Here is a 144,179-nt window from a genome sequence, read left to right as displayed (position 1 = left end):
CCTTAATCTCACTTCCCATATCCGACACTCCTACCACATTCCCCAACACTGATATCCTTCACTCCCATGTCCTTCACTCCCACAATCTCTGTTCCCATATCCGACACTCCTATCACATTCCCCAACACTGATATCCTTCGCTCCCATGTCCTTCACTCCCATAATCCCCATTCCCATATCCAACACTCCTACCATATTCCCCAGCACTGATATCCTTCACTCCCATATCCTACACTCCCATATCCTACACTCCCATATCCTTCACTCCCATAATCTCCGTTCCCATATCCGACACTCCTACCACTTTCCTCAGCACTGATATCCTTCACCCCCATATCCTACACTCCCATGTCCTTCACTCCCATAATCTCTGTTCCCATATCTGACACTCCTAACACATTCCCCAACACTGATATCCTTCACTCCCATATACTACACTCGCATGTCGTTCACTCCCAATAACCTCCATTCCCATATCTAACACTCCTACCACATTCCTCAGCACTGATATCCTTCACTCCCATATTCTACACTCCCATGTACTTCACTCCCATAACCTCCGTTTCCATATCCAACACTCCTACCACATTCCCCAAAACTGATATCCTACACTGCCATATCCTACACTCCCATATCCTTCACTCCCATGTCCTTCACTCCCATAATCTCCGTTCCCATGTCTGATACTCCTACAATATTTCCCAACAATGATATCCTTCACTCCCATATCCTACACTGCCATATCTTTCGCTTCCATAATCTCCATTTCCATATCCGACAATCCTACCACATTCCCAAACACTGACATCCTTCACTCCCATATCCTTCACTCCCATGTCCTTCACTCCCATAATCTCTGATCCCATTCCCCAACACTGATATCCGACACTCCCATGTTCGTCGCTCCCATAATCTCCGTTCCATTATCCGACACTCCTCCCATATTCTCCATCACTGATATCCTTCACTCCCATAATCTCCGTTCCCATATCCGACACTCCTCTCACATTCCCCAACACTGATATCCTTCACTCCCATCTCCTTCACCCCCATGTCCTTGACTCCCATGATCCATGTTCCCATATCTGACACTCCTATCACATTCCCCAACACTGATATCCTTCACTCCCATATCCTACACTCCCATATCTTTAACTCCCATAATCTCCGTTTCCATATCCGACACTCCTACCACATTCGCCCGCACTGATATACTTCACTCCCATATTCTACACTCCCATATCCTACACTCCCATAACCTTCACTCCCATAATATCCGTTCCCATATCTGACACTCCTACCACATTCTCCAACACTGACATCCTTCACTCCCATATCCTTCACTCCCATGTCCTTCACTACAATAATCTCTGTTCCCATATCCGACACTCCCATCACATTCCCCAACACTGATATCCTTCACTCCCATATACTACACTCCCATGTCTTTCACTCCCATAATCTCCGTTCCCGTATCCGACACACCTACCACATTCCCCAACACTGATATCCTTCACTCCCATATCCGACACTCCCATAATCTCCGTTTCCATATCCGACACACCAACCACATTCCCCAGCACTGATATCCCTCACTCCCATATCCTTCACTCCCATGTCCTTCACTCACATAATCTCCGTTTCCATATCCGCCACTCCTACAACATTCCCCAACACTGATGTCCTTCACTACCATGTCCTTCACTCCCATGATCTCCGTTCCCATATCTGATACTCCTACCATATTTCCAAACACTGATATCCTACACTCCCATATCCTACACTCCCATGTCCTTCACTCCCATAATCTCCATTCCCATTTCCAACACACCTACCACATTCCCCAGCACTGATATCCTTCACTCCTATATCCTACACTCCCATATTCTACACTGTCATATCCTTCACTCCCATAATCTCCATTCACATATCCGATACTCCTACCATATTTCCCAACACTGATATCCTTCACTCCCATATCCTACACTCCCATGTCCTTCACTCCCATAATCTCCGTTCCCATATCCGACACTCCTACCATATGCTCCAGCACTGATATCCATCACTCCCATATCCTGCAGTACCATAATCTCCATTCCCATATCCGATATTCCTTCCATATTTCCCAACACTGATATCCATCTCTCCCATATCCTACACTTCCATGTCCTTCACTCCCATAATCTCTGTTCCCATATCTGACACTCCCACGACATTCCCCAAAGCTGATATCCTTCACTCCCATGTCCTTCACTCCCATAATCTCCATTCCCATATCCGACACTCCCACCACATTCCCCAACACTGATACCCTTCACTTCCATATCTTTCACTCCCATGTCCTTCACTCCCATAACCTCCGTTTCCATATCCAACACTCCTACCACATTCCCCAACACTGATGTCCTTCACTACCATGTCCTTCACTCCCATGATCTCCGTTCCCATATCTGATACTCCTACCATATTTCCAAACACTGATATCCTACACTCCCATATCCTACACTCCCATGTCCGTCACTCCCATAATCTCCATTCCCATTTCCAACACACCTACCACATTCCCCAGGACTGATATCCTTCACTCCTATATCCTACACTCCCATATTCTACACTGTCATATCCTTCACTCCCATAATCTCCGTTCACATATCCGATACTCCTACCATATTTCCCAACACTGATATCCTTCACTCCCATATCCTACACTCCCATAATCTCCATTCCCATATCCGATATTCCTTCCATATTTCCCAACACTGATATCCATCTCTCCCATATCCTACACTTCCATGTCCTTCACTCCCATAATCTCTGGTCCCATATCTGACACTCCCACGACATTCCCCAACGCTGATATCCTTCACTCCCATGTCCTTCACTCCCATAATCTCCATTCCCATATCCGACACTCCCACCACATTCCCCAACACTGATACCCTTCACTTCCATATCTTTCACTCCCATGTCCTTCATTCCCATAATCTCTGTTCCCATATCCGCCACTCCTACCACATTCCCCAACACTGATATCCTTCACTCCCATATACAACACTTCCATGTCCTTCACTCCCTTAATCTCACTTCCCATATCCGACACTCCTACCACATTCCCCAACACTGATATCCTTCACTCCCATGTCCTTCACTCCCACAATCTCTGTTCCCATTTCCGACACTCCTATCACATTCCCCAACACTGATATCCTTCGCTCCCATGTCCTTCACTCCCATAATCCCCATTCCCATATCCAACACTCCTACCATATTCCCCAGCACTGATATCCTTCACTCCCATATCCTACACTCCCATATCCTACACTCCCATATCCTTCACTCCCATAACCTCCGTTCCCATATCCGACACTCCTACCACTTTCCCCAGCACTGATATCCTTCACTCCCATATCCTACACTCCCATGTCCTTCACTCCCATAATCTCTGTTCCCATATCTGACACCCCTAACACATTCCCCAACACTGATATCCTTCACTCCCATATACTACAACGCATGTCGTTCACTCCCAATAACCTCCATTCCCATATCTAACACTCCTACCACATTCCTCAGCACTGATATCCTTCACTCCCATATCCTACACTCCCATGTCCTTCACTCCCATAACCTCCGTTTCCATATCCAACACTCCTACCACATTCCCCAAAACTGATATCCTTCACTCCCATATCCTTCACTCCCATGATCTCCGTTCCCATATCTGATACTCCTACCATATTTCCAAACACTGATATCCTTCACTCCCATATCCTACACTCCCATGTCCTTCACTCCCGTAATCTCCATTCCCATATCCAACACTCCTACCACATTCCCCAGCACTGATATCCTTCACTCCCACATCCTACACTCCCATATTCTACACTCTCATATCCTTCACTCCCATAATCTCCGTTCCCATATCTGACACTCCTACCACATTCCCCAACACTGATATCCTTCACTCCCATATCCTTCACTCCGATGTCCTTCACTCCCATAATCTCCGTTCCCATATCCGACACTCCTACCATATGCTCCAGCACTGCTATCCTTCACTCCCATATCCTGCAGTACCATAATCTCCATTCCCATATCCGATATTCCTGCCATATTTCCCAACACTGATATCCATCGCTCCCATATCCTACACTTCCATGTCCTTCACTCCCATAATCTCCATTCCCATATCTGATACTCCCACCAGATTCCCCAACACTGATATGCTTCACTCCCATGTCGTTCACTCCCAATAACCTCCATTCCCATATCGAACACTCCTACCACATTCCCCAACACTGACATCCTTCACTCCCATAACTTCCGTTCCCATATCCAACACTCCTACCATATTCTCCAACACTGATATCCTTCACTTCCATATCTTTCACTCCCATGTCCTTCATTCCCATAATCTCTGTTCCCATATCCGACACTCCTATCACATTCCCCAACACTGATATCCTTCACTCCCATATCCTTCACTCCCATGTCCTTCACTCCCATAATCTCTGTTCCCATATCCGACACTCCTATCACTATCCCCAACACTGATATCCTTCACTCCCATGTCCTTCACTCCCATAATCTCCATTCCCATATCCAACACTCCTACCATATTCCCCAGCACTGATATCCTCCACTCTCATATCCTACACTCCCATATCCTACACTCCCATATCCTTCACTCCCATAATCCCCGTTCCCATATCTGACACTCCTACCACATTCCCCAGCACTGATATCCTTCACTCCCATATCCTTCACTCCCATATCCTTCACTCCCATATCCTACACTCCCATATCCTTCACTCCCATAATCTCCGTTCCCATATCCGACACTCCTACCACATTCCCCAGCACTGATATCCTTCACTCCCACATCCTACACTCCCATATTCTACACTCTCATATCCTTCACTCCCATAATCTCCATTCCCATATCCAACACTCCTACCATATTCCCCAGCACTGATATCCTTCACTCCCATATCCTACACTCCCATATCCTACACTCCCACATCCTTCACTCCCATAATCTCCGTTCCCATATCCGACACTCCTACCACATTCCCCAACACTGATATCCTTCACTCCCATATCCTTCACTCCCATGTCCTACACTCCCATAATCTCCGTTCCCATATCCGACACTCCTACCATATGCTCCAGCACTGCTATCCTTCACTCCCATATCCTGCAGTACCATAATCTCCATTCCCATATCCGATATTCCTACCATATTTCCCAACACTGATATCCATCGCTCCCATATCCTACACTTCCATGTCCTTCACTCCCATAATCTCCATTCCCATATCTGATACTCCCACCAGATTCCCCAACGCTGATATGCTTCACTCGCATGTCGTTCACTCCCAATAACCTCCATTCCCATATCGAACACTCCTACCACATTCCCCAACACTGATATCCTTCACTCCCATATCCTTCACTCCCATGTCCTACACTCCCATAATCTCCGTTCCCAGATCCTATACTCCTACCATATTTCCCAACACTGCTATCCTTCATTCCCATATCCTACACTCCCATGTCCTTCACTCACATAATCTCCGTTCCCATATCCGACACTCCTACCATATGCTCCAGCACTGCTATCCTTCACTCCCATATCCTACACTCCCATATCCTACACTCCCATATCCTGCAGTACCATAATCTCCATTCCCATATCCGATATTCCTACCATATTTCCCAACACTGATAACCATCTCTCCCATATCCTACACTTCCATGTCCTTCACTCCCATAATCTCCATTCCCATATCTGATACTCCCACCAGATTCCCCAACGCTGATATGCTTCACTCCCATGTCCTTCACTCCCATAATATCCATTCACATATCAAACACTCCTACCACATTACCCAACACTGATATCCTTCACTCCCATATCCTACACTCCCATGTCCTTAACTCCCATAACTTCCGTTCCCATATCCAACACTCCTACCATATTCTCCAACACTGATATCCTTCACTTCCATATCTTTCACTCCCATGTCCTTCATTCCCATAATCTCTGTTCCCATATCCGACACTCCTATCACATTCCCCAACACAGATATCCTTCACTCCCATATCCTACACTCCCATATCTTTCACTGCCATAATCTCCGTTTCCATATCCGCCACTCCTACCGCATTCCCCAACACTGATATCCTTCACTCCCATGTCCTTCACTCCCATAATCTCTGTTCCCATATCCGACACTCCTATCACATTCCCCAACACTGATATCCTTCACTACCATGTCCTTCACTCCCATAATCTCCATTCCCATATCCAACACTCCTACCATATTCCCCAACACTGATATCCTTCACTCCCATATCCTACACTCCCATATCCTACACTCCCATATCCTTCACTCCCATAATCTCCGTTCCCATATCCGACACTCCTACCACATTCCCCAACACTGATATCCTTCACTCCCATACCCTGCACTCCCATGTCCTTCACTCCCATAATCTCTGTTCCCATATCCGACACTCATATCACATTCCCCAACACTGATATCCTTCACTCCCATATACTACACTCCCATATCCTTCACTCCCCTAATCTTCATTCCCATATCCGACACTCCTACCACTTTCCCCAGCACTGATATCCTTCACTCCCATATCCTACACTCCAATGTCCTTCACTCCCATAATCTCTGTTCCCATATCTGACACTCCTATCACATTCCCCAACACTGATATCCTCCACTCCCATATACTACACTCGCATGTAGTTCACTCCCATAACCTCCATTCCCATATCTAACACTCCTACCACATTCCCCAGCACTGATATCCTTTACTCCCATATCCTACACTCCCATGTCCTTCACTCACATAATCTCCGTTCCCATATCCGATACTCCTACAACATTCCCTAACACTGATATCCTTCACTCCCATATCCTACACTCCCATGTCCTTCACTCCCATAACCTCCGTTTCCATATCCAACACTCCTACCACATTCCCCAACACTGATGTCCTTCACTACCATGTCCTTCACTCCCATGATCTCCGTTCCCATATCTGATATTCCTACCATATTTCCAAACACTGATATCCTTCACTCCCATATCCTACACTCCCATGTCCTTCACTCACATAATCTCCGCTCCCATATCCGACACTCCTACCACATTCCCTAACACTGATATCCTTCACTCCCATATCCTGCACTCCCATGTCCTTCACTCCCATAATCTCTGTTCCCATATCCGATACTCCTACCATATTTCCCAACACTGATATCCTTCACTCCCATATCCTACACTCCCATGTCCTTCACTCACATAATCTCTGTTCCCATATCCGACACTTCTCCCATATGCTCCAGCACTGCCATCCTTCACTCCCATATCCTGCAGTACCATAATCTCCATTCCCATATCTGATATTCCTACCATATTTCCCAACACTGATATCCATCTCTCCCATATCCTGCAGTTCCATGTCCTTCACTCCCATAATCTCTGTTCCCATATCTGACATTCCCACCATATTCCCCAACGCTGATATCCTTCATTCCCATGTCCTTCACTCCCATAATATCCATTCCCATATCGAACACTCCTATCACATTCCCCAACACTGATGTCCTTCACTACCATGTCCTTCACTCCCATCATCTCCGTTCCCATATCTGATACTCCTACCATATTTCCAAATGCTGATATCCTTCTCTCCCATATCCTACACTCCCATGTCCTTCACTCGCATAATCTCCATTCCCATATCCAACACTCCTACCACATTCCCCAGCACTGATATCCTTCCCTCCTATATCCTACACTCCCATATCTTTCACTCCCATAATCTCCATTTCCATAGCTGACAGTCCTACCACATTCCCCAGCACTGATATCCTTCACTCCCATATCCTACACTCCCATATTCTACACTCTCATATTCTTCACTCCCATAATCTCCATTCCCATATCCGACACTCCTACCACATTCCCCAACACTGATATCCTTCACTCCCATATCTTTCACTCCCATGTCCTTCATTCCCATAATCTCTGTTCCCATATCCGACACTCCTACCAGATTCCCCAACACTGATATCCTTCACTCCCATGTCCTTCACTCCCATAATCACTGTTCCCATATCCGACACTCCTACCACATTCCCCAACACTGATATCCTTCACTCCCATATCTTTCACTCCCATGTCCTTCATTCCCATAATCTCTGTTCCCATATCCAACACTCCTACCATATTCCCCAGCTCTGATATCCTTCACTCCCATATCCTACACTCCCATATCCTACACTCCCATATCCTTCACTCCCATAATCTCCGTTCCCATATCCGACACTCCTACCACATTCCCCAACATTGATATCCTTCCCTCCCATATCCTTCACTCCCATGTCCTTCATTCCCATAATCTCTGTTCCCATATCTGACACTCCTACCACATTCCCCAGCACTGATATCCTTCACTCCCATATACTACACTCACATGTCGTTCACTCTCATAACCTCCATTCCCATATCCGATACTCCTACAACATTCCCTAACACTGATATCCTTCACTCCCATATCCTACACTCCCATATCCTTCACTCCCATAACCTCCGTTTCCATATCCAACACTCCTACCACATTCCCCAGCACAGCTATCCTTCACTCCCATATCCTGCAGTACCATAATCTCCATTCCCATATCCGATATTCCTACCATATTTCCCAACACTGATAGCCATCTCTCCCATATCCTACACTTCCATGTCCTTCACCCCCATAATCTGTGTTCCTATATCCGACAGTCCCAACACATTCCCCAAAGCTGATATCCTTCACTCCCATGTCCTTCACTCCCATATTCTCCATTCCCATATCTGGCACTCCCACCACATTCCCCAACGCTGATATCCTTCACTCCCATAATCTCCATTCCCATATTGAACACTCCTACCACCTTCCCCAACACTGATATCCTTCACTCCCATATCCTACACTCGCATGTCCTTCACTCCCATAATCTCCATTCCCATATCCGACACTCCTACCATATTCTCCAACACTGATATCCTTCACTTCCATATCTTTCACTCCCATGTCCTTCATTCCCATAATCTCTGTTCCCATATCCAACACTCCTATCACATTCCCCAACACTGATATCCTTCACTCCCATATCCTACACTCCCATACCTTTCACTGCCATAATCTCCGTTTCCATATCCGCCACTCCTACCACATTCCCCAACACTGATATCCTTCACTCCCATATCCTACACTCCCGTAATCTCTGTTCCCATATCCGACCCTCCTATCACTTTCCCCAACACTGATATCCTTCACTCCCATATACTACACTTCCATGTCCTTCACTCCCTTAATCTCACTTCCCATATCCGACACTCCTACCGCATTCCCCAACACTGATATCCTTCACTCCCATGTCCTTCACTCCCATAATCTCTGTTCCCATATCCGACACTCCTATCACATTCCCCAACACTGATATCCTTCACTCCCATGTCCTTCACTCCCATTATCTCCATTCCCATATCCAACACTCCTACCATATTCTCCAGCACTGATATCCTTCACTTCCATATCCTCCAGTCCCTTAATCTCCATCCCCATATCCGCCACTCCTACCACATTCCCGGACACTGGCATCCTTCACTCCCATATCCTACACTCCCATGTCCTTCACTCCCATAATCTCTGTTCCCCTATCCGACACTCCTACCACATTCCCCAACACTGATATCCTTCACTCCCATATCCTACACTCCCATATCCCTCACCTGCATAATCTCTGCTCCCATATCCGATACTCCTACCACATTCCCCAGCACTGATATCCTTCACTCCCATATCCTACACTCCCATATCCTTCACTCCCATGTCCTTCACTCCCATAATCTCTGTTCCCCTATCCGACACTCCTACCACATTCCCCAACACTGATATCCTTCACTCCAATATCCTACACTCCCATATCCCTCACTTGCATAATCTCCGTTCCCATATCCGATACTCCTACCACATTCCCCAGCACTGATATCCTTCACTCCCATATCCTACACTGCCATATCCTACACTCCCATATCCTTCACTCCCATGTCCTTCACTCCCATAATCTCCGTTCCCATATCTGATACTCCTACAATATTTCCCAACAATGATATCCTTCACTCCCATATCCTACACTGCCATATCTTTCGCTTCCATAATCTCCATTTCCATATCCGACAATCCTACCACATTCCCAAACACTGACATCCTTCACTCCCATATCCTTCACTCCCATGTCCTTCACTCCCATAATCTCTGATCCCATTCCCCAACACTGATATCCGACACTCCCATGTCCGTCACTCCCATAATCTCCGTTCCATTATCCGACACTCCTCCCATATTCTCCATCACTGATATCCTTCACTCCCATAATCTCCGTTCCCATATCCGACACTCCTCTCACATTCCCCAACACTGATATCCTTCACTCCCATCTCCTTCACCCCCATGTCCTTGACTCCCATGATCCATGTTCCCATATCTGACACTCCTATCACATTCCCCAACACTGATATCCTTCACTCCCATATCCTACACTCCCATATCTTTAACTCCCATAATCTCCGTTTCCATATCCGACACTCCTACCACATTCGCCCGCACTGATATACTTCACTCCCATATTCTACACTCCCATATCCTATATTCCCATAACCTTCACTCCCATAATATCCGTTCCCATATCTGACACTCCTACCACATTCTCCAACACTGACATCCTTCACTCCCATATCCTTCACTCCCATGTCCTTCACTCCAATAATCTCTGTTCCCATATCCGACACTCCCATCACATTCCCCAACACTGATATCCTTCACTCCCATATACTACACTCCCATGTCTTTCACTCCCATAATCTCCGTTCCCGTATCCGACACACCTACCACATTCCCCAACACTGATATCCTTCACTCCAATATCCTACACTCCCATATCCCTCACTTGCATAATCTCCGTTCCCGTATCCGACACACCTACCACATTCCCCAACACTGATATCCTTCACTCCCATATCCGACACTCCCATAATCTCCGTTTCCATATCCGACACACCTACCACATTCCCCAGCACTGATATCCCTCAATCCCATATCCTACACTCCCATGTCCTTCACTCCCATAACCTCCGTTTCCATATCCAACACTCCTACCACATTCCCCAACACTGATGTCCTTCACTACCATGTCCTTCACTCCCATGATCTCCGTTCCCATATCTGATACTCCTACCATATTTCCAAACACTGATATCCTACACTCCCATATCCTACACTCCCATGTCCGTCACTCCCATAATCTCCATTCCCATTTCCAACACACCTACCACATTCCCCAGCACTGATATCCTTCACTCCTAGATCCTACACTCCCATATTCTACACTGTCATCTCCTTCACTCCCATAATCTCCGTTCCCATATCCGATACTCCTACCATATTTCCCAACACTGATATCCTTCACTCCCATATCCTACACTCCCATGTCCTTCACTCCCATAATCTCCGTTCCCATATCCGACACTCCTACCATATGCTCCAGCACTGATATCCATCACTCCCATATCCTGTAGTACCATAATCTCCATTCCCATATCCGATATTCCTTCCATATTTCCCAACACTGATATCCATCTCTCCCATATCCTACACTTCCATGTCCTTCACTCCCATAATCTCTGTTCCCATATCTGACACTCCCACGACATTCCCCAACGCTGATATCCTTCACTCCCATGTCCTTCACTCCCATAATCTCCATTCGCATATCCGACACTCCCACCACATTCCCCAACACTGATACCCTTCACTTCCATATCTTTCACTCCCATGTCCTTCATTCCCATAATCTCTGTTCCCACATCCGCCACTCCTACCACATTCCCCAACACTGATATCCTTCACTCCCATACACAACACTTCAATGTCCTTCACTCCCTTAATCTCACTTCCCATATCCGACACTCCTACCACATTCCCCAACACTGATATCCTTCACTCCCATGTCGTTCACTCCCAAAATCTCTGTTCCCATATCCGACACTCCTATCACATTCCCCAACACTGATATCCTTCGCTCCCATGTCCTTCACTCCCATAATCCCCATTCCCATATCCAACACTCCTACCATATTCCCCAGCACTGATATCCTTCACTCCCATATCCTACACTCCCATATCCTACACTCCCATATCCTTCACTCCCATAATCTCCGTTCCCATATCCGACACTCCTACCACTTTCCCCAGCACTGATATCCTTCACTCCCATATCCTACACTCCCATGTCCTTCACTCCCATAATCTCTGTTCCCATATCTGACACTCCTAACACATTCCCCAACACTGATATCCTTCACTCCCATATACTACACTCGCATGTCGTTCACTCCCAATAACCTCCATTCCCATATCTAACACTCCTACCACATTCCTCAGCACTGATATCCTTCACTCCCATATTCTACACTCCCATGTCCTTCACTCCCATAACCTCCGTTTCCATATCCAACACTCCTACCACATTCCCCAAAACTGATATCCTTCACTCGCATATCCTTCACTCCCATGATCTCCGTTCCCATATCTGATACTCCTACCATATTTCCAAACACTGATATCCTTCACTCCCATATCATACACTCCCATGTCCTTCACTCCCGTAATCTCCATTCCCATATCCAACACTCCTACCACATTCCCCAGCACTGATTTCCTTCACTCCCACATCCTACACTCCCATATTCTACACTCTCGTATCCGTCACTCCCATAATCTCCGTTCATATATCCGACACTCCTACCACATTCCCCAACACTGATATCCTTCACTCCCATATCCTTCACTCCGATGTCCTTCACTCCCATAATCTCCGTTCCCATATCCGACACTCCTACCATATGCTCCAGCACTGCTATCCTTCACACCCATATCCTGCAGTACCATAATCTCCATTCCCATATCCGATATTCCTACCATATTTCCCAACACTGATATCCATCGCTCCCATATCCTACACTTCCATGTCCTTCACTCCCATAATCTCCATTCCCATATCTGATACTCCCACCAGATTCCCCAACGCTGATATGCTTCACTCCCATGTTGTTCACTCCCAATAACCTCCATTCCCATATCGAACACTCCTACCACATTCCCCAACACTGACATCCTTCACTCCCATAACTTCCGTTCCCATATCCAACACTCCTACGATATTCTCCAACACTGATATCCTTCACTTCCATATCTTTTACTCCCATGTCCTTCATTCCCATAATCTCTGTTCCCATATCCGACACTCCTATCACATTCCCCAACACTGATATCCTTCACTCCCATATCCTACACTCCCATATCTTTCACTGCCATAATCTCCGTTTCCATATCCGCCACTCCTACCGCATTCCCCAACACTTATATCCTTCACTCCCATGTCCTTCACTCCCATAATCTCTGTTCCCATATCCAACACTCCTATCACTATCCCCAACACTGATATCCTTCACTCCCATGTCCTTCACTCCCATAATCTCCATTCCCATATCCAACACTCCTACCAAATTCCCCAGCACTGATATCCTCCACCCTCATATCCTACACTCCCATATCCTACACTCCCATATCCTTCACTCCCTTAATCTCCGTTCCCATATCCGACACTCCTACCACATTCCCCAGCACTGATATCCTTCACTCCCATATCCTTCACTCCCATATCCTTCACTCCCATATCCTTCACTCCCATATCCTACACTCCCATATCCTTCACTCCCATAATCTCCATTCCCATATCCAACACTCCTACCATATTCCCCAGCACTGATATCCTTCACTCCCATATCCTACACTCCCATATCCTACACTCCCACATCCTTCACTCCCATAATCTCCGTTCCCATATCCGACAATCCTACCACATTCCCCAACACTGATATCCTTCACTCCCATATCCTTCACTCCCATGTCCTACACTCCCATAATCTCCGTTCCCAGATCCTATACTCCGACCATATTTCCCAACACTGCTATCCTTCACTCCCATATCCTACACTCCCATGTCCTTCACTCACATAATCTCCGTTCCCATATCCGACACTCCTACCATATGCTCCAGCACTGCTATCCTTCACTCCCATATCCTGCAGTACCATAATCTCCATTCCCATATCCGATATTCCTACCATATTTCCCAACACTGATATCCATCTCTCCCATATCCTACACTTCCATGTCCTTCACTCCCATAATCTCCATTCCCATATCTGATACTCCCACCAGATTCCCCAACGCTGATATGCTTCACTCCCATGTCCTTCACTCCCATAATATCCATTCACATATCGAACACTCCTACCACATTCCCCAACACTGATATCCTTCACTCCCATATCCTACACTCCCATGTCCTTAACTCCCATAACTTCCGTTCCCATATCCGACACTCCTATCATATTCTCCAACACTGATATCCTTCACTTCCATATCATTCACTCCCATGTCCTTCATTCCCATAATCTCTGTTCCCATATCCGACACTCCTATCACATTCCCCAACACTGATATCCTTCACTCCCATATCCTACACTCCCATATCTTTCACTGCCATAATCTCCGTTTCCATATCCGCCACTCCTACCGCATTCCCCAACACTGATATCCTTCACTCCCATGTCCTTCACTCCCATAATCTCTGTTCCCATATCCGACACTCCTATCACATTCCCCAACACTGATATCCTTCACTACCATGTCCTTCACTCACATAATCTCCGTTCCCATATCCGATACTCCTACAACATTCCCTAACACTGATATCCTTCACTCCCATATCCTACACTCCCATGTCCTTCACTCCCATAACCTCCGTTTCCATATCCAACACTCCTACCACATTCCCCAACACTGATGTCCTTCACTACCATGTCCTTCACTCCCATGATCTCCGTTCCCATATCTGATATTCCTAACATATTTCCAAACACTGATATCCTTCATTCCCATATCCTACACTCCCATGTCCTTCACTCACATAATCTCCGCTCCCATATCCGACAGTCCTACCACATTCCCTAACACTGATATCCTTCACTCCCATATCCTTCACTCCCATGTCCTTCACTCCCATAATCTCCGTTCCCATATCCGATACTCCTACCATATTCCCCAACACTGCTATCCTTCACTCCCATATCCTACACTCCCATGTCCTTCACTCACATAATCTCTGTTCCCATATCCGACACTTCTCCCATATGCTCCAGCACTGCCATCCTTCACTCCCATATCCTGCAGTACCATAATCTCCATTCCCATATCCGATATTCCTACCATATTTCCCAACACTGATATCCATCTCTCCCATATCCTGCAGTTCCATGTCCTTCACTCCCATAATCTCTGTTCCCATATCCGACATTCCCACCATATTCCCCAACGTTGATATCCTTCACTCCCATGTCCTTCACTCCCATAATATCCATTCCCATATCGAACACTCCTACCACATTCCCCAACACTGATGTCCTTCACTACCATGTCCTTCACTCCCATCATCTCCGTTCCCATATCTGATACTCCTACCATATTTCCAAATGCTGATATCCTTCTCTCCCATATCCTACACTCCCATGTCCTTCACTCGCATAATCTCCATTCCCATATCCAACACTCCTACCACATTCCCCAGCACTGATATCCTTCCCTCCTATATCCTACACTCCCATATCTTTCACTCCCATAATCTCCATTTCCATATCTGACAGTCCTACCACATTCCCCAGCACTGATATCCTTCACTCCCATATCCTACACTCCAATATTCTACACTCTCATATCCTTCACTCCCATAATCTCCATTCCCATATCCGACACTCCTACCACATTCCCCAACACTGATATCCTTCACTCCCATATCTTTCACTCCCATGTCCTTCATTCCCATAATCTCTGTTCCCATATCCGACACTCCTACCAGATTCCCTAACACTGATATCCTTCACTCCCATGTCCTTCACTCCCATAATCACTGTTCCCATATCCGACACTCCTACCACATTCCCCAACACTGATATCCTTCACTCCCATATCTTTCACTCCCATGTCCTTCATTCCCATAATCTCTGTTCCCATATCCAACACTCCTACCATATTCCCCAGCACTGATATCCTTCACTCCCATATCCTACACTCCCATATCCTACACTCCCATATCCTTCACTCCCATAACCTCCGTTTCCATATCCAACACTCCTACCACATTCCCCAAAACTGATATCCTTCACTCGCATATCCTTCACTCCCATGATCTCCGTTCCCATATCTGATACTCCTACCATATTTCCAAACACTGATATCCTTCACTCCCATATCATACACTCCCATGTCCTTCACTCCCGTAATCTCCATTCCCATATCCAACACTCCTACCACATTCCCCAGCACTGATTTCCTTCACTCCCACATCCTACACTCCCATATTCTACACTCTCGTATCCGTCACTCCCATAATCTCCGTTCATATATCCGACACTCCTACCACATTCCCCAACACTGATATCCTTCACTCCCATATCCTTCACTCCGATGTCCTTCACTCCCATAATCTCCGTTCCCATATCCGACACTCCTACCATATGCTCCAGCACTGCTATCCTTCACACCCATATCCTGCAGTACCATAATCTCCATTCCCATATCCGATATTCCTACCATATTTCCCAACACTGATATCCATCGCTCCCATATCCTACACTTCCATGTCCTTCACTCCCATAATCTCCATTCCCATATCTGATACTCCCACCAGATTCCCCAACGCTGATATGCTTCACTCCCATGTTGTTCACTCCCAATAACCTCCATTCCCATATCGAACACTCCTACCACATTCCCCAACACTGACATCCTTCACTCCCATAACTTCCGTTCCCATATCCAACACTCCTACGATATTCTCCAACACTGATATCCTTCACTTCCATATCTTTTACTCCCATGTCCTTCATTCCCATAATCTCTGTTCCCATATCCGACACTCCTATCACATTCCCCAACACTGATATCCTTCACTCCCATATCCTACACTCCCATATCTTTCACTGCCATAATCTCCGTTTCCATATCCGCCACTCCTACCGCATTCCCCAACACTTATATCCTTCACTCCCATGTCCTTCACTCCCATAATCTCTGTTCCCATATCCAACACTCCTATCACTATCCCCAACACTGATATCCTTCACTCCCATGTCCTTCACTCCCATAATCTCCATTCCCATATCCAACACTCCTACCAAATTCCCCAGCACTGATATCCTCCACCCTCATATCCTACACTCCCATATCCTACACTCCCATATCCTTCACTCCCTTAATCTCCGTTCCCATATCCGACACTCCTACCACATTCCCCAGCACTGATATCCTTCACTCCCATATCCTTCACTCCCATATCCTTCACTCCCATATCCTTCACTCCCATATCCTACACTCCCATATCCTTCACTCCCATAATCTCCATTCCCATATCCAACACTCCTACCATATTCCCCAGCACTGATATCCTTCACTCCCATATCCTACACTCCCATATCCTACACTCCCACATCCTTCACTCCCATAATCTCCGTTCCCATATCCGACAATCCTACCACATTCCCCAACACTGATATCCTTCACTCCCATATCCTTCACTCCCATGTCCTACACTCCCATAATCTCCGTTCCCAGATCCTATACTCCGACCATATTTCCCAACACTGCTATCCTTCACTCCCATATCCTACACTCCCATGTCCTTCACTCACATAATCTCCGTTCCCATATCCGACACTCCTACCATATGCTCCAGCACTGCTATCCTTCACTCCCATATCCTGCAGTACCATAATCTCCATTCCCATATCCGATATTCCTACCATATTTCCCAACACTGATATCCATCTCTCCCATATCCTACACTTCCATGTCCTTCACTCCCATAATCTCCATTCCCATATCTGATACTCCCACCAGATTCCCCAACGCTGATATGCTTCACTCCCATGTCCTTCACTCCCATAATATCCATTCACATATCGAACACTCCTACCACATTCCCCAACACTGATATCCTTCACTCCCATATCCTACACTCCCATGTCCTTAACTCCCATAACTTCCGTTCCCATATCCGACACTCCTATCATATTCTCCAACACTGATATCCTTCACTTCCATATCATTCACTCCCATGTCCTTCATTCCCATAATCTCTGTTCCCATATCCGACACTCCTATCACATTCCCCAACACTGATATCCTTCACTCCCATATCCTACACTCCCATATCTTTCACTGCCATAATCTCCGTTTCCATATCCGCCACTCCTACCGCATTCCCCAACACTGATATCCTTCACTCCCATGTCCTTCACTCCCATAATCTCTGTTCCCATATCCGACACTCCTATCACATTCCCCAACACTGATATCCTTCACTACCATGTCCTTCACTCACATAATCTCCGTTCCCATATCCGATACTCCTACAACATTCCCTAACACTGATATCCTTCACTCCCATATCCTACACTCCCATGTCCTTCACTCCCATAACCTCCGTTTCCATATCCAACACTCCTACCACATTCCCCAACACTGATGTCCTTCACTACCATGTCCTTCACTCCCATGATCTCCGTTCCCATATCTGATATTCCTAACATATTTCCAAACACTGATATCCTTCATTCCCATATCCTACACTCCCATGTCCTTCACTCACATAATCTCCGCTCCCATATCCGACAGTCCTACCACATTCCCTAACACTGATATCCTTCACTCCCATATCCTTCACTCCCATGTCCTTCACTCCCATAATCTCCGTTCCCATATCCGATACTCCTACCATATTCCCCAACACTGCTATCCTTCACTCCCATATCCTACACTCCCATGTCCTTCACTCACATAATCTCTGTTCCCATATCCGACACTTCTCCCATATGCTCCAGCACTGCCATCCTTCACTCCCATATCCTGCAGTACCATAATCTCCATTCCCATATCCGATATTCCTACCATATTTCCCAACACTGATATCCATCTCTCCCATATCCTGCAGTTCCATGTCCTTCACTCCCATAATCTCTGTTCCCATATCCGACATTCCCACCATATTCCCCAACGTTGATATCCTTCACTCCCATGTCCTTCACTCCCATAATATCCATTCCCATATCGAACACTCCTACCACATTCCCCAACACTGATGTCCTTCACTACCATGTCCTTCACTCCCATCATCTCCGTTCCCATATCTGATACTCCTACCATATTTCCAAATGCTGATATCCTTCTCTCCCATATCCTACACTCCCATGTCCTTCACTCGCATAATCTCCATTCCCATATCCAACACTCCTACCACATTCCCCAGCACTGATATCCTTCCCTCCTATATCCTACACTCCCATATCTTTCACTCCCATAATCTCCATTTCCATATCTGACAGTCCTACCACATTCCCCAGCACTGATATCCTTCACTCCCATATCCTACACTCCAATATTCTACACTCTCATATCCTTCACTCCCATAATCTCCATTCCCATATCCGACACTCCTACCACATTCCCCAACACTGATATCCTTCACTCCCATATCTTTCACTCCCATGTCCTTCATTCCCATAATCTCTGTTCCCATATCCGACACTCCTACCAGATTCCCTAACACTGATATCCTTCACTCCCATGTCCTTCACTCCCATAATCACTGTTCCCATATCCGACACTCCTACCACATTCCCCAACACTGATATCCTTCACTCCCATATCTTTCACTCCCATATCCTTCATTCCCATAATCTCTGTTCCCATATCCAACACTCCTACCATATTCCCCAGCACTGATATCCTTCACTCCCATATCCTACACTCCCATATCCTACACTCCCATATCCTTCACTCCCATAATCTCCGTTCCCATATCCGACACTCCTACCACATTCCCCAACATTGATATCCTTCCCTCCCATATCCTTCACTCCCATGTCCTTCATTCCCATAATCTCTGTTCCCATATCTGACAGTCCTACCACATTCCCCAGCACTGATATCCTTCACTCCCATATCCTACACTCCCATATTCTACACTCTCATATCCTTCACTCCCATAATCTCGATTCCCATATCCGACACTCCTACCACATTCCCCAACACTGATATCCTTCACTCCCATATCTTTCACTCCCATGTCCTTCATTCCCATAATCTCTGATCCCATATCCGACACTCCTACCAGATTCCCTAACACTGATATCCTTCACTCCCATGTCCTTCACTCCCATAATCACTGTTCCCATATCCGACACTCCTACCACATTCCCCAACACTGATATCCTTCACTCCCATATCTTTCACTCCCATGTCCTTCATTCCCATAATCTCTGTTCCCATATCCGACACTCCTACCAGATTCCCTAACACTGATATCCTTCACTCCCATGTCCTTCACTCCCATAATCTCCATTCCCATATCCAACACTCCTACCATATTCCCCAGCACTGATATCCTTCACTCCCATATCCTACACTCCCATATCCTACACTCCCATATCCTTCACTCCCATAATCTCCGTTCCCATATCCGACACTCCTACCACATTCCCCAACATTGATATCCTTCCCTCCCATATCCTTCACTCCCATGTCCTTCATTCCCATAATCTCTGTTCCCATATCTGACACTCCTACCACATTCCCCAGCACTGATATCCTTCACTCCCATACACTACACTCACATGTCTTTCACTATCATAACCTCCATTCCCATATCCGATACACCTACAACATTCCCTAACACTGATATCCTTCACTCCCATATCCTACACTCCCATGTCCTTCACTCCCATAACCTCCGTTTCCATATCCAACACTCCTACCACATTCCCCAACACTGATGTCCTTCACAACCATGTCCTTCACTCCCATGATCTCCGTTCCCATATCTGATACTCATACCATATTTCCAAACACTGATATCCTTCTCTCCCATATTCTACACTCTCATATACTTCACTCCCATAATCTCCATTCCCATATCCGATACTCCTACCATATTTCCCAGCACTGATATCCTTCACTCCCATATCCTACACTCCCATGTCCTTCACTCACATAATCTCCGTTCCCATATCCGACACTCCTACCATATGCTCCAGCACTGCTATCCTTCACTCCCATATCCTGCAGTACCATAATCTCCATTCCCATATCCGATATTCCTACCATATTTCCCAACACTGATAGCCATCTCTCCCATATCCTACACTTCCATGTCCTTCACCCCCATAATCTGTGTTCCCATATCCGACAGTCCCAACACATTCCCCAAAGCTGATATCCTTCACTCCCATGTCCTTCACTCCCATATTCTCCATTCCCATATCTGGCACTCCCACCACATTCCCCAACGCTGATATCCTTCACTCCCATAATCTCCATTCCCATATTGAACACTCCTACCACCTTCCCCAACACTGATATCCTTCACTCCCATATCCTACACTCGCATGTCCTTCACTCCCATAATCTCTGTTCCCATATCCGACACTCCTACCATATTCTCCAACACTGATATCCTTCACTTCCATATCTTTCACTCCCATGTCCTTCATTCCCATAATCTCTGTTCCCATATCCGACACTCCTATCACATTCCCCAACACTGATATGCTTCACTCCCATATCCTACACTCCCATATCTTTCACTGCCATAATCTCCGTTTCCATATCCGCCACTCCTACCACATTCCCCAACACTGATATCCTTCACTCCCATATCCTTCACTCCCGTAATCTCTGTTCCCATATCCGACCCTCCTATCAAATTCCCCAACACTGATATCCTTCACTCCCATATACTACACTTCCATGTCCTTCACTCCCTTAATCTCACTTCCCATATCCGACACTCCTACCGCATTCCCCAACACTGATATCCTTCACTCCCATGTCCTTCACTCCCATAATCTCTGTTCCCATATCCGACACTCCTATCACATTCCCCAACACTGATATCCTTCACTCCCATGTCCTTCACTCCCATAATCTCCATTCCCATATCCAACACTCCTACCATATTCTCCAGCACTGATATCCTTCACTCCCATATCCTACACTCCCATATCCTGCATTCCCATATCCTTCACTCCCATAATCTCCGTTCCCATATCCGACACTCCTCTCACATTCCCCAACACTGATATCCTTCACTCCCATATACTACACTTCCATGTCCTTCACTCCCTTAATCTCACTTCCCATATCCTACACTCCTACCACATTCCCCAACACTGATATCCTTCACTCCCATATCCTTCACTCCCATAATCTCTGTTCCCATATCTGACACTCCTATCACATTCCCCAACACTGATATCCTTCACTCCCATATACTACACTCCCATATCTTTCACTCCCAATAACCTCCATTCCCATATCCGACACTCCTACCCCATTCCCCAACACTGATATCCTTCACTCCCATGTCCTTCACTCCCATAATCTCTGTTCCCATATCTGACACTCCTATCACATTCCCCAGCACTGATATCCTTCACTCCCATATCCTACACTCCCATAGCCTACACTCCCATATCCGTCACTCCCATAATCTCTGTTCCCATATCCGACACTCCTACCACATTCCCCAACACTGATATCCTTCACTCCCATATCCTTCACTCCCATGTCCTTCACTCGCATAATCTCTGTTCCCATATCCGACACTCCTATCACATTCCCCAACACTGATATCCTTCTCTCCCATATCCTACACTCCCATGTCCTTCACTCGCATAATCTCTATTCCCATATGCAACACTCCTACCACATTCCCCAACACTGATATCCTTCACTCCCATATCATACACTCACATATCTTTCACTCCCATAATCTCCATTTCCATATCTGACACTCCTACCACATTCCCCAGCACTGATATCCTTCACTCTCATATTCTACACTACCATATCCTGCACTCCCATATCCTTCACTCCCATAATCTCCGTTCCCATATTCGATACTCCTACCACATTCCCCAACACTGATATCCTCCACTCCAATATCCTCACTCCCATGTCCTTCACTCCCATAATCTCTGTTCCCATATCCGACACTCCTATCACATCCCCAACACGGATATCCTTCACTCCCATTTCCTACACTCCAATATCTTTCACTCCCATAATCTCAGTTCCCATATCTGACACTCCTACCACATTCCCCAACACTGATATCCTTCACTCCCATATACTACACTTCCATGTCCTTCACTCCCTTAATCTTACTTCCCATATCTGACACTCCTACCCCATTCCCCAACACTGATATCCTTCACTCCCATGTCCTTCACTCCCATAATCTCTGTTCCCATATCCGACACTCCTATCACATTCCCCAACACTGATATCCTTCACTTCCATGTCCTTCACTCCCATAATCTCCATTCCCATATCCAACACTCCTACCATATTTCCCAGCACTGATATCCTTCACTCCCATATCCTACACTCCCATATCCTACACTCCCATATCCTTCACTCCCATAATCTCTGTTCCCATATCCGACACTCCTACCACATTCCCCAACACTGATATCCTTCACTCCCATATCCTTCACTCCCATGTCCTTCACTCCCATAATCTCTTTTCCCATATCTGACACTCCTATCACATTCCCCAACACTGATATCCTTCACTCCCATTTACTACACTCCCATGTCCTTCACTCCCATAATCTCCATTCCCATATCTAACACTCCTACCACATTCCTCAGCTCTGATATCCTTCACTCCCATATCCTACACTCCCATGTCCTTCACTCACATAATCTCCATTCCCATATCCGATACTCCTACAACATTCCCTAACACTGATATCCTTCACTCCTATATCCTTCACACCCATGTACTTTACTCCCATATTCTCCGTTTCTATATCCTACACTCCTACCACATTCCCCAACACTGATGTCCTTCACTACCATGTCCTTCACTCCCATCATCTCCGTTCCCATATCCGATACTCCTACCACATTCCCCAACACTGATATCCTTCACTCCCATATCCTTCACTCCCGTAATCTCTGTTCCCATATCCGACACTCCTGTCACATTCCCCAACACTGATATCCTTCACTCCCATATACTACACTTCCATGTCCTTCACTCCCTTAATCTCACTTCCCATATCCGACACTCCTATCACATTCCCCAACACTGATATCCTTCACTTCCATGTCCTTCACTCCCATAATCTCCATTCCCATATCCAACACTCCTACCATATTTCCCAGCACTGATATCCTTCACTCCCATATCCTACACTCCCATATCCTACACTCCCATATCCTTCACTCCCATAATCTCTGTTCCCATATCTGACACTCCTATCACATTCCCCAACACTGATATCCTTCACTCCCATATACTACACTCCCATATCTTTCACTTCCATAATCTCCATTTCCATATCCGCCACTCCTACCACATTCCCCAACACTGATACCCTTCACTTCCATATACTACACTCGCATGTCATTCACTCCCAATAACCTCCATTCCCATATCCGACACTCCTACCCCATTCCCCAACACTGATATCCTTCACTCCCATGTCCTTCACTCCCATAATCTCTGTTCCCATATCTGACACTCCTATCACATTCCCCAACACTGATATCCTTCACTTCCATGTCCTTCACTCCCATAATCTCCATTCCCATATCCAACACTCCTACCATATTCCCCAGCACTGATATCCTTCACTCCCATATCCTACACTCCCATAGCCTACACTCCCATATCCGTCACTCCCATAATCTCCGTTCCCATATCCGACACTCCTACCACATTCCCCAACACTGATATCCTTCACTCCCATATCCTTCACTCCCATGTCCTTCACTCGCATAATCTCTGTTCCCATATCCGACACTCCTATCACATTCCCCAACACTGATATCCTTCTCTCCCATATCCTACACTCCCATGTCCTTCACTCGCATAATCTCTATTCCCATATGCAACACTCCTACCACATTCCCCAGCACTGATATCCTTCACTCCCATATCATACACTCACATATCTTTCACTCCCATAATCTCCATTTCCATATCTGACACTCCTACCACATTCCCCAGCACTGATATCCTTCACTCTCATATTCTACACTACCATATCCTGCACTCCCATATCCTTCACTCCCATAATCTCCGTTCCCATATTCGATACTCCTACCACATTCCCCAACACTGATATCCTCCACTCCAATATCCTCACTCCCATGTCCTTCACTCCCATAATCTCTGTTCCCATATCCGACACTCCTATCACATCCCCAACACGGATATCCTTCACTCCCATTTCCTACACTCCAATATCTTTCACTCCCATAATCTCAGTTCCCATATCTGACACTCCTACCACATTCCCCAACACTGATATCCTTCACTCCCATATACTACACTTCCATGTCCTTCACTCCCTTAATCTTACTTCCCATATCCGACACTCCTACCCCATTCCCCAACACTGATATCCTTCACTCCCATGTCCTTCACTCCCATAATCTCTGTTCCCATATCCGACACTCCTATCACATTCCCCAACACTGATATCCTTCACTTCCATGTCCTTCACTCCCATAATCTCCATTCCCATATCCAACACTCCTACCATATTTCCCAGCACTGATATCCTTCACTCCCATATCCTACACTCCCATATCCTACACTCCCATATCCTTCACTCCCATAATCTCTGTTCCCATATCCGACACTCCTAGCACATTCCCCAACACTGATATCCTTCACTCCCATATCCTTCACTCCCATGTCCTTCACTCCCATAATCTCTTTTCCCATATCTGACACTCCTATCACATTCCCCAACACTGATATCCTTCGCTCCCATTTACTACACTCCCATGTCCTTCACTCCCATAATCTCCGTTCCCATATCCGACACTCCTACCACTTTCCCCTGCACTGATATCCTTTACTCCCATATCCTACACTCCCATGTCCTTCACTCTCATAATCTCTGTTCCCATATCTGACACTCCTATCACATTCCCCAACACTGATATCCTTCACTTCCATATACTACACTCGCATGTCGTTCACTCCCAATAACCTCCATTCCCATATCTAACACTCCTACCACATTCCTCAGCTCTGATATCCTTCACTCCCATATCCTACACTCCCATGTCCTTCACTCACATAATCTCCATTCCCATATCCGATACTCCTACAACATTCCCTAACACTGATATCCTTCACTCCTATATCCTTCACACCCATGTACTTTACTCCCATATTCTCCGTTTCTATATCCTACACTCCTACCACATTCCCCAACACTGATGTCCTTCACTACCATGTCCTTCACTCCCATCATCTCTGTTCCCATATCCGATACTCCTACCACATTCCCCAACACTGATATCCTTCACTCCCATATCCTTCACTCCCGTAATCTCTGTTCCCATATCCGACACTCCTGTCACATTCCCCAACACTGATATCCTTCACTCCCATATACTACACTTCCATGTCCTTCACTCCCTTAATCTCACTTCCCATATCCGACACTCCTATCACATTCCCCAACACTGATATCCTTCACTTCCATGTCCTTCACTCCCATAATCTCCATTCCCATATCCAACACTCCTACCATATTTCCCAGCACTGATATCCTTCACTCCCATATCCTACACTCCCATATCCTACACTCCCATATCCTTCACTCCCATAATCTCCGTTCCCATATCTGACACTCCTACCACATTCCCCAACACTGATATCCTTCACTCCCATATCCTTCACTCCCATGTCCTTCACTCCCATAATCTCTTTTCCCATATCTGACACTCCTATCACATTCCCCAACACTGATATCCTTCACTTCCATATACTACACTCGCATGTCGTTCACTCCCAATAACCTCCATTCCCATATCTAACACTCCTACCACGTTCCTCAGCTCTGATATCCTTCACTCCCATATCCTACACTCCCATGTCCTTCACTCACATAATCTCCATTCCCATATCCGATACTCCTACAACATTCCCTAACACTGACATCCTTCACTCCTATATCCTTCACACCCATGTCCTTCACTCCCATATTCTCCGTTTCTATATCCTACACTCCTACCACATTCCCCAACACTGATGTCCTTCACTACCATGTCCTTCACTCCCATCATCTCCGTTCCCATATCCGATACTCCTACCACATTCCCCAACACTGATATCCTTCACTCCCATATCCTTCACTCCCGTAATCTCTGTTCCCATATCCGACACTCCTGTCACATTCCCCAACACTGATATCCTTCACTCCCATATACTACACTCCCATGTCCTTCACTCCCTTAATCTCACTTCCCATATCCGACACTCCTACCCCATTCCCCAACACTGATATTCTTCACTCCCATGTCCTTCACTCCCATAATCTCTGTTCCCATATCCGACACTCCTATCACATTCCCCAACACTGATATCCTTCACTTCCATGTCCTTCACTCGCATAATCTCCATTCCCATATCCAACACTCCTACCATATTCCCCAGCACTGATATCCTTCACTCCCATATCCTTCACTCCCATAATCTCCATTCCCATATCCGACACTCCTACCACATTCCCCAACACTGATATCCTTCACTCCCATATCCTTCACTCCCATGTCCTTCACTCGCATAATCTCTGTTCCCATATCCGACACTCCTATCACATTCCCCAACACTGATATCCTTCTCTCCCATATCCTACACTCCCATGTCCTTCACTCGCATAATCTCTATTCCCATATGCAACACTCCTACCACATTCCCCAGCACTGATATCCTTCACTCCCATATCATACACTCACATATCTTTCACTCCCATAATCTCCATTTCCATATCTGACACTCCTACCACATTCCCCAGCACTGATATCCTTTACTCCCATATCCTACACTCCCATGTCCTTCACTCCCTTAATCTTACTTCCCATATCTGACACTCCTACCCCATTCCCCAACACTGATATCCTTCACTCCCATATACTACACTTCCATGTCCTTCACTCCCTTAATCTTACTTCCCATATCTGACACTCCTACCCCATTCCCCAACACTGATATCCTTCACTCCCATGTCCTTCACTCCCATAATCTCTGTTCCCATATCCGACACTCCTATCACATTCCCCAACACTGATATCCTTCACTTCCATGTCCTTCACTCCCATAATCTCCATTCCCATATCCAACACTCCTACCATATTTCCCAGCACTGATATCCTTCACTCCCATATCCTACACTCCCATATCCTACACTCCCATATCCTTCACTCCCATAATCTCTGTTCCCATATCCGACACTCCTACCACATTCCCCAACACTGATATCCTTCACTCCCATATCCTTCACTCCCATGTCCTTCACTCCCATAATCTCTTTTCCCATATCTGACACTCCTATCACATTCCCCAACACTGATATCCTTCTCTCCCATATCCTACACTCCCATGTCCTTCACTCGCATAATCTCTATTCCCATATGCAACACTCCTACCACATTCCCCAGCACTGATATCCTTCACTCCCATATCATACACTCACATATCTTTCACTCCCATAATCTCCATTTCCATATCTGACACTCCTACCACATTCCCCAGCACTGATATCCTTCACTCTCATATTCTACACTACCATATCCTGCACTCCCATATCCTTCACTCCCATAATCTCCGTTCCCATATTCGATACTCCTACCACATTCCCCAACACTGATATCCTCCACTCCAATATCCTCACTCCCATGTCCTTCACTCCCATAATCTCTGTTCCCATATCCGACACTCCTATCACATCCCCAACACGGATATCCTTCACTCCCATTTCCTACACTCCAATATCTTTCACTCCCATAATCTCAGTTCCCATATCTGACACTCCTACCACATTCCCCAACACTGATATCCTTCACTCCCATATACTACACTTCCATGTCCTTCACTCCCTTAATCTTACTTCCCATATCCGACACTCCTACCCCATTCCCCAACACTGATATCCTTCACTCCCATGTCCTTCACTCCCATAATCTCTGTTCCCATATCCGACACTCCTATCACATTCCCCAACACTGATATCCTTCACTTCCATGTCCTTCACTCCCATAATCTCCATTCCCATATCCAACACTCCTACCATATTTCCCAGCACTGATATCCTTCACTCCCATATCCTACACTCCCATATCCTACACTCCCATATCCTTCACTCCCATAATCTCTGTTCCCATATCCGACACTCCTACCACATTCCCCAACACTGATATCCTTCACTCCCATATCCTTCACTCCCATGTCCTTCACTCCCATAATCTCTTTTCCCATATCTGACACTCCTATCACATTGCCCAACACTGATATCCTTCACTCCCATTTACTACACTCCCATGTCCTTCACTCCCATAATCTCCGTTCCCATATCCGACACTCCTACCACTTTCCCCTGCACTGATATCCTTTACTCCCATATCCTACACTCCCATGTCCTTCACTCTCATAATCTCTGTTCCCATATCTGACACTCCTATCACATTCCCCAACACTGATATCCTTCACTTCCATATACTACACTCGCATGTCGTTCACTCCCAATAACCTCCATTCCCATATCTAACACTCCTACCACATTCCTCAGCTCTGATATCCTTCACTCCCATATCCTACACTCCCATGTCCTTCACTCACATAATCTCCATTCCCATATCCGATACTCCTACAACATTCCCTAACACTGACATCCTTCACTCCTATATCCTTCACACCCATGTCCTTCACTGCCATATTCTCCGTTTCTATATCCTACACTCCTACCACATTCCCCAACACTGATGTCCTTCACTACCATGTCCTTCACTCCCATCATCTCCGTTCCCATATCCGATACTCCTACCACATTCCCCAACACTGATATCCTTCACTCCCATATCCTTCACTCCCGTAATCTCTGTTCCCATATCCGACACTCCTGTCACATTCCCCAACACTGATATCCTTCACTCCCATATACTACACTTCCATGTCCTTCACTCCCTTAATCTCACTTCCCATATCCGACACTCCTATCACATTCCCCAACACTGATATCCTTCACTTCCATGTCCTTCACTCCCATAATCTCCATTCCCATATCCAACACTCCTACCATATTTCCCAGCACTGATATCCTTCACTCCCATATCCTACACTCCCATATCCTACACTCCCATATCCTTCACTCCCATAATCTCCGTTCCCATATCTGACACTCCTACCACATTCCCCAACACTGATATCCTTCACTCCCATATCCTTCACTCCCATGTCCTTCACTCCCATAATCTCTTTTCCCATATCTGACACTCCTATCACATTCCCCAACACTGATATCCTTCACTCCCATATACTACACTCCCATGTCCTTCACTCCCATAATCTCCGTTCCCATATCCGACACTCCTACCACTTTCCCCAGCACTGATATCCTTTACTCCCATATCCTACACTCCCATGTCCTTCACTCTCATAATCTCTGTTCCCATATCTGACACTCCTATCACATTCCCCAACACTGATATCCTTCACTTCCATATACTACACTCGCATGTCGTTCACTCCCAATAACCTCCATTCCCATATCTAACACTCCTACCACGTTCCTCAGCTCTGATATCCTTCACTCCCATATCCTACACTCCCATGTCCTTCACTCACATAATCTCCATTCCCATATCCGATACTCCTACAACATTCCCTAACACTGACATCCTTCACTCCTATATCCTTCACACCCATGTCCTTCACTCCCATATTCTCCGTTTCTATATCCTACACTCCTACCACATTCCCCAACACTGATGTCCTTCACTACCATGTCCTTCACTCCCATCATCTCCGTTCCCATATCCGATACTCCTACCACATTCCCCAACACTGATATCCTTCACTCCCATATCCTTCACTCCCGTAATCTCTGTTCCCATATCCGACACTCCTGTCACATTCCCCAACACTGATATCCTTCACTCCCATATACTACACTCCCATGTCCTTCACTCCCTTAATCTCACTTCCCATATCCGACACTCCTACCCCATTCCCCAACACTGATATTCTTCACTCCCATGTCCTTCACTCCCATAATCTCTGTTCCCATATCCGACACTCCTATCACATTCCCCAACACTGATATCCTTCACTTCCATGTCCTTCACTCGCATAATCTCCATTCCCATATCCAACACTCCTACCATATTCCCCAGCACCAATATCCTTCACTCCCATATCCTTCACTCCCATAATCTCCATTCCCATATCCGACACTCCTACCACATTCCCCAACACTGATATCCTTCACTCCCATATCCTGCACTCCCATGTCCTTCACTCCCATAATCTCTGTTCCCATATCCGACACTCCTATCACATTCCCCAACACTGATATCCTTCCCTCCCATATACTACACTCCCATGTCCTTCACTCCCATAATCTCCGTTCCCATATCCGACACTCCTACCACTTTCCCCAACACTGATATCCTTCACTCCTATATCCTACACTCCCATGTACTTCACTCCCATAATCTCCGTTTCCATATCCTATACTCCTACCACATTCCCCAACACTGATGTCCTTCACTACCATGTCCTTCACTCCCATCATCTCCGTTCCCATATCCGATACTCCTACCATATTTCCAAACACTGATATCCTTCTCTCCCATATCCTACACTCCCATGTCCTTCACTCGCATAATCTCTATTCCCATATCGAACACTCCTACCACATTCCCCAGCACTGATATCCTTCACTCCCATATCCTACACTCACATATCTTTCACTCCCATAATCTCCATTTCCATATCTGACACTCCTACCACATTCCCCAGCACTGATATCCTTCACTCTCATATTCTACACTCCCATATCCTGCACTCTCATATCCTTCGCTCCCATAATCTCCGTTCCCATATTCGACACTCCTACCACATTCCCCAACACTGATATCCTTCACTCCCATATCCTCACTCCCATGTCCTTCACTCCCATAATCTCTGTTCCCATATCCGACACTCCTATCACATCCCCAACACTGATATCCTTCACTCCCATATCCTACACTCCAATATCTTTCACTCTCATAATCTCCGTTCCCATATCCGACACTCCTACCACATTCCCCAACACTGATATCCTTCACTCCCATATCCTACACTCCAATATCTTTCACTCTCATAATCTCCGTTCCCATATCCAACACTCCTATCACATCCCCAACACTGATATCCTTCACTCTCATGTCCTTCACTCCCATAATCTCCATTCACATATCCAACACTCCTACCATATTCCCCAACACTGATATCCTTCACTCCCATATCCTACACTCCAATATCTTTTACTTTCATAATCTCCATTCCCTTATCCAACACTCCTACCACATTCCCCAGCACTGATATCCTTCACTCCCATGTCCTTCACTCCCATAATCTCCGTTCCCATATCCGATACTCCTACCACATTCCCCAACACTGATATCCTTCACTCCCATATACTACACTCCCATGTCCTTCACTCCCATAATCTCCGTTCCCATATCGAATACTCCTACCACATTCCCCAACACTGATATCCTGCACTCCCATATCCTACACTCCCATGTCCTTCCCTCCCATAATTTTCGTTCCCATATCCGACACTCCTACCGTATTCTCCAACACTGATATCCTTTACTCCCATATCCTACACTCCCATGTCCTTCCATCCCATAATCTCCGTTCCCATATCTGACACTCCTACCACACTCCCCAACACTGATATTCTCCAGTGCCCATGTCCTTTATTCCATATCTTACACAGCCATATCTATTATTCACATATTCTTCAATCCCACATATTCCATTCTCATGTCCTTCACTCTTATCTATTTCCCTAGCCCTGAAATCCTCCACTCCCATATTCCTTACACCCATATCCTTTATTCCCATATCCTCCACTTCCATATCCACCAATCCTTTATTCTCAAGTCTCATATCTGCCATCCCAATATCCTACACTCCTATTCCATACCTCAACACTGATATCCTTCCTTCCCATAATCTAGACTCCCTTTTCATTCTACACAATGAAAAGCCTTCATTTGCATTTCCTTCTCTGCCATTTTATAGTCAATACTGATACTATTGGCTCCAATATCCTTCACTTCCATTTGCTTGACTCCCTTTCAATTTCCCAATGCTCCCATATCTTTCACTTCCCTTCCATCCCCCGGTCTGCTCCTACAATCTTTGTTGCCACATCCTTCACTCCCATTCCAAACCTCAGTACTGAAATCTTTCACTTTCCCCAGTGCCAAAATCTTTCACCCCTTTATCCTTCATACCCTATCATCAGTATCTTTCTCCGCCATCCCTTCACTCCCCCTTGACTCCCATTCCATCTCTCAGCACTGAGACCCTTCACTCCCATCCATTCCCCTGCACTCAGATCCTGTGGGGTCTTCTACATCCAGCTGTGTTTGTTGAGAATTGCCCCAGTGCCATTCCCCGCACTGGCTCGGGTGAGAGTTCCCATTGCCATTCCTCGTGACCTAACTATAGGACAACACTTAACCCATGGGAGAGGGGGAGAGAGGAGAGCTCCTGTTTCTGATCATTGTCCAGTGACTCTGGGGGCAGGACATTGTCCACAGATCCTCCAGAGTGAATCACCCATGAATGATGATGGGATAGTACAGGGGGACGAGCTGAGAATAGTTCACAGGTCGGCGTAACATCGAGGTCTGAAGGGCCTGTTCTGCGCTGTATTGTTCTATGTTCTATGAATGGGTTACCCAGGCAATCTTTCAGTCACACATGAAGTATTGGGTGAAGCGATGGAGGCCAGTGAAGTGTAAAGAATTGTACTCCAGCATCATTCGCAGTATCACATAGTGTAGAAAGAGGCCATTCAACCCCTCTCATCGGTGTCGCCTCTTTGAAAGACTTATCCAAATTGTCCTTCTCCTCCTCTGCTCTTTCCACACGTATGAGACAAAGAGAAGTCTGCGGGGTTAGGAATATTAGGAACATCAGATCAGCACCAACCTTTCAGACCCTGCATTCCAGATCCAAATAAACTCACTGTGTTTAAAAAAAACTTCCATCTGTGTCCTCTGCCCTATTTCCCCTGAACTACTTTAGTAAAACCTTCTCTTAATTTGAACACCTTGATTAAATCTCCCTGTAATCTTGACAAGTGTACTTTAACCTACCCCATCTGCCCCATCCTGTGAGTCATAGAGTCATAGAGATGTACAGCACGGAAACAGACCCTTCGATCTAACTCGTCCATGCCAACCAGTTATCCTAAATTAATCTAGTCCCATTTGCCAGCACTTGGCCCATATCCCTCCAAACCCTTCCTATTCATATACCCATCCAGATGCCTTTTAAATGTTGTAATTGTACCAGCCTCCACCACTTCCTCTGGCAGCTCATTCCATACACGTACCACCCTCTGTGTGAAAACTTTGCCCCTTAGGTCTCTTTTATATCTTTCCGCCTCACCTTAAACATATGCCCTCGAGTTCTGGACACCCCTACCGTGTTGAAAAAGACTTTGCCTATTTATCCTATCCATGCCCCTCATGATTTTATAAACATCTATAAAGTAACCCCTCAGCCTCCGACGCTCCAGGGAAAACAGCCCCAGCCTATTCAACCCCTCCCTGTAGCTCAAACCCTCCAACCCTGGCAACAACCTTGTAAATCTTTTCAAGTTTCACACCATTCTTCCTGTAACACGGAGACCAGAATTGCACGCAATATTCCAACAGTGGCCTAACCAAGTCCTGTACAGCCGCAACATGACCTTCCAACTCCTGTACTCAATGCACTGACCAATAAAGACAAGCATACCAAACCCCTCATCACCACCCTGTCTACCTGCTTTCAAGGAACTATGAACCTGTACTCCAAAGTGAGAGGGACAGGAGACTCAATAATTTGGCGGGGTGTTGCGGGGTGATGTTTGAACATGGAAGCCATTTTAGAAAGGATGGGTGAGTATATTTTGCCCACTAATTATCCTTCTTCGCCTGCACTAAACAAAAAAGGATTGATGAGGGCAGAGTGGTAGATATGATCTATGTGGACTTCAGTAAGGGGTTTGACAAGGTTCCCCATGGGAGACTGATTAGCAAGGTTAGGTCTCTTGGAATACAGGGAGAACTAGCCATTTGGATACAGAACTGGCTCGAAGGTAGAAGACAGAGGGTGGTGGTGGAGGGTTGTTTTTCAGACTGGAGGCCTGAGACCAGTGGAGTGCCACTAGGATCGGTGCTGGGCCCTCTACTTTTCATCATTTATATAAATGATTTGGATGCGAGCATAAGAGGTATAGTTAGTAAGTTTGCAGATGACACCAAAATTGGAGGTGTAGTGGACAGTGAAGAGAGTTACCTCAGATTACAACAGGATCTTGATCAGATGGGCCAATGGGCTGAGAAGTGGCAGATGGAGTTTAATTCAGATAAATGTGAGGTGCTGCATTTTGGGAAAGCAAATCTTAGCAGGACTTATACCCTTAATGGTAAGGTCCTATGGAGTGTTGCTGTACAAAGAGACTTTGGAGTGCAGGTTCATAGCTCCTTGAAAGTGGAGTCACAGGTAGATAGGATAGTGAAGAAGGGGTTTGGTATGCTTTCCTTTATTGGTCAGAGTATTGAGTACAGGAGTTGGGAGGTCATGTTGTGGTTGTACAGGACATTGATTCGGCCACTGTTGGAATATTGCGTGCAATTCTGGTCTCCTTCCTATCGGAAAGATGTTGTGAAACTTGAAAGGGTTCAGAAAAGATTTACAAGGATGTTGCCAGGGTTGGAGGATTTGAGCTACAGGGAGAGGGTGAACAGGCTGGGGCTGTTTTCCCTGGAGTGTCGGAAGCTGAGGGGTGACTTTATAGAGGTTTACAAAATTATGAGGGGCATGGATAGGATAAATAGACAAAGTCTTTTCCCTGAGTCCAGAATTGGAGGGCATAGGTTTAAAGTGAGAGGGGAAAGATATAAAAGGGACCTAAGGGGCAACATTTTCACGCAGAGGGTGGTACATGTATGGCATGAGCTGCCAGTGGAAGTGGTGGAGGCTGGTACAATTGCAACATTTAAGAGGCATCTGGATGGGTATATGAATAGGAAGGGTTTGGAGGGATATGGGCCGGGTGCTGGCAGGTGGGACTAGATTGGGTTGGGATATCTGGTCGGCATGGACGGGTTGGACCGAACAGTCTGTTTCTGTGCAATACATCTCTATGACTCTAAGACCTAGTTTTTTTTTAAGCAGTGGGAAATTGGGTGTGTAGTTTTCTGAAGCCGTCAGAGCGATGTTCCTTGTTTGGATATGCTGTTGCTGTGAGTCAGGCAGTGCCTGAAGCCACTGTCATGTAATGCAGATTCACCAGCCACATAGGGGGCCCTCCCACGCCTGCAGCATCAGATGAAACAGATTTCCGCACCTCTACTGCCAGCAGTTAATACCAGAGTTTAGGTGAACTCACGCAAAGGGGATGGGAGGCAGCGGGGATGGGCAGCAGATAGAATGTTGAACTACCATGATCAATGGCTTTGTACCGCTGCATGAGTAAATCCACGAACCTCTCTATGGCCAGAGCAGTCACATTAGGGGGTGCATGGGACACTGGGAGACGTTTGTCTCCATGGCAATCCCAGGGTTAAGACCCTCCCGGTGAGCCGACAAACTAAGGTCATCGAAACGTGGACTTTTAGCTAAAACTAGAACAAACCTAAATGAGTGCACACTATAATAATAATCTCCACTGAAAATGAGGTTTGTGAAATTATGAGCGGCATGGATAAGGTGAATGACAAGGCTCTTTTCCCGAGGGTTGGGGGAGTTCAACACCAGGGTTCAAGGTGAGAAGGAGGAAGATTTCAAAAGGACATCAGGGGCAACTTTTTAACACGCGGACCAGTTCATGGGTGGAATGAACGTCCAGAGGAAGTGGTAGATGCAGATACAATTGTAACGTTCAAGAGACATTTGGATCTATACACAAACCGGAAAGGTTTGGAGGGATACGGGCCAAATGCCGGCAAGTTTAGTTTGGGAATGTGGTGGGCATGGACTGGCTGAACCGAAGGGTTTGTTTCCATGCTGTATAACTCTATGCTAAAGCTGACAGCAGAAACATAGACCATTCCCTCAAAGGGGCAGTAAATTGGATTTTATTTCCTTTGCCTGTTACTTCGGAGCTGGAGTAGGCCTTTCAGCCTGCTCCATCATTCAAGATGGTCACAGCTATCTCATCATCATTACTGTGGTAAGGTTTCTTGAGCAGCCTTCCATGAACATCTCCTCATTAATGTCTGCCAGTCCACAGAATGAAAATTAAAAATCAAAATTAAAATAAATTCCAATTAAAGAATCTGAGCTGAGGGGGACAAGTGGTATTCTCACTGGGCTGTTAATCCAGAGACCCAGGTAAAGTTGTGGGTTTAGATCCTACCACGGTAGATGGTGGAATTTGAATTCAATAAATATCTGGAATTAAGATTCAAGCAATGACCATGAATTAATTATTTGGGAAGCCCATCTGGTTCACTCATGCCCTTCATGGAAGGAATCTGCCATTCAAAGTTTGGGAGAAGATTTGTAGCTCGGGTGCTCGTTGTTGTGGTTCTGTTCGCTGAGCTGGGAATCTGTGTTGCAGACGTTTCGTCCCCTGTTTAGGTGACATCCTCAGTGCTTAGGAGCCTCTTGTGAAGCGCTTCTGTGATCATTCCTCCAGCAACCGGAAGCGGCAGATTCAAACCACTACAAATGCCGGAGGAAAGCTCACAGAAGCGCTTCACAGGAGGCTCCCAAGCACTGAGGATGTCACCTAGACAGGGGACGAAACGTCTGCAACACAAATCCCCAGCTCGGCGAACAGAACCACAACAGGACTCTGCCATCCTTACCTGGTCCAGCCTACATTTGACTCCAGATCCACAGCAATGTGGTCTATTCTTAACTGCCCTCTGGGCAATTAACGGTGGGCAATAAGTGCTGGCCAAGCCAGTGAGACCCTCAACCTGTGAACGAATAAAGGAAAGAAACCAGAACTGGGCCTAAAGCAGTGATGGAACCGACTAGTTACCCCGGGCAACGACAGCCTCCTGCAATTGAGCTGAGCCAGCGATGATGGGTGTCAGTTCAGACAATCGCCTGTTTTCTGTCAGTGTTATCCATTGACATTGTCAAAAAGCCTGTGGCACAATCTTTGTGATTTGACATTTTAAACTAAACTCTGGTGCTATCCAGGCCCATCAGGCAATTTTAGCAACTGTAAAGAGAAACAGATTGCTCCTAGATTGGCAAAAAATGTCAGTTTGATTTCTCTCCACAGATACCATCAGACCTAGGTATCGCCAGTCTTGTCAGTTTTTTTTTGCTTTGTCTGCTCCAGTAAATGATTTGGAGCTGACTTTGCATAAATAAGAATTGATTGGTACAGTAATGGGGTCAATAGAAAGTGCCAAGAGCTGTATTACTCATTTTCATTACCTACTTCTAAAAGGAACTCAACAGCTGTTAGGAAAATTTCTCATCGCTGGGTGTGCGGTGACATCAGGTGATAATAAGAGCAGTTGCCAGTCAGTTGGATATATCTGCAAATTGCCTCGACATCAAAGTGAATGTTTCCAGTACTGGGAGTGTAACACACCCAAGAACACCTAGGTCGAGTAGAGTACAAGTTAGATACAGAGTAAATCTGTCTCGGCTGTTTTAGCATGAAAATAAAGCTCCCTCGGCATTGTCCCCCAGTATACACGCCCTGGACAGGGGCAGGACGGGGCAACATTGAGGACTGCAGATGCTGGAAACCAGAGTTTAGATTAGAGTGGTGCTGGAAAAGCACAGCAGGTCAGGGCAGCATCTGAGGAGCAGGAAAATCAACGTTTCGGGAAAAAGCCCTTCATCAATGATCCCTGATGAAGGGCTTTTGCCCGAATCGTCGATTTTCCTGCTTCAGGGGCAGTATGAGGTTAGATACAGAGAAAAGCTCCCTCTACACTGTCCTTGTCAAACACTCCTAGGACAGGAACAGCACGGGGTTAGATACAGAGTAAAGCTCCCTCTACACTGTCCCATCAAAAACTCCCAGGACAATGACAGCACGGGGTTAGATACAGAGTAAAGCTCCCTCTACACTGTCCCATCAAAAACTCCCAGGACAAGGACAGCACGGGGTTAGATACAGAGTAAAGCTCCCTCTACACTGTCCCTATTAAACATTCCCAGGACAGGGACAGCATGGGGTTAGATACAGAGTAAAACTCTCTCTACACTGTCACCATCAAACACTCCCAGGATAGGGGCAGCACGGGGTTAGATACAGAATAAAATTCCCTCTACAGTGTTCCCTTCAAACACTCCCAGGACAGGGACAGCACGGGGTTAGATACAGAGTAAAGTTCCCTCTACACTGTCCCCATCAATCACTCCCAAGACAGGGGCAGGATGGGGTTAGATACAGAGTAAAGTTCCCTCTACACTGTCCCCATCAATCACTCCCAAGACAGGGACAGCACGGGGTTAGATACAGAGAAAAGCTCCCTCTACACTGTCCTTGTCAAACACTCCTAGGACAGGAACAGCACGGGATTAGATACAGAGTAAAGCTCCCTCTACACTGTCCCATCAAAAACTCCCAGGACAAGGACAGCACGGGGTTAGATACAGAGTAAAGCTTCCTCTACACTGTCCCCATCAAACACTCCCAGGACAGGGGCAGCATGGGGTTAGATACAGAGTAAAGCTCCCTCTACACTGTCCCATCAAAAACTCCCAGGACTAGGACAGCACGGGGTTAGATACAGAGTAAAGCTCCCTCTACACTGTCCCTATCAAACATTCCCAGGACAGGGACAGCATGGGGTTAGATACAGAGTAAAGCTCTCTCTACACTGTCACCATCAAACACTCCAAGGACAGGGACAGCACGGGGTTAGATACAGAGTAAAGTTCCCTCTACACTGTCCCCCTCAATCACTCCCAGGACAGGGACAGTACGGGGTTAGATACAGAGTAAAGCTTCATCTAGAATGTTGCACTAACTTGTCGGCCTCCTCTGGTTCCACACCCGGGGACAGGGATACCCCAGTACTCCTTCGCTTGAGATTACCCTGTGTTACATGTGAACACACAGTTAACAAACTGATCTCATGGTTCTCTGGTCCCTCTGCTAATATAGTAGGAATTGTGAATGATTCAGCGGCAGAACCTTTACACATCCCTCAATGAATCCATGTTTTAAAAGAGGTATCGATTTATGATCTCTATTTAGAGATAGACCCAGCTAAAATGTAGAACATGAACAATTCCTATGACTTGCTAGCAGCTGTGATTAGTGGATATTCATTGCTCTAACCCTCACAATAAATCAGGTATGGAAACAACAAATAGTGATACAGCAAATAAAGAGGCCATTTGGCCCATTCTTCGTGTGCTGGCTCAGGAAGTTCACAGGTTTATAAGGATACCTCATAAGGACGTTAAAGATTCATGCTGGGACTCACCCCTCACCCCCTACCCACAAAGACAACTCAAATATTTCATTTACAAATGCATCCCTAATCAGGAACTTTTTGAGACAGGATACAGATTAGTTTTATTTATTCTGAAAACATTAGCTGGGCTGGGTTGTTGAAGACAATTTGGGGGCAGTAGCCCTCCAGTGCTGTTAGTGAAACAGTCCCAGGGTTTACACTCAGTCAAAGTGAAGGGACGGCGATATATTTCCAAGTCAGGATGGTTAGGGGCTTGGAGAGGAACATGCAGGTAGGGTGGGTGTTCCCATGGAATCATAGAATCACACTCTACAGAAGAGTCCCTTCAGCCCATGAAGTCTGTGGGCCTTTCCCTTCTGGATGGAAACAGTCATGGGTTTGGAAGGTGCCATCTAAGGAGGGTTTGGCGAGTTTCTGCAGGGTGTCTTGTAGATGGTACACACTTACTGCTACTGAGAGTCGGTGGTGGAGGGAGTGGATGCTTGTGGATGTGGTGCCAATCAAGCGGGGGCTGCTTTGTCCTGGATGGTGTCGAGCTTCTTGAGTGTTGTTGGAGCTGCACCCATTCAGGGCAGGTGGGGAGTATTCCATCATGCTCCGGACTTGTGCCCTGTAGATGGTGGACAGGCTTTGGGGAGTCAGGAGGCGAGTTATTCACCACAGGATTCCTATCCTCTGACCTGCTCTTTTTGTTATGGCAAGTCCAGTTCACGTTTTGGTCAATGCTATCTCCAGGATGTCGACATTGAGGAATTGGTGATGGTACATTCATTGAATGTCAAGAGACTATGGTTAGATTCTCTCTTGTTTCAGATGTTTATCATCTAACCCTTGTGTGGCGTGAATGTTACCTGAATAAAGACCATACCATTTTATTTTCTGTGTATATTATTGAAGTTAAAAATGAAAAAAAAAACAAAACACAGGATGGTGGAAAGACTTGCTGCACTTTTAAAAACAAGTTACAGAAACATTTTAAGTGTGGTGTTTACACTGCTGCTTTGTGGGAACACTGATTATAGATGGCACAGCACATGGGGAGGGATGTGTGGGCATGGAGTGATATTATATTGACAACAAGTAGCTGATTGGTTTGTGTAATTGTGACCATAGGTCATGAGCCTGGCAACAACTCTCTGATAGGTTCCTAGAAAGCTGAATAACTTGTGGGAATGAACGATATGAGGAGGAGCCTTTGGACTGAGCAAGTGGTTGTGTGTGTGTGTCTTCTCTCCTCTCTGCAGTAAAAATACCTGTAGCCAGAAGAGAACCACTCAGTTGCTTCTACTCAGTTGCTGTAGATATTTTCTAAGCGAAGTGTTACTACACACTTCTAGAGCTGGTGGGACTTGAATGCAGATCTCCTGACTCAGAGATAGGGATACCATCACAACAGCCTTTTGTGCTTCTAATGAATAAATAAGAGGCTTTGTGGTTAGCGTATCAATGACCCTGTGCCTTGTGCAGAGAGGTTAATGAACCTGGAGAAAGGAGAGTGGTCAGCCAAAAGGATCATCTCAATGAACCCTGCAGACTGGTGCTACTGAACTGTGTTCCCCAGCTTTTCTCTCCCATCCAGAAAACCAATGCTTTGTTTTTGTTTTGTTTTTAATCTGTGTCAGTCTGTATATGTTTATAGGGGCTTTTAAAAGGAGGTTTAGAATTTTAACTAGTACAGCCATTTGTTGATTGCTTATAGCTCTTTAATTGTGATTAGGCCTTACGACTTCACAGTAAACAACAGTTCTTGTTAAATGCAGGAACCTGGGGTCAGTGATTTATTTTTTGTTGACTCAATTCTAACTGACAGGTAAATCAGAGATTTTATGAGCTTTGTTTAAATCATTGCCCTTTTGCAATGATCCCAGGCATGCTGGAGCTTGAGAATAAGTGCACTTTCTCAACTGAGTTGTAAGACTTGCCACTTGTCAGACCAAACCGGGATATTGTCCAGGTCTTGCTGTATTTGAGCACGCACTGCTTCAGTACCTGAGGAGTTGCAAGTGGTGCTGAACATCGTGCAATCATTGGCCAACATCCCCATTTCTGACTTAATGATGGAGGGAAGGTCATCGGTGAAGCAGCTGAAGATGGTTGGGCCGAGGACACTACCCTGAGGAACTCCAGCAGAGATGTCCTGGAGCTGAAATAACCGATTTCCAACAACCACGGCCATCTTCCTATATGCCAACCATAACTCCAACCAACCTTTTCCCTGATTCCCAATTACTCTAATTTTGCCAGGGCTTCTCAATGCCACACTCAGCGGAATGCAGCCTCGATGTCAAGGGCTGTCACTCCCCTCTGGAATTCAGCTCTTTCGTCCGTGTTTGACCCAAGGCTGTAATGAGGCCAGGAGCTGAGTGACCCTGGGGGAACACAAACTGGGCGTCACTGAGCAGGTTAGTGCTGAGTAGGTGCTGCTTGATAGCGCTGTTGGTGACACCTTCCACCACTTTACTGATGATAGAGGGTAGACCGATGGGGCGGTCATTGGCTGGGTTGGATTTGTCCTGTTTTTTTTATGTACAGGACATACCTGAGCAATTTTCCACATTGTCAGGTAGATGCCAGTGTTGTAATTGTGCTACAACAGATTGGCTCAGGGAGCTGCAAGTTCTGGAGCACAAGCCTTCAGTCCTATTGCTGGAACATTGTCAGGGCCCACAGCCTTTGCAGCATCCAGTGCCTCCAACTGTTTCTGGATATCACGTGGAGTGATTCAAATTGGCCAAAGATTGGTATCTGTGATGTTGGGGACCACTGGAGGAGGCCGAGATGGATCATCCACTCAGCAGTTCTGACTGAAGATTGCTGTGAATGCTTTAGCCTTATCCTTTACACTGACGTGCTGGGCACTTCCATCATTGAGGGGTGGGGATCTTGGTGGAGACTCCTCCTCCATTGAGTTGTTTAATTGTCCACCACCGTTCACAACTGGATGGGGCAGGACTGCGGAGCTTGGATCTGATCCGTTGGATGTGGGATCGCTGAGCTCTGTCTATCAATTGCTGCTTACATTGTTTGGTGTGCAAGTAGAGCTGTTTGGTGGCTTCACCAGGTTGGCACCTCATCTTCAGGTGTGCCTGGTACTGCTCCCAACATGCCCTCCTGCCCTCTCCACTGAACCAGGGTTGATCCCCTGGCTTGATGGTAATGGTTGAGTGGGGGATATGCCAGACCATGAGGTTACAGATTGTGCTGGAGAACAATTCTGCTGCTGTTGATGACCCACAATGCCTCATGGATGCCCAATCTTGAGCTGCTCCATCTGTTTGAAGTCTGTCCCATTTAGCAAGTGATAGTGTGACACAACACGATGGAGGGTGTTCTCAATGTGAAGGTGGGACTTTGTCTCCACAAGGCCAGTGCGGTGGTCACTCTTACCGATACTGTCATGGACAGATGCATCTGCAGCTGGCAGATTGGTAAGGCTGAGGTCAGGGATGTTTTTCCCTCTTGTTGGTTCTCTCACCACCTGCCACAGGCCTGGTCTACCAGTTATGTCCTTTCGGACCTGACCGACGCGATCAGTAGTGCTGCTGCCGAGCCACTCTTGGTGGTGGGCATTGAAATCCCCCATCCAGAGTGCCCTTGCCATCCTCAGGGCATCCTCCAAGTGTTGTTCATCAGCTGAGGGAGGACAGCATGTGGTAATCAGCAGGAGGTTTCCTTGCCCATATTTGAACTAATGCCATGAGACCTCATGGGGTCCAGAGTCAATGTTGAGTATTCCCAGGGCAACTCCACTGTGTTCCTACCTGTGCTGTGTGGTCACCCTGTGATGGGGGCGGGTGTGTCAAGTATGATCCCATGGGTCTCTGAGTTTTGGCACCATCCCCAGGTATCAGTAAGGAGAACTGTCAGGGCTGGATATGCCCATGCCTGGACAGAAGCCAACTGGTCATTCGCTAGTTACATCGCACTGCTGTTAGTTCCAACCAATCAGCTTGCTGGAGAGAACATTTACAGACAGCAATGGGTCTGGAGTCACAAGGAGGCCAGACTAGGGCAAAGGCCCATTGGTTAGCACGGCTGCTTCACAGCTCCAGGGACCCAGGTTCGCATTCGGCCTCGGGTGACTGTCTGTGTGGAGTTTGCATGTTCTCCCCATGTCTGCGTGGGTTTCCTCTGGGTGCTCCGGTTTCCTCCCACAGTCTGAAGATGTACAGGTTAGGGTGGATTGGCCATGCTAAATTACCCATAGTGCTCAGGGATGTGGAGGTTAAGGTGGATTGGCCATGCTAAATGACCCATAGTGCTCAGGGATGTGAAGGTTAGGGTGGATTGGCCATGCTAAATTACCCATGGTGCTCAGGGATGTATAGGTTAGGGTGGATTGGCCATGCTAAATTATCCATAGTGCTCAGGGATGTGTAGGTTAGGGTGGATTGGCCATGCTAAATTACCCATAGTGCCCAGGGATGTGCAGGTTAGGGTGGATTGGCCATGCTAAATTACCCATAGTGCCCAGGGGTGTGCAGGTTAGGGTGGATTGGCCATGCTAAATTACCTATAGTGCCCAGGGACGTGCAGGTTAGGGTGGATTGGCCATGTTAAATTACCCATAGTGTTCAGGGATGTGAGGTTAGGGTGGATTGGCCATGCTAAATTACCCATAGTGCCCAGGGATGTGCAGGTTAGGGTGGATTGGCCATGCTAAATTACCCATAGTGTTCAGGGATGTGAGGTTAGGGTGGATTGGCCATGCTAAATTACCCATGGTGCCCAGGGATGTGCAGGTTAGGGTGGATTGGCCATGCTAAATTGCCCATAGTGTTCAGGGATGTGTAGGTTAGGGTGGATTGGCCATGCTAAATTACCCATAGTGCCCACGGATGTGCAGGTTAGGGTGGATTGGCCATACTAAATTACCCATAGTGTTCAGGGATGTGAGGTTAGGGTGGATTGACCATGTTAAATTACCCATAGTGTTCAGGGATGTGTAGGTTAGGGTGGATTGGCCATGCTAAATTACCCATAGTGCCCAGGGATGTGCAGGCTAGGTGGGTTAGCCGTGGGAAATGTCGGGTCATAGAAATAGGGTGGTGTCTGGGCGGGATACATTTTAGAGTGTTCGTGCAGACTTGATGGGCCAAATGAATTCTTTCTACACTGTAGGGATTCTGTAAATTGGGCTTTTATGATAATTAACAATGGCTTCACCTTCATCACTAGACTTTTAATTTGAGATTTTTTAAAAAATTTGAATTCTACCCTCTGCTATAATGGGATTTGAACTAAGAATATGGCCTGGATTTTAGGACTTCAGTAACAAAACCGTTGTGTCATTGCCTCACTTAGAGAGAGTATCTTTGTTCATTCCTCATTGATGAGATTACCCCTCTGTTAATTCATGCCCTCCCATCTATAGAATCCATCTACCAGGCCCACTGTCAGGGAAAGGCCACCAGCATTCTCAAAGATCCATCCCACCCTGGCAATGTTTCTCTACATCGGGGAGAAGGTACAGAAGCTTGGACACACACACCAGCCAGTTTCAAAACAGTTTCTACCCAACTGTTGTTAGAATGCTGAATGGACTCACAAACACTTAACATTTGCCTGTACCTGTGTTTGTATTTTTGACGCTGTTTCCCTATTATTTACTTATCTACGCGACTTAACTCTGTGATCTGCCTGTCTTGCTCGCAGCTTTTCACTGTCCCTCGGTACACATGACAATAAATTCAACTCAGTTCAATTCAATTCAAATCAGTTCCAGACACAAAACATTAACTCTGCTTTCTGTCTCCGCAGATGTTGCTGAGTTTCTCCAGTATTCTCTGTTGTTGACTGTCAACTCGAAAGGGGTGAATTTTGAAATTAGCCTGTGTGGACATCAGTGGATCCAACTCGAAAGGGGTGAATTTTGAAATTAGCCTGTGTGGACATCAGTGGATCAGGTGAGACTAGCCCACAGGAATGGACATTCCCACAGCACCATAAAAGCCCTCAGAAAGGGATGATGGTTACATTTTCATAAGCCCGAGGTAGACATCCTTGTAGTCTTCTCTCCACCTCATTTTGCCCTCCAGGTTGCTTCTTAAAACCAAGCTCTTGGTCAATATCTCCGTGACTGGCATAGTGTCCTATGTTGTTTGATAACGCTCCTGTCAACTGCCTATTGATGCTTCATTAAGTGGAAGGTGCTGTGCAAATCTACAGTGCTCTCTGCTCTGGCTTCCTACAAACTCTCTGTAACCACAATAAACAGACGTAGGCATGAGGGCAATTTAAATTCCACGTAGCAATTATAAAGCCATTATAATGTACAGAAGCAAGGTTCGGTAAACCAGAGGCCATCTTATGCTTAATAAATCACTCTACAATGGCAGGGCTGCACCATTTTCACACAAACAGCCCAATAACTTGTCGTGATCCTGCCTTCCTATTGTGTTATGTGTCACTGCACAGGAGCAATGCGCTGCCAGTTAGAACTTCTGTCCTGTGCTGTAGGGGTTAATAACCTATAGCCATGATAGTGTTGATGAGTGAGAGACACCAATAAGAGACAAAGATCTCATGATAGGGTGAATGCTTCCCCCGTGGAGGAATCTAAACCAAAGGGAGTCAGATTAAAAGTTAGGGGTCTCTCATTCAGGACAGAGATTAGGACACCTATCTACCTTCAGAATTTAGATTTCTCTCCCCCAGCAAGCTCTGGCGCCCTGGGTCATTAGATACATTCAAGGATAAACCACATTGCAGAGAGAGAAACAGAGATAACTTTTCGAGTCCAGTGTGACTTTTCTTCAGAACGCTGAGATTCCTGTGAAGAATCAGGTCAGAAATGCGAACTTTATTCCTCTCTCTCTCTCTCTCTCTCTCAGCGGATGCTGCCAGACCTTCTGTGCTTCTCCTGTTTTCGTTTCAGGTCTACAGCATCCGCAGTTTATCGCTGTCGAGAAATATACAGTCAGTGTATCTTGCCTCGAAACGTCAGCTTGCTCTGTTTCCTGACCACACTGTGATCTCCAGCACCTCTTGTTTCCGATCAAGGCTGGGTTAGACAGGTTTTTGATCGACACGGGAGTGAAGGGCATGAGGGAACAGTGGAATTAAAGACAGTCTGAGATCTTATCAAACTGTGAAGCATACTTAAATTTGTTCCTAATTCTTGTGTGAGTCCTCGTGAGAAGCTCGGATCAATAAGGATTTAAGGAAAACGCGTTTGCAATAACAGCTGTCTGTGGGGGTATCGTCATAACTTAGGAAGTGAGTGTTACAAGGGGACATAAATTTAAGGTGAAGGGTGGAAGGTACAGGGGAGATGTCAGGGGTGGGTTCTTTACCCAGAGAGTGGTGGGGGCATGGAATGCGCTGCCCGTGGGAGTGGTAGAGTCAGAATCATTGGCGACCTTTAAGCGGCATTTGGATAGGTACATGGATGGGTGCTTAATCTAGGTTAGAAGTTCGGCACAACATCGTGGGCCGAAGGGCCTGTTCTGTGCTGTATTGTTCTATGTTCTATGAATGTCCCATCCCACCTGGCACTGCCAAATTAGCCAATTGCAGCTCACTTAACAAGAAAAAGGCCCACATTTGGCCTCAGGACACTTAGCCACTTCAATCCAGTGGCATCCAGCAGCCTCATATTGTCATAATGTCATGGCAACAAGCCCTTTGGCCCAAACTGTTCCATGCTGACCACGGTGCCCACTCAGCCAGTTCCAACTGTCCACATTTGGTCCCTATCCTTCTACACCCTTCCCATCCATGTACCTGTCCAAATGTTTTTAAAACGTTGCTATTGTACCAGCCTCAACCACTTCCTCTGGCAGCCCATTCCATACACGCACCACCCTCTGTGTGAAGAAGTTGCCCCTCAGGTCCTCCTTAAATCTTTCCCCTCTCACCTTCAACCTATGCCCTCTAGTTTTCAGTTCCCCATCCCTGGGGAAAAGACGACATGCATTCATCCTATCAATGCGCCTCAGGATTTTATACACCTCAGTAAGGTCACCCCTCATTCTCCGACATTCCAAGGACCAACCCCTGACCAACTCCTCCCTGTAACTCAGGCCTCCTGGTCCTGGCAACATCCCTGTGAAACCTTCTTTGCACTTTTTCCAGTTTACCTTTTTGTTTCCTATAACAGGGTGCCCAGAATTGTACATAACACTCACAGTATGTGTGGGTCCTCTGGGGAGAATGACGCACAGCAACACCACAAAGACAAATAAGCTTCATGAGATAGACTCAAACCTGAAGAGCAGAGACCTGGGACTGGGTGGGATCCTCCTCAAAGGGTCAGTGTGGGCTCGATGGGCCGAATGGCCTGCTTCCGCACTGTAGGGATTCTACAAAAACGTGTTGAGGCTGGCCCGGGAATCGAGGGGACAACTGACCTGGCACTGCTGAGCTTAATGTTCCAAATCATTCAGGTATAGGCACCTGAGCAGTTGGTCAACACCATTCGCCACTCACTGGCAGGACCCAGTATTTATTGCCCGTCCCTCGTTGCCCCTTGAGAAGGTGGGGGTGAGCTGCCTTCTTGACCCGCTGCAGTCCACCTGCTGTGGGTTGACCCACAATGCCCTCAGGGAGGGAATTCCAGGATTTTGACCCAGCGACACTGAAAGAATAGCAATATATTTCCAAGTCAGGATGGGGAGCAGCTTGGACAGGACTTTGCAGGGGGTGGTGTTCCCATATATCTGCTGCCCTTGTCCTTCTAGATGTATGTGGTCGTGGGCTTAGGAAGATGTGGTTTGTGAATTTCTGCAGTGCATCTTGTAAGGGGGCCTGGATGTTTGTGGATGTGGTGCCAATTAAGCGGGGGCTGCTTTGTCCTGGATGGTGTCGAGCTTCTTGAGTGTTCTTGGAGCTGCACCCATCCAGGTATGTGGGGAGTATTCCATCCCACTCCTGACTTGTGCCTTGTAGATGGTGGACAGGCCTTGGGGGAGTCAGGAGGTGAGTTACTCACCGCAGTATTCCTCTCTGACCTGTTTTTATAGCCACAGTGTTTATATGGCTAACCCAGTTGAGTTTCTGGTCAATGGAAGGCCCCAGGTCATCGATAATGGCGTAGTCAATGATGGTGATGCCATTGAATGTCAAGTGGTAATGATTAGATTCTCTTTTACTGGAGGTAGACATTGCCTGGCATTTGTGACATGCGAATGCTACCTGCTCTTTTTTTAGCCCAAGTCTGGATATTGTCCAGATCTTGCTGTATTTGAACAGACACTGCTTCAGTACCTGAGGAGTGGTGAATGGTGCTGAACATTGTGCACTCATTAGCAAACATCCCTACCTCTGACCTCATAGAATCATAGAGATGTACAGCACGGAAACAGACCCTTCAGTCCAACTCGCCGACCAGATATCATAAACTAATCTAGTCCCATTTGCCAGAATATGGCCCATATCCCTCCAAATCCTACCTATTCATATACCCATCCAGATGCCTTTTAAATGCTGTAATTGTACCAGCCCCCACCACTTCCTCTGGCAGCTCATTCCATACACATACCACCCTCTGTGTGAAAAAGTTGCCCCTTAGGTCTCTTTTATATCTTTCCCCTCTCACCCTAAACCTATGCCCTCTAGTTCAGGACTCCCCCACCCCAGGGAAAAGACCTTGGCTATTATCCTATCCGTGACCCTCATGATTTATAAATCTCTATAAGGTCACCCCTCAGCCTCTGACCCTCCAGGGAAAACAGCCCCAGCCTATTCAGCCTCTCCCTATAGCTCAAATCCTCCAAACCTGGCAACACCTTTTCTGAAACCTTTTCAAGTTTCCCAACATCCTTCCGATAGGAAGGAGCCCAGAATGATGGAACGAAGGTGGTTGATGAAGGAAGTCAAGATGGTTGGGCCTGGGACACTAGGAGCCTGCAGGAACTTGTTTGACTGAGGTTCTGGTCCCAGACTCTGTCCTTGGTAATGTTGAAACTAAATAGAAATTGCTGCAGGAAAAGCAATGATGAAGACTTAGCAGCCTTGCTCTTATATAGTAAAGAGCCGCTCACCGGAATCCTGTTGAAATATATCAGTTGTTCCATCAAGGCTGGACGTAGTCATTAATGTTACTACAAATACTATTCGACAGAGCTGCTATCCCAGTGCAGTGCATCTTGTTTCATCTTTAGCCCTGTCCCTACTCATCGCTGGGTGATTGTTCCCCATTCCTTGTATCGAATCGCCGCACAGTTAGCATCGATCCAGGAGATAATGCCTCCAGCTCAATAATATGTGCTCTGCACTGTCATGGGGATCGACTAAAGCGGCAAGTTCCAGCCAACGTCTTTTAGAGAGGGAGAGTGAAAATCAGCAGCTGAACAATTTATTTCCTTCTTGTAGTCTCTTCCAGTGAGGAGGAGTTTTATCACAGAGTACAGCCGGGGATAGAACCAGTGTTGGAATCGACTGGATCTCCCACTGCTGACCAGGAACACTCTCACTGCCTACAATCAGTGTAACCGATGGCTTTCCAGGTTGGCCGAGATATGACAAACCGTTTCTGATTGTCAAGACTTGGAGGAGGATTCCAACCTGACGCATCAAGCTCAGAGGCTACAGCTCAATACCACCGGACCACCAGATCTCCACAAGCCCGGAACTGAACTAGCCTTGCACAGTGGTTAGCCCTGCTGCCTCACTACGCCAGGGACTCGGATTCGATTCCACCCTCAGGCGAATGCCTGTGGAGTATGTACATTCTCCCCTGTGTCTGCGTGGGTTTCCTCCCACATTCCAAAGCTGTGCAGGTTGGGGTGGATTGGCCATGCTAAATTACCCATAGTGTCCAGGGACGTGCAGGTTAGGGTGGATTGGCCATGCTAAATTACCCATAGTGCCCAGGGACATGCAGGTTAGAGTGGATTGGCCATGGGAAATTGCTCCATAGTGTCCAGGGATGTGTCAGCTAGCTATGGTTAAACAATAGCTGAAAAATGTGTTGCTGAAAAAGCGCAGCAGGTCAGGCAGCATCCAAGGAGCAGGAGAATCGACGTTTCGGGCATAAGCCCTTCTTCAGGAATGAGGAGGGTGTGCCAAGCGGGCTAAGATAAAAGGTAGGGAGGAGGGGCGTTGGGAATGCGATAGGTGGAAGGAGGTTAAGGTGAGGGCGACAGGCCGGAGAGGGGATGGGGGCGGAGAGATCAGGAAGAAGATCTCTGTGCAATAATTTTTAAAAAGTCCTTTCGGGGATAGGCTGAATAGTGTGGAATGCTTTCATCTTTGTCCCTCTACCTTTCTCTTCTCATTTTCCAAATCTCCTTAAATCTCATCCATCCTGATATCTCTTTCTGTGCCTGCACCCATGACATAGTTTGGGGGCTGTCAAGGCTGCTATGTGAATGCAAGTTGCAGTTGTTGTTGTTTGATTAAATTATTCCAGGAAAAAAAATCACGAAGCCCACGTAAACTAAACAACTCACTGCACTACAAGAAATCTCATTTCCTGATGCACTCCCTTATTAATATATTTTCCAAAAACTGTTCGCATATAATTAGGAAATATATATTTTTTTGTTTCCTAGCATTGCTGTTTTGGACTATCTGGAATGAAAGCACTGATGGATATGGTAAGACATGAAACTTTTAGTTTCTTCTTCAGTTTGGAGTCCTTTTGTCAATAGTATCCACTCCTTTTACGCAGTGGAAAGTGCTAATGGATACGACTGTATCAGTTATTTTATACTTGCAACCACAATGTATCGATGTGGAAGAAGTTTGCAATAAATGGTGGAAGGAGACAGAGAATATGGTCATTGGGCTGGAATCATATCGGCAGAGCAACACTGCTTACATCCTATGAGAGTCTGTGTTAGATCCTCAAGTAATCAGTATGTTGAAGGATAGGGCTTATAGAATTAATGGTAGAGCCTCGGGAAGTGTTGTAAAATAGGGAGACATAGGAGTGCAAGTACATAATTCTTTGAAGTTTGTGTTGCATGTAGACAGGGTAGTTAAAAAGGCGTTTGGCAAATTTGTCTTCGTTGCTTTCACCTTTGAGTCTCAGAGTTGGGACGTCATAGAACATAGAACATAGAACAATACAGCACAGAACAGGCCCTTCGGCCCACGATGTTGTGCCGAACTTCTATCCTAGATTAAGCACCCATCCATGTACCTATCCAAATGCCGCTTAAAGGTCGCCAATGAATCTGACTCTACCACTCCCACGGGCAGCGCATTCCATGCCCCCACCACTCTCTGGGTGAAGAACCCACCCCTGACATCTCCCCTATACCTTCCACCCTTCACCTTAAATTTATGTCCCCTTGTAACACTCTGTTGTACCCGGGGAAAAAGTTTCTGACTGTCTACTCTATCTATTCCTCTGATCATCTTATAAACCTCTATCAAGTCACCCCTCATCCTTCGCCGTTCCAACGAGAAAAGGCCGAGAACTCTCAACCTATCCTCGTACGACCTACTCTCCATTCCAGGCAACATCCTGGTAAATCTTCTCTGCACCCTCTCCAAAGCTTCCACATCTTTCCTAAAGTGAGGCGACCAGAACTGCACACAGTACTCCAAATGTGGCCTAACCAAAGTCCTGTACAGCTGCAACATCACCTCACGACTCTTGAATTCAATCCCTCTGCTAATGAACGATAATACTCCATAGGCCTTCTTACAAACTCTATCCACCTGAGTGGCAACCTTCAAAGATCTATGTACATAGACCCCAAGATCCCTCTGTTCCTCCACCTGACCAAGAACCCTACCATTAACCCTGTATTCCGCATTCTTATTTGTTCTTCCAAAATGGACAACTTCACACTTGGCAGGGTTGAACTCCATCTGCCACTCCTCAGCCCAGCTCTGCATCATATCTAAGTCCCTCTGCAGCCGACAACAGCCCTCCTCACTGTCCACAACTCCACCTATCTTTGTATCATCTGCAAATTTACTGACCCACCCTTCGACTCCCTCATCTAAGTCATTAATAAAAATTACAAACAGCAGAGGACCCAGAACTGATCCCTGCGGAACTCCACTTGTAACTGGACTCCATGCTGAATATTTACCATCTACCAACCTCATGTTGAGGTTGTACAGGACTTTGCTAAGGCCTCTTATTTTTTCAGTTCAGGTCACTCAGTTATAGAAAGCAAAATATTAATCTGGAGAGGATACGGAAGAGATTTACCAGGATGTTGCCCAGGTTTGAGTTATAAAGAAAAGCTGGGACTTTATTCACTAGAGCATAGGAGGTTTTGAAGCAACATGATAGAAGTTTATAAAATCATGAGGGGGCATAGATAGAGTTAATAGTAGTTGTCTTTTCCCTAAGATGGGAGATTTCAAGACGAGAGGGCACATTTTTTAGGTGAGAGGAGAGAGAGATTTAAAAAAGACATGAGGGGCAAACAGATGGGCGGTTTGTCTGTGGAATGTTCTTCCTGAGGAAGTGATGGATGTGGATTTAAAAACATTTAGATAAGTGCATGAACAGGAAAGGTTTGGAGGCATATGGGTCAGGAGCAGGCAGGTGGGACTAGTTTGGAATTGTGGTCGCATGGACTGGATGGACTGAAGAATCTGTTTCAGTGCTGTCGGACTCTAGGCTCTAATATCCTCTATAATGGTGTAAAAGGCAAATACCCAAATTTGAAGGTTAGAAAAGATGGGCTGTGTGATAAAAAATACAGAAGATCGTAGTGTGAAATTGCAAAGGCACTTTGTTAGGTTGAGTGAATTGGTGAAGATGTGGTCAATTAGGACAGAACAAGGTACTACTGAAGTGATGTAAATCTGGAAAGTCAAGGCCCAAGAAGACTTTGAGCTTCCTGCTTCATGAATCATTGCAATGTCATGAATAGACATAGAAACTTAGCAGGAAAGGTTCACAGTAGCCGAGCCTTTCTGTACACAAGGGGATAGAATTCAGACTTCAGCTGTAAAGGTGCACAGTCAGTTACCTGAGTGAAAAAGAGACCAAGTGAGAATGAAACAACTCCATGGAGGCTGGTATTCCCCTTCACCAAGTCACCCTTGATTTAAATGTAGAGAGTCCTTGACACTGATTCACTCCATCAGAGCCCTCTCTCAGAGTGAAACAGGATGTCTAATGCTCCTGTTTATTTCTTGTTGCAACATGCTTCAGGAGCAGGTGGAACCGGAACCTCCAGGCTCATTGCTAGGGACACTACCACTGTGCCACAAGAGGGCCCTGTTCATCTTTCTTTTTAATTTAGCATATTTTTCTAATTAACCTGTTCAGCAATGCTATTATACCATTGGGACAGGTAGGACTTGAACCCTAGTCTCCCAGTTCAGGGATAGGGACTCTACTTCTGTGCCATAAGGAGATGGCTTTCTCGCCTGATTTGTTTTTGTTCTCACTTCCATCCAACGTAGTCAAATAAGATGCATAGAAATACAGCTTTAATTTTAACAAAAATTGACATACTTTTCTAAATCAACCTGTTCAGAGATGTTATTACACACATCCGGAGCAGCTAGGACTTGCACCCATTGCCTTCCAGTGCAGGAGTAGCGACAGGACCAATGTGCCACAAGAGAGCTCTCAGCTTTAATTTTGTTTATTTTTTATTTAACCTATTTTTAATGTCAATCTATTCAGAGATTTAAATAACTGCACAGCGGTCAATATCCCAAGTCTTGACACTCTTGTTTCCACTGTCGGCCAGAGCAGTTGAAGTCATGAACTAAACATTCAGGATTCTGTGACTTTTTGACAGGGCAGGCAGGAATGGAACGTGTTAGGTGGCTTTGTTCATGTTGAGTAGGGGTGGCATGGTGACTCAGTGATCAGCACTGCTGCCTCACACGCCAGTGACCTTGGTTTAATTCCACCCTCAAGTGACTGTCTGTGTGGAAATTGGATATTCTCCCTGTGTCTGTTTGGATTTTCTCTGGGTGCTCCAGTTTTAACCCACAGTCCAAAGATGTGCAGGTGAGAGTGGATTGGCCATGCTACGTTACCCATTGTGTTTGGGGATATGCAGGTGAGCTCGACTGGCCATGCTAAATTGCCCATTATGTCCAGGGATATGCAGGATAAGTGTGTTAGCCATGGGAAATTGTTCAGGGATGTGCAGTCTAGGTGGGTCAGCCATGGGAATTGCGGGGTTAGAGGGATTGGGTGGGATACTGCTTGGAAGGTCAGTGTAAACTCAATGGGCTAAATGGTCTGCTTCCACATTGCAGAGATGATATTTAAAGAGAAGGATGGAATTTATACCTTTATATCAAAGGTTGCTACGGGAAACAAGGGAAGAGATTGCTGCACTTTTGGCCAAGGTTCTTTGTGTCCTCACTGACAACTAGAGTAGTACCAGATGAATGGAGGCTGGCAAATGTTATTCCCCTTATTTAAGAAATGGAATCGGGATAACCCTGGGAATTACAGTCAGTCTTATGTCTGATCTGGGCATATTATTGGAGAGGACTCTGATAGACAGGTTTGATGATTATTTGGAAAATCATAGTTTGATTAGAGATAATCAGCATGGCTTTGTGAGGGGCAGGTCATGCCTCACAAGCCTTATTAAATTTTTGAGAATGTGACAAAACACATTGATGAACGTAGAGCAGAGGATGAAATGTATATGGATTTTAGCAAGCCATTTGATAATGTTCCCCATGGTAGGATCATTCAGAAAGTAAGGAAGCATGGGATACAGGGAAATTTTGCTGTCTGGATATGGGATTGGCTGGCAAAAGTGGGTGATGCTGGAGATTAGAGTGGTGCTGGAAAACCACATCAGGATTAAGGGCTTTTGCCCAAAACATCGATTTTCCAGATGCTGTCTGACCTGCTGTATTTTTCCAGCACCACTCTAATCTTGTCAAGATTGGCTGGTTCATAGAAGACAGAGGGTGGTAATGGATGGAAAGTATTCAGCCTGGAGTTTGGTGACCAGTGATATTCTTCAGGGATTGGTCCTGGGACCTCTGCTTTTTGTGAGTTTTATAAATGACTTGGATGAGGAAGTGGAAGGTTGGGTTAGTAAGTTTGCCGATGACATGTAGGTTGCTGGAGTTGTGGATAGTGTGGAGGGCTGTTGTAGGTTGCAACGGGACATTGACAGGATGCAGAGCTGGGCTGAGAAGTGGCAGATGGAATTTAACCTGGAAAAGAGTGAAGTGATTCATTTTGGAAGGTTGAATTTGAATGCAGATTACAGGGTTAAAGCAGGATTCCTGGCACTGTGGTGGAACAGAGGGATCTTGTGGTGCACGTCTACAGATCCATCAAAGTTTACACCCAAGTTGATAGGGTTATTAAGAAGGCGTATGGTGTGTTAGTTTTCATTAACAGGAGGATTGAGTTTAATAGCCATGAGGTTATGTTGCAGCTCTATAAAGCTTTGACGAGACTACACTTGGAATATCGTGTACAGTTCTGGTTGCTTCATTATAAGGATGTAGAAGCTTCAGAAAGGGTGCAGAGGAGATATACTGGTCTGCTGCCTGGACTGGAGGGCATATCTTATGAAGAAAAGTTGAGTGAGCTGGGGCTTTTCTCATTGGAGTGAAGAAGGATGAAAGGTGACTTGATAGAGGTGTACAAAATGATGAGAGGCATGGATAGCCAGAGACTTTTTCCCACAAAGGGATCTATCTATCACAAGGAGACATAATTTTAAGGTATTTGGAGGAAGTTTTAGGGGAGACATCAAAGGTAGGTTTCTTTATACATAGAGTGGTTGATGCATAGAATACACTGCCAGCAGTGGTCGTAGAATCAGATACATTAGGGACATTCAAGCGATTCCTGGATAGACACATAGATGATAGTACAATTAAGGGTATGTGGGTTAGTCTGATCTTAGAGTAGGGTAAAGGGTTGGCACAACGTTGAGGGCTGAAGGGCCTGTTCTGTGCTGTCCTGTTCTATGTTCTATGTTCAAATGTGAAAGAATAAGCTTGGCTCAGAAGATCTATATGAGTCGACTTACAAACAAGCAGGGGATGAAAAGATTGATGGGCCATGTATCTCGGATCTTGAGATGTAATCTAAAAAGTAGAGCTAGAACCAAGAGTGGAACATTGGAATCACCTTTCACTCTAACACAGAGTGGTAGTCATTCAGAATTCTCTTGTCCAATGTCAAATCAATTGTTAATTTTGAATCTGTGATGGATAAAATTTGTTGCTAACCAATGGTATTAATAAATACAAAGCAATGACTGTATTAACCTGAAGATCAGCCAAACCAGAGGGCAAAAACAGATTTGATTTGGATATGAGTTTTTAAAAATTTAATTCATGGGATGAGACCAGCATTTATTACCCATCCCTAATTACCCAAAGGGCAGTTAAGAATCAACCATGTTACTGTGGCTCTAGGCCAGACCACATAAGGATGGCAGATTTCATTCACTAAAGGACATTTGTGACCCAGATGGAGTTTTGCTAACAACTGACAGTAGATTCACGGTCATCATTAGACCTTTAATTTTGAGTTTAATTTTATTTGGGGAGCAATGGCCTAACGATATTATCACTGGAGAGTTAATCTATAGACCCAGGTAATGTTCTGGGTACCCAGGTTTGAATCCTGGCAGGGCGATGATGGAATTTGAATTTGATGAAAATCCAGAATTAAGACTCTAATGATGATCATGCATCCATTGTGAATTGTCAGGAAACAACCAGCTGGGTCACTAATGTCCTATAAGGAAGGAAACTGCCATCCTCAAATTGTCTGGCCTAAATGTGACTCCAGACCCGCAGCAATGTGGTTGACTCTTTACTGCCCTCTGGCCAATGATGCCCTCATCCTGTGAAAGGATTTTAAAAAATTCAAATTCCACTATTTGTCATGGTGGGATTTAAACCTCAGGTCCCCAGAAAATTACCTGGGCCTCTCGATTAATAGTCCAACGATAATACCACTAGGCCATCACCACCTCATCATTTTGAAGATGATTTGGAATCAGTTTTACTGTGTTCTTTTTTTTTTCCCCTCTTCTCAAGTTGTGACTGAGCACCATAACTGGCTAGAGCCAGCAATGGCCTTGCCTTGTTCCTTTGTGCCAGACTGCCTGATAGCACAAGGGATTGTTTGACACTACAATATCTGTTTTGGCTACATCTGCAGACTGTGATCTTAAAAGTCATTTGATTTGATTGTCGCTTTTTAGCCGTTTTGATAATACACAGCGCATGACCATAATTTTCATTCTCGTTACAGCGAGTTTCCACTTCTTCAACAAAGCGAGATCCTCCATCACTCTGTATTTCATTGGTTCTAATCATCCATCAGCAATATGCTGTGACCGGAAGAGCTGTCCCCTCTCTTATTGTAACTCCCAGTTGATTTTAATGAAAGGAAATCACACCACCTCTGAGTTCGAAATACCAGTTCACTGGTGACCCAGAGAAAGGCAAGGTGTCCTTAACCATACACAATGTGAGCTTGGGAGATAGTGGCAAGTATTGCTGCCGCTTAGAGTATACTGAGCCTTCCAACAACAAGCATGTCATCATCGACCTCAACGTTACAGATGGTGAATCCATGCAAGTTATCAGATAATCTTCTGTTCTCAATCTGAAGGGCAGGTAGTGCCATTCCTCCACCATAGAAATGGCAAGGAAACAGGTCTCTGCACCATTGGGAAGGGGATTGATCTCCCTGTTATCGGCACCAGTCTCTGGCCCGGATTGCTGTGGCAATGCACATATTTACAGACATGTTACAACCCGGAATAGGAGGCCCACCGGGGCTATCACCTGCAATTGCTGCCTGTCAGCAGAGTCCAGCAGCATGGAAACAGGCCTTTTGGTGCAACCAGTCCATGCTGAATATAATCCCAAACTAAAGTAGTCCCAACTACCTGCTCCTGGGCCACATCCCTCCAAACATTTCCTCTTCGTGTACAGAAACAGACCGTTTGGTCCAACTCTTCCAAACCGACCGGATTGGTCAACCTGGCCTAGTCCAATTTGCCAGCACTTGGCCAATATCCCTCTAAACCCTTCCTATTCATATACCCATCTAGATGGCCTTTTAAATCCTGTAATTGTACCAGCCTCCACCATTTCCTCTGGCAGTTAATTCCATACATGCACCATCCTTAGGTCCCTTTTAAATATTTCCCCCCTCACCTTAAACCTATGCCTTCCAATTCTGGACACCCCCAACCCAAGGAAAAGACCCTGTCTATTTACCCTATCCATGCCCCTCATGATTATATAAACCTCTATGAGGTCACCCCTCAGCCTCTGAATCCACTCTGACCCTGGGAAGAGCACTCACACAGACCCAGACCCCATCCCAACATTGCTCAGGGGTATTCCACCCATTCCTGGACACTTTGGGAAATTTAGCATGGCCCTTCCACCTAACCACAAAGCTTTGGAGTATGGGAGGAAACCGCAGGATGCTGCCAGCCATGGAAGGTTTGAATGATATAGAGTGGATGGATAGGTTAGGACTTTTTTCACCAGATTGTAATAGATTGAGAGGCAATGTCATAAGATAAGGTTAATGGTTGTTGTCTTTCCTGAGACTGAAGGATTTCAAGATGAGAGGGCACATTTTTAAGGTTGGAGGAGATTTTAAAAACACATGAGGGCAAATCTTTTTACTGAGATGGTGGTTCACATGTGGAAAAATCTACCTGAGGAAGTAGTGGATATGGGAAAAATTACAACATTTCAAAGACATTTGGATAAGTACACGAAGAGGAAATGTTTGGAGGGATGTGGCCCAGGAGCAGGTAGTTGGGACTAGTTTAGTTTGGGATTATATTCAGCATGGACTGGTTGCACCAAAGGGCCTGTTTCCATGCTGCTGGACTCTATGACTAAATAATGACTAAGTTAAAAATCACACAACACCAAGTTAGTAGTCCAACAGGTTTATTTGCATTTCAAATGAAACATTTGGATCATATCCTGTTGCATGACCTTTAACTTTGTTCACCCCAGTCCAACACCGGCACCTCCACATCGTAATCAGTGATGGGCTATACAGAGTTGATAAAGGCAGCATAAAATATACGAGATGCTAGAATCCTTTCCAATGAACAGCACAATCAGTCTCACTTTTTGGAGTGGGAATTGTCAGCATAATTGACAAGAGTATTGAATTGACTGCTGGGGTGGCACAGTGGCTCAGTGGTTAGCACTGCTGCCTAATGGTGCCAGGGATGTGGGTTTGATTCAACCCTCAGGCGACTGTGTGGGCGAAGGAGTGCTGAGTGGGATTGGATCTCTCATACCTGATGTCTGGCACTGGGGGTTAACGATTTCCTAATTTACTCAAGGATAGGTGGGATCAGACATGAAGATATGACATGCTGGAGTGGTGGGATCTCAATTTGATTCATTATTCCAAAATCCATAACAAAGTGGGGGCAGCTATGAGTCTGTATGTCTGAATGTAATTCGTCTGTTATAAGCATAGAATCACAAAATACACACGTGGTGTTAAGTCATCTTCCTTTACTCCACCAGATCATGAAATAGGTTTCACTGAAAGGTACAAAACCACTGGGAGTAAAATCATGACACCCCAAGCTGAGGAAACCACAGCGACCGTTGACCGTGACATGGTATTAGGTGATAAGGACTCTGGTAGGTCTATGCTTTCTTCACCTGTACTCTAGAGTGAAGGACAGAAATCACTTTTAAGCTTGCGTCGGGGATGGTTGCCACCAATGAGACTTAATAAGGGACCGCTGTAATCTGAGGCCAACCATGACTTTTTCCACATGTGTATAAAGCACCTTGCAAACAGCTACACATCATGACATTCTATCAATCAGACATTTCATGAGTGTCTCAGTGGTTAGCACTGCTGCCTCACAGTGGCAGGGACCCCAGGTTCAATTCCATCTCTTAGGCAACTGTGGAGTTTGCACTTTCGCTCCATGTGTCGGTGGGTTTCCTCCGATGCTCCTGTTTCCTCCCAAATTCCAAAGATGTTCAGGTTATGTGAACTGGCCCTGCTAAATTATCCATTGTGTTCAGGGATATGTAGGTTTGGTGCATTAGTAAGGGGAAATGTTGAGTAATAGGGTTGGGGAATGGGTCTGGGTGGGTTATCCTTCGGTGGGGGAGAGAGGGGGAAAATCAATGTGGACTTGTTGGATGAACTGGACTCTTTCCACACTGTAGTGATTCTATTTTTTTCTCTATTTTTCTAATTCATTCCTACGGTCTGAAATGCTGGAATTTTTGTTTCGTTATTTTCCTAATTTTCTTTCCTGGAGAACTTGTGCCGAAGAAATTTGTATCTCGGTAAGTTTTACCTAAGATGGTGCTACAAGTGGCAACTTTTGAACTTTTCATTGTACTCAGGTGAGTACATGTTACAAAAAGCTAATTCAATTCAACCAATCCACATTGAGGTTCTCAGGCAGGTGATCAAAATGCTGCACATCTTTGATCTGTGGGAGGAAGCTGATCATCCGAAGGAAACCCCTCACAGACACAGGGCAAACATGCAAACTCCACAGAGACATCTGAGGGGAGAAACGAACTTGGGTCCCTGGCACTGTAAAGCAGCACTGCTAACCACTGAGCTACCCCTCAGTGCCATTACTGGACCTCTTAATAATTTGATTGTAACAATTTGACAATAATGTTTTGCATTTCACATGACCATTCACTGCTGACTCATTTAGATTGCCTATAGGGAGGGGGTGGTGTGGTGGGGAATTGTGGGGGATCCTGAAGGAACCAGAAAGTTAAACTTAGTTGTCCTCTCAGGAGGGCCATTCATCAGAGGATCGAGAATTAAGACAATTAGTAGAAGGTCATGGGAGATGTACAGGCAGTTATTTTGATGTAACAAGTTGTTATGGTTAGAAAGGGCAGTGGAAACATACTTAGAGTTAACTTTCAGAAGAGAATTTGATATATATTTGAGACAAAGAATGCTGCAGGAATGCAGAGGAGGCATGGGGGCATGGGAGAATTTTCTTCCAACGAGAACCTTTCCAGGCAAGATGGGCCGAAAGGTCTCCTTGTGTGCTTTAAGCTTCTGTGGAACTTTTTGTTTGCAGTAAAAGGAGGTGATATATACTGAGTTAGCAAGGTCGAAGTGTTGCTTTAGCAGACCAAATAACCTTACTAACCTTGCACTGCCATTCTGTGACACCGTTTTATGTGATAAGGACTCTGGTAGGTCTCTGCTTTCTTCACCTGTACTCTGGGGTGAAGGACAGAAATCATTTTTAAACTTGCATCGGGGATGGTTGCCCGACTTATTTTGATGTAACATTGCCACATCAGCGAAGATTCGGAGATGTGTTTTGCTTCGCACTGGGTCTAATCTAGGATTTTCCATTAGTGCTTGAAGTGGGGCAGTGTTGACAAAGTTCTCTTGTAGTTCCTGGCACCAAGTAGAATATTTAATCAGATTTGGAAGACATTTGCCAGGATGTTGCCAGGTTACGGGAGATGTATGGGCAACTATTTTGATGCAACAAGTTGTTGTGATTAGAAAGGGCAGTGGAAACAGATTCAGAATGAACTTTCACAGAATTTTATATATATTTGATATAAAGAATGCTACAGGAAGGTGGATGAGGAGTGGGAACATGGGAGAAATTCCTTCCCATGAGAACTATACTTGCAAGATGAGCCGAAAGGTCTCCTTTTGTGCTGCAAGCTTGCTTGGGACTGTTTGCAGTAAAAGGAGGTGATATATACTAAGTTAGCATTGTCGAAGTGTTGCTTTAGCAGAACAAGTAACCTTGCTAACCTGGCTCTGCCATTCTGATGGACCACACGTGAATGTTGGGCAATTTTGCTACATCAGTGAAGATTTAGAGATGGGTTTTGCTTCGCATTGGGTCTAATCTGGGATTTTCCTTGAAGTGGGCCAGTGTTGCCCTCTATAGGCAAAATTCTCTTGTAGTTCCTGGCACTGAGTAGAATAGTTAATTAGGTTAGGAAGAGATTTACCAGGATGTTGCCAGGTATGGTAGGTTTGAGTGATAAAGACTGGCTGGATATTTAGGACTTTTTCACTGAATTGTAGGAGATGGAGAGGCAACGTTATAGAAGTTTAGAAAATAATGAGGTGTGTAGATAAGGTTAATGGTTGGTGTCTTTTCCCGATGATGAGGGATTTCATTTATAAGGTTGGAGGAGAAAGATTTAAAAAAACACATGAGGGCAAATTCATTTACTGAGAGGGTGGTTCACATGTGGAATGAACTTCCTTAAGAAGTGGTGGACATGGGAACAATTACTACATTTCAAAGACATTTGGTTAAATACATGAATAGGAAAGGTTTGGAGGGATATGGGTGAGGAGCAGGTAGTTGGGAGTAGTTGAGTTTGGGATTATATTCAGCATGGACTGGTCTGTTTCCATGCTGTATGACTCTGCTAGATAATGATTAAGCTAAAAATCACACAACACCAGATTATTAGTCCAACAGGTTTATTTGATTTCAAAATGAACCTGTTGGACTTTGACCTGGAGTTGTGTGATTTTTAACATTGTCCACCTCAGTCCATAACCGGTACCTCCACATCATAAAAAATGGTGGAGTATCCAGATTTGATAAAGGCACCAAATAAATATACAAGATGTGAGAATCTTTCGAATGAACATCATTATCACATCACTGGCACATCCACATCATAAACAATGATGGAGGATTCAGACTTGATCAAGACACCAAATAAATATACAAGATGTGAGAATCCTTAGAACAAAGATCATCATCAGTCTTGCTTTTTGGAATGAGAATTGTCAGCATAATTCTCAATAGTCGACTGCTGGGGTGGCTCAGTTGCTCAGTGGTTGGCACTCCTGCCTCATGGTGCCAGGCACTTGGGTTTGATTCCACCTTTTGGCTACTGTTTGTGTGGATGAAGGAGTGCTGAGTGGGATCGGATCTCACATACCTGACATCTGGCCCTGGAGATAACGATTCCCAATTTACTGAAGGGTAGGTGTGATCAGAACTGGACATCCTACTTTCTGAAGTGATGGGATCTCAATTTGACTCATTATTCCTTCATCCATCAATGAGGGGGAGCAACTATGTGTCTGTATTTTTACGTATAATTCATCTATTTTAAGCATAACATCATAAAATTACACATGGTGTTAAAATCATCTCCCTTATTCCCATGCTATCTTGAAATAGATTTCACTGAAAGGTACAAAACCACTGGGAGTAAACTGATAACATCACAAACCAAGGAAACTGCAGTGACCATTACCTGTCACATGGTTTCAGGTGAAAAGGACTCTGGTAGTTCTCTGCTTTATTCACCTATATGCCTGAGTGAATGACAGAGAGCCGGAGGATTGGAGGGTTGCTCATGTTCTCCCCCTGTGCAAAAAGATTAATAGGGATTTTCCAGGTAACTACAGACCAGTGACCCTGACGTCAGTATTTGGAAAGTTGCTGGAGAAGGTACTAAGGAATAAAATCTATTTATATTTGGAAAAGAATGGGCTTACCAGTGATAGACAACATGGTTTTGTGCAGGGGAGATCATGCCTGACCAACTTAATAGAGTTCTTTGAGGACGTAACTAAGGTTTTTAGGTGAAGGATGTTATATACATTGATTTTAGTAAGGCGTTTGATAAGGTTCCTCATGCTAAACTAATGCAGAAAGTGAAGTCACATGGTGTGCAGGGCGTTCTTGCTAGGTGGATAAAGACCTGGTTGAGCAACAGGAGACAGAATAGTAGTTGAAGGGAGTTTCTCGAAATGGAGAAAGGTGACCAGTGGTGTTCCACAGGGATCAGTGCAGGGGCCATTGTTGTTTGTGATATACATAAATGATCTGGAATAGGGCACTGTTCAACTGATCAGTATGTTTGCAGATGACATGAAGATTGGTGGAGTAGCTGAAAGCATGATGGACTGTCAAAGAATACAGGAGAATATAGATAGACTGGAGAGTTGGGTGGAGAACTGGCAGATGGAGCTCAATCCAGGCAACTGTGAGGTGATACGTTTTGGGAAGTCTAATTCTAGAGCAAACTATTTTGTCAATGGAAGAGCCTTGGGAAAGGTTGATGAGCAGAGAGATGTGGGAGTTCAGGTCCATTGTACCCTGAAGATGGCTGCGCAGGTGGATAGAGTGGTCAAGAAGGCAAATGACATGCTTGCCTTCATAAGACAGGTTATTGTTTATAAAAGCTGGCAGGTCATGTTAAAATTGCACAAGACTTTGGGTCGGCCACATTTCGAATCGTTCTGGTCGCCACATTATCAAAAGGACATGGACACATTGGAGAGGGTGAATAGAGAAGATTTACGAGGATGTTGCCTGGTGTGGAAGGTACTAGTTATGAAGAGAGGTTGAATAGGTTAGGATTGTTTTCATTAGAAAAAAGGAGATTGAGGGGGGACCTAATTGAGGTCTACAAAATCATGAAAGGTATAGACAGTGTGTATAGAGATAAGCTTTTTCCCAGGGTGAGGGATTCAATAACATGAGTCACGCATACAAGGTGAAAGGAGAAAAGTTTAAGGGGGAAGACACATGGAAAATACTTTACACAGAGGGTGGCAGGTGCCTGGAACATGTTGCCAGCAGAGGTAGTAGAGGCAGGCACAGTAGATTCATTTAAGGTGTGTCTGGACAGATGCTTGAGAAGGTAAGGAGCAGAGGGATGCAGATCCTTCGGAATTGGGTGATAGGCTTAGACTTTGGATTTGGTTCGGCTCAGGCTTGGACGGCCAAAGGTCCTGTTCCTGGGTTGTAAATTTTCTTTGATCTTTGAAATCTCTTTTAAAACTTGCGTCAGGGAATGTTTGCCAACAATGACACTTAACAAGTGACCGCTGTAATATGAGGCCAACAGTAAATTCCTCCAAATCTTAATAAACCACCTTGCAAACAGCAACACATCATGACATCCCATCAGTCGGACATCTCTTGGTTGTCTCAGTATTTATCACTGCTGCCTCACAGTGCCATGGACCCTGGTTTAATTCCATCTCTCAGGCAACTGTCTTTGTGGAGTTTGTACATTCTCCCCATGGCCGTGTCGGTTTCTTCTGGGTACTTCAGTTTCCTCCCACATTCCAAAGATGTTCAGGTTAGGTTATTGACCATGCTAATTTACCCATAATGTTCAGGGACATGCAGTTGTGGTGCATTAGTCAGGGGAAATATAGAGTAATAGGGTGAGGGAATAAGTCTAGGTGGGTTACACTTTTGGGGGTCGATGTGCACTTGTTGGGCCAACTGGCCTTTACAGATTCTATAGAGATTCTATTTTATTTTATTTCTCTAATTTATTTCTACAGTCTGAAATGCTGGAATTTTTATTTCTTTACTTTCCTAATTTTCTTTCCCTAAGAACATGTGCTGAAGAATCTGTACCTAAGCAAGTTGTACCAAAGGTGACGCTATTAGTAGCAACTTTTAAACTTTTCATTGTACTTTTCATTTTATAATGTGGGATACAGATAAGGTTAATGGTTGTTGTCTTTTCCCGATGATAGGGGATTTCAAGACGAGGGTGAATATTTATAACGTCAGAGGAGAAAGACTTTAAAAACACATTGGGGCAAACCTTTTTACTGAGAAGGTGCTTCACATGAGGAATGAACTTCCTGTGGAAGTGATGGATGTGGGTACAATTACTACATTTCAAAGACGTTTCGATAAGTGCATGAATCGGAAATATTTGGTTGGGCCAGGAGCAGGTAGTTGGGACTAGTTTAATTTGGGATTATATTCAACATGGACTGGTTGGATGAAGGGATCTGTTTCCATGTTGTATGGCTCTATGACTAGATAATAAATAAGTTACAACACCAGGTTAAAAGTCCAATAGGTATATTTGACTTTCAAATGAACCTATTCGACTATGACCTGGAATTGTGTGACTTTTAACTTTTGTCCACCTCAGTCTAACAGCGGCACCTCCACATCATAAACAATGATGGAGTGTCCAGACTTGATCAAGGCACCAAGCTGCTAGAATCCTTAGAATGCTCATCAGCATCAGTCTCGCTTTTCGGAGTGAGAATTGTTACTATAATGCACAAGAGTATTGATTCGACTGCAAGGGTGGCTCAGTTGCTCAGTGGTTAGCACTGCTGATTCATGGTGCCAGGCACCTGGGTTTGATTCCACCCTTGGGCGACTATCTGTGTGGGCGAGGGAGTGCTGAGTGGATTCGGAACTCACATAACTGACGTCCGGCATTAGGAGATATGTAGGTGGGATCAGAGATAGACATCCTACTTGCTGGAGTGGTGTGATCTCAACTTGTCTCAGTATTCCTAAATCCTCCACCAGGGGGAGCAGCTATGTGTCTGTATTTTTGTATGTAATTCAGCTATTAGAAGTGTAGCATCACAAAAAAAAGTAGTGTTAAAACCGGATCCCTTATTCCCATCATATCTTGAAATAGGTTTCACTGAAAGGTACAAAACCACTGGGAGCAAAATCATGACATCACAAGCTGAGGAAACCACAGCGATCATTGACGGTTACACAGATATAGGTGACAAGGACTCTGGTAGGTCTCTGCTTTATTCACCTGTATGCCTGAATGAATGACAGGAATCAGTTTTAAAACTTGCGTGGGGGAATGTTTGCCAACACTTAACGAGGGACCACTGTAATATGATGCCAACCATAACTTCTTCCAAAGCACCTTGCAAACAGCAACACATCATGACATCCCATTAATCAGACATCTCTTGGGCATCTCAGTGGTTAGCCCTGCTGCCTCTCAGTGCTAGGGTCCTGGGTTCAATTCCATCCCTCAGACAACTGTGTATGTGAAGTTTGCACCTTTTCCCCGTGTCTTGGTGAACTTCCTCCGGGTGTTCCGATTTCCTTCCACAGGCCAAAGATGTTCAGATTTGGTGGGTTGGCCACGTTAAATTACCCGTAATGTTTGATTTGGTTCATTTGTCAGGGGAAATGTCAAGTAATAGGGTTGGGGATGGGTCTGAGTGGGTTACATTTCGGAGAGTCGGTGTGGACTTGTTGGGCCAACTGGCCTGTTTTCACGTTGTGGAGATTCTGGTTTTTGTAAAATATTTTTTATATTTATTCCTACGATCTGAAATGTTGGATTTTTTGTCATTACTTTCATAATTTTCTTTTTCTAAGAATCCATACCTTGGTAAGTTGTACCTAAGATGACGTTAAAAGTGTCAACTTTTAAACTTGGTGTTAATATCAACTTGCCTTATTCCCACCAGATCTTGAAGTAGTGTAAAATCAGATCCCTTATTCCTATCATATCTTGAAATAGGTTTCACTAAAAGGTACAAAACCACTGGGAATAAAATCACGACATCACAAGCCGAGGAAACCACAGCGACCGTTGACGGTTACACAGATATAGGTGACAAGGACTCTGGTAGGTCTCTGCTTTATTCACCTGTATGCCTGAGTGAATGACAGAAATCACTTTTAAAACTTGCATCGGGGAATGTTTGCCAACAATGACACTTATAAATGGACCGCTGTAATATGAGACCAATCATAACTTCCTCCACATGATAATAAAGCACCTTGCAAACAGCAACACACCATGACATCCCATCTGTTGGGCATCTCTTGGGTATCTCAGTATTTATCACTGCTGCCTCACAGTGCTAGGCACCCTGGTTCAATTCCATCTCTCAGGCAACTGTCTTTGCGGAGTTTGTACATTCTCCCTGTGTTTGTGCTGGTTTCTTCTGGGTACTCCGGTTTCCCCCCACATTCCAAAGATGTTCAGATTAGGTGAATTGACCATGCTAATTTACCCATAATGTTCAGGGACATGTAGGTTTGGTGCATTAATCAGGAGGAATGTACAGTGGGAGAATGAGCCTAGGTGGGTTACACTTCGGTGGGGGGGGGGGGGGGGGGGGTCGATGTGCACTTGTTGCGCCAACTGGCCTTTTTCCACACTGTAGAGATTCAATTTAGTTTCTTTATTTTTCTAATTTATTTCTACAGTTTGTAATGCTGGAACTTTTGTTTCTTTTACTTTCCTAATTTTCTTTCCCTGAGACCTGGTTTCAGAATTGGTTGGCTGACAGAAGGCAGTGGTTGTAGATGGAAAGTATTCTGCCTGGAGGTCAGTGTTCTGTGGGGGCCCGCAGAGCTCTGTTCTTGTGCCTCTACTCTTTGTAGTTTGTATAAATGACTCGGATGAGGAAGTTGAGGGGTGGGTGAGTAAATTTGCAGATGACACAAAGATTGGAGGTGCCGTCAATAGAATCGAGGGCTATTGCAGGCTGCAGTGCGACATGACAGGATGCAGAGCTGGGCTGAGAAATGGCAGATGGAGTTCAACCTGGATAAATGCGAAGTGATGCGTTTTGGAAGGTTGAACTTGAATGCGGAATATAGGATTAAAGACAGGATTCTTGGCAGTGTGGAGGAACAGAGGGATCTGGGTGTGTAAGTACATAGATCCATTAAAGTTGCCACCCAAGTGGCTGCAAAGAGGGTTTACCAGGATGCTGCCTGGACTGGAGGGCTTGCCTTATGAAGAAAGGTTGAAGAAAGGTCTCTGGAGAGAAGGAGGAAGAGAGCAGACCTGATTGGGAGATACAAAATAATGAGAGGAATAGATAGAGTCAATAGCCAGAGACATTTCACTAGGGCAGGATTGATTGGTACTAGGGGTCAAAGTTTTAAGATATTAGGAGAAAGCTATAGAGGAGACATCAGAGGTAAGTTCTTAATGCAGAGAGTTTTGAATGCATGGAATTCTTAGCTAGCGGTGGTGGTTGAAGCAGAGTCATTGGGGACATTTAAGCGACTGCTGGACATGCACATGGATAGCAGTGAGTTGAGAGGCGTGTAGGTTAGGTTATTATGCTTTACATTAGGATTAAACCTTGGTAAAACATCGTGGGCTAAAGGGCCTGTTCTGTGCTGTACTTTTCTATGTTCTATGTTCTAACTTGTGCGGAAGAATCTGTACCTTGGTAAGTTGTATTAAGGTGACGCTAAAAGTGGCAACTTTTAAACTTTACATTGTACTCAGGTGAGTACACGCAACAGTGAAGCTGATTCAATTCAGTCCAATTCAAAATTCACACTGAGCCGCACCGATGTTCTCAGATAAGTAATCAAAATCCTGCACATCTTTGGACTGTGTGAAGAAAGTGGAGCATCTGAAGGAAAACCATACAGACGGAGGGAGAGCATTCAAACTCCCAGAGAAAGTCATCCAAGGGTGGAACCGAACCTGGGGTCCCTGGTGCTGTGAGGTAGCAGTGCTAGCCACTGAGTCACCATACAGTCCCAGTGCCATTGTGAGACCTCGTAATTATTTGATTGTGAAGATCTGGCAATGATGCCTTACACTATACCTGACCATTCACTGCTGACTCATTCAGATTACCTTGGGGGCTAGGGGGTGGTGGGGCGGGGCGGGGGGTGGGGGGGGGGGGAGGTGGAGTGGTGCTGGTGCTGGTCTGATTATACCAGAAAATGAAAATTGCTTGTGCTCTCAGGAGGACCATTCTTCAGAGGATCTAGAATGAAGACAATTAGCCAATTAGCAGAGGTCACTAGAGATGTATGGTCAATTATTTTGATGTAACAAGTTGTTATGGTTAGAAAGCACAGTAGGAACAGATTCAGAATGAACATTCATGAGGGAATTTGATATATATTTGAGATAAGGAATGCTACAGGATTGTGGAGGAGGAGTGGGAGCATGTGAGAAATTCCTTCCAACGAGTGGCTTTCCTGGCAAGATGGGCCGAAAGGTCTCCTTTTGTGATGTAAGCTTCCTTGGAACTCTTTGTTTGCAGTAAAAGGAGGTGGTATATACTGGCTTATCCAGGTCAAAATGTTGCTTTAGCAGAGCAAAGCACCTTGCAAACCTGGCACTGCCATTCCAAAGGATCACAGTTAAAAGTTGGGCAACTCTGCCACATCTGCGAAGATTAAGAGGCAGGTTTTCCTTCGCATTGGGTCTCATCTGGGATTTTCTATGAGTGCTTGAAGTGGGCCAGTGTTGCCCTCTCATAGTTCATGGCACTGAGTAGAATATGTATTCAGGTTCAGAAGAGATTTACCAGGATGTGGCCAGTTATGGAAGGTTTGCGTGATAAAGAGTGGCTGGATTGTTTGGGATTTTTTCACTGGATTGTAGTAGTTTCAGAGGAAACACTATAAAGGTTTAGAAAACAGGTAAAATTTAAAAAACACAGTAGGGCAATTTCATTTACTGTTAGGGTGGTTCACGTCTGGAATGAACTTCCTTAGGAAATGCAGGACATTGGAACAATTACTACATTTCAAAGATGGTTAGATAATTACATGAATAGGAAAGGTTTGGAGGAAAATGGGCCAGGAGCAGGTAGTTGGGACTAGTTTAGTTTGGGATTATATTCAGCATGGACTGGTTGCACCAAAGGGTCTGTTTCCATGCTGCTGGACTGTGAGTAGATAATGATTAAATTAAAAATCGCACAACACCAGGTTAATGGTCCAGCAGGTTTATTTGAATGTCAGATGAACCTGTTGGATTATAACCTGGTGTTGTATGAGTTTTAACTTTGTCCACCCCAGTCCAACACCAGCACCTCCAAATCATAAACAATGATGGAGTATCCAGATTTGATAAGGGCAGCATAAAAATATATGAGATGCTAAAATCCTTAGAATAGACATCATAATCAGTCTTGCTTTTTGGCGTGAGAATTGTCAGCATAATTCGCACGAGTATTGAATTGAGTGCTGGGTGGCACAGTGGCTCAGTGGTTAGCACTGCTGCCTCATTGTGCCAGGGATGTGTGTTTGATTACACCCTAGGACGTCTTTCTTTGTGGGTGATGGAGTGCTGAGTGGGATGGGAACAACCATACCTAACTATCCCAAATTTACTGAAGGGTAGTTGGGATCAGACATGGAAATCTTATTTGCTGGAGTGGTGGGATCTCGATTTGGCTCATTATTCCCAAATCCATCACAAAGTGGGAGCAGCTAAGTGTCTGTATTTTTGTGTGTAATTCGTCTGTTCTAAGCATCGTATCACAAAAATTCACAATTGGTATCAAAATCCTCTTTCCTTATTCCCATCAGATCGTGAAATAGGTTTCTCTGAAAGTTACAAAACCACTGGGAGTAAAATCACGACACCACAAGCCGAGGACACAATAGCGACTGTTGACCACAACACAGTTTTAGGTGACAAGGACTTTGGTAGGTCTCTGCTTTATTCAGCTGTACACCTGAATGAATGACAGGAATCAGTTTTAAAACTTGCGTGGGGGAATGTTTGCCAACACTTAACGAGGGACCACTGTAATATGCCAACCATAACTTCTTCCACATGTTAATAAAGCACCTTGCAAACAGCAACACATCATGACATCCCATTAATCAGACATCTCTTGGGCATCTCAGTGGTTAGCCCTGCTGCCTCTCAGTGCTAGGGCCCTGGGTTCAATTCCATCCCTCAGACAACTGTGTATGTGAAGTTTGCACCTTCTCCCTATGTCTGGGTGGACTTCCTCTGGGTGTTATGATTACCTCCCACAGGCCAAAGATGTTCAGATTTGGTGGGTTGGCCTTGCTAAATTACCCGTAATGTTTGATTTGGTTCATTAGTCAGGGGAAATGTTAAATAATAGGGTTGGGGATGGGTCTGGGTGGGTTACACTTCAGAGAGTCAATGTGGACTTGTTGGGCCAACTGGCCTGTTTTCACGTTGTGGAGAGTCTGGTTTTTGTAAAATATTTTTTATATTTATTCCTACGATCTGAAATGTTGGATTTTTTGTCATTACTTTCATAATTTTCTTTTCCTAAGAATCCATTCCTTGGTAAGTTGTACCTAAGATGATGCTAAAAGTGTCAACTCTTATACTTGGTGTTAATATCAACTTGCCTTATTCCCACCAGATCTTGAAGTAGTGTAAAATCAGATCCCTTATTCCTATCATATCTTGAAATAGGTTTCACTGAAAGGTACAAAACCTCTGGGAGTAAAATCATGACATCACAAGCTGAGGAAACCACAGCAACCGTTGACGGTTACACAGATATAGGTGACAAGGACTCTGGTAGGTCTCTGCTTTATTCACCTGTATGCCTGAGTGAATGACAGAAATCACTTTTAAAACTTGCATCGGGGAATGTTCACCAACAGTGACAGTTAACAAGGGACTGCTGTAATATGAGGCCAACAGTAAGTTCCTCCACCTTACAAACAGCAACACATCATGACATCAAATCAATCAGACATATCTTGAGCATCTCAGTGGTTTGCCCTGCTGCCTCACAGTGCTTGGGACCTGGGTTCAATTCCATCCCTCAGGCAACTGTCTATGTGGAGTTTGTACATTCTCCCTGTGCCTGGCTTGGTTTCTGATGGGTCTCCGGTTTCCTCCCACAGTGGAAAGGTGACCAGGTTAAGTGAATTGGCCAAGCTAAATTACCCATAGTGTTCAGGGATATGTAAATTTTATGCATTCGTCAGGGAAAATGGAGGGAAATATGTCTGGGTGGGTTACACTTCAGGGAATCTGCGTGAACTTGTTGGGCCAAGTGGACTGTTTCCATACTGTCGAGATTCTATGTCCTTTCTCTGTTTTGCTAGTTAATTCCTATGATCTGTAATGCTTGAATTTTTTTTTATTTTCCTGATTTTCTTTCCCTAAGAACTTGTGCTGAAGAATCTGTACCTAATTAAGTTTTACCTAAGATTGACAACTTATAAACTTTTCATTGTCGTCAGGTGAGGACATATAACAATAAAGCTAATTCAATTCAATCCAATTCAAATTCACACTAAGCCACATTGAGGTTCTCAGACTGGTGGTCAAAATTCTCTGCATCTTTAGACTTTGGGAGGAAAGCAGAGCATTCAAAGGAAACCCTCACAGACACGTAGAGAATGAGCAAACTCCACACAGACAGTCACACAAGGGTGGAATCGAACCTGGGTGCATGGCATTGCGAGGCAGCAGTGGTAACCACTGAGAACACCAAACTGAAGTGCGATTACTGGACCTCATAATGATTGTGAAGATCTGGCAATGACATCTTGCAATATACATGACCATTCACTGCTGACTCATTCAGTTTGCCTGGGGGTGAGTCTCGAAGGAACCAGAAAGTAAAAATTGCTCACGCACTCAAGAGGACCATTCATCAGACGATCTGGAATTAAGACAATTAGCAGAAGGTCACTGGAGATGTATGGGCAATTATTTTGATGTAACAAGTTATTATGGTCAGAAAGGACCGTGGAAACAGATTCAGAATTAATTTTCATGAGAGAATTTGATATGTATTCGAGATAAAGAATGCTACAGGAATGCAGAGTAGGGAGTTGGAGCGTGGGAAAAATTCCTTCCAATGACAGCCTTTCCAGGCAAGATGGGCTTCTTTAGAACTCTTTGTTTGCAGTTAAGGAGGTGTGATATACTGAATTAGCAAGGTCAAAGTGTTGCTTTAGCAGAGAAAAGCACCTTGCTAACCTGGCACTATCATTCTGATGGACCACAGTTGCAAGTTGGGCAACTTTGCCACATTAGCAAAGATTTAGAGACAGGTTTTGCTTCGCATTGGGTCTAATCTGGGATTTTCCATGAGTGCTTGAAGTGAGCCAGTGTCGCCCTCTATAGGCAAAGTGCTCTCGTAGGTCCTGGCACTGAGTAAAATATTAAATCAGGTTTGTCGGAAATTGATCAGGATGTGGCCAGGTATGGAAGGTTTGAGTGATAAAGAGTGGCTGGATTGGTTGGGACTTTTTCACTGGATTGTAGGAGATGGAGAGTCGACCTTGTCAAAATTTATCAACTAATGAGGGATATAGATATGGTTAATGGTTGTTGCCTTTTCCTGAGGATGAGGGATTTCAAGACGAGGAAGTACCTTTTTAAGGTCGGAGGAGAAATATTTAAAAAATGCTTGAGGGCATTTTTTTTAATGAGAGGGTGGTTCACAAATTGAATGAACTTCCTGAAGAAGTGATGGATGTGGGTATGATGACTACATTTCAAGACATTTGGATAAGTACATGAAAAGGAAAGGTTTGGAGGGATATGGGCCAGGAGCAGGTAGTTGGGAGTAGTTTAGTTTGGGATTATATTCAGCATGGACTGGTTTGACGAAAGGGTCTGTATAATAATTAAGCTAAAAATCACACAACATCAAATTAATAGTCCAACAGATTTATTTGATTTTCAGATGAACATGTACAACTATGACCTGGTGTTGTATGAGTTTTAACTTTGTTCACCCCAGTCAAACACCAGCATCTCCACATCATAAACAATGATGGAGTATCCAGGCTTGATCAAGGCACCAAATAGATATACTAGATGCTAGAATCCTTAGAATAAACATCATCATCAATTTCACTTTTTGGGGTGAGAATTGTCAGCATAATTCACAAGAGTATTGAATCAACTGCTGGGGTGGCTCAGTTGCTTTGTGGTTAGCACTGCTGCCTCATAGTGCCAGGCGTCTGGGTTTGATTCCACCCTTGAGCAACTATCTGTGTGGCTGAGGGAGTGCTGAGTGGGATTGGATCTCACATGTGACTCTGGATTAGTGGTGCTGGAAGAGCACAGCAGTTCAGGCAGCATCCAAGTAGCTTCGAAATCGCGTTTCGGGCAAATGAAGGGCTTTTGCCCGAAACGTCGATTTCGAAGCTACTTGGATGCTGCCTGAACTGCTGTGCTCTTCCAGCACCACTAATCCAGAATCTGGTTTCTAGCATCTCCAGTCATTGTTTTTACCTCTCACGTGTGACGTCAGGTGGGGTCAACGATTCCTCAATTTACTCAAGGGTAGGTGGAATCAGACACGGAGACCCTCCTTGCTGGAGTGGTGGCATCTCAATTTGGTTCATTATTCCCAAATCCCTCAGAGGAGGACCAGCTATGTGTCTGTACTATTGTGTGTAATCCGTCTATTGTCAGCATGGTTTCACAAAAATACAGATTTGGTATTCATATCATCTTCCCTTATTCCCATTAGATCTTGAAATAGGTTTCACCGAAAGGTACAAAATCACTGTAAAATCATGACACCACTAGCTGAGGAAACCACAGCAACTGTTGATCGCAACACAGCTTTAGGTGACAAGGATTCTGGTAGGTCTCTGCTTTCTTCACCTGTACTCCTGAGTGAATGACAGATATCACTTTTAAAACTTGTTTCGGGGAATGTTTGCCAACAATGACACTTATAAAAGGATGGCTGTAATATGAGGCCAACAGTAAGTTCCTCCACATGTTAATAAAGCACCTTGCAAACAGCAACACATCATGACATCCCATCAATCAGACATCTCTTGGGTGTCTCAGTGATTAGCATTGCTGCCTCCCAGCGCCAGGCACCCAGGTTCAATTCCATCCCTCAGGCAACTGTCTATGTGGAGTTTGTACATTGTCCCCATGTCGGGGTTAGTTTTCTTCCACAATCCAAAAATGTGCACGTTTGTGTGGATTGGCCATGCTAAACTGCTCTTAGTGCACAGTGATATGCTGGCTCGATAGGTTAGCCATTGAAAGTGCAGAGTTACAAGGAAAGGGTGGGAGGCATTTTGGAGGGTTGATGTAAACTACGCTGTGGAATCAAACCATTAGGCCCATCCAGTCCATATTGAGACCCTGGAAGAAACACATGCAGGCACTGGAAGAATGTGCAAACTCCACACCAATAGTCACCCGAGGCTGGAATTGAATGTGGGTCTCCAGTGCTATGAGGCAGTAGTGCTAACCATTGTGCTACCCATGCCATTGCCCTGGACAAAAGTGCCAACATTTTGTTTTAACTAAGAGCAGATAGTGAACAACTCTTTTTTTTTTCAGCTTTACTGTGCAGGGTGGCATAAGGCAGAGGAAAACTTGGTCACCATGGTCATTGGTCACCAGAGGCAAGTTTTGTAATTGGTCATAGTACACAGTTTGGCACTTTTGTTGAATTAGTAAGCTATAGGATTTCACAAGCATCCAAATGGAGTTTGCAGCAGTGTGAAACATGATCAAAATAATTCTTACCAGCAAGAAATTTAACAAATAATGTTCAGAGTTGTGTGTCATCAAATATAAAGTAACTCCTTTCCCATTAGTATTATCCTTTCTAATGCACTTCACAGTGTTGGTTTTGGTTTGCTCAGTTGCCTAGATATCTTGGGCATGGTATCAATGGTGTGGATGGAACCTTGCTATTGTCTGCACTAGTTAATTTCCTCCTATTGTGGAAAGTTGTACAGGCTAGATTACGAGTCTTCTCTCTGAAGTGGAGTGAGATGCTGAAGTCTGTGACGACTAAAGATTTGGAAGTTTAAATATCCCATTTGTTCTTCAGAGCATTCTTTTAAATGTCTTTCAGAAGAGAAAGGAGCAAATACTTCTGCAGACAGCCAGTCTGACTCTGGATCACGGGTAAGAAATTCCCACAGTCATGTTTGAGGTACTATATCCCTCCATCCTGATTCCTAGGATGGCAGTAAGTGTTTATGAGGAGAGACTGTATTGGCTAGGTCTGCATTCACTGGTGTTGAGAGAAATGAGGGGAGATCTCTTGAAACCTATAATATTATAACAGAAAGAGACAGGGTAAACACAGGAAGGATGTTCCCAGTGATTGGGGAGACTAGAACCGAGGGGTCATGATCATAAGGATATGGGTTGGGTAATTTAGGGCTGAGATACAGAGAAATTCCTTCACTCTGAGTCTGTGGAATTCTCTGCCACAGGAAGTGGTTGAAGCCAAAACATTGAATGTTTCCAAGAAGGGGTTAGATATGGGTCTTAGGGCTGAAGGGATCAAAGGGAGACTGGAGACTGAGGGGACTGAGTTGGATGATCAGCCATGATCATATTGAATCGTGGAGCAGGCTAGAAGGGCTGAGTGGCCTCCTCCAAGTTTCTACGTCTCTATCTTGAAGCCTCATTATATGCAGAGAGCAAACTGCAGAATAAAAGGATTGTTACAGTACAGAAACAGGTCATTCAGCCCATCATGCTTGTACTGGTTCTTCAAACGCGCATCATTAAGGCGGCACAGTGGTTCGCACTGCTGCCTCACAGTGCCAGAGACCTGTGTTCAATTCTCGCCTAAGGCAACTATCTGTGTTGAGTTTTCACATTCCCCCGTGTCTGCGTGGGTGTTCTCCAGTTTCCTCCCATAGTCCAAAAATGTGCAGGTTAGGTGAATTGGCCATGCTAAATTGCCCGTAGTGTAAGGTAAAGGGGTAAATGTTGGGGAATGGCTCTGGGTGGGTTGCTTTTCGGAGGGTCGGTGTGGACTTGTTGGGCCAAAGGGCTGTTTCCACACTATAAGTTATCTAATCATTATTGAGTGCCAAACTCCAATCTTGCCCCTGGACAACTCGTGCCCACCGTTTTGATCCAAATAACCACCCAATGCCTTTTTGATGCTTCAATTGAACCTTCATGCACCTCCAGGTGCATTCCATTCCCTCACCAGCTTCTGAGTGGCAAAGCTTTTTCCTCGTATCACCCTTGCTTCACTTGCATATAGTTTTAAATCCATGCCCCCTCTCATTCTTGTTCCTATTACAAGCAGGAACTGCTTCTTCCTATCTACCCAATCCATGATGATGGAAACCTCTATCAGATCTCCTCACAGCATACTTGGCTCCAAGAGGAACAGACCCAACTTCTTCAATCTATCCTCATCACTGAAGTTCCTCATCCCTGGAACTGTGTTTGTAAATTGTTCCTGTGCTGTCTCTCCAGTGCATTCACATCTTTCCTACAATGCTCAATGCTTTGAGCAACACAACACAAACTGAGAAACTCTTGTGTTCCCAGTCCATCTTTTACCTTTGAGCTTAACCCAGAAAGGTCCATTTTCCTGATAGACAGATGTAATTTTGTCATCCTATTTAGGTAAATTTTTTAACAGCTTTGATTCCATCAATGAACCCACTTTTTATTAAAGCGTTGGAATATTTCAATCAGTTAATGCTTGAAGTTGTCACCAGGTTAAAGTAGAGCCAGTTCCTCAAAGCCTCTCACAGATTGTTTTTTGTCTTTGGGTGTTACTCCTGCAGAATTATCGTTTCTGAGCATTTAAAAGCTTATCTAAGTTTTTGGTGCCCTGTTTAATATTAATTTGCAGCTGTTCTTGTTTGAGGATGTTTTATGTCTTTCCTTATGTTTGGAGGAAGTCAGCTATGTTGCTTAGGAAGTAACTGCTACAAGTCCTTGGGTTTCAATCCTTCTCATTTCTGCTCTGAGTGAATTCTCATCTTTGTAGCAGTAAAGATATTTCAGCTGTTGAGGCCCAAATCATTCAAATCTTACCCCCCCCCCCCCCCCCCAAACCTCTATTGCCTTTAACATCTCCTTAAAAATACACCTTTGAACGGGATTTTGATCACCTGCCCCAGGATGTCGATGTGACTCAGTGTGAATTTTGAATTGGATCGAATTGGGATTAGTTTTATTGTCACGTGTACTTGCCCAAGTACCATAAAAAATTTAAAAGTTGCCACTTATATTGCCATCTTAGGTAAAACTTAGCGAGGTATGCATTCTTTAGCATAAGTACTTTGGGAGTGAAGATTAGGAAAATAAAGGAACAAAAGTTCCAACATTACAGATCATAGGAATAAATTAGAAAAATAGAGAAATAAAATAGAATCCCTACAGTGTGGAAATAGGCCATTTTGGCCCAACAGGTCCACACTGACACCCCAACGAGTAACCCACCCAGACTCATTCTCCTACCCTATTACTTTACATTTCCACTGACTAATGCACCAAACCTACATATGTTTTTTTTAAACCGAGAAACTTCTTCAAGAAGATAAACCCAGACATCTCAGAACCCATGACTTTATGACCCCTCTGATAAAATAAACCAAGGACAACATAATGTTGTTGAAGGAGCAGTGTTATCATACAGGGCCTTCACCCCCTTGAGGCTGGAACGCCATGCCATGCCGATAAATTGCCACAGGCCACTGAGAGATTGCCGTGCCAAGAGACTGCTGTGCCAGGTCAGTGCTGAGGCCGAGAGTCTGAGCCCGCACTGAGACCTGGCTTTTAGATGGTAGCGTTCTTGTGAGGTGTTTTTACTGTTGTTGGTTCAATTCTTTGTAGAGATCAGCCCAAATTTCTGGGTTGCTTTCAAATAACCTGCTCATGGCAGTGAAGCTACAGAGCAACATAGTCTGAGCTGTACGTTTTCCAACCTCCTAGCACAGTACTATCACAAGACCCGTGAGGTCACAGTTACATCACTGCTTACCTCAGAGGTGTCTAAATGTGTGCTATACCCTACCCCGATATGGAGAACACTTTGCCACACGGTGTTAATCATTTCAGGTCATTGATTTTGCTTTGTTGTTCCACTAACTTTTGACAATTCTTTCTAATATGGGTCTTACTTTTAGTTGCAGGAATTTTTCATGCAGACTTCTTCCCCAAGTTATGTTGTAGGTCTCTTCCCTGTCTTTTCTAAGACTCCCTACCAAACCACTAGTTCTATAATGCTGATTTGATCAATTACTGTTTCGCTTTGACAGTTGAGAGTCAAGCCCAGTCATAGAACCCCCAACAATGCAGAAGCAGGCCATTTGGCCCATCAAGTCCACAGTGAAACCCCAAAGAGCATTCCATCTTCCACTCCCCCAACACCTACCCTATCCCTGTAAACCTGCATTCCCCATGGCTAACCTACCCAGCCTGCACATCACTGAACACTGTGGGGAAGTTGGAAAGGCCAATCCACCTCACCTGTGCATTGTTGGACTGTGGGATAAAACCTGAGGGCCCGGAGGGAACTCTCACAGACATGGGGAGAATGTGCAAACACCACACAGACAGTTGGCCGAAGGTGGAATTGAACCTAGGTCCCTGGTGCTGTGAGGCAGCAGTGCGAACCACTGAGCCACCGTGCCATGCAGTCTGAGATGCTTGTTGTATTTGTTCTGCTCATCTCATTGTGGTACCTTGAAAGGTGCTTTACTTCTCTTCCGCTGAAGAATTGATGCCTCTCCTCTCACCCCATCAACTTAAAAAGAAAACATATTCTTTTCTTGGCTGCAGCCATCTTGGACAAGGTCAACATTCACTGCCCATCCTTAATTGCCCTTGAATAGAGTAGGGATTCCTTTGACTATTTTGGAAGCAGTTTATAGTCATCACTGTGAGTCTGGAGTCAGACTGGATAAGGAGTTACAAATAAATTGCTGCTATCTTCACAACCACCGTCACTGAGAACGCCTTTACAACTCCAGAATCATTAGGTGAAGTTAGACATCATTTGGTGGGACTTGAATCCATGTCCCCAGAATGTTAATTTCTAAATTACCAACCCAGTGACATTTCCATTTTGCCACCACTTCCACCAAGGTGCCCTTGCAGGTATATTTGGTGGAGGAGATAACAGAAATGAGGAGAGAAAAGTGATCCATCCTGATTAATATTTTGTGGATGTCCCCGGTGCAAAGGACTATTTAAATCACACAACAAAGGTGATAGTTGAAAAGTGTGGCCCTGGAAAAACACAGCAGGTCAGGTAGCATCCAAGGAGCAGGAGAGTCAATATTTCAGGCATAAGCTCTTCTTCAGGACTGTGGGGGAGAGGTAAAAGGTGGCTGAGAAATAAACAGGAGAGTGGGTGTGGGGGGAAGGTAGCTGGGAGGGTGACAGAGCGATGCAGGTGTGGGGTGGTAGTGATAGGTCAGGGGGGAGAGTGGAGCGAATAGGTGGGAAGGAAGATGGATAGGTCGGACAGATCAAGAGTGCGGTGCCGAGATGGAGTGTTGGATCTGGGATAAGCTTGGAGGATGGGAGATAAGTATATTCCTGTCAGGGTGGAAAGGAAGGCTGGTAACTACAGGGAATGCTGGATGACTAAAGAAATTGAGGGTTTGGTTAAGAAAAAGAAGGAAGCATATGTCAGGTACAGACAGGATAGATCGAGTCAATCCTTAGAAGAGTATAAAGAAAGTAGGAGTATACTTAAGAGGGAAATCAAGAGGGCAAAACAGGGACATGAGATAGCTTTGGCAAATAGAATTAAGGAGAATCCAAAGGGGTTTTACAAATATATTAAGGACAAAAGGGTAACTAGGGAGAGAATAGGGCCCCTCAAAGATCAGCAAGGCGGCCTTTGTGTGGAGCCACAGGAAATGGGGGAGATAATAAATGAATATTTTGCATCAGTATTTACTGTGGAAAAGGATATGGAAGATATAGACTGTAGGGAAATAGATGGTGACATCTTGCAAAATGTCCAGATTACAGAGGAGGAAGTGCTGGATGTCTTGAAACGGTTAAAGGTGGATAAATCCCCAGGACCTGATCAGGTGTACCCTAGAACTCTGGGAAGCTAGAGAAGTGATTGCTGGGCCTCTTGCTGAGATATTTGTATCATCGATAGTCACAGGTGAGGTGCTGGAAGACTGGAGGTTGGCAAACGTGGTGCCACTGTTTAAGAATGCTGGTAAGGAGAAGCCAGGGAACTATAGACCGGTGAGCCTGACCTCGGTGGTGGGCAAGTTGTTGGAGGGAATCCTGAGGGACAGGATGTACTTGTATTTGGAAAGTTAAGGACTGATTCTGGATAGTCAACATGGCTTTGTGTGTGGGAAATCATGTCTCACAAACTTGATTGAATTTTTTGAGAAAGTAACAAAGAAGATTGATGAGGGAAGAACAGTAGATGTGATCTATATGGACTTCAGTAAGGAGTTCGACAAGGTTCCCCTTGGGAGACTGATTAGCAAGGTTAGATCTCATGGAATACAGGGAGAACTAGCCACTTGGATACAGAACTGGCTCAAAGTTAGAAGACAGAGGGAGGTGATGGAGGGTGGTTTTTCAGACTGGAGGCCTGTGACCAGTGGAGTGCCACAAGGATCGGTGCTGGGCCCTCTACTTTTTGTCATTTACATAAATGATTTGGATGCGAGCATAAGAGGTACAGTTAGTAAGTTTGCAGATGACACCAAAATTTGAGGTGTAGTGGACAGCGAGGAGGGTTACCTCAGATTACAACAGGATCTGGACCAGATGGGCCAATGGGCTAAGAAGTGGCAGATGGAGTTTAATTCAGATAAATGCGAGGTGCTGCATTTTGGGAAAGCAAATCTTAGCATGACTTTTACACTTAATGGTAAGGTTGTAGGGAGTGTTGCTGAATAAAGAGACATTGGAGTGCAGGTTCATAGCTCCTTGAAAGTGGAGTCGCAGGTAGATAGGATAGTGAAGAAGGCGTTTGGTATGCTTTCCTTTCTTGGTCAGAGTATTGAGTACAGGAGTTGGGAGGTTATTTTTCGGCTGTACAGGACATTGGTTAGGCCACTGTTGGAATATTGCGTGCAATTCTGGTCTCCTTCCTATCGGAAAGGTGTTGTGAAACTTGAAAGGATTCAGAAGACATTTACAAGGATGTTGCCAGGGTTGGAGGATTTGAGCGATAGGGAGAGGGTGAACAGGCTGGGGCTGTTTTCCCTGGAGCATTGGAGGCTGAGGGGTGACCTTACAGAGGTTTACAAAATTATGAGGGGTATGGGTAGGGTAAATAGACAAAGTCTTTTGCCTGGGGTGGGGGAGTCCAGAACTAGAGGGCATAGGTTTAGGGTGAGAGGGGAAAGATAGAAAAGAGACCTACGGGGCAACATTTTCACACAGAGGGTGATACATGTATGGAATGAGCTGCCAGAGGATGTGGTGGAAGCTGGTACAATTGCAACATTTAAGAGGTATTTGGATGGGTATATGAATAGGAAGGGTTTGGAGGGATATGGGCCGGGTGCTGGCAGGTGGGACTAGATTGGGTTGGGATATCTGGTTGGCATGGACGGGTTGGATCGAAGGGTCTGTTTCCATACTGTACATCTCTATGACTCTATGGTGATACACTACTTTGGGCATTCCATAATTTCTTAATGTGTTCAAATCTTTGTTTTGACAAGCAGAAAGCAACCTCTGCTTTTTGTCCCTTTTTGAATTGGACTGAAGCCTTCAACCGGGAGATACACAACGGCAGCTCTGGTGCTAATGTTACTGTGCAGGTGAGCTCTCCTTTACCACACAGAATACTCAATGGCAAACGTACTAGGCACATCTTCCCAGGACAGCTTCAATTAAAAGAATATAGCAACGATGTGAAAGTGCCCACTTGCTTTCCAAAAGAGGGTGCTGCAGTTTTGTTCTGAATCTAACCATCTTCCATTTCTGACTTTTTTCCCATCTCTGTGTTTCTATGCCCCACCATTGGTGGTTGGTTCGGAAATGTGGAAAATCCGCATTCCGCATCCTTTCTCTCTGCTCGGCTTAAAGTGTCTTTCCTTGGTCTGCTTGCACAGTATCTTCTTTGATATCATAGAATTCCGACAGTGGAGAAACAGGCCCTTTGGCCCAACAAGTCCTCTGACCCTCTGAAGAGTCACCCACCTACATTTGCCTCGACTAAGCTGCCTTACCTACACATCCCTGAACACTATGGACAGTTTAGCATGGCCAATTCACGTAACCTGCACATCTTTGGACTGTGCAAGGAAACCTACACAGACACAGGGAGAATATGCAGACTCCACACAGACAGTTACCTGAGGCCAGAATCAAACCTGGGAACCTTGCGCTGTGAGGCACCAATCAGCCTGTGCCATGCATACAAAGTTGCCATGCACATTCAAGTTGCAGGCGGTCACTTTAACATATCCATCGAACCCCTGTTTATTCGTCCATCGCAGAATTTTGCAAAGCTATCGTTTTCAGTTCTGCTTCAGAGCAGTTCGCTGCTCATATCCTGATCAAGACTTAGCCTGTGGTGTGAATATTTGGACTTTGATTCCAAGGGTCTTTCTTTACATGACTCCTAAGTATTGTTCAAGAGAAATAATATACCCATCACCCCTTGAACGCTGTGTAAAAAAACAAAGGTGGTCTTTGCCATCTAACATGCTGCTTTTCTCGACTGAGAGCCATGGAATATTCACAGGATCTGCTCGGCAATGGATCCATTTTGAAAGGTCTGGATGTTACAGAGAGACAGAAAGGAGCCAACAGCTTCTGCAGGCGATGGGAAATGCTGTCATTGTGGCCACTCAACATAGCCAGAAGAAGGAAAACATAAAATTGTCAAAGCCCACTTTAGGTAAAACGCTAGATTTACCTCTCAGTAAAGACTACCCCAAGTGTACTGCACATCACACATGAAGAACCTACTTAATTTATAATTCGTCATTCCTCCATCTCTAAAGTCTGCACGAGAAACTGGACCTGCAGCAGGCCATTTGGCCTCAAAATTCTTTTCCTGTAGTTCATAAGATGTGGGTGGTGATAGAGAGGTCAGTGTTCGATGCCATTCCTAAATCAGCTTGAAATGAAGGGTTAACTGGACCTGGAGGGTGGGTAAGAGTCAGCCACACTGCAGTGGGTCACATGTAGGCCAGATCAGGTTAGGTCAGCAGTTTCCTGATAAATGTTCCTATGGTAATCGCTGAACTCCAGATTTTTACTGAATTCAAATTCCAGCATCAACATTGGCCCCTGCCAACTGTCAGTATTACCAGAGTGAGCTGGGAGAAGCTGGGAATTCAAGCTTTTTTTTATGTCTCTGACTTCCCCTGTGACCGCCTCCCCCCCTCCCCCACACCCTTCCACCATTGAAGACACCGTCTTATGTAATATCCAGCCTATTATTTCATCGTTGCTTGTCATGAGTTTGCTGCTGTTGTGAAAGGTAATGATTCTAAAAAGGGTCAATGCAGTTGTTTCCCAGTCAATCTGCAGTTGTCATAAGGACAATAGCAGAGCAGCGTTGGATATTAATAGTGTCAGGTCAGCCACCTCGGGCTCCTCATTGTCTCTTTAACAATATCCAACAGACCAAGGTAATTAACTAGTTTCTATCATGCAATCTTGCTTAAGTTAAGAGGTTGATCTTGTTCAACAACCAAATATCTGTCCTCTACCTGACTCGACCAAGCGGACATTGTGGATTTCAAACTAAAAGGAGGGGCAAAATCAGAAAAAGTGCTGGAGATCACAGCGGGTCAAGCAGCATTCATGGGGAGAGAGCAAGCTAACTTGTCAATTCTAAATGACTTGTCACCAGAGCTGACGTGAATTGTGGAGGGTGCAGCATTTATGTAATAGTGGGAGGTGGGGGGTTGGAGTGCTGGGGGAGGAAGGATATTGATTGTTCAGATTAAGTGGTGGGCATGTGAGAATGACGGAACAATGTTAAAAATCACACAACACCAGGTTATAGTCCAACAGGTTTAATTGGAAGCACACTAGCTTTCGGAGCACCGCTCCTTCATCAGGTGATAGTGGAGGACACAATTCTAAGGCACAGAATTTATAGCAAAAATTTACAGTGTGATGTAACTGAAATTATACATTGAAAAATACCTTGATTACCTGTTGAGTCTTTCATCTATTTGAATACCATGATAGTTTCACTTCTTTCATGTGTAAATCACAAAACCTTTTTTAAAAAGTTGCATTCTCAGGTTAGCTGTAACAATGGGCGTTAGCTCGACAATATGTTGAAGATGTTAGCCCCATGTTCTCTGTCTATGCCATGATGTTTAGATTGTTTTCTCACTTTTTAGATTAGAATCAGAGTTTTACATGAATTCATGCAGTTTTTGAGCAAAGTACAATGTAACTCTGCAAGTACAAATTCACCCCACAAAATATGTGTGCACATGTGGGTCTTTGTCTGTGTGTGTGTGTCTGGGGTGGGGGGTTGTGAGCGTCTGTGAGAGTGTGTGTATGTGTGTGTGCATGAGTATAGAGTGGTCTAAGTCTCTGACAGGATGCCTGTGTGGGTGTGGCATCCTGTCAGAGACTTAGACCACTCTACACTCATGCACACATATATACACTCTCTCTCACAGACACTCACAACCCCCCACCCCAGACACGCACACACAGACAAAGATCCACGTGCACACATATTTTGTGGGGTGAATTTGTACTTGCAGAGTTACATTGTACTTTGCTCAAAAACTGCATGAATTCATGTCAAACTCTGTTTTCTCACTTTTTAGATTAGAATCAATCTAAACATCATGGCATAGACAGAGAACATGGGGCTAACATCTTCAACGTATTGTCGAGCTAATGCCTATTGTTACAGCTAACCTGAGAATGCAACTTTTTAAAAAAGGTCTTGTGATTTACACATGAAAGAAGTGAAACTATCATGGTATTCAAACAGATGAAAGACTCAACAGGTAATCAAGGTATTTTTCAATGTATAATTTCAGTTACATCACACTGTAAATTTTTGCTATAAATTCTGTGCCTTAGAATTGTGTCCTCCACTATCACCTGATGAAGGAGCGGTGCTCCGAAAGCTAGTGTGCTTCCAATTAAACCTGTTGGACTGGAGTTGATAACCTGGAGGTGATAACCTGGTGTTGCGTGATTTTTAACTTTGTACGCCCTAGTCCAACACCGGCATCTCCAAATCATGACAGAACAATGGTGTATCTAACTGCCATACTGGAAAAAGCAAACAGTCCCACTGGGTTGGGGGGAGGGGAGAGAGGGCATGGTGACAGAGAATGTAACAGGTAAAATTAAAACAAAGGGAAGGAATGGGGGTGGGTTCACACCTACAGGTGTTGAACTCAATATTAAGTTCAGAAGGCTGGAAAGTTCCCAGCCTAAAGGTGAGATGTTATTCCTCCGGTTGGTGCTGTGACTCACTGGAACACTGCAGCCTGCTGAGGGTAAACAAGTGGGCATGTGAGCAGGATGCTGGGTTAAAATAACCAGGAAGGCTGGGACTGGAGGTGATCTGCAAAGTGGTCACGCAGTCTACATTTGGTTTCTCCAACCTAGAGTAGGCCCCACTGGGAGTGGCGAATGCAATAGACCAGATTGGAGGAGGTAGAGCTGAAATGCTGCTTCACCAGGATGACCAACACTCATTTTACTGCTCCTCGGATGCTGCCTGAACTGCTGTGCTCTTCCAGCACCACTAATCCAGATATATGACCAACACTCTAGTTAGTCTATCCAACATGGCGTCAGTGGTGGCTGTCTGAAGATTTAGTTTCGCTGCACCACTGCAACATTGGAGTGCAAACTGTGTGCTATATTTCCTACATTATCATTTCAAAAGTGTTTTATTGGGAGTAAAGTGTTTTGGGATGTCCTGAATGTGCAACAGAGGTTCCTACCCTCCTCCATTCTTTTGTTGGGATGTCATGAGAATTTGATATAATTGCTTCATTGATAGATAAACCTGACATTAAAAACTAACGTCTCTTCACTTGCAATTTCTGAAATGGCAACAGGAATTTAAACATTAAGTGTCAACTGCAGTGCTCATGTGACCCAAAAAATGACCCACAAAACCCATAGCTTGTTGACCAACAGGATTTGGAACGGATACTTAATACCGTATCACTACCGCTTCTTAATGTCTCATCTCTTTCCAAAGCTCTTTTTAATCCTAATGACACTTCTCTTTCAATCCTAATTAATAACGAAATACCTTATGAAGTGAAAAAAACAAACCGACTATGTAAATGCTCCACCTACAAGATTAGGTCAGAGAGAGTGAGTAACTCAGCTCCTGACTCCCTGCAGTCTGTCCACCATCTACAAGGCACAGATCAAGAATATGGCAGAATACTGTCTGTTGTATTACATTCTGGATGCCAGCCACAAGCTGCCAACAAATGCCCTTTCTAAAATTTATAAAGGTGAAAATTAAAAACCCCTGAGTCATTGCCAACCCCAAGGTCAAAATTTCGAAGGAAGCTAATCAAATTCTAATTAAAGTATTATTTTGTGAGCGAAAGGCATGTCTAATGTTTGTGGAAGACAGACCATTAGAGATTCTTATCAAGGAAAGGCATTTACATGGCATAGTTCACTCCCACATCTACAAAGTATAGTTCACTCCTATAACCACAACGTGTAGTTTATTGGATGATTGCAACATCAGAGTGTTAGGCATCAGGAGCCAGGCATATCATATCTGATCAGGATACAATGCAAGATGAACTGTTTCTACTCCCAAGACTGATTGGCATGAGTAGGTTGGGGGAAGGTAATGCAACTCTGACATGAACTCCTTCAGCCCCACTACCTTGTATAACATACTCCAAATGCCTGGTTTGACTGAGGCCACAACAACTCTCCATCGGTTTGTCAGCATTCATGGGTGAGGGTTTGCTGAGTGGGATCTCCCATACATGACTTCTGGCACTGGGATAATGATGCCCAGTTTGCTCAAGGGCCAGACATGGAGATCCCTATTGCTGGAGTTGTGGGGTTGCAATTTGGCTCATTATTCCTGAATCCATCAGAGCAGGAGCAACTGCACATCTGTAAGCTAACCAGTATAAGCATAGCATCACCAAAATACATGCGTGATATTAAAATCATCTTCCCTTTTTCCCCATCAGATCTTGAAATAAGTTTCTTTGAAAGGCATAACATCACTGGGAACAAAACTGTGACATTAGAAACCAAAGGAGATACGCTGAACGTTGACCCCTACACAGTTTTAGGTGACAAAGACTCTGGTAGGTCTCTGCTTTATTCACCTGTGCACCTGAGTGAATGACAGAAATCACTTTTAAAACTTGCTCAGTTGGGAATGTTTGCCAACAATACCACTTAACAAGGGACTGTTGTAATAAGTGACCAAACACAACTTCATTGACATGTTAATAAAACCCCAGGGAACCCATTGCAAATAGCAACACATCATGACATCCCATCAACTGGACATCGCTTGGGCTGAGTGGTTAGCACTGCTGCTCCAGAGCACTAGGGGCCCAGGTTCAATTCCAGCCTTGGATGACTGTCTGTCTGTGTGGAGTTTGCATGTTCTCCCCGTGTCTGCTGTGTTTCCTTCGGATGCTCTGGTTTCTTCCCACAGTCTAAAGATATGCAAATTAGGTCCATTGACCATGTTACAGTGTTCAGGGATGTGTAGGCTGGGTGGATTAGCCATCAGAACTGTAGGGGAGTGGGTGTGGTGAGATGATCGTTGGTAGGTTAGTTTGGACTTAATGGGCCAAATGGTCTGCTTCCAACTGTAGGGATTCTATGATCAATGAACTACTTTGTTATCGTTTTTGTCCTGGAAGCTACATTTGCCTTTATCTCTGACAGTAATTTGTAAAACAAGTGAGTCAGCTTTGTCAGTAAATCAGTGCCAAATTGATGTGTTGATTGCATCAGTAGCAATTACACAGTGCTTTGGAAGTTGTAATCTGTCCCAAAATTCTTTTCATGAATGTACTTTGACACTGAACCACATAAGTAGATTTGACACTGAACCACATAAGTAGATTGTAACACAGGTGGCCAAATGACTTGGTTTGAAAGAGTTCCCTAAAGGAGCGGAGAGGAGGACAGCCATGAAAGGACATGAATTCCAGCACTTGGAGCTAACAGTTCCTGAAGGTACACCTGCTAATGGTGGCATGATTAAAATAAGGGGAAGTGCAGAGATCTCAAGGGGTTTTGAGTTTTTTGCGATGAGAAGTTTCTTCAGCCAGAGCGTGATGAATCTGTGGAACCCATTGCCCCAGGAAAGTGGATTTATGATGGAGAGAGACAGGTTCTTGATTAGTACAGGGAGAAAGCAGGAGAATGGGGCTGAGAAACCTACCAGCCATGATCAAATGGCAGTGTAGATTCTCTGGGCCAAATGGCCTAGTTTTGTTCCTATTTTATGGGATTACAGAGATGAGAAGGACATGTGTGTAAGGCTGTGGTTGATGATTGAGACATTGCTCAGAGCTGAAGTCAAAGTAGGCCAGCAAGTACAGCAGCTGAGTTTTAGATCGCCACACAGCAGTAAGAGTAGGCCATTCGGCCCTTTGAGTCTGCTCCACTATTCAATGAGATCCTGGTTGTCCTTTTTCCTGTTTGTACTCACTCCCCCCCCCCCCCCCAATAACTCCTCGTGATCTCCTCATACTTAGAGTGGCTGAGTTATCTGACTTTCTTCCTTATCTTTTCTGTCCTGGAAGCAACACTCGCCTTTATCTCCTACAGTAATTTGGACTCCATCATCGGTCCAGAGCTAGTGGATGATGAAAGCAATGTGTTGAAGAATCTACAGCCCAGCAAGTTTTATTCAAGAGTGGTAACTGTAACGAAAGGGAACAGAGGAATCCAAAATCTGAGTGGAAATGTGAGCATTACTTTCAGCAGAATTCAAGGGAAACAGGTCAGTGGTTGGAATTTTTTAACAAATCAACATGATTTCTGTTGATCATTAACCAGTTGTTGTCAATCATCGCCCTCACAAATCCCTATTCTCCCCAGTTTAGCATTATTGGCAAGTTTAGAGATTTTTCCCTCAACACTCATATCCAAATTGCTTGGGGCAGCATGATGGCTCAGTAGTTAGCAGTGCTGCTTCACAGTACCAAAGAACCAGGATCAGTTCCAGTCTCAGGCCCCTCTCAGTGTGGAGTTTGCACCTTGCCCCTGTGTATGTGTGGCTGTGCTCTGGTTTCCTCTCACGATCCAAAGATGTGCAGGTTAGGTGGATTGACCATGCTAAAGTGCTTGTGGTATCTTGGGATGTGCAGGCTAGGTGGATTAGCCATGGGAAATGCTGGGGTGGGATGGGTCTGGGATGCTCCTTGGAGGGCCGTTGTGGACTCAATGGGCTGAATGGCCTGCTTCTACACTATTTAGGATTCTATGATTTAGATACAGTCCGTTCTGCTCTTACCTGGTAGTTCTGTTCTCGTGCAATCCTGTGCTATAAGAAAATCATGTAATAGAAACTCCATTTAAACTAATGGAACAGGAATCACTTGATAATTGATACGCGTTTTAAAAGTTTGTGCTATTGAAACAGTGTTCCCAATGCATCAATCGTGTTATAGTGAATTTGCATGAACAAAATGCGCAGAATGACCTGTAAATGAGAAAAAACAAGAGTCCCAACACACCAACCCCTGGGGAACACTATTTTCAACTCATTTCCAGTCTGAGAAATGCCCATTTATAACTACCCTCTGTTTCTTATCTATTATACAAAGGGATTTCAGCTACCCCAATATCAATTGAGACAATCATTATGCAGGGTTGAGAGAGACAAGTTTCTTGAAATACTGGATTAGTGGTGCTGGAAGAGCACAGCAGTTCAGGCAGCATCCAACGAGCAGCGAAATCGACGTTTCGGACAAAAGTCTTTCATCAGAAATAAAGGCAGTGAGCCTGAAGCGTAGAGAGATAAGCTAGAGGGGGGTGGGGGTGGGGAGAGAGTAGCATAGAGTACAATGGATGAGTGGGGGAGGAGATGAAGGTGATAGGTCAAGGAGGAGAGGGTGGAGTGGATAGGTGGAAAAGAAGATAGGCAGGTCGGACAAGTCCGGACAAGTCAAGGAGACAGTGCTGAGCTGGAAGTTTGAAACTAGGATGAGGTGGGGGGGAAGGGGAAATGAGGAAGCTGTTGAAGTCCACATTGATGCCCTGGGGTTGAAGTGTTCTGAGGCGGAAGATGAGGTGTTCTTCCTCCAGGCGTCTGGTGGTTAGGGAGCGGCGGTGAAGGAGGCCCAGGACCTCCATGTCCTCGGCAGAGTGGGAGGGGGAGTTGAAATGTTGGGCCCCGGGGGGGTTTGGTTGATTGGTGCGGGTGTCTCGGAGATGTTCCCTAAAGCACTCTGCTAGGAGGCCCCCAGTCTCCCCAATGTAGAGGAGACCACATCGGGACCAACGGATACAATAAATGATATTAGTGGATGTGCAGGTAAAACTTTGGATGTGGAAGGCTCCTTTAGGGCCTTGGATAGAGGTGAGGGAGGAGATGTGGGCACAGGTTTTACAGTTCCTGCGGTGGCAGGGGAAAGTGCCAGAATGGGAGGGTGGGTCGTAGGGGGGGTGTGGACCTGACCAGGTAGTCACGGAGGGAACGGTCTTTGCGGAAGGCGGAAAGGGGTGGGGAGGGAAATATATCCCTGGTGGTGGGGTCTTTTTGGAGGTGGCGGAAATGTCGGCGGATGATTTGGTTTATGCGAAGGTTTGTAGGGTGGAAGGTGAGCACCAGGGGCGTTCTGTCCTTGTTACGGTTGGAGGGGTGGGGTCTGAGGGCGGAGGTGCGGGATGTGGACGAGATGCGTTGGAGGGCATCTTTAACCATGTGGGAAGGGAAATTGCGGTCTTTAAAGAAGGAGGCCATCTGGTGTGTTCTATGGTGGAACTGGTCCTCCTGGGAGCAGATACGACGGAGGCGGAGAAGTTGGGAATACGGGATGGCATTTTTGCAAGAGATAGGGTGGGAAGAGGTGTAATCCAGGTAGCTATGGGAGTCGGTGGGTTTGTAAAAAATGTCAGTGTCAAGTCGGTCGTCACTAATGGAGATGGAGAGGTCCAGGAAGGGGAGCGAGATGTCAGAGATGGTTCAGGTAAATTTAAGGTCAGGGTGGAATGTGTTGGTGAAGTTGATGAATTGCTCAACCTCCTCACAGGAGCACGAGATGGCACCAATGCAGTCATCAATGTAGCAGAGGAAGAGGTGGGGAGTGGTACCGGTGTAATTACAGAAGATCAACTGTTCTACATAGCCAACAAAGAGACAGGCATAGCTGGGGCCCATACGTGTGCCCATGGCTACGCCTTTGGTCTGGAGGAAGTGGGAGGATTCAAAGGAGAAATTGTTAAGGGTGCGGACCAGTTCGGCCAAACGAATGAGAGTGTCGGTGGAAGGGTACTGTTGGGGACGCCTGGAGAGGAAAAAACGGAGGGCTTGGAGGCCCTGGTTATGGCGGATGGAGGTGTAGAGGGATTGGATATCCATGGTGAAGATGAGGCGTTGGGGGCCGGGGAAACGGAAGTCTTGGAGGAGGTGGAGGGCGTGGGTGGTATCTCGAACGTATGTGGGGAGTTCCTGGACTAAGGGGGATAGGACAGTGTCAAGGTAGGTAGAGATGAGTTCAATGGGGCAGGAGCATGCTGAGACAATGGGTTGACCAGGGTGGTCAGGCTTGTGAATCTTGGGAAGGAGGTAGAACCGGGCAGTGCGGGGTTCCCGGACTATGAGGTTGGAAGCTGTGGGTGGGAGATCTCCTGAAGTGATGAGGTTCTGTATGGTCTGGGAGATGATGGTTTGGTGATGGGGGTGGGGTCATGGTCGAGGGAGCAGTAGGAAGAGGTGTCCTCGAGTTGGCATTTGGCTTCAGCGGTGTAGAGGTCAGTGCGGCAGACTACCACTGCACCCCCTTTATCCGCTGGCTTAATGGTGAGGTTGGGATTAGAGCAGAGGGATTGGAGGGCTGCGCGTTGTGAGGGTGAGAGGTTGGAGTGGGGGAGGGGGGTCGACAGGTTGAGGGGTTAATGTCCCGGCAGCAGTTGGAAATGAAGAGGTCGAGGGCAGGTAATAGGCCAGCGCGAGGTGTCCAGGTGGATGCAGTGTGTTGGAGGTGGGCGAAGGGGTCCTCGGAAGGTGGGCAGGAGTCCTGATTGTGAAAGTGTGCTCGGAGGCAGAGGCGACGGAAGAATTGTTCGATGTCACGTTGTGTATGAAATTCATTGATGCGTGGACGGAGGGGGATGAAGGTGAGTCCTTTGCTGAGGCCTGATTGTTCGTCCTCAGTGAGTGGGAGGTCTGGAGGGATGGTGAAAACTCGGCAGGGCCGGGAGCTGGGATCTGGTGTGGGTGTGGAGCTGGGAGTGGGGTCGGAGCCAGTACCTGGAGTGGGTGTGATGGTGGGGGAATGGGGGTGGAGGCATGAGCTGGGGTAATGTTGCCCTCGGGGTTCTGGGGTGTGGGGATAGTGACAGTGGGGTCTGTGGGGGGCGTGTCAGCAAAATGCAGGTGAGTGGCGCTGGTGGGGGCGGAAGTGGTGGTGATCATGGCAGTAGGGGTGGCGGAAGTCACTGAGCGTGTGGCATCAGCGATGATGTGTGGGGTGGGAGTGGCCATGATGGGGGCGGAAGTGACATCATCACTCAGCATGGGGGTGGTAGCAGCGTCAGCTGCTTGGCTAATGGCATTTCCGAGGCCAGGGGAATCTTCTGGAATGTTTGAGGAGCGCTGGTTATGGAGGTGGGTGGATAAAAGTTTGTTGTACTTACAGTTTTTGATGTTTGAGATGGAATTGAAATACTGTTTGTTGAGAGTATGAATTTTTGCAATTCTGAGAGAATGTGGCCCTCAGCTGAGGCAGGGCTGACTGGAGAGAGGTTAGGTGCCGGCGCATTGCTGCAAGCGTGGAGTGGAGGATCTTGAAGGAGAACTGTTGCTGGTGTTTTTGAATCTGTAGTCTGTACTGTTTGTCCTGTTCGGGTCCGAACTCTGCTGGTTTAAAGGTGGTCTGGAGTTCGTGCGGGATGAGTTGGTTACGGAGGCATGCACTGAGGAAGACCGTTCGTTCCGTGACTACCTGGTCAGGTCCACATCCCCCTACGACCCACCCTCCCATTCTGGCACTTTCCCCTGCCACCGCAGGAACTGTAAAACCTGTGCCCACACCTCCTCCCCCCTAAAGGAGCCTTCCACATCCATCAAAGTTTTATCTGCACATCCACTAATATCATTTATTGTATCCGTTGCTCCCGATGTGGTCTCCTCTACATTGGGGAGACTGGGCGCCTCCTAGCAGAGCGCTTTAGGGAACATCTCCGAGACACCCGCACCAATCAACCAAACCGCCCCGTGGCCCAACATTTCAACTCCCCCTCCCACTCTGCCGAGGACATGGAGGTCCTGGGCCTCCTTCACCGCCGCTCCCTCACCACCAGACGCCTGGAGGAAGAACACCTCATCTTCCGCCTCAGAACACTTCAACCCCAGGGCATCAATGTGGACTTCAACAGCTTCCTCATTTCCCCTCCCCCCCCCCCCCCCACCTCATCCTAGGTTCAAACTTCCAGCTCAGCACTGTCTCCTTGACTTGTCCGGACTTGTCCGACCTGCCTATCTTCTTTTCCACCTATCCACTCCACCCTCTCCTCCTTGACCTATCACCTTCATCCCCTCCCCCACTCACCCATTGTACTCTATGCTACTCTCTCCCCACCCCCACCCTCCTCTAGCTTATCTCTCCACGCTTCAGGCTCACTGCCTTTATTCCTGATGAAGGGCTTTTGTCCGAAACGTCGATTTTACTGCTCGTTGGATGCTGCCTGAACTGCTGTGCTCTTCCAGCACCACTAATCCAGTATTTGGTTTTCAGCATCTGCAGTCATTGTTTTTACCAAGTTTCTTGAAATGTCCTCAGTAGATCTTTTGATATCAACATGCCAATGGTCTAAAGAGGATCAGTGCAGTGCTGCATCTGATTCTAGAAATGAAGGTATTTGAAGTGATGAGGGAGCATTCTCATGATAATGACCACAACACTGTACATTTTAAGTTTCTTATGGAGAAAGATAGTCTGCAAAAAAGGATTTTGGATTGGGGGAAGGCCAGTTTGATTACGATTGCGCAAAGTCTGAACTAAATGGACTAAGAATAGTTAGTTGAAGGTAAATTCACAACAGAAGAGTAGGAGGAGTTCAAAACTAAAATAGGAAGAGTACAGATCCAACATGCTCCCTTTCAGGTGACATTCAGGAGAATTTCAAACCCAGAAAACCCTGGATATTGAGGACCAGATAGAAAGAAAAAGAGAGATGTGTGACATGTACAAACAGAGCAAGTCAATGAGGAATATAGAAGGTGCAGGGAGGAAATGTAAGAAAGCAATCAGGTAGGGTTACATGGGATCAATCATAGAATCCCAACAGTGCAATAGAGGCTATTCAGCCCATCGTGTCTGCATCAAATCTCTGAAGAGCATCCTACCCAAGTCCAGCTGACTGCCGCATTCCCCACTGCTCACCCACCTTTACCTGGACACGACAGGGCAATTTGGCATGGCCAATCCACCTCATCTGCGCATCCTTGGACTGTGGGAGGAGCACCTGGAGGAAACCCAGATAGACACGGGGAGAATGTGCAAACTCTACATAGTCGCCCAAATCAAACCAAGTCCATGGTGCTTTGAGCCAATTACTGAGCCACCGTGCCACCCATAAAATGATGACTGGGAAGCAAAGAGGGGCCATGAGAAAACATTGGCAGGTAAGATTCAGGAGATTCCTAAAATTTTCCTCAAGTATATCAAGAGGAAGAGAATTACCAGTGAAAGAGTAAGGTCTGTTCGGCACCAAGGGGGCAATCTGTGTCTGAAGCCAAAGGACATTGGTGGAGTGTTAATCAAATATCTCTCATCTGTCTTTACCTGGGCGAAGGAGGATACAAGGACAGGATTCGAGAAGGTGGATTGTGAGGTGCTCCAGCAGATGGATAGAAGAAACAAGGAGGTAATGGAGGGTTTAGCAGGTGTAAAAGAGGACAAAACCCCAGGGCTGAGTGATTTCTATCCCAGGCTGCTTCTGTGGGGTAAGGGTGGAAATGACAGAGGCTCTGACCCAAATTGTTAAATCGTCTCTGGCCACAGGAGAGGTGCCAGAGGACTGGAGGACAGCTAATGTGTTTCCCAGTTTACCAGGGGATTGGTAGAGATAAGCCAGGGAACTATAGACTAGTAAGTCTCACATCAATGATAGGGAAACTACTGGAGAAAATGGTGAAGGAGGGAATTTCCCTTTAGAGTGGCAAGGTTTGATCAGAGATAATGGCTGTGTCAGAAGGAGGTCATTTTTTGGGGAGGTGACCAGCTGTGTAGATGAGGGGAGGGTGTTTGATGGAGTTAATATGGGTTTCAGCAAGGCCTTTGACAAGGTCCCACACGGAAACTGATAAAGACGGTTAAAACAGGTGGGTCGCAGGGCAACTTGGCAAGTTGGATGCAAAGCTGTCTTATTGATAGGAGACAGAGGGTGATGATAGGGAGCCCAGTGTGTAGAGGTGTACCACAGGGATAAGCACTGGGTGCATAGGTGAGAACTTGGTGGGAATGATCAGTAAATTTGGGAATGGCACAAAGGTTACTTGGGAAGTTGACGGTGAAGAGGAAGGTGTTAAATTACAGTAGGATAGAAATCGATTGGTCAGAACAGTAGATTAATGGAAGGTGGAGTTTACCCCTGAGAAATGTGAGGTGATGCACTTTGGATGTGCTGTACAGCACAGACAAGACCCTTTGGTCCAAGTTGTCCATGCTGACCAGATATCCGAAACTAATCTGGTACAATTTGCCAGCATTTGACCCATATCCCTTTCAGGCCTTGTTATTCACTTATCCATACAGATCCCTTTTAAATGTTGCAATTGTACCAGCCTCTCCCACTTCCTCTGGCAGCTCGCTCCTTACATGTACCATCCTTTGTGTGAAAAAGTTGCCCCCAAATCTTTCCCCTCTCACCTTAAACCTATGCCCTCTAGCTTGGGACATCCCTACCCTGACCATTCACCCTATACATGCCCCTTCATGATTTTATAAACTTCCACAAGGTCATTCTTCAGCCTCCAAAGCTCCAGCCTATTCAGCCTCTCCCTCTATTTCAAACCTCCAACCCTGGCAACGTCCTTGTAATTTTTTCTGTACCCTTTCAAGTTTAACAACATCATTCCTCTAGCTGGGAGACCAGAATTGAATGCAGTATTCTGAAAGTTGCCTTACCAATGTCCTGTACAATCACAACATGGTCCCCTAACTCCTTTACTCAGTGCACTGACCAATAAAGGGAAGCATACCAAATGCCTGCTTCGCTATCCTATCTTGCGGTGACTCCACCTTCAAGAAACAATGAATCTGCACTCCAAGGTCTCTTTGTTCCGCAACACTCCCCAGGACCTTACCACTTAGTGTCTTAGTCCTGCCTGATTTGCCTTTCCGAAAGGCAACACATTTATTTAAATTAAACTCCATCTGTCAGTCCTCAGTCCATTGGCCCATCTGTTTAAGGTCTCATTACCTCCTTCACTGTCCACTCCACCACCAATTATGTTGTCATCTTCAAACTTGCTTGCCATTTCACCTATATTCCCATTCAAATCATTGATATAAATGATGAACAACAGTGGACTCATCACTGATCCTTATTGCACACCGCTGGTCACAGGCCTCCAAACTGAAAAACATCAACCCACCACAACCCTCTTTCTCCTCACATCAAGCCAACTCCATGAATGGCCGGACATGAGAAAGCTCAGAGGAACAGAGGGATCTTGAGGTGATTGTCCACCTGTCCCTGAAGATGGGAGGACAGGTTAATTGGGCATACAGACACTTGGCTTTATCAGATCCTGGATTAGAGTGGTGCTGGAAAAGCACAGCAGTTCAGACAGCATCTGAGGAGCAGGAAAATCAACGTTTTAGGCAAAAGCCCTTCATCAGGAATCCTTACTCAATCATCATCCATTTTGCTTATCCAAGGATTGATTAAATCTCCCTAATGTGGCTGAGTTACCTTCATTGGCAGGTGAGGGCATTGCACACCCTTACCACTCTGAGTAAAGAACCTGTCTTTGACATCTGTCTTCAATCTATCACCCCTCAATTTGTAGCTCTGCCCCCTTGTACAAGCTGCCGTCATCATCCTAGGAAAAAAGACTTTCACTGTCCAGCCTATTTAATCCTCTGATCACCTTGTATGACTCTAACAAATCCCCTCTTAGCCTTCTTCTTTCCACTGAGAACAGTCCCAGGTCTCTCAGTTTCTGTCATAAAACCTTCCCTCCAGACCTGGCAACATACTGGTAAATCTCCTCTGCACCTTTTCCAATGCTTCCGGATCCTTCCTGTAATGGGGTGATTAGAACTGAAAACAATATTCCAAGTGTGGCTGCACTAGTATTTTGGAGAGTTGCAGCATGACGTTATGGCTCCGGAACTCAATCCCTTCACCAATAAAACCTAACACACCATGTGCCTTCTTAATAGCACTGTCAAACTATTTGGCAACTTTCAGGGATTTATATACATGGATCCCTCTGCACACCACCAAGAATCTTTCCATTGACCCAGTACTCTGCCTTCCTGTTATTCTTCCCAAAGTGAATCACCTCACATTTAACTGCATTGAACTCCATTTGCCACCTCTCAGCCCAATTCTGCAGTTTATCCAAGTCCCCCTGCAACCTGTAACATTCTTCCACACTGTCCACTACTCCACTGATTTTAGTGTTATCTGCAAACTTACTAACCCATCGACCTAGGCTTGCGTCCAAGTCATTTCTAAAAATGACAAACAGCAGTGGTCCCAAAAACAGATCCTTGTAGCACACCACTAGGAACTGGATTCCAGGCTGAATATTTTCCATCAACCACCACTCACTGCCTTCTTACAGAATGCCATTTCTAATCCAAATTGCTAAATCACCCTCAATCCTGTGCCTCTGCATTTTCTCCAATAGCTACCATGTGGGAATCTTATCAAAGGCTTTGCTGAAGTCCATGTACACCACGTCAACTGCCCTACCCTCTTCACATACTTGGTCACCTTCTCAAAACACTCAATGAGGTTTGTGAGACATGACTTGCCCTTGACAAAACCATTGTTGACTATCTGCAATCAAACTGTTGCTTGCGAAATGGTTATAAAACCTATCTCTTACAATCCTTTCCAAAGCTTTTCCTACAGCAAACGTACTGGTCTATAATTACCTGGGTCATCTCTACTGCCCTTCTTGAACAAGGCACAACATTTGCAATCCTCCAGTCCTGTGGTACTAAACCTGTAGATAATGATGACTCAAAGATCAAAGCCAAAGGCTCCAACACCACCTCCCTAGCTTCCCAGAGAATCCTTGGCTAAATCCCATCTGGCCCCGGGGACTTGTCCACTTTCACTCCTTCTAGAATTGATAACACCTGTTTGTAATTAACCTTGATCCTTCCTAGTCTAATATCCTGTATCTCATTCTTCTCTTCAACAACATTCTCCTTTTCCTGAGTGAAAACAGATGAGAAATATTTGTTTAACACCTCTCCAACCTCCACAGGATCCATACACAACTTCCGTCTTTGACTGGCCCTATTCCTACCCGAGACGTCCTCTTATTTTCTGCATACCGATAGAATGCTTTCGGGTTCTCCTTTATTCCACCTGCTAAAGATTACTCATGTCCTCTCTTTGCTGTTCTTAACTCTCTCTTCAAATCCTTCCGAGCTAATCTGTAAATTTCCATCGCCTCACTTGAACCATCTTGTTTTATCGTCACATATGCCTCCTTCTTCTGCTTAACAAGAGATGCAATTTCTTTAGTAAACCACTGTTCCCTTACCTTATTACTTGCTGCCTGCCTGACAGGGACATACCTATCAAGGACATGCAATATCTGTTCCTTAAACCAGCTCCACATTTCGATTGTCCTTCTCCCCTGCATTTTGCTACCCCATTCTATGCATCCTAAATCTTGCCTAATTGACTTATAATTGCCCTTCCCCCATCTACAAATCTTGTCCTGTGGCATGTACCTATCTCTTTTCATTGCTCAACTAAATGTAACCGAATTATGCTCACTCTCTCCAAAATGCACACCTACCACTAAATCAAACACCTGGCCTGGTTCATTACCAAGCACCAGATCCAGTGTGGCCTCCCCTCTTGTCTGCCCTTCAACATACTGTGTCAGGAAACCCTCCTGCGCACATTCGACAAAAACTGATCCATCTGACATAGTAGAGTTATAGCATTTCCAGTCAATGCTGGAGAAGTTAAAGACCCCATCATGACCACCCTGTTCCTTTCACTCCTATCCAGAATAGTTTTGCTGATTCTCTGCTCAACATCCTTGGAACTCTGAAGCGGCCGATAAAAAAACTCCCAGCAGTGTGACCTCTCCTGTCCTGTTTCTAACCCCAACCCATACTACCTCAGGAAACGGGTCCTCGTCAAAAGTTCTTTCAGCCACTGTTATGCTGTCCTTGACTAACAAGGCCACACCTCCCCCTCTTTTACTGCCTTCCCTGTTCTTAATGAAATAGCTAAACCCTGGAATTTGCAACATACATTCCTGGCCCTGCTCTATCAATGTCTCTGAAATAGCATGGGGCAGCGGGGAAAGGAAGCATCTGTTCCCCTCAGTTGAAGAGCCACTAACAAGGGAGGCATCATTGTAAGATGAAAGGTAGGAGGCTTTGAGGAAACCCAGAGGTTGTTAGCGGACTGAAACGTGCAGCCTGTATTTTTAGCAATACAGCCTCGATGGGCCAAAGGGCTTGTTCTGTATTTTATGAGTCTATGTGAGTGGGGACCTTGCAGGAACTTTCATGAATGGACAACCCCTTGTCCTTGACAGCAGTAAGAACTCTGCAGCCTGAAGGATGCTCTCATGGGAGCAATGGGAGCCTTGGCCAATTACACTCTTTGCTTCTGCAACACTGAATGAGAACTGATGCTTTCTTGCAGGAAGGCGTAACCCAAGGGGAAAAAGTTTGCGTCGCTTGGATACCTTCTGAGAAAGGTGGCAACTGGTCTCCATCAAGTTGTTTCCTTGTGGCCATGAATGCGACTCACATGGAGTGCAGATGCAGTGTCCTCTCCAGCTTTGCAGTGCTCCTGGCTCTCTATGAGATCACGGTAGGGACTGAACTCCCATTGCTCCTTAACCACATGCAGGTCACTGAGCCGTGTCCATGTCCAGTTACTGTCAATAGCACAGGGCAGAAGCAGCAGGGAGACTGATTTATTGTGGAACCATCACAACCGCAGAGACTGACATGCAATTCTTTTATTGCGTGGTTTGATGCCAGGCTATTAGACAAACTGTCTGAGGAGAAGACAAAGTTAAGAATTGTTCAAGTTGAGTCTTATACACAGAAATCGTTGAAAACAGGAGCAAGAGTAGGCCATTTGGCCCTTCGAGCCTGTTGTGCCATTCAATGTGGTCGTTGCTGACCATCCACATCAGTCCCCTGTTCTCACTTTCTCCTCATTGATCCCTTTAGCCCAAAGAACTATATCTAATTCCTTCTTGAAAACATTCAATGTTTTGGCCTCAACCACTTTCTATTGCAGTGAATTCTACAGGTTCACCAGTGTCTGGGTGAAGATATTTCTCCTCATCTCAGTCATAAATAGCTTTCCCTGTATCCTTAGACTGTGATCCTTGGTTCTGTTTTTTTATTGGATTAGATTCCCACAGTTACTGGGAACATCACAGATATACCAGTATCTGACTTACAGTTACATTGCATGACAATGAATCCATTTTCTTCTGTGTTCATGTATATATAATCTCTAATGTTTTGGTCTGATGTAGTATAGTGTCGTCTGCTGTTCTCCTACATTGTTCTAACTCCACTCACAATGTGCTATTTATGCACAATGATGTGCAGTTCAGACATCACTACAAGGTTGCTCCAGGGTCCTGTAACCTTAACAGAAGTGACGGCCAGGAACTTCTGATATTATTGGAGGTTTCACCTGCTTATTGAAAAAGCAGCAAGGCTCCCAAGGTGACCCATTCAAGCCATATTTCTGCATCTTCCTGTGATTGGGGAACTTGGAAGTGTTGTGCCTTCGTGTGAAATCAATTCCTTGTAGAAATCCCGCCCATCTCCTGTTGGATAGTTGGTGCAATTTGTATTCAATAAATAACTCAGCAATATAGCTAGACTAGAGGGAGCACTTGTTAGCATAATGGTAGTATCCATACCTCTGATTCAGGAGGCCTGAGTTCATGTTCCACATGCTCTTGAGGTGTGTAATAACTCCTCAATGCAGGTAGGTTAGAATGTACCTGAAGTTAGTCTCAGAGATAATAACAATTTGCTGTAAAAACTCATCTGGAAACTACTGTCCTGACCCAGTCTGTCTTACATGTGACTCCAGACCCACAGCAATGTGGTTGAATATTAACTGTCCTATGGAAAGGCAGGACAAGCCACTCAGTTCATGGGGAACTGTGGTGTCAAATGTTCATGTTGCCTAAACTCCATCAAAACGTTTTTGGGGAAAGGAGGCTGATTTACAGTATCCTTTGGTAAAGAAGGGGATTACATTTCAAATCACCTGTCTTTAATTTTAATGTCATAGTCCCCTTGTTGCAGATACCACCCAAGGAGGAATTCTTTCAATATAAATCCTGTCAAATCCTTTAACCATCTGAAGCACTCCATTTGGTCTATCCTGTCAAGGACATGCGTTTTGGAAGATCTAATGCAGGAGGGATGTATACAGGAAACACCAAAACCCTCAAGAGCATTAATTTGCAGAGGGAGTCTGGTCCCTGTCTGGCAACACAAGTAGCTAGGATTGTCAGGAAGCCATATGGCATGCTTGCCTTCATTAGTCTGGGCACGGAGTATAAACATTGGCGAATCATGTTGCAGCTGTACGAAACATTAGTTAGGCCGCATTTGGAACATTGTGGACAGTTCTGGTTGTCACACTAACAGAAGGATGTGGAAGCTTTGGAGAGGGTACAGAAAAGATTTACCAGGATGTTGCTTGGTCGGGACATTATTAGCCAGGAGCAGAAATTGGGCAAACCTGGTTTGTTTTCATTTGAAGGATGAGGGGTGACCTGCAAAATTGTGGGAGGCACAGATAGACTGGAGAGGGTATTTTTCCCAGGATAGAAATGTTCAATTAGGGGGACATTGGGTGAAGGCGAAAGGGGAAAGTTTAAAGGAGATGTGAGAGGTGATGTTTTTACACAGTGGATGGTAAGTCACTGAAATGTGCTGCCAGAGGAGGTGGTGGAAGCAGGTACAATAGCAATGTTTAAGGGGCATCTTCACAGATATATGAGTAGGCAAGGAACCGAAGGATATGGACCATGTAGAGACAAAAGTTTAGAAAGGCATCATGTGTCAGCTCAGAGTTGATGGGCCGAAGGGTCTGTTCCTGTGCTATACTGCTCTTCTTCTTTGGAATGCAATATCACAGGGTTACAAATTCAGAAAATGTCCCACAACCAAGTTTGACTTCAGCCATGTGGGATGATGCAACCTGATGTCTTGTATTTAACTTGTCTTCCATTGCATCCATTGTTTCTCAGGACGAGCTCCACCTCTCCATTCTCAGCTGGATCACCTATTTTGGATTGTCTCTATCCTTGCTGTGCCTCCTGGTGTCAATTGTGACCTTCTTCTGCTGCCAGGCCATTCAAAACGTCAATACCACCATCAAGGCACATTTGTGTCTGAGTTTGTTTCTGGCAGAACTGCTATTCCTGGTAGCAAGCTCATTCGACAGACACACGGTAAGGCTGCTTTGACCCCCGTACCTTGATGACGCTGTCTTATCAATGGTCATTCCTAAAATCCGGATTCACTTCCATTGCTGAATTCACTACTGCTGAATTCCATGACATTAACCTTCATTCTCAAAACTCAAGGGCACAATCTTAATGTAAGGAGTCACCCATGTAAGACAGAGATGAGGAGGAATTCCATCACTCAGAGGGTAGAGATTCAGTGGAGTTCTTTACCGCAGAGAGTTGTCGAGGCTGGGTCAGTAAATATATTGAAGGCTGAGACAGACAGATTGAGGGAATCAAGGGTTAGAGGGACAAAACAGGGAAAACCCAACCTCAACTACCCCAATATTAATTGAGATAATCAATCTGTCTGTCTCAGCTTTCAATATATTTAGAGATCCAACTTCAAAGTCCTCTGCAGCAAAGAATTTTACAGCTTCCCTCTCCTCTGAGAGTAAAGAAATCCTCCTTAACTCTTCAGTGGGTGACTCCCCTACCCCCAACTCTGAGATGATGCCCTCTGGTCTTAGACTCTCCCACAAGAGGAAACAACCTTTCCACATCTACAACGTCAAGTCCTCTCAAGAATCTTTATGGCCCGTTGCTCAGTTTCCCTTCACGAGGTGATGATGCAACGCCACCTTGAACCCTTGCAATCCATGTGGTGGAGGTACATCCACAGTGGTATTAGAGAGCGAATTCCAGGATTATAAATATATCTGGACAGACTGGGGAAGGATCAGGGGTCTCTATCATGACACTTGGTCCTGGCTTCCCCTCACTTGAGAAAGCCTGAGACGAATTTTCCAGATTACTTCCTTGTAATCCTGCCAAGGCAGATGGTAGAATTTGAATTCAATTAAAACAAAATCTGGAATGCAGAGTCTAATGATGACCCCGAATCCATTGTTGATGGTCGTAAAAACCCACTGGCGCTATGAGACTATGGTCTCTTTTGGGAAGGGAAATCTGCCATCCTTACCTGGTCTGGCCTACATGTGACTCCAGACCCACAGCAATGTGGTTACTGCCCAATTAGGGATGGACAATGAATGCTGCTTAGCCAGTGATGTCCTCATCCCATGAATAAAGAAAAAGAAAGTTCCATTGGGAATGTAGTGAGAGATGTGAAATGTCCAATTAAGATGTTTGAGTCAGCATGCATGTGGAACTAGAGTGATGGACCAGCACATGTTTGACTCCTCAGTTTTGGATGTTCTCATGCTGTGAAGGTGGTGTGCATTTTAATTACACACTGTTTTCTGAAGGAAAGCACTGAGACATATGAAATGCATGATTTTGGTTGCGCAAGTCCATCTTCATATCATCCCTCCAGTGTGGAGACAGACCATTCAGCACAGCAAGTCCACACTGACTCTCCCCAGAGCATCCCACCCAGACTCAACCCCCACAGTCTCCAAATCCCTGCATTTCCCATGGCTAATCCACCTAACCTACACATCCCTGGACACTATGGTCAATTCAGCACGGCCAGTTCACCTCACCAGCACATCTTGTGTCTGTGGGAGGAAACCCGAGCACCCAAAGGAAACCCACGCAGACACTGGGAGAATGTGCAAACTCTACACAGACAGTCGCCCAAGGCTGGGATCGAACCCGGTCCCTGGCGCTGTGAGGCAGCAGTGCTAACCACTGAGCCACCCTTTGATTATCTGACAATGTGGTGGGTGGCATTTAAGACGCTTCGCAAGTTTAATCCTTTCAGACCCTTTCATGACAATTCCCTCTTAAGCACTTTAATTGAGCCGCTGTACTGTAGACCCTAACCATCCGCTGGGTGAGAAAAGCTGTTCCGTAACCACATTTTATTTCAGGCACCCAGTGTAGAGTGGCATATCAGCTGTATTTGTCGACTGTAATTCCCATCATACGCGTCGGTGGTAATGTGGGCATCACAGGATGACAAGAGTCAAAGGGACGAGCTCATTACAGCTGATCAATCGAACTGAGTTAACGTTGCTTCTCTCTAGGTTTTATATGCCACCGTTGCCAGCAGATTACACTATTTGTTCTTGGCTGCCTTCTTTTGGATGTGTCTAGAGGCTGTCCAGCTCTGCCTCATGGTGCTCAATCTCAAAGTGGTGAACTTCTCCCGTACCCGTGTCGTTCCCCGGAGACTGATGTACCCCATCGGCTACGGGTGCCCGGCGGTCATCGTGATTGTGACTGCCGCGGTCAATGCCAAAGGCTACGGGACCGACTGAATGTGAGTACAGAGACTACCCCGACATCTTCTGTGCCTGAGCTGAGTGAATATGCATTGATGTGGAGGTGCCAGTGTTGGACTGGGTGGACACAACCGGAAGATGCACCACACCAGATTTTAGTTCAATGGATTAGTTGATATCACAAGCTTTCGGAGCACTGTTCCTTCGTCAGATGAAGGTCACTTCACCTGACGAAGGAACAGCGCTTTGAAAGCTTGTGATTTCAAATAAACGCATTGGACTAGAACCTGGTGTGGTGTGTCTTCTGACAATGTGCATTGAAGTTAAGGCACTGGAGGGAGGGTTTAATCATTGCACAGATCAAGGATTAGTTTTGATGCATAGACTGATTTTGATTTGAGTTATTAATATCACATGTACCCAGATACAGTGAAAAGTTTTGTTCTGCGTGCAGTACAGGCAGATCATACTATACAAAGTGCATTAGAGTCAGAGAACAGAGCGAGGAATACAATGTTATGGCTGCAGAGATGGGATGCAGAGAGCGAGATCAACATTATATTTGAGAAGTCCATTCAGAAGTTGAATAACAGCGGGGATAAAGCTGTTCTTGAACCTGTTGGTATTTAAGCTTTTGTATCTTCCGCCCTACGGAAGAGTTTGGGAGAGCTTTTAAGCGGGGTGGGAGGAGTCCTTGATGACAAGGGAGCGAATGAATCTGGAATCTGAGAATCAGTTGTGGTCAGTGCACGTTGAGCATTTTAGTCACTGACTGGAGCACCATGCATGCTTCAATTTGGTCAGTGGGCAAGTCAGTCACCTACATTTATATAGCATCCGAGCGCTGCAGTGTTTCACTGTTCCATCTTTCATTGTGTGAAAGTAGCAGAAGGAGAATGGTGTGAATGTTACCTCTGCTCTGTGTTGGTAGTTTCTCTTGTGATTTTTTTTCTTCTGTATTTTCTGGAGCACAAGCAAAAATACAATTCACTTAAAATTATTTTGGAAACTTTAATGCGGAAACAGAAGTGAGGAAGGAGAGATTAGATTACACTGAGTTTGGGCGAGGCCTGTCCAAGTGCTTGTCAAGGGCTACGTTTGGACAGGTACATGATAGGAAAAGTTTAGAGGGATATGGGCCAAATGTGGGCAAGTGAGACCAATTTAGTTTGGGATTATGGTCGGCATGGATGAGTTGGTCCGAAAGGTCTGCTTCCATGCTGTATGACTCTGAGTTTGCTAATTGAGTTTAAAGGAATGGGGGTTATGTTGGAGCCATATAAACCATTGGTTAGGCCATAGCTCATGTGCAGTTCTGGGATCCACATTACAGGAGGGATGCGATCGCATTGGAGAGGGTGCAGAAGGAGATTTACCAGGATGTTGCTTTGACTGGACTGTTCTGTGATGAAGAGAGATTGGACAGACTGGAGTTATTTTCCATAGAGCAGAGGAGATTGTGAGGGGACGTGATTGAGATATATATAACGTTATAAGGAGCTTAAACAGGTTAGGCTGGAAGAAACTCGATGGAGAGATCATTGATTTAAATTCAGGTGCAGGAGGTTTAGTGGTCGATGTGAGGAAAGCTTTTTCACCCAGAGGGCGGTGGGAATCTGGACCTCACTGCCTGTAATGGTAGGAGAGGCAGATACCACCATCACTTTTAAGAGGTATTTAGATGCACATTTTAATACCAAGGCATACAAGGCTATGGGCCAAGTGCTGGAGGATGGGATTAGAATAATGAGGTAGTTGTCTTTAACCATTGCAGATGCAATGGGCCGAATGGCCTATTTCTGTAGGTCTCTGCAGCTCTATGATCTGAGCTCGCTGTGTTTGATTGGTTAAGCCTGGATAGGGACTCAGCAAAGTAACAGACACCACAGAAGCTACACCTTAAGCATGAATACAGTGAACACAGATATTTTAATAGCCTGAAAAATAAAACCTCTCACACACTTAGACACTAGTGTCACCCGCTATTGATCTGAGGTGCATACAATATGCAACATGGACACCCCAATTTACAGTCTGTTAATTACCGCTGTGAGGTGGTGTCACTACTGCAATGCAGGGATTGCAGTAGCAAAATTTTACGTAGCAAAATCTCACAACCGGAACATCAATTTCGAGGCGCTAGCTGAGAGTAAATGTTCAGGACTTCAGAAGTACAAGGGCCAAGTGTTTGAACATGGGATTGGAATAGCGAGGTGGGTGTTTTGGACCAGTTGGATATGATGCGCTGAAGGGCCTATTTCTGTGTGGTAGATCTTCCACAGTGCAATCTTCTGCGGAGAGGACCTGAGGTTAACGTCTCATCTGGGGCTGCCCAGCTGCACATTCACCATGTCGAGACTTCCTCACGTTTGACTCTCTGGAGTGTATCCCAAGTCCATGGATATCTGCCTCAGGGATCCAATTGCTGCCAATAAACTTTCCCTTGTCTCACACATCTAACGATCACAGCAGAGCATGAAGGATTGATGGATGAACTGGATTGGAGCCGGATTACACATGCTGATACGTTGAGGTATCCCTCATAAAGGAAATGGACCAATCAGCTGAGATCCGTGGCCCTCATGCGTAAGCTGCTGGAAATTCTACAGGGTAACATTTAGAGTATACTGCACGTCTGCCATGAGATTCTTCACACACTTGTATCTGGTGCTGACACATTCCATTCTCAACTTCAAGCTAAGTTTGGCAGTATTAAACCTGAACAGAGAAGGCTGGAAAAGATGGCTGCCTGAAGATCACCCAGCTTCTCCTGTGAATTGAAACCACACCTCACCTCAAAAGGGAACTGTCCAGACTGATGCCGACCAAATACATTTTTCCCAAAACCAATCTTAAAGGGTGTTCTCGCCTTCTTGTGTGTCTCACTCACAGCCAAAGGAATGGAGAGTGGTGCATGTAAGGAAGGGGCTGCCAGAGAAAGTGATTAAGGTAGCAATGTTTAAAAAACATTTGAGTAGGTCCTTGGATGGGAATGGTTTAGAGGGATTTGGACCAAATGAGGGCAATTGGAACTAGCTGAGAGGACAGCATGGTCAGCATGGACCAGTTGGGCCGAAGGGCCGGTTTCCATGCTCTATGACTCTATGATACTATGACATTATGATTGTCTCAAACTCTCAAGATGGTCAGCCACCACACAAGGTGTTGGAATCAACATCCGACATAATTGATGAGAAGAAACCTTACAGGTTGCTCAGAGTTCTTCCCTTTTTCAGATATATTAGATTTTGAATTAGCTTTATTGTCACATGTTCTCAAATTAGCACATTAAAAAGTTTATATGTTGCCACTTACAGCGCCATCTTCAGTACAGAGGTACCAAGGTGCAGCTTCTTCAGTCACAAGATCTGAGCAAATAGAGAAATAAAAAATGCAGTATTGCAGAATCAAAGTTCAGAACAATGGTCTTCAATCCAGTCTGTACCGGGTCTAGCCTCCAGTCTGCACCGAGCATAGCCTCCAGTCTGCATCATGCCTAGCCTTGGGTCTGCACCAGGCCCTGGCTGCAGAACACACAGTCATAGCCTCCAGTCTGCACCGGGTTGAGCCTCCAGTCCACACCGGGTCCTGGCGTTAGACCACATCAGGCCTACCCTTTAGTCCGCACCGAGCCCTGGCTCCAGACTGCACTAAGCCTAGCCTTCAGTCTGCACTTGGCCCTGGCTCCAGACCACACCTGACTTAGCCTATAGTCTGCACCAGGCTCTGCCTCCAGACCACACTGAGCCTAGCCTCCAGTCTGCACCAGGCCCTGCCTCCAGACCACACCGAGCCTAGCCTCCAGTCTGTGCAGGGCCCTGGCTCCAAATTGCACCAGGCTTCACCTCAGAGTTCACAAGGCTGGGGGATCATCTGGAATCACCTCAACACCGGAGATCAGACTGAGACCACGCCAGGCCGAGAGACTGCCACCTACCGCCGGGATGCTGCCACACCAGGCGGAGATGCTGCTATGCCAGACTGAGAGGATGACTCATCATGTCAGCGCTGAGGGCAAGAGTTGTCAGAGGCCAGGAGAGAAAAAGAGAACACAAAGAGAGAAAAAATGAAGAAAAGGAAAAGAATGGGTCCAGTGGTTCAGGGTGAGAGGGGACAGATATAAAAGAGACCTAAGGGGCAAGTTTGTCTTGCAGAAGGTGGTAAGTATATGGAATGAGCTGCCAGAGGAAGTGGTGGAGACTGGTGCAATTGCAACATTTAAGATGCATTTGGATGGTTATATGAATAGGGAAGGGTTTGGAGGGATATGGGCCGGGTGCTGGCAGGTGGGACTAGATTGGGTTGGGATATCTAGTCGGCATGAATGGGTTGGACCGAAAGGTCTGTTTCCATGCCGTATATCTCTGTGACTCTGTGATCCCAAACACCTTCTGAACCACTTTTCCCACATGTCCCAATACAGTAAGGGACTGGGGGACATGCTTACCAAGGTCCCTCTGACCCTCTGTGTTTCCCAGAGTCATAACATTTATCATGTATTCCCTTGCCCTGTTTATCCTGCCCAACTCCATCACCTACATTGATTCAGATTGAATTCCATTTGCCATTGATCAATCCATCTCATCAGCCCATCTGCATCCTTCTGTAATCTAAGGCTTATCCTTCTCACCAGATCAGTTTTTGTCTCATTCACAGACTTACTGATCGGCACTTCAACATTCAAGTCTAAATCACTTGTAAATATACACATACTTTGTAAGCTTGGTTGTAGGAATTTCCAGTGGGAAAGATCGACAGATCCAAGATGATTTTAACAAATATTTAATAGGTTCTGGGTGGCACGGTGGCTCAATGATTAGCATTGCTGCCTCACAGCGCCAGGGACCACCATTCAATTACAGCCTCGGGTGACTGTCTGTATGGAGTTTATGCATTCTCCCTGTGTCTGGGTTTCCTCCCACAGTCCAAAGATGTGCAGGTTAAGTAGATTGGTCATGCTAAATTACCTATAGTGTCCAGTGATGTGCAGGCTAGGTGGATTGGTCACACAAAATTGCCCATAGTGTGCAGGTTAGGAGGATTAACCTTGGGAAATGCAAGAGGATAGTGTAAAGCGGTGGGCCTGGGTGAGATGGCTTTCAGAGGGTCATTGTAATACTGGATTGAACCTTTCCTTTAATTCCAGCTGTTGGTTAAATCTGGAGAGAGGCTTTATATGGAGTTTCCTGGGACCTCTGTGCTTCATCCTTTTGGTAAGGGCTCAGCTGATGGAAGTTGCGGAGATAAAGCTGATTGTCAAATCCTTAAAGAGCGCATCCCTCATCTTATTGTACCTATCATTTGGTCAGGTATTGGCAGGTTTGTTCAAAGCAAAAATCATGGAAATTCGTTTTTTAGGTTACCTTTTGCAAGGTTTGCTGATTAGTAAAAAAGGACATATTGATGGAAGGTGTCCATTCGGCTTATGTTGCCAGTCTAGGCCAACATATAGCCCTCCAGCAGAATCCCATTTGTGAACAGAATCTAAGCCAGTAGGTAACATTGAAACTAAGACTGGTAGACATTTCCTTTGTGGAGAGTGTTTATTGACTTGCTCAGTCTTACCTCTCTCATGCAGCAACCAGGGCGTGCTCAAGTAAATAACAGCCTCCATTTTGTTCTCTTAATCTTAAATAAAGATGTTAACTGACCTCAACAAAAGTGATCAAACACCACTACCTGTGCTTGGTCTACGATCTTGCAGATTATGACAGTTCAAGTACCATTTCAAGTATTTTGTTTGAAATGTAGCAAGGTCCATGTTCCTACCTTCTGTTTTGGATGAGGTATCTCTCCTCAGAACCCCACTGAACTGTCTGCCTCTTATTCTAAATCTAGTCTGCCCTGGGTTATGAACCTCTCATTCCAGGGGATAGGCAGCCTCCTTTCTGTTATACTGGACAGTCGTAATTTTATTACACTCAGTTAGATCTCCCCTCAGCTTCCTCTGTTCCAAATCAAACAGCCAATCCAGAAGTTCCTCTTAACTAAAATTCTCCATCTTGGCAACATCCTTGCCAGTCTCCTCTGTACCCACTCTAATTCTTTGACAATTTATATTAATGCTTCTTGCCCAAGTTATGTTTAGAAAGTGTTTGCGCTGTGATATATTCTGTTCCTCCACCCCAGGAATTTCACAGGCATCCCTGGTTCGATGTTGCTTCCTCGGGGAGCCGCGGGAATGCTGCTAACAGAATGACTCCCTGTCCAGTGAACTGAGAGTACAGGAGAGGATTGGGTGAATGAGGATCTGTGTTCGTTGGTTTCTCATCCTTTCAGAATGATAGTTGTGCCAACTATCTTCCCAAAACTAGTATTTAAAAGCCTTAACAATAATTTGGCACTGAGCCTTGTTAAATCTGGTCACGTTTACTCCTGGGAGCTGCACTGGGTGACCCTCTACCTCCAGTTTCATCCCCTCATGTCCTTTCCCATTTGAATCAATTGTCTCTTCCTCCTGAGCTGCCCACCACACATTCCCAAGGATTAACCTTCAATTCTCAGCGAGAATTTTTTTATATGTTATCTCAGATCTAAGCAGAAGTGATATTCTTCTGGACGTATGAAAGATCTTCTGTTGCAATTATCTCCTCCTGTACCCTTGCTTCCAGCTCAGACCTCCAAATCTTTTTGCACCTTTGCTTATTTTTCTTCAAGTCCACACCCAGGCTTGACCAATCTAGCCCACTGAGCATCAATTCGTGATCTGACCCACATAATTGAGCACAGAACAATCAAGCACTTCAGTTGGCATCTCACAGATAATACAGCCAGTTTGCAAAGTCATGGATTTGAACTCACCCATGGCTTTGTGCACGAGGAAAGATGGATGGAGTCACATGAAATATAACGAAACAGAAATATCATCTTAAGATAAATGAATCCCACAAAAATCTTTGATATGTCGTTTGGCTTCCTTGAAGTATGGAACCATCCAGAAAATAAATTCCCACAGTTCAGTGGATTGAACTATGACACTCCCCTACATGCAACTTGTAGGCTTCAGCATTGCTTAAGAACATTACATTCTTCTGTACGGTTGCTGGCAAGGCCAGTATTTAATTGCCTAATTGCCTTTGAAATTGAATGGCTTGGTCTGCCATTGAAGACGGGCAGTTAAGAGTCAACCACTTTGCTGTGAGGCTAGAGTCACGTGTTATCCAGACCAGGTAAGGATGGCAGATTTCCTTCCCTAAAGTGGCTGAAGCAAACCAGATGAGTTTTCACAACCATCAGTGATCATTGTCATGGTGATATTACTGGGAGTACCTTCATATTTTAGATGCATTCCAATAGCTACTGTGATGGGATTTGTACCCACGCCCTCAGAGGATTTGCTTGGAGTTCTGCTTCATTAGTTCAGTCTCATTATACTATTTCCACTTCTCTCCACTATCATCTCTCTGTATGTCATTGAGTCATAGAGATGTACAGCATGGAAACAGACCCTTCGGTCCAACCCGTCCATGCCGACCATATATCCCACCTGCTAGCACCTGGCCCATATCCCTCCAAACCCTTCCTATTCACATACCCATCCAAATGCCTTTTAAATGTTGCAATTGTACCAGCTTCCACCACTTCCTCTGGCAGCTCATTCCATACACGTACCACCCTCTGTGTGAAAAAGTTGCCCCTTAGGTCTCTTTTATATCTTTCCCCTCTCACTCTAAACCTATGCCCTTCAGTTCTGGACTCCCTGACCCCAGGGAAAAGACTTTGCCTATTTACCCTATCCATGCCCCTCATAATTTTGTAAACCTCCATAACATCACCCTTCAGTCTCCGACGCTCCAGGGAAAACATCCCCAGCCTGTTCAGCCTCTCCCTATAGCTCAAATCCTCAACCCTGGCAACACCCTTGAAAATCTTTTCTGAACCCTTTCAAGTTTCATAACATCTTTCCAATAGGAAGGAGACTAGAAATGCACGCAATATTCCAACAGTGGTATAACCAATGTGCTGTACAGCCGCAACATGACCTCCCAGCTCCTGTACTCCGACTGATAAAAGAAAGCATAGCAAATGCCTTCTTCACTATCTTATCTATCTGCGACTCTACTTTTAAGGAGCTATGAACCTGCACTCCAAGGTCTCTTTGTTCAGCAACACTTCCTAGCACCTTACCATTGTATGTATACGTCCCGTGTTCATTCTTGTAGCACAGTGGTTATCATATGTAACTGATCACCTGGACAAATGATTTGGATTCATGAGGCCGGATTTACCCAAGGGGTAAAGGGCAGCATGGTGGCTCAGTGTTTAGTGAGCACCAATGATCCCTGTTCGATTCCAGCCTTGGGTGACTGTCTGTGTGGAGTACAGAAGCTCTTCAGCCATGTTCTCAAACAGACTCGCTACCACATCTACATCTCCTTCCTCAGCACCTGCCTCCGGAACCGACTGATCCCGCACGGACTACCTCCTTTCAGCTATCGCATTTCCAACACCCCTCACCCAAGTCCCTCCTCCCTACCTTTTATCTTAGCCTGCTGGACACACTTTCCTCATTCTTGAAGAAGGGCTTATGCCCGAAACGTCGATTCTCCTGTTCCTTGGATGCTGCCTGACCTGCTGCGCTTTTCCAGCAACACGTTTTCAGCTCTGATCTCCAGCATCTGCAGTCCTCACTTTCTCCTCGAAGATTTTAACCTACTGCGAATCCTCTTGCAAGGATGCCTTCCTTAAAGAAGCTCTCTTCCTCCCTCTACAAGGATTTCAGTGAGTCCTGCTGCGCTTTTCCAGCAACACATTTTCAGCTCTGATCTCCAGCATCTGCAGTCCTCACTTTCTCATCGCGGTGAAATTGACAAGCAGTTTAATTTAACAAAGCAATATCCTGGTAGAGAAATTGACCAGGCTGATTCTCTGCACAGATGGCCAGAATGCTCTTCCCAGAACAGACGGTGCAGGCATGCTTTAGAGGGATACAATACAAAGGTGATAATTGTAAAGCAGTTACAATACAATAGTGAAAATTGTAAAGTGATTAAAACAAGAATAAACTCAATGGAAGTTAACCAAGCATCCAGTCGCAGCAATTCATTTGTAATTGACACAGGAGATTCCAGCCATCTCTGTGAGTGGGTGAGAATGTCTTCCAGAGGATTCTTCATTGTACTTCCCATTTGCGTGAATATGTGTAAATGTCTCTTCTCCTGGCGTTCAGGTGTGTTCATTGTGTTCCTCCTGGGAGCAAAGTCTTCTGAGGTCTCTTGGTCTGCCACTTTGTTTATGCGGTATCAGTTTCAGTGGGAAATGAGCCTGCCATAAGGTTGTTGGGACTGCAGTGCTAATCTGGGCTGGGAAGTGATTGTGAAAGCTGTTTAGGAAGTGTATTCTCTAGTCTTGGAGTAGCTTGGCCATGTCTGGTTTCTATGTTCGCCAGTTTGGCCAAGACTGGGGCATTCTGGGTAGTTTCTGTATGTGTTGGCAGGCTTGATTTCTGTGTTTCATAGGCCAGCTTCTGTGTTTTTAAGTTGTCATGCTGTGGGTGAGCAAGATTTTGATTAGATTAGATTCCCTACAGTGTGGAAACAGGCCCTTCAGACTAACAAGTTTACACAGACCCTCCGAAGAGTCATCTTCTGATGAAGGGCTTTTGCCCGAAACGTCAATTTCACTGCTCGTTGGATGCTGCCTGAACTGCTGTGCTCTTCCAGCACCACTAATCCAGTATTTGCTTTCCAGCATCTGCAGTCATTGTTTTGACCTCCGAAGAGTCACCTACCCAGACCCATTTCCGTCTGACTAATGCACTTAACACTGTGGGCAATTTAGAATGGCTGATTCATCAGACCTGCACTTCTTTGGATCTTTTGGCAGATCTTTTCCCGTAGGAGGTCAGTGTGGACCTAATTAGCTGAATGGCCTGCTTTAATGCTGTAGGGACTCGATGAAGTTTCAGGGAGATGGAGTAGAAATTCATCCCCATTCCTCTTGAAACTGGGGAAAGAATTTAATCAGGTGGAAAAGGGGCAAGTGGAGGGTTTCACCTCACCATCAGTAATCCATGATGATATTTAGATATCAAGTGCTAGTAGGACCAAAAGAAGCACAAACAGAGAATGTTGGAGAAACTCTGCAGATCTGGTAAAACCTGTTGAGAGAGAGGAGGAGGATTAATGTGTCATGTCTGATATGAGTTTTCTTCAGAAGTGTACTGGTGATGTTTCTAATCCTGACTAAATTCTTTAGATACGCGAGGTCACATCTCACCACAGAAGCTGAAAAGCACAAACACAGTTCATTATATATTTTGATTTCTGCACACCGTCTTCAGATTTCTCCAGCAGTTTCTGTTTTCATTTCAGATCTCCAGCAATCAACAGTTCCCTGTTTTATTTTTCTATGAGTGGGATCATCTTGTTGGGATTGCCTGTCATAGTCAAATTGTCTGTCCAAATTGGGGGAATAAGATTATTTCAGCATGACCTTGGAGAGTGATTGTTATTACTAAAATCATGCTCCTCTGCAAATCAGCATTTTCAGGATGGAATGGAAAAAATTCTTTTAACATCTAGAAGGATTAAAGAGAAGCTCTAACCCAAAATCTACTCCTATCTATTCACAGGGTACTCACCTTCAAAGCAATGGCCCAGTTTATTCTGCTCGGCTGTTTCTGGGTCTTCGGCTTGTTTCAGTTTAAGGAGGGGACCATTGGTATGTCCTACCTGTTCACCATATTGAGTGTTCTCCAGGGCGTATTCATTTTCTGTGTTTACTGCTTGCTAAACAAACAGGTAGACAACTTTGAATTTTCTTCCATGATTTGCTCTGAATAGATAGTTGGAGATAGATATCCAGTTATTCCTGGTTAGATTTATGTGGCAATGCACGTAGATGTTTTTGGTGGAAATGTATATTTATGTGTCTGTATATGGTTGCAGTTGTGGATTAATGTGAATGTGTGTGTGTACATGTGTTGTGCGTGTTTGTATTTACAAGTGTGCGTATGTTTGTGTGTGTGCATTGTTACACATATATGGTCTATATGTGGTGCATATTGATATGTTTGTGTCTGTGTGTATATGAGTGTGTATGCATTTGTGTGTGAGTGACAGTGTGTTTGTGGGTGTGTGTATGTATTTGTAAGTGTGGACAGTTTGCATTTCTATGTGTATATGAGCGTAGGTGTGTGTGTGTGCATGTGAGTATGGCTGTGTGTTTCTGTATTTATCTGAGAGTGGGGGTGTGTGTGTGTGAGAGAGTGTGAGTGTGTTTGTGGGTGTGTGTGTGTATGTGCATGTGAGTGTGTGAGAGTGTATGTTAATGCTTGTGTGTATTTGTGTCGGTGTAAGTGCGAGTGTGAGCGTGTCTGTGCATGTGAATGCGTGCATGTTAATAGCTGAGTATGACTAAGCATAACTTCTATGGTTACTATCATTGAATGGATCTTCTTATTTATTTCTTCACTGAATTAAATTTTCCCCATTGCTGTGGTGGGTTTTGAACTAATTGTTCTGAATTATTAGCTCAAGCCTCTGAAACACAAGCCCTATATCATAATAAGTGAATGCTTCTATTCAGTACAGAGGTTGAAGTTGACCCACTTTATTACAAGTGCCAGGCCAAGACCATCTCCAACAACAGAATCCAACTATTCCCTTCAGTGGCATTACTGTCGCTAAATCCCCCACTATCAACATCCTGCGAGATGCCATTGACAAGAAAATGAACTGGACTAGCCACATAAGTATAGAGGCTACAAGAGCAGGTCAGAGGCAAGGAATCCTGCAGCGAGTAACTCAACAAATCCCATCAACCATCTATAAGGCAGAGTCACGAGTGTGCTGGAAACTCCCCATTTGCCTGGATGGGTGCAGCTGCAACAACACTTAAGAAACTTGACGCCATCCAGGACAAAGCAGCCCACTTGATTGGCACCACATCCAGAAGCATTGACTCCCTCCATCACTAATGATCAGTAATAGCAGTACATACTATCTACAAGATGCATAAATTTACCAAAGATCCTCAGACAGCATCTTGCAAACTCAGTGTCTTTCATCTAGAAAGACAAGGGCAGTTGATACATGTGAGCACTGCTAACTGCAAGTTCCCCTCCAAGCCAGTCACCATCATGGTGTGGAAATGTAATACTGGATCATAATCCTGGAAATCTCTCCCTCAGAACATTGTGGGTCCACCTACAGCACATGGACTGCAGCAGTTAAAAAAGGAAGCTCGCTGTCACCTTCTCAAGGGGCAACTAGGAACAATAATGCTGGCCCTGCCAGTGATACCTACTCATGAAAAAAGTTTTAAAAATCTTTGCAGGACAATAGGAATAAAGCTGATCCTGATGCAGTAAACCAGGCCCAAGGGTAAAAAAAATCCATGTCTGTGCATTTGCTGCACTTATTTGTTTTAGCAATATTAAGAAGAGGTGAAGGCCATTCAGCCCGATCACAACTGTCTGCACGCCAGTTCTGTTCAGGTGCCTTTGCGCCTTATTCCTCAAAAGCCTTACACCTCTTCAAAAAAGACTTTGATCACGATCAGTCTTCAAATTTCCAAATGCCCAGCAACATCCACAATCTTTTGGGGAACAGAATTATGGATCTGCATGACCCATTGTCAGAAAGTTTCTGCTCCTCCATTGCAACTGCATTTGGATATCACTTTCTTGCCAAGAATTATACATTGGCCATCCCAATAGGGCCACCCCTTTTCGCAAGCTGCAAAGAATGGTTTGTCCCCTGTAATAGATTGAGGGGCATAAATAAGGTGAAGAGCCAAGGCCTTTTCCCCAGGGTCAGGGAGTCCAAACCTGGAGGGAATAGGTTTAAGGTGAGAGGGGAATTATCTAAAAAGGACCTAAGAGACAACTTTTTCACACAGAGGGTGGTGCGTGTATGGAATGAGCTGCCAGAAGAAGTGGTGGAGGCGAGTACAATTATAACATTTAAAAGGCATTGAAGGGTATTTGAATAGGAAGGGTTTCGTGGGATATAGGCCAAATGCTGGCAAATGGGATTCAATTAATTTAAGATATCTGGTCAGCATGGATGGGTTGGACCGAAGGTTTGTTTTCATTTTGTACAGCTCTACGACTCTGTGCCCACCGTCTTTCGTAAATATAAGTCCCCACCCATTGATCTAGCATTCAACACAGTCTGAACGTGTGTGCATTGCTGGAGAACAGAACCTGGGACACTCCTGTTAACAGTCTGTGGTTGTTGTTGACATACACAAATAGAGGTCAAAGTTCAACATGTCGTGCTATCCAATATCACATCTTGCAGGTTGATGTACAGTTAAACATTGACTTTCGCCTTCATGTTCATTAGCGGCTGATTTTGTCTTTGAGTTTCATGTTTCTTTTCATCTAATTAATACCAGATATATCCTGCATTGTCTCACATTACCAGATAAGGAGAGAATATCACAAGTTGTTGAAGAGAATTTACAGCCCACAGAAACAAGAAATGCCACAATCAAGCTCTTCTACCATGAATACATCCCACATCATGGTGAGTAACCATGGGAACAACCTGTTCTTTTCTTACATTGTATTTCAAGTAAAGGGTGACCTGTATGTCAAAACACCATCAGTCATCTTTCTCTTTCATGAGAGAGCAACCCTACAGTCAGTAAGATTATGGCAACTTTACCCTTATTTGAAGTAGAGAGATAGATAATTCAGATTAACAGATACAAACTCAAAACAAGATTTCTTTCATCATCTAACTCCCCTTTCATATCCTTTACCTCCATCATAGAATCCCTACAGTGTGGAAGCAGGCCATTCAATCCATCAAGTCCACACTGACCCGGCAAAGAGCATCCCACTCAGACCCACCCCTACCCTGTAATCCTATATTCCCCATGGATAACCCATCCAACCTACACATCCCTGGACAGTATGGACAATTTCCCAAAGCCAATCCACCAAACTTGCACATCTTTGGACTGTGGGAGGAAACAGAGGCACCTGGAAGAAACTTACGCAGACAGGAAAACATGCCAACTCCACACAGACAGTTGCCTGAGAGTAGAATCGAAACCAGGTCCCAGGAGAGTTGTTGAGATAGGGTTTAATGGACAGACAGACTGGCATTTGAAGTATACTTTTTTGTCGCTGTGACATCATCATTTTGGGATAGAGATTCTGCTGGAGAGTTGCACTGGAGCAACTTTCGGTACAGATATTTTCAACTGAATCTTAGAATCCATGCAGTGCAGAAAGAGGTCATTTGGCCTGTCAAACTTGTAACAACCCTGAAGAGTATCCAACCCAGACCCCTCCCCCTACCCTATCCCTGTAAACCTGCAATCCCTATGGTTAATCCACCTAACCTCTAAATCCCTGGAAACTACGGACAATTTAGCACGGCCAATCCACCTGACCTGCACATCTTTGGAAAGCAGAGCATCTGGAGGTAACCCGCGCAGACATGGGGAGAACATACAAACTTCACACATACAGTTACCCGAGGGTGGGATTGAACCTGGGTCCCTGGCGCTGTGAGGCAACAATACTAACCACTGAGCCACCATGCAGCCCCAGAATCAGGAGGATAACGCTCGATGGTGAAGTTTTAAAGAAACATTTTGATACTTAGCCTGAGATTATCCTCACCAGTCGACCCCAGACTAAAACAGGAATACAACTTGAGGAAGCATTAACGATGGTGCTGCATTGATTAGTTGCTGCAAGGTGAGGAGAGTGAAAATCTGAAAATCTCTCATATTTTATTGTCCTAGCTACTCAAGACGGTGAATGAACCCATAACTAAGTCAGAGCTCTCCTGGATGAACTCACAGACAAAGGAAAATGCCCAAGAGTCACTGAAAGCTGCTGTACAGGTCCAACTGGGTTAAAGAATAGTGCAAATCCACCAGAATCATTTGTCATTAACCTTTCTTGGCTTTAAGCTACCTTCTGCCGTCTCTGACTAACAGATCGCTTGGAAATCATACTCATGGAAAGTTGCCCTGTATGTCTCAGCAACTATGCATTTGTGTAGTGCCTGTCACATAGTTAAGCTTCCCAGGCTGATTCACAGGAGTATTATCAAACCAAACTTTAGCCATTTGAGGAGTCTTTTAACACTGTGAGCATATTCTTGATCAAAGAGTTAGAGCTAGCTCCCTGAAAGGGGCCATGCAAGTAGACAGAGTAGTAAAGAAGGCGTCTGGCATGCTTACCTTTATTAGTCGGGGCATTGAGTGCAAGAGTCAGGAAGTGATGTTGCAGCTTTATAAGACTTTGGTTGGGCCACACTTGGAGTATTACGTTCTTTTCTGGTCACATATTACAGGAAGAATGTGGAGGCTTTGGAGAGGGTGCAGAAGAGGTTTAGCAGGATGCTGCCCGGATTGGAGGGTATGAGCTATAAGGAGAGGCTAGAAAAGCTCAGGTGGTTTTCTCTGGAGCAGCAGAGGCTGAGGGAGTTGCACAGATACAGTTAACAGAATGTTTTTTTCCCAGAGTTGAAATGTCTAATGCTAAGGAGCATGTATTTAAGATGAGAGGGGGCAAGTTCAAAAGAGATGTGAGAGGCCAGTTTTTTTACACAGAGTGGTTGGACTCTGGAACATGCTGCCAGGAGTGGTGGAGGAGGTAGGTGCAATTGGAGCATTTAAGGGACTTTTAGATAAGCTCATGAATGGGCAAGAAATGGAACGATATGGACAGACAGAAGAGATTAGTTTAACGTGGTGTCATGTTCGGTGCAACATTGTAGGCTGAAGGGCCTGTTCCTATGTTCTGTGTTTTGAGAACCATTGTAGAGGAATTCAGAGTGGCAGAGAGGTTTGAGGAGGAGAGATTCAGAGCCGAGGAGCTAGATGGCTGAAGTAAAGATCCGGTGTCCAGATAAAAAAACCAAAAGAGCTGTGGAAGCTGTAAATCGGAGACAAAAGTAGAAATTGCTGGAAAAGCTCAGCAGGTTTGGCATCATCTGTAGAGAGAAATTAGAGTTAATGTTTCAGTTCAAATGAACCTTTCTCAGAACTCAGGTTCTGAGGAAGGGTCACTTAACTTGAAACATTAACTCTGATTTCTCTCCACAGATGCTACCAGACCTACTAATCTTATCCAGCAATTTCTATTTTCATCTAGTGTCCAGCCCAACATTTAACTGAAGAAGAATAAGATCAGACGTTTTAATAATTAAAGCCATATTAACCTCCTGCTGAGCATTGACAGTATAAAGATGGGACTATTTTATTAGGCGGGATTACGAATAATAATAATTTTGCACCTCACTGAAGTTGGTATCAAGTTGGAGAATCGAGGTCAGTCCTGCAGTGAGAGCACATCTGGGTTCAAATGTTAAAACAGCTCAGTCAATTTCATAAATTTACCAACCATATGAAATTGACCAAATTTTGCATCCCAGCATGCCCGAAGACCGCAGTAGGACTTCCAAATGAATTTTAGTAGCAAACTGTGAGCTGACAGGAACTTCTTCAATCCAGACATGAGCTTGTTAGCATTGTCAATATCCTAACTAAGAATATAGTTCAAACTGCAGGGGATGGACACAACTGAAATGTGGAGCTTATTTCAAGGAACAGCGTGTCCTTGATAAGTAAATTCCTGTCAGGCAGGGAGGCGGTGGTCGAGCGAGGGAGCAGTGGTTTACTAAGGAACTTGAATCTCTTGTCAAGAGAGAAAAGAAGGCATATGTTAGTATGAGATATGAAGGCTCAGTTAGGGCTTGAGAGTTGCAAGTTAGCCAGGAAAGACCTAAAGAGAGAGCTAAGAAGAGCCAAGAGGGGACATGAGAAGTCATTGGCAGGTCAAATCAAGGAAAACCCAATAGCGTTTTAGAGGTATATAAGGAATAAAAGAATGACTCGAGAAAAATTAGTGCCAGTCAAGAATAGTAGTGGGAAGTTGTGCATGCAGTCTGAGGAGATAGGAGAAGCATGAAGTGAATATTTTTCGTTAGTATTCACACTAGAAAAACGACAATGTTGTTGAGGCGAATGTTGAAATACAGGCTACTAGACAAGATGGGATTGAGGTTCACAAGGAGGAGGTGTTAGCAATTCTGGATAATGTGAAAACAGATAAGCCCTCTGGTTCGGACGGGATTTACCCTAGAATTCTTTGGGAAGCCAGGGAGGAGATTGAAGAGCCTTTGGCTTTGATCTTGATGTCATCATTGTCTACAGGAATATACCCAGGAGACTGGAGGATTGTAAATGCCCCCTTGTTCAAGAAGGGGAACAGAGGAAACCCTGGTAATTATAGACCAGTGAGCCTTCTTTCGGTTATGGGTGAAGTGGTGGACACGGTTCAAATAGATAGGATTTCTGATCATCTTGAGAGGAATAAGTTGATTAGGGATAGTCAACACGGTTTTGTGAAGGGAAGTTTGTGCCTCACAAGCCTTATTGAGTTCTTTGAGATGTTGACCAAACGGGTTGATGAGGGTACAGTGGTTGATGTGATGCATATGGATTTCAGTAAGGCATTTGATAAGGTTCCCCAAGGTAGGCTATTGCACAAAATACAGAGACATGGGATTGAGAGTAATTTAGCAGTTTGGATCAGAAATTGGCTAGCTGAAAGAAGACAGAGGGTGATGGTTGTTGGGAAACATTCATCTGAGAATTCAGTTACGAGTGGTATACCGCAAGGATCTGTTTTGGGGCCTACTGTTTGTCATTTTTGTAAATGACATGGATGAGGGTGTAGAAAGATGGGCTAGTAAATTTGCAGATGACACTCAGGCCGGTGGAGTTGTGGATAATGCTGAAGTATGTTGCAGATTACAGAGAGACATAGATAAGCTGCAAAATTGGGCTGAGAGGTGGCAAATGGAGTTTAATGTGGAAAAGTGTGAGGTGATTCACTTTGGAAGGCGCAACCAGAATGCAGAGTACTGGGCTAATGGTAAGATTCGAGGCAGTGCAGATGAGCAAAGATACCTCGGTGTCCATGTACATGGATCCCTGAAAGTTGCCACCTAGGTTGATAAGGTTGTTAAGAAGGCATACGGTGTGTTAGCTTTTATTGGTGGAGGGATTGAGTTTTGAAGCCAGGAAGTCATGTTGCAACTGTACAAATCTCTGGTGCGACCACATTTGGAGTATTGCATACAGTTCTGGTCACCGCATGATAGGAAGAATGTGGAAGCTTTGGAAAGGGTTCAGAGCAGATTTACTAGGATGTTGCCTGGTATGGAGGGAAGGTCTTATGAGGAAAGGTTGCGGAACTTGAGGCTGTTTTTGTTAGAGAGAAGAAGATTGAGAGGTGACTTAATTGAGACATTTAAGATAATCAGAGGGTTAGATAGGGTGGACAGTGAGAGCCTTTTTCCTTGAATACTGATGGCTAGCTCGAGGGGAGTTAGCTTTAAATTGAAGGGAGCTAGATTGAGGACAGATGTCAGAGGTATTTTCTTTACTCAGAGTGTAGAAGGGGTGTGGACCCCACTGCCTGCAACAGTAGACGACTTTATAACTTTAAGGGCATTTAAATGGTCATTGGATAGACATATGGATGAAAATGGAGCAGCATAGGATAGATGGGCTTCAGATTCATTCCACAGGTTGATGCAACATTATGGGCTGAAGGGCCTGTACTGTGTTATAATATTCTATGTTCTATATATATCCGAATTTTAAAAAGGCAATAATTGACAAAAAAGAATGAGTCTGAAGGCTGTATGTCTCAATGTGAGAAGTATTTGTCATAAGATGGATCAACTAACTGTGCAAATGGTTGTTAATGGGTATGTTGTAATTGGGGATCACAGAAACCTGGCTCCAAGTGACCAAGAAGATGGGAACTCAACATCCAGGCTATTCAATTTTTAGGATAGGTAGATGGAAAGGAATGGGCCATTAACACAATGGTCAGGAAGGAGGTTAGCCTGGACAATGTGCAATCTGTATCAGTGGAACTACGGAACACCAAAGGGGAATCAATGTTAACGGGAGCTGTGTACAGATTACCAAACTGTGTCAAACAGGAAGTGAGAGATACAGTAGGGGTACAGTAAGGGTATAGCAGTTATTATGGGTAATTTCAATCCACATACTGATTGGGCAAACCAAACTGAGAGTAATACAATGGAGGAGGATATCCTGGAATGTATGAGGGATGGTTTCCTCTACCAATTTACGGAGGAGAAGGTGATGACTGCAGATGCTGGAGATCAGCGTCGAGAGTATAGTGCTGGAAAAGCCCAACAGGTCTGATGAAGGGCTTACGCTCAAAACATTGATTCTCCTGCATTCCTGATGAAGGGCTTATGCCTGAAACGTTGATTCTCCTGCTTCTCGGATGCTGCCTGACCTGTTGTGCTTTTCCAGCACCATACTCTCGACACGGCCAATTTATGTAAAGGAGCCAACTAGACAACAGGCCATCCTAGACTGGGTGTTGTGTAATGAGAGAGGATTAATTAGCAACATTCGGGTGAGAGCTCCTTTGGGGAAAAGTGACCATAATGTAGTAGAATTTTTCATTAAGGGGGAGAGTGACACAGTTAAATCTGAGACTTGGATCCTGAGCTTAAAGAAAGCTGACTTTGATGGTATGAGACATGCATTGGCTAGGATAAGCGAGCCAAGGATACTTAAGGGGTTGATGGTGGATTGGCAAAGGCAGACATTGAAAGAACACATGGATGAACTTCAACAATTGTCCATCTCTGTTTGGTGTAAGGGTAAAACAGAGAAGGTGGCTCAACCATGGTTAGCAAGGGAAATCAGGGATAGTGTTAACGCCAAAGAGCAGGCACATAAATTACCCAGAGAAAGCCCCTGAGTATGGGGAGAAAATTAAAATTCAGCAGAGGAGACCAAAGGATTTAATTAGGAAAGGGAAAATAGATTACTTGTGGGAAACATAAAAACTGACTGCAAAAGCTTCTATAGCTATGTGAAGTGAAAACGACTGGTGAAGACAGGTTCCTGGTAATCAGAGTCAGGTGAATTCATGAAGGACAATAAAGCGATGGCCGGCCAGTTGACCAAATACTTTGGGTCTGTCTTCACTTAGGAGAGCACAAATAACTTTCAGGAAATGCTCAAGGACACAGAGCCAAGCATGAAGGAGGAACTGAAGGCAATCCTTATTAGTCAGGAAATGGTATTGGGGAAATTGATGGGAGTAAACCCCAATGGTCCCCAGGACCCAATGATCTACATCCCAGAGTATTTAAGGAAGTGGCCTAGAAATAATGGATGCATTGGTGGTCATTTTCCAGCATTCTATAGACTCTGGAAGAGTTCTAATGGACTGGAGATATGGAGTAGGTGGGACTTGAACCCAGGCTGGCTGATCTAGGAGTAGGGAAGTCACCATCATTCCCTTCTTTAAAATTCAAGACCATTGCTGGCAGAGTATCAGGTCTGTTGACAACCTGTTTTGCCGGTAGGCAAGTTGTAGGGGATCAAGACAGACTGGGAGGCTAGAGTCACTGTGGTCCATGACTAACTTCTCTTCATGATGATGGAGGTCAAAGCCACTGGGCAGTGGTTGTTGAGCCACATTGCATGTGTTCCTTTTGGTACTGGGATAATGGAGAATGTGACAGTCCAGAAGACACCTACACTGCCTCTGCTTCCTCAGGAGGCTTAGGAAATTTGGCATGTCCATAAGGACCCGCACCAACTTTCACAGATGCACCGTAGAAAGCATCTGTCCAGATCCATCATGGCTTGGTGCAGCAACTGCTCTGATCTGGACCATAAGAAACTACAGAGAGTTATGTACACAGCCCAGACCATCACGAGGGCCAACCTCCCATCCATGGACTCCATCTAGACTTCTCATTGCCACAAAAAGGCTGCCAACATTATCAAAGACCCCTCCCATCCTAGAAACACACTTCCAACCTCCTCTGTCAGGGAGAAGATACAGAAGCTTAAACTCATGCAGCAACAGGTTCAAGAACAGCTTCTTCCCTGCTGAATGGACCTAATTTCAAATCGAACATTAATCTTGCTTTTTGCGCACCTGTGCAGCTGTAACCTTGTGAGTCTTGTTCTGTCTAAGCACCCTGTGATCTGTGTGTCCTTGTACGGTACGATCTGCCTGAATTGCTCGCAAATCAAAAGTTTTCACTGTACTAAGGGACATGTGGCAACAATAAATCAAATCAAGTCAAACCACTCACGCACAGAAATTGGTACGGTTGGCACAACATCTTGGGCCGAAGGGCCTGTGCTGTGCTGTACAGTTCTATATTAAAAAAGCCTCACTGGTTTCATGCAAAACCAATTTTATACATTGTAGAATGCCAGCTTCTCGATAGTGATAAAAGAAGTCGGTGTCTTTTTTTTAAAAAACCTTGTTTTGTTATTGAAAGCAATAGTTCAGTTTCTAACTTAAATCCATGATTTTGTCCAAATGTTCACTGTGTAAAATTTTGACCAAAAGTGAAATTAAAATAACATTCCACCGTTTTACCAACTGGTTTGCTGTCTGCGAGAGTTCTTCAATGTGACTGGGTGTCTAACCTGACACCATTTTCAAATGAGCACAACGAAAAGGAAGAATTTATATCAAAGAGATGTTTTTGGCACATTTTGTTGACACTACTGCTGCTTTGACAGCGAAACGTGGGCCCCAATTGGCTCTTGCTTGCAAACTAAGAATTTAATTGGTGATACAACTCCAATACAGACATTTCTGCTATAACATGGTCCTCTGGTTCTCATGCAATCCCCTGTTATAAGAAAATAGCATAATAGCAGCACCATTGAAACAAATGGGGCCGGAATCGTATTATAACTGATGCACGCTTTAAACGTTCAGTGATAGTAACAGTGCCCCAATTCATGCCCCAGTTATAGCAAATTCACATTCACAAGTCGTACATTACAGCAGAATGACCTGTATGAACATCTTTGAAATAACATATTATTGCATAATATTGATAAATATCATTTAATATATGGTAACATATGACTGATGTTTAATAATTCAATGAATATACAATATATGAATATAAAACATAGAATTCATGATATTAAATTCTAATATCATTGAATATTAGCTGGTTGTGCAATAGATTGGTATATTATATACTTATGCAGTGTGTTGAAATTGTGGATGTTTTGTGTGTTATAGAACAATTATATAAAATTTAAATTGAAATCTATATTTATTACATTCCAGAAGCACAGTTTTATCAACATTTTGGTGAAATAACAGTTAATATCTTAATAGAGAATCTTCTATCATACAAATATACATTCTGAGCAATATTTAATCTTACTTGACTAGTACCAGATTCCTTCATATTTACACAACCAAATTTTCTTTTAGATTTCCCTGCCATTGTTGACAGACAAAACTATTTTTTAAAGCATTTTGAATTGCCTCTGATATTTTCCATGCTTTCAAATTTGTTCTGCCTGCCATCATTCTCGTCCCTCCCTTTCTTAGTCTCGGTGCCAAACTATCCATCACTTTACTATTTTCAGATGTTAATAGATAAATTATTCAAGCAGCTTCAAGCAAAGATGATTCACTTAAACGACTCCACCCTGCTATCCCTCCCTTTCATTGTTTCTTTTTGGTCCTCTTTAAGATTGTGTCCTCCATGTAAAGGTCAGCAGACATCTCTGAAGCAATTCTCATTTCTGGAGAGAGTTACATCAGCTCAGGCCATGGTCTGGTCAGATTCCCAACTCTCGTCACACAGTTTGAATACAAATGTTAGAAATGTGACTGTTACTTGAGGAAATGTTCAGGTAATTGCTATGAGACACTCTGTCGTTTGATGACAAAGGAGAAGTCTTTCTGTAAGCGTTACGGAACCCCATGTGTGTAAATGGAGTTGGACTGCCACTCATCAAGATTGAACTTAATGACGCATCAGGTTTGAGAGGTAAATAGCCCACACACGTTCTTCTCCTCTTTTAGCTTATACTGACTGTTTGGGTGAATTATGAGGGAGTAGTTGTTCCTATAGCACTTGCAGTACACATGTGCCTTTCTCTATGTGTTTGTTCGTTAGGTGTAGGCATCACTGGCTAGGCCAGCATTTTTGCCGACCTTTAATTATCCTCAATAAAGTGGTGCCCTCTTGAACTAGTGCAGTCCATGTGCTGTAGGTTAACTCCGAATGCAATCAGGGAGTGAATTGCAGGATTTTGATCTTCTGACAGTGAAGGAATGGCAATACATTTCCAAGTCAGGATGGCAAGTGGCTTGGAGGGGAACTTGTTGGGGTTATTCCATGTGTCCGATGCTCTTGTTCTTCCAAGTGGAAGTTGCGGTGGGATTTGGAAGCTGTCAAAGGTGAGTTGCTGCTGTGCATCCTTCAGTTGGTATACACTGCTGCTACTGAGCATCAGTGGTGAGGGAGCGACTATTGGCAGTGGTGGGTGGAGTGCTGAGCGAGCGAGATGCTTTGTCCTGGATGGTGTTGAGATTTCTGAGTAAGTGCTGAATAAGGAGCTTTTTACCCTCAGATCTGAACATCTTTGGGAAGCTGACACATCCAGTTGATCTGAGAGAAGGGTGGTGGACGGTTCAATGCAGCCCACTGTTAGTTTTCTGAATTCATGTACAGATAGGATTGGGGGAGGAAGTTTTCAATGGGCTAGTTGGGGTTTTATAACAACTTGTACAAACTTGTGGCATGTTTGTAGTTACTCCATTTTATTCTATTAAACCCAATTCAAGTTCTCAAACATGCCATGGTAGGATTTGAAACCATGCTGTCTGGACAAGGGGTTATCTGTGGTAGTACGAGAGAACTACATGTCCGTCCTGCCTAAAACACCGTTGCCTCCTAGAAATCTGAATTAACAGCAACAGAGTGATAGACTTTAACCAGGCAGCTAAATGCAGCACTTAGAATCTTTATGTTCATATCCCATTTGGGTTACAAACGCAGAAATTTCTTTCGACGACTCTGATAAAGTTACCTGCCAGTAACCATGCATTAATTCCAACTGGTGATGTAACTGACTTGTCCGATTTCTTGATACAGTCCTCCATTCTAGGAATTGGATATGAGTCCAATTTTGTAATGGTGGTGACCTTCCGATAATCCACGCAGAATCGTCGAGTTCTGTCCGGTTTGGGAATGAAGACGATTTGTAACTCCACTCACTGAGGCTTGGTTTGATGATGTCCTTGTTGAGCATGGCCTCCATCTCCATCTGGACCTCTCTGGCTTTGAAAGGATTAAGCCAATTGGGGTGTTGTTTTATTGGAGCAGTATTCCCTACATCTAGTTCATGTACAACAGCATTTGTCCTCCCCATTTGATTCTTACATATGTATTTATACTGCAGTAACAAATCTTTCAACTGCATTCTATGCTCCTGAGACAGATAGCTTACCAACCTATTCCACTTCTTCATTTTTTAATCTATTTTGAGGGCCATCAAAATTCACATCATCTGAATTTGATTCCTCACTCTGCGGGGCAGTAACTAATACCTGTTTCTCCAGTTTTTTTTCTCTCTGGTATAACATGGTTTCAGCATGTTTACGACATACCCAATACCTTTTCTTTCATATCTGGTATTTTTATGAGATAATTCATCTGACTCAACATTTGCTCAATTTGATAGGGACCACTAAACCTGTCTTTGAAGGAATGTCCTATCACTGGTTACAGGAAAATGTCTGAGTCTCAGTTTTTATCTGCCACCTGTTTCATTCTATACTGTGCCCTCTTTAGGTGCTTTCTAGTGAACTCACCTACTCCAATTAATTTTGCCCTCACCTCCAATACATAATCTCAAATGAGATCCCTGACTTTGGTTCTGTCAATATTTCTTTAGTTAATTTCAAAGAGCCTCTCTCTTCATGACTGATAATGAGCTTGAAGGGAGTGAACTGTGTAGATTCATTTGGGGCATCTCTAATGCAAACAATACGAATAGGATACCTTTATCCCTATAATTTCGGTAGTCCTGACAGTATGCTCTCAACATGGTCTTCAAGGTCTGATGCCACCTTTCTAAAGATCCCTGGGATTCAGATTGATACGCAGTAATATCTCACCCTTAATCTGACTGAATCTCTCTGCGCAGGCCATACTGTGTGAAGAAAGCTACTAACTCCTCTACTACTCTTCCTGCCTTGATACTCCAGAATGGAATTGTCATAAGAAATCTGGTAGACGCATCCATTAGGGTTAACAAGTACTGGTTCCCACTTTCAGTTCTCGAGAGGGGACTTACACAATTATAACCCGCATGAAAGGTTCTTCAAATGCAGGAACTGGCAACAAAGGGGCTTGTTTAATTACTGCCTGTGGCTTACCTACCATTTGGCATATATGGCAAAAGTTAACCACATCTTTGTGCATTCCAGGCCAATGAAAATGTTTTTGTACTTTAGCCTGAGTCTTTCACACCCCTGGGTGACCACCTACAGGTAGTTCATGTGCTACCCATAACACCTCCTATCTGTATGCTACTGGCAACAGAATCTGGTGCACTTTGGTCTATTTCTCCTCTGCACTAACCTGCAGTGGTCTCCATTTCCATCTTAGGATTCTAACTTTCAGATAATAACTCTCCAGAATATTCTCTGCCTCGTTTTTGGAGTACACATCCACATATATATCTTTCATCATCTTGTCTTGCTGTTGCGAGTTCCTTAGCCTTTCAGGACTGAGCACTTCTATCTGACCCTCTGCCTATTCAGTTTTTTCCTGCACCATTACATCAAACAGGGTATCTGCTAACTGAACCTTAACTCTTTCATCTTTCTCTTTACTTTTCATTTCCTGCTGTGACTTATGATAATGGGATCTGGTTACCACAGAATCTGGGAAAATACCAGGATATTTCTATTTTAACCCCTCACTTTCTTGGTCCTCCTTGGGCTCCTCCACAATAAGGGATGCCGCTTCCACCTTGGATCCTGTCAAATCATTCCCAAGAACAAACTGAATTCCAGGAACTAGCACTCTGTCCATCACTCCCACTAACTTTCCCAGTCTTGAGTTGGCACTCCAACCTGTTCTTACAAGGGAATGCTAAATTTCTGTCCATCTATCCCACAAATTACCACACTCTCTGGTATCAGATCAGAAAGAGTGCCGATTCGCTCATCCCTTACTATCAGCAGCTGTTTAGATCTTTGTATCTCTCAAAATTATAACTTCCTGTCCTTCTCTCCCTGTTCTTTCTGAGTAAACTTTACCCACAGAGGCGAATTCTTTGTAAAGAGCAGGTACTAACTCCATACCCAGCACTGCCAAAGTTGTGCATCTCCTACAACTCCTCGGCTCTTCTTGGGGTCTCCTTCACTACCTTCACTAATACCACTGGTTTAGCATCTTTTCCCACAGCACCTTTCTTTAATGACCAGCACTGTGACTTTACATGTCCAACTTTACCACAGTGGAAATACCTGAGGCCTTTCACCTCCTTTCCACCCTCTTGGGCTTCATTTTTTATCCTGTAGTAAATTCTTACCAGTGCTCTCTACTCTTGGTTTCGTATTGTAGGATCTCCCCAACTCCCAACTTCTGTACCTCACAGGACGAAATTCTGTCTGGAAGCTTGTCTTATGCACCAACATGTACTAATCTGCTTAATCTGCTGCCCTTCTCACTTCCTGAACTTTCTGTTCCTCCACGTGAATTCTTACCATCTCTGGAAGTGAGTTTTTAAACTCCTCCAGCAGAATAATCTCTTTTAGAGCCTCAAATGTCTTATCTATTTTAGAAGCACACACCCATCAATCAAAATGACAATGTTTAATTCTTTTGAACTCAACATAGGTCTAACCTGGTTCCTTCTTTGTGTTTCTGGACCGCTGTCTATATGCTTCTGGTACCAATTCATAAACACGTAAAATAGCCTATTTAACCTCTTCATAATCTTTTCATCCCTCATCTGACAACGCAGCAAATACCTCACTAGCTCTGCCCATCAGTTTAGCCCACCATTACCCATAAATCCTTGGACCACTCCATCTACCTAGCCAATTTTTCAAATGAAATAAAGAAGGCTTCAACATTATTCTCATCAAAATGTGGCAGACTTTTGACATATTTTTATATATCACTACCTTCTCTTTTAATCTCTATCCTGTTATCTTGACTTTGCTGACTAAGTTGCAACATCTCAAGTTCAAATTCTCTCTCTTTTTGTCTCTCCCTTTCTTGTCTTTCTCTTTGTTCAGCTAAGAATGTTCTCTCTCTCTCTTTGTTTGTCTTCTCACTCCATTTTCCTCAATTGTAACTTAAATTTTTCGACCTCTCCAGCACTTGTCTGTTTCTCTGACGCACCTAAGTGTTTGAGTAATCCCCTTACAATTTCAGCTTCACTTTTTTCCTTGGTTAAAGCCAAATCTGACCTATTTGCTAATTCTAAAAGTCTGGCCTTTTTCTTTCCTTCTAAACTTTCTTGGCAAATTTGAAAATCATCTTCAAATCCCAGAAACTCTTAAGCAATTTTAAGAGCCATTTCTCTCACTTGCAATTTAATCAACCACAAGTCATTGAAATTAAACAAATTGTCTCATCTACGTTTTATTTAAAGATCTAGGTCACTAACCGACAAGTCTTTAACTCTGGTGGATTTTTTTGTACCCCCAAATCTAATCAAATCTGTTTATACCAGTTCAAATCCCAATTCCAAGACCAAACTGTTCAAATCGCGGACCAAAGCCCCCCAAACCATTCAAATCCCAACGACGATCCCCCAAACTGTTACAACATGGGGTAAACCCTCCTGCTTAATTTAAACCAGCAACACAGAAGAAATTTATCCCAAGCAGTAATCTGTGAAAATTTGAGAAGACAAGAACTAGTTAAAGTAAAATTAACGACTTTATTTCTTAAAGCATAACAGAGAATAATTAACTAACAACTATTTATAACTCCTTCCTTTAACCTATCTTTTACCTTCCCCTTCAAAAATACTATTCTGATAAAACCCCACTAATAAGATTTACTGAAAAAATTCAAATTTCAAAACCAGCCAGATTTCGAATCTTTTTCTTCTTCTTAGGGATTTCTGCTTCACATGTTTCTGATCGATAAAGGTACCTTTAAGAGAACTATTCTCCAGGCAGTCTCTTCATCCTGGTGGCAAGGCTGTTCTCCTCTCAACTGTTCAGTTTTTTCTGGTATTATACCCTCAAAGCATTGGATTGTACCCTTGGCTTTTAGGATTATCAATATGCTAAATTCAAGCTTGATTGGAATTTGGTACTTTTCGGAGTATAATTAAACTGATTGACCTAATTCGAATCTGTTTTTGTCTCCAGGCAACCAGCTATCCTGGACCAGATGCTACATTGTATCTTGTTGAGAAAATTTGGTGCTGTCAGATAGTTCTGCTAGCTTTTAACTTTCCTAAAGGTACAGTACACCCATATCTTCATATTAGGTATAAACCAGGCTGCCTGGGGCTTGATGTCTGTATGCCAGCAAGTGGTAAAACCTGAAGCCACATTAACTGAGGTACAGCAAGAAGTTACAGTCCAACAAGTTCACAACTAAGTCACTGAACTGCACTGGATATCAACTCTGTCTCCTGGATGCTTCTCCCTACAAAAAGGAAGAGACAAACAGTGAGTTAGACAAAGCAAGTTCTTGAGATGATGCCTGCTTTTAATACAAACAAAAACCCTCCAAAGTGGTTTGAAGTGTCGGCTGTGTCTCAATGATATTCACCTTTGTCTCTGAGTCAGAAAGTCAGATTTTAAACCCAGTCTTCTGAGACTAGTGCACTGAAAGCAAAGCTGATGTTTTCCAGTTCAGTACTGTGGGAGTACTGTACTGTCTGAGGTGTCATCGTTTGGGTGAATTTTGAAACAAAAGCTCACCTGCACTCTCAGGTGAGTGTAAGTGACTCCTTGTCCACTTTTCAAAGAAGAGAAGGGATGTCTTTCCTAGTGACCAATATTTATTTCTCAACTTAATGGTAAGTTCCTGGTGAGTGGTGCTGAACAAAGGGACCTTGGAGTGTGGGTTCATGGTTCTTTGAAAGTGGATTCTCAGGTAGATAGGGTGGTGAAGAAGGCATCAAGTACACTTGCCTTTATTGGTCATTGCATTGATTATAGGATAACATGTTGCAGCTGTACAGGACATTGGTTCAGCCACTCTGGACTTCCTGCTTTAAGAAGGATTTTGTGAAACTTGAAAGGGTGGCATGGTGGCACAGTACTTAGCACTACTACCTCACAGTGCCAGAAACCCGGGTTCAATTCCTGCCTCGGGCAACTGTCTGTGTGGAGTTTGCACGTTCTCCCTGTGTCTGCGTGGGTTTCCTCTGGGTGCTCCGGTTTCCTCCCACAATCCAAAGATGTGCAGGTTAGGTGAATTGGCCATGCTAAATTGCCCTTAGTGTAAGGTAAAGGGGTAAATGTCAGGGAATGGGTCTGGGTGGGTTGCTCTTTGGAGGGTTGGTGTGGACTTGTTGGGCCGAAGGGCCTGTTTCCACACTGTAGTAATCTAAAAGATTTGCAAGAATGTTGCCGGGTTTGACCTATAGGGAGAGACTGGATGGGCTGGGGCTATTTTCCCTGGAGCATTGGAGGCTGAGAGGTGACCTCATAGAGATTTATAAAATCATGAGGGGCATGGATTGGGTGAATAGCCAAGGTCTTTTTTCCAGATAGTTCAGAAACTAGAGATCTGTGTGGGTTACTCTTCGGAGAGTCAGTCTGGACTTGTTGGGCCAAAATGGCCTGTTTCCACACTTAAAAACTATTGATTGATTCAGAAGAGAAAACAATGCTGCAAATCTTAAACAGGAACCTAGAAAAGATTATATTGTGGGAATATTTTACATCAGAACTGTATATCAAGCAATTACATCAGGTATATTGGTCAATAGGTATTCATGACTTACCCAGAAAGTTAGCCCAACACATTCTACTGAAGTGCTTTTGTCCTTTTCAATCTCTCAGCTTGTGATTTGTTCGCATGTGTTCCGCCTTCGCCCAGAGACTGCAATGCTGTATTCTTATTCACTCATAACTTACTGAGAGTCCTGGGCAAAATGAAACTTCTTTGCTTGGATTTTATTTCTGCACTCATTTGCATTTTGCTGCAGAAATTGAGAACTCAGCTAGGAAAGGGGCAGATGTTTAAGAACCGGGGAATCTGTGTTGTTTTTCGAGAAGTGGTTCACTCAGTGGGCAGTGGATGGTCAGGGCTAGAGTTAGAACGTGTAGTTTAAGAGGCTCATTGAACTTGGATATCGATGCTCAGTGGAAAAGGTGTGGTGGGGGGGGCGGGGGGTGCCATGATAGGTAAAAATGGAGACCAACATTCTGGAAGGAGCCTAACATTGTGATTTTTAATTCGGAAATCCAAGTCTCACGTGTGATGTAGCCCAAATACGCAACAATGAGGATTGTGTATCCAGTGCAGCATTTAAAAATGGACTGTGGTGGTGCAGAAGGTAGCTCACCATCATCCCAAAGGAAGCTAGAGATGGAGATTGAAAGCTCAGTGATCCTTGCGTCCCATGAACCAACTTTGCGAAAGCCATTTGATAAAGTGACAGGTGTTCGACTTGTTAGCAAAATGCAAGTCCATGGGATTGCTGGGGCAATGGCACCTTGAGTATGGGTGTGGCCAAGACACAGGAAGAGATAAGAGAGCAGTGGTGAACCATTGTTTAACAGACTGAAGGGAAATACGCAGTGGTGTGTGTTATAAAATGGGCCCTCACCACTGCTCATCGAGGTGTGCAATGTATGTTTGCAGCCACCATCTTCACTCCCACTTGAGCTTATTTGGTCCAGTGTGGGAAAGGAAAACCACCTGGTACTCTAACAAGAAGAGGCTGTTACCTTAAACAACATGTTGTTAATTTGATATTAGCAACTAGGTACAAGTTAGGCCAATCTGATGGATATTATTAATGAGGTTACGAGGGAGATCTTGATGTGAAGGCTTGCTCCTTCAAGTTGTTCTCCAAATGAGTCTTTTAAAAATCTATTCTTTCATGGGATGTGCAACTCATTACCTTTGAATGGCTTGATCAGGCTGTTTCAGAGAGGAGTTAAGAGGCTTTGCTGTTGTTCTGGAATCACACTAACCGGGTAAAAATGGCATATTTTCTTCATTAAAAGTCATTAGTGAATCATAGAGTCATAGAGATGTAAAGCATGGAAACAGACCATTTGGTCCAACCCATGCCAACCAGATATCCCAACCCAGTCTAGTCCGCCTGCCAGCACCCAGCCCATATCCCTTCAAATCCTTCCTATTCATATACCCATCCAAATGCCTCTTAAATGTTGCAATTGTATCAGCCTCCACCACTTCCTCAGGCAGCTCATTCCATACACATACAACCCTCTGCATGAAAAAGTTGCCCCTTAGGTCTCTTTTATATCTTTCCCCTCTCACCCTCAACCTATGCCCTCTAGTTCTGGACTCCCCGACCCCAGGTCAGATGGCGTTTTACAGCAATCAATGATGGGTTGGTCGACTTTTTTCAATTCTAGGTATCTACTCCTTTAATGGTAAATTCCATTGCTCTCCATGGTGAGATTTGAACCCAAAAGCATTATTTGGGCCTTTGCTTCAGTTTCTTGTGGCAGTTGGAGTGGGAGGACAGACTGCAAGGACCACTGGAACAACAAGAAGGTAATTTTAAAATATATAAACTTAACTCAGAAGTTTCATTTTCTCAATGGCAGTTGGAGTGGGAGGAGTGACTGCGAGGACCAGTGGCACGATGGGAAGGTAATTTTTTAATGTATAAGCTTACCACAGGAGATTCAGGTACATATTTTGGTAGTGGCCGAATCCCGAGATACTACACGTGTCGTGTCTCCCACCCGCCCTCCTCCCCTAACCAAAAAAAGGACTCTTGTATGTTGCAAAGGCATTTCAATTGATATTTCTTGAGTTTTGTGTGATTGATTAAAAGTTTACTGTTAGTTGGTTAGTTTAATAAGACCATAGAGAAGTACTAACAATTGTTTAACTCATAAATTAATTAAATAAGTAGAGATGGCTGGGCAAGTGATGTGCTGTAGCTGTATGATGTGGGAGCTGGCTGATCCCATTGTGAACGGCAGTGACCACATCTGCAGCATGTGTTGATTGCTGGAAGAACTCTGGATCAGGATTGATGATCTGAAATCTGAAGAACTTTCTAAGTACTTTGTGTCAGTCTTCACAGTGGAAGACATGATTAATATCCCAACAATTAAGGAGAGTCAGGGGGCAGAGTTGACTACGGTAGCCATTACAAAAGACAAAGTGCTAGAAAAGTTAAAAGGTCTAAAAATTGATAAATCTGCTTGCCCAAATGGGCTACATCCTAGAGTTCTGAGGGAGGTAGCTGAGGAAATAGCAGCGGCACTAACTGTGACCTTTCAAAAATCACCTGAAGTCAGTGAAAGTCTCAGATGATTAGAAAATCGCTGTTGTAACCCCCTTGTTAAAGAAAGGATCAAGACAGAAGATGGAAAATTATAGGCTGATTAGCTTAACTGCAGTTGTAGGTAAAACTCTAGAATCCATCGTTAAGGATGACATTTCTAAGTATTTGGAAATGCAGGGTCCGATTAGGACAAGTCAGCATGGATTTAGCAAGGGGAGGTTGTGCCTGACTAACCTGCTAGAATTCTTTGAAGAGGTAACAAATAGGTTAGACCAGGGAAACCCAGTGGATGTTATCTATCTAGACTTCCAAAAGGCTTTTGATAAGGTGCCTCACAGGAGGCTGCTGAGTAAGGTGAGGGCCCATGGTATCTGAGGTGAGCTACTGGCATGGATTGACGATTGGATGTCTGACAGAAGGCAGAGAGTTGGGATAGCACGTTCTTTTTCAGAATGGCAGCTGGTGACAAGTGGTATCCCTCAGGGTTTTGTGTTGGGGCTGCATCTGTTCACTTTGTATATAAATGATCTGGATGAAGAGACTGGGGGCATGCTGGCAAAGTTCGCCAATGATACAAAGTTAGGTGGACAGGCAGGTAGTTCTGAGGAGGTGGGGAGGCTACAGAGAGACTGAGATAGTTCAGGAGAATGGTCCAAAAAACGGCTGATGAAATTCAATGTGAGCAACTGTGAGGCCTGACTTTGGAAAAAAGGATATACTGGATTAGTGGTGCTGGAAGAGCACAGCAGTTCAGGCAGCATCCAACGAGCAGCGAAATCGACGTTTCGGGCAAAAGCCCTTCATCAGGAATAAAGGACACAGGCATGGACTATCTTATAAACGGTGAGAAAATTCAGAAAGCCAAAGTCCAAAGGGATCTGTGACTGCTAGTACAGGATTCTCTAAAGGTTGACTTGTAGGCTGAGTCTGTGGTTAAGAAAGCAAATATAATGTTATCATTTATTTCAAGAGGGTTGGAATGTAAAAGCAGTGATGTGCTTCTGAGACTTTATAAAGCTCTAGTTAGGTCCCATTTAGAATACTGTGTCCAGTTTTGGGCCCCACACCTCAGGAAGGACAGACTGGCACTGGACCATGTCCAGCGGAGATTCACATGGATGATCCCTGGAATGGTAGGCCTAACATAGGATGATTGGCTGAGGATCCTGGGATTGTATTTGTTAGAGTTTAGAAGATTGAGGGGAGATCTAATAGAAACTGACAAGATAATGCATAGCTTAAAAAGGGTGGATGGTGGAAAGTTGTTTCTGTTCGGCAGGGAGACAATGACCCATGGGCACAGCCTTAGAATTAGAGGAGGTCAATTTAGAATGGAAATGAGGAGACGTTTCTTCAGCCAGAGATTGGTGGGCCTGTGGAATTCACTGCCACAGAGCGCAGTGGAGGTGGGGACACTAAATGTCTTCAAGGCAGAGATTGGCAAATTCCTAATCTTGCAAGGAATTAAGAGATACGGAGAGAGTGGTGATAAGTGGCGTTGAAATGCCCATCAGCCATAATTGAATGGCCTTACTTCCGCTTCTATTTCTTATGGTTTTAGAGTTATGAGCTTGGTGATAGTGCTACTGTACCACGGTCTCCTGAATGCGGGTGGCATTATCATATGGGGCAGTGCACTGCTCAGTATTAATCCTTTCAAGCTGTTGCATTCTATGAATATTGGACCTTAGTGTCCAGAGATGTGTAGGTTAGATGGGCTAGCCATGGGAAAAACTCCATGCAGATTTGTGGGGGGATGGGGTGTGAATGTGATGCTGTTCAGAGCGTCAGTGCAGATGCGATGGGCTGAATGGCCTCTTTCTACACCGTAGGGATCCTATGAGCAGTGAGTTGCGAGGGTCTGGAATGCTCTGCCTGAGACTGTAGTGGAGGCAGGTTCAATTGAGACATTGAAAAAGGGAATTTGAGGATTATCAGAAAAAGAAGAACAAATGCAGGAATATGGAGAGGAGGGCCAGAAGAAGAAGAGATGTGATTGTGGCACAAAATGGATTATGCTCATCTGGACAGATGGCACAGTCTGGATTGTCCGAACTGCCACCTTCTGCACAGTAACAATTCTGTGACTCAGCCAGAATATTGGCTCTGTCTTCATAAATCACTGGTCCGTGTTATGGGCAAGACCAAACCCCCTCAAAAGCTATTAAAAAGACAGCCGAGATCCTAACTTTTTCTTATTTTAAATACAGTTGCTAAACTTTGCATTGTAGATTAAATTTGATTATCAAACTACCAGATTTGAAAAAAATACACACTTTATTCATCCATTGTAATTAAAATTTAACAAAAAAAAAGAAATTGGAAAAACTTAACTCTTCTGGAAAACCTAACAGAATAATATATTATTTAACTGCTAAACAGTAACTGTTCCAGGACAGAAACAGCCCACAAATACACACTTGGCAAAGGGGAATTCTGTAAAATAGATTGTCTCACAGGCAGTAGATGGAAAACCATCAAGACAAATCTCTGAGAGAGTAGGGAGAGATTTACTTCACTTCCAGAACCCAGCAACACCTGCCGAAAAACTAAAATGGAAAATCCTGGTTCTGAATTGACCCCACTCAATCAAAATATTGTTTCAATGTTTTTAAAAAACTCCAAGGCCTCACAAGCTGTTTACGTTATTGGATGTATGTAAAGAGATTGTTAGTACTGTCTTAAAACCTTTCATCATTTACAAAAAAGAACGAAATACACCCCTTAAAGCCACAGTATTGTCACATTCGGCATTAGCTGGAGAATCGTGGTCAAACACTGAGCATCACAGACTAGATGATGTGAAGACCTTCTCATGCAGAGGAGCCTTTCCAGAAGTAGAGTGGGACTGACAGAACGCAGTTACATGGTGAGATTAATAAAGTGGGAATTGTTCTCTTTAAAGTAGACAAGATTGCAGCGGGTTGTAATCTGGTGAAACATTTTGATGGAGGAATGATTATCCCTGGTAATAGGGTTATAGTTCCATGACATCAATTTAAGATGATGACCAAAAGATCCAAGCATGGGGTGAAGAATTTTTTTTTAATGCTGTGTTGGGCACTGCTAGGAAAAGGCTAGAAATGCATTCGGTTGTGTTTTTTACGAAGTGGAGAAAAACCCTGCATGTCAAACAGCTTTTCCAGTGGGTCAGCAAGAGCAATGATGGACCAAAAAAACATATATTTGCATCTACTTCCTCTATTCAGTCTAAAATGTAGACTTCTCAGCACACTTATCGATCAACAGAGAAGATGTGGAATTCATTGAGAGTAGAAAATGTCAAGTCATCCATTCCAAACTAAACACATAATTGAGGGCATTTTCTAAGTGGTGAGAGGCTAGAAACTAAGGATGAGCAGTGAGGTTTAGACAAAAAAAAATCATCTGAAGTGAACAGGTAGAATGAAGACTATTTTAAAGGCAAATGGAATGTTAGTCTTTGTCTCTGTTAGGCTGAATAGCAGAACTGTGGGAGTTATGTTACAGTAATCTCTGGTTAGATAGGATTGAGAAGACTGTGCTCCATTCTCGGGAAGATCGGAGTGTGGTGAAGATTCACAAGAACAATCCTGAGGATTAAAGGGCTCACTTCTGAGGATCACCTTTCCTACACTGGACTTGTAGTCCCTTCAGAATGGAAATTTCAAAGGGTGACTGAGTTAAGACTCAAATAACAAAAACTGCAACATACTGTGATTTGGAGATTTGAAAGAAAAAGAGAAATTGCTAGAGAAATGCAGCAGCTCTGGCAGCATCTGTGAAGAGAGAAACAGTTAACATGTTGGGTGCAGTGACCCTTCGTCTGTTGATGAACTCTGTGGCTGGTTTACTTAACAACAGCAAAACACATGTTAGGTTATAAAACAAAACTTCCAGCTGCAAACAAATTGATCAGAAGATGCGCAACGCACCTTGATGTCCTTAAATGTGACATCTCTTCAAGATACGAAATCTGGAATCCGAGTTCAAAACTGGAGGGTATAGGTTTCAGGTACGAGGAGAAAGATCTAAAAGGACCTGAGGAGAAACGTTTTCCTGCAAGGGGTGGAAAATAAATGGAATGAATTGCCAGAGTAAGTGGGAGATGC

At 44.7% G+C, this 144,179-nt stretch overlaps 1 pseudogene; it reads left to right on the top strand.

Annotated features, from left to right (window-relative positions):
- Window positions 1–48,897: 48,897 nt before the first annotated feature.
- Window positions 48,898–122,658, top strand: LOC140468095 (adhesion G protein-coupled receptor E3-like; annotated as a pseudogene).
- The last annotated feature ends 21,521 nt before the right edge of the window (window positions 122,659–144,179 follow it).

This window comes from Chiloscyllium punctatum, chromosome 46, assembly GCF_047496795.1.
Source record: "Chiloscyllium punctatum isolate Juve2018m chromosome 46, sChiPun1.3, whole genome shotgun sequence".
Taxonomy (NCBI): domain Eukaryota; kingdom Metazoa; phylum Chordata; class Chondrichthyes; order Orectolobiformes; family Hemiscylliidae; genus Chiloscyllium; species Chiloscyllium punctatum.
This window is presented reverse-complemented; position numbering and strand designations above follow the sequence as displayed.